The sequence below is a fragment of the Pseudoliparis swirei genome, chromosome 9 (genome assembly GCF_029220125.1).
Source record: "Pseudoliparis swirei isolate HS2019 ecotype Mariana Trench chromosome 9, NWPU_hadal_v1, whole genome shotgun sequence".
NCBI classification, from domain to species: domain Eukaryota; kingdom Metazoa; phylum Chordata; class Actinopteri; order Perciformes; family Liparidae; genus Pseudoliparis; species Pseudoliparis swirei.
The window spans coordinates 2,968,033-3,094,511 of record NC_079396.1 but is presented as its reverse complement, the minus strand read 5'-3'; the positions used below and the strand labels follow the sequence as shown (position 1 = coordinate 3,094,511).

Here is a 126,479-nt window from a genome sequence, read left to right as displayed (position 1 = left end):
TACCTCAATATTATATGATTTATGATTTTGGTATTTTTGCATTATCTTAAAATCATGGAAGCCTCTTTTTCTTGTGACTTAAAGGTGCACTAATTTGTATATTAATGTATTTTAACTTTTTTAAACCAGATAATGGGATGAACCAAACGTCCATGATCAAACCTTTGAATATAAATCGGGGGGGAAACCCTCTTAAATATGTCAACTCAATCTCTGTATTAGTTTTAACGACTGAAAGTAGTCAAAAAAGTATGTATTATATATAAGTTATTGCACATTTAAGAAACAACCTGCTGTGGTGTGTAGTATCTTGACTTCCTGTTCAAGGAAGTGTCGATTGGTTGATGATGTCATCACGGTGCAGAGAGAGGGGATTGGATATATATATAATTAGTATGGGGGATGCAGAGCTTTTGAACTTGTCTGTCCAGAGGGATCAACAATCATACTTTATTCATGTCCACACAGTAAAATATCTCCAGAAAACACACTGTAACTTGAACTCTTACAGATCTTTTCCTGTGTGTAAAATGTCCAATCAGGAGCTCAGGATGTGACATCATCTTTCCCAAACATAAGCATGCTCTCGTGAAAAGATGTGAACAGGTAGCCGGCCTCGCCGACTCACACAGAAGACTTTGATTGGGTCGTAATTCAAATGAATCCGATGCATGTCGGCAGCAAATGGATTATTCACCGTGTCGGTGCTTTGTCGAGCCGTAAAAAGAAACGTCGGGGGACAAATGACTGAAGTTGATCCTCATAAGAGGCCAAGAAGTTTCTCATAATTACTTATTGATCCATTAAGCTGTTGGTGAATGTCCTGCGTGCGGTTTGCTCAGTGGCCACCAGGGGGCAGTGTGTAACCGCGACGACGCTCTTCGTGTTCCTACCAGCAGGTTGGACTGGAGCTCGCGCGTGGAGAACCTTTTCACAGTTAATGGACAAGCAGCAGGGACAATAAAGTGGATCAAGTCATTGATTAGGTTAGTACAGAATCAGTTGAGTTGTAAAAGAGATAAAGCAGTCGCAGCTCGATACATTTTTATAAATGGCCACAGATCTGGATGATGCATTATTCAATAAAAATATTTATAAAAAATCTGAAGAATATTTATCTTCCAATATTAAGTGTTGATTGCAAAAGTACACGAGGGGAAACAGTCCCATAGAATGCAAGATTTAGTTTGTCATTATTACAATTATATTATATTTATATATATATATATAGAAATATATATATATATTTATTAAAGGGGCAGTGTGTAGGCATGGTGGCAGACAGACAAAAATATGCACTTGTTAATTTTATATATTTTCTTTTAGAAAGAAAACATCCGAACTACACATTTAAGTGTTTATTCTTCAACTTTGTCATTATGTGTCGGTAGAATTATCTTCAGTTCACCAGAAGTGACCATTAATTAAAAAACACAATTGTCTTAATGTGAGTAATCAACAGAGTTTCATGAGCAAAAACCTTGTTTTTACCCTATTTACTTTGGGTGTCCCTCCTTCATTGGTTATGTAAATAATGATTGGTAATATATGATCATAATGGCAGGACTCATACACCTAGATCACCACCACCACCAGTACCACCAGCACCACCACCACCACCACTACCACCAGTAGCAGCAGCACCACCAGTAGCAGCGGAGGCGCTGTGGTGCTTCCACTGCTGACCGATAGAGGGCAGCACTGCTCACTAAATGCTGCTGCTGTGGTTTGATGTTGACTCTTCGTGTACATCCACCCGCCTGAGGACCGGGAGCTGTACACGTGTTGGGACATTGTGTACTGAACACTGTGTGCTGCTGCTCACACACACACACACACACACACACACACACACACACACACACACCAAATACCGAACCACTGTCCTCAGAATACCTGTAACGTGGGTGTGTGTGTGTGTGTGTGTGTGTGTGTGTGTGTGTGTGTGTGTGTGTGTGTGTGTGTGTGTGTGTGTGTGCACTGAAGAAGTGGGTCATCCTGGTCTGAGCTCACTGCAGCTTTTGACCTCCATGATTAAGCTCCGTACCAACACTCACATCCTTTAATTCATTGCAGATTCACGTGTGTCTTTAAATTCAACTATTTCGAACGCCGATTTTTTTTTTATTGTTGTCAAGCTAAATAGAGATGTATTTATTTACAGTCCACACATCATATTCACTTTCCTTCTGAGAGTCTGACGTGGAGATTGGCATCAACCTCAAGTCTGCCTTCAAACGATGAAACTCAAACCAGACGCACACGCGTGTCGTCGCTGTCCTCCTACCAGCCACTAGGAGGCCTAACACGAGATAGAAAGAAAACATGCGGTTCTGAAGATGATACGAGGTCACATGTGAGGACTCTTCGAGGTCAGGATGAAGAGTAGGCGTGTCTACGGCAAGCAGGAAGTGTGAAATGGACAGTAAATGGACCTGTGCTGGTCTTTTCTCGTCTTTTGACCACTCACCTTCTCCCATTTACACCCATTCATACACTGATGGGAGGAGCTACCTGCGCATCAGGCCTAACTAACATTCCACCAACTATTCGGGTGTCTTCCCCAAGGAAACATCAACATGGGCTATCATATTGAACGACATTATCAATCATTGTCAGAAACACATTTAATCTGTACCTGAATTGCAGAAAATTAAGCAAAATTCACGATGCTACTTCTAGACATTTTAACATTGTTTTCTCTTTTCAGGGTTGAAAAGTACACGGTTATGAATAGCAGTTGGTAACTAGGTTATTTCTTGCTTAGAGCGATAAGAAACTTTCCAATGTTCTGGTGCATGTGTGAGAAAAAAGGTCCCATTCAAACCTAAACGTAACAACAAAAAACCCATCAGTCACTTCCTGTTCCCCTTTCACAAGCTGACTCATAGAGAGACGCCGCGATGCTCTCATTCGCGGAGGTGACGGTCGGTCAGATCAACACTTCTTTCATTAGGAGATGAAGCCGAGACAGAAAGGGAGAAGCCATTAGGCACTTTCATTGTTGTTGCTTTTTCAGGCCGAGAAGAAAGTCGGTCGCAAAGTCTCTCCACGCATTCGGGAGCGTAAAGGACCCTAATGGAGGACTTGAAAATCAAGATATCATTCAACGGCGAGACTTTCAACTCCTAATGAGGAACTAAAGACGTTTTGTCACACATCCAGTCAGTCAGATGTGTTTTCAATCAATCTGCCAATGAGGAGTGTCTTACAGCCGTCTTACATAATGATATTGTAATAAGTGCATTATCATACCATGTAACGGTCTGGATGCTCTGCTGTGCTGTTGTCATGTTGTTTTTAAACATAATTCTGACATGGTTTTAACGCGAGCTGTTTTTCTGTTTGGGTAGTTTGTCCTGGCGGTCTAAAAAAAAAAGAGAACTTGACAGGCACCAAACCAAATTTTTTTTTTTTTTAAACATCAAATGAGTCTTCCGTCTACCAGCGTTCAGATGACGTCATGTACACACCGGTCCTGCTGTGGGACTCTTCTTCCTCCCTGCAGATCCCCCCCTCCCCCGAGAAATGACAGGAATGCCAGTGTGTGTGTTCTCTAGACGTCAGAGGGCCTGTTGGCTTGTAAAGGGACTTCCAGCCCTCAGTGTTTACGCCTGCAGCCCCGCCCGCCTGCTTCTATACCTTCTGGAACATGTTGTCCTCTGTGTTCTGGAACATGTTGTCCTCTGTGTTCTGGAACACATTGTTCTATACGTTCTGGAACATGTTGTCCTCTGTGTTCTGGAACATGTTGTCCTCTGTGTTCTGGAACACGTTGTTCTCTGTGTTCTGGAACACGTTGTTCTCTGTGTTCTGGAACATGTTGTTCTCTGGCAGAAGGAAGTCCTGAAGCACCACCGCCGTACGTCGTCCTCTCGCCGAGACACACGTGTTCCTCTCCGGCCGGCCGTGGACACTCTCACATGTGGAAAGGCATATGGCTGTTCCTGTTTATGTTTGTTTTTAAAAAGCAAACTTTGTTTACAGATGTGCAATTTACAGATGAAGACATTTTATTATATTGCGAGACTTAAAAAAAAGAATTAGTAAGAGGAAGAAAGAGTAGTAGAGGGAAAACATGATTTTTATGACTCGTATTTATTACTTTAAATGGTTTTCATTACTTACTTTTAATGGTTTTTACTACTTACTTGTAATAGTTTCTATTTGTTAATTGTAATATGCAGTACTGTAGCTTCATATTGTGTGTATTTATCCTGTACTGTTTGTTATTGTTTATGTCTGTTATTGACTACAGATGCATACTAGCTGTGTAGCTTCAATCTGGTCCAGAGCATCACATGGTGACATGTATGTTGTAACTGTACATGGTCCCTTTTAATAAAGATAATAATCATTTAAAAAAGATATCTTTAAAAAAAAGAAACACTAATTCTGCTCTTGGATAAATTTTTTCTGGGGCATTGTTTTCGAAAAATCATTATTTTAAAATGAATATTATACAATAATGATGAATTAATTCGTTAAATAATAGAGTCAGACCTCCGGGCTGCTCTATCAATAACAGGCTGTTGATTCTTCAGGTCCAATTTCTCTTGTTTGGGATTCAAAGGATCCTCGCCATCCGATTGGCTGCTGGCGGCTCGATTCACAGCTGTTTCTATCTTCCTTGATTTATTGGCTTCAGCCCCCCCCCCCTTAGCTCAATTTTACTGCCTTTAACTGCCCCCCCCCTTCCCCCCCCCTCCTTAGTACACTGTGTGCCCAGCCGAACATAAAGAGCAGGGAACACTGACATATTGTTGTCTGCGGAGCACGTGTGTGTGTGTGTGTGTGTGTGTGTGTGTGTGTGTGTGTGTGTGTGTGTGTGTGTGTGTGTGTGTGTGTGTGTGTGTGTGTGTGTGTGTGTGTGTGTGGGTGAGCGAGTCCATATTGAGGTTTCCCCTGTATCTGATTATCATTAATCTGCACATTCCAATTAATTGAGCAGCCTAATGGCGGCGGCCGCATGGAGCAGGGCTTTGTTTCTGACCCCCCGCTGAGCTGTTCATAATTTCATATTTACTCAGTATGGCACTTACTCTGAGCCAATGAGATCGCTGCTCTGCGATTCCCTCTGTATTAGCCCTATCAGCTGCTACCACCGCCAGCTGCTGCTCTCCCCCGAAAGCCCACGGAAAAGATAATGACAAGGGCCCCACGCAGTATACAGGACAAGCATACACACACTATGAATACAAACACATTTTAAAAGGTATTTTCAGAGATTTTCGTTGTTGCATTTCCAAAAAGCATGGTAAAGATTAAGATAATTAAAGCAACGGTTGAGAATTCACATTTGTGACGAGAGTTTGGTCGATAGCACTCAGACACTTGAAGCTAGCAGCGGCTGGCTAACGTAGCTTAGCATAAAGAGCGTCCGCCGGGGAAGCCGTAGACTGGAAACACTAGAAGTGGACGTACACTGATAAAAGTGATTATGAGAAGATGTGTCAACAAGCTTGTTTTCTTGTTCTGATTCCTTTTGAAATGGTTATGGTTACCAGCTATGATTCCATATATCAGCATACCACTCCTGTATGATCAGGTCACATGTGGACGTGGAAAAGTGGGACCATGGTTCAAGAATCAAGTTCCCTAAATCCATCAAAGACGTTTAATACAAATTTGCTGTTAAGAATACATAAATGTCCACGACGGTCAAATTAAACCATAGTTTACAAACCATTCCAGGGATGTTTTTAGGTTTAAACTGAGGTCATTGCTCAATGCAAAATGTATCATGTGATGATAAATCAGGTTTTTTGGATTGTGTTCCCTGATTAAATGTTGTTTTTAAACAACAACATTAAAACACCATGACCCAATGGCTGTACAGGTTGTCGTTTCCGTGGCGCTCGAAGAGCTCGTCTGGTGTTCCTAGGCTGATAAAACAAACCCCATGGGGATAATCCTGTGTGGGGTCCAGGGATTATAGGGACAACCGTGGGAAAACTCCACATGAACAGAGACGGGACGTAGACGCTGTAACGCAAATCAATAATCAATAAACAAACTGTGCTCATCGCCTATTCAGCCGAGTGTCGGTCACAAGATAAATGTGGTTTCGCTTTGGTCGCTTTACAACCGGATAGATCAGGAAGCAGCTCGGAGCAATTTGTTCATCGTTATTTCCAAGTGTTCCCAAAATAAATCGAATCACGTTTTACGATCCCGCAGCTGAGATTAGAGGGTCTGCGTTTCCTCTCTGGACTTCTTTGTAATGCCTCAAATTTGGTAAACCCCGAATTCTCTGAATAGTTATATAATATATATAAATATATATTTATATATAAAAATATATTATAAAAAATTATATATATATAAATACACTACCGTTCAAAAGTTTGGGGTCATCCAGACAATTTCGTGTCTTCCATGAAAACTCACTTTTATTCATCAAATGAATTGAAAATTGAATAAAAAATATAGTCAAGACATTGACAAGGTTAGAAATAATGATTAATATTTGAAGTATTAATTTTGTTCTTCAAACTTCAAGCTCAAAGGAAGGCCAGTTGTATAGCTTATATCACCAGCATAACTGTTTTCAGCTGTGCTAACATAATTGCACAAGGGTTTTCTAATCAGACATTAGTCTTCTAAGGCGATGAGCAAACACAATGTACCATTAGAACACTGGAGTGATCGTTGATGGAAATGGGCCTCTATACACCTCTGGAGATATTTCATTAGAAACCAGACGTTTCCACCTAGAATAGTCATTTACCACATTAACAATGTAGAGTGGGTATTTTTGATTAATGTTATCTTTATTGAAAAAACTGTGCTTTTCTTTGAAAAATGAAGACATTTCTAAGTGACCCCAAACTTTTGAACGGTAGTGTATATATTATATATATATATAAATACATTATATTTGCAATATAATATATTTGCACCCAAAAATGCAAGTTTCATAAGCAAAACTAACAATTTATATTCAGTTTATATATATTTTTTGCTTACAAATGAGAAATTTGCTCTCAAAACCTTAGTTCATCTTTCAGTGGAGGTTAGTGGCACATTTGAAGTCCAGGTGTTTCTGATTTCTCACATTCGCTAGACTGAACCGCACAGACACATTAAAAAATACCCACAAAAATATTTCAAACATGATCCTCTGTCTGCAGTGCATGAACAATGCTTCTAAAATAAATTGCCTACCAAAGATTTAACTTAAAATAATAAAAACAATCTAAAGAAAACATTATAAATGACAGCTAACGGGATTTAAACTCTTACCATTAGCTACATGTTGAGAGCCATTGATGATCCACATCTCTTATTATGCACACCTAAATGTGGTTATAATTATTAATAACACTTTAATTATAATTAAATATAATTATCCAGACAGTCAAAGTTTTTGATCATTTTATTCCAAGAAAAGTTGTCAAACATATTTACAGCAAAAACACGATGTTTTCTCCAAACACCCAATGGCTCCCGTCGGCTTCATTACCAAGAAGCAACTTCTTATTGAACGCAACATAAACACACCGTCTGTACACACTGGAGACAGATGCACTGAAAAGAGAAAAGATGGCGAGAAACAAAGATGTTCCACACGAACTGTTCGGTGTTTCTACGGCGAGGCGGTGGAACGTTTTGCATAGTGTCAAGTGTCTTTCAAGTGGAATCATTACTTGATTTAAAAGAGTCTAAAGGAAACAACAGGGGGGGACAGTTGGAAGTATAGATGTAAAGATCCTCATCCCCACAGCAATCCCATATCCGATTTGACCAATGTTACCCATTTGATTTTGGGGTGTACTGTCCCTTTAAATCTACTACTACTGCCGAGTCACTGAACTGTGGCAGAGCTTCGTAGGTCCAGAACATGTCAGACTCACTGCTTTGCTCTTATGCTTCTAACCGCTCTCTGCTTGCTCCTTCCTCCCCCCCCCCCCCACCATCGTCTGCATTGCGACGCACGGACCTCAAAGGTCCCGGTCCAGTGCGGTACCTTTACATTACACACACATCGACGAATATAAAACACGTCGTACACCTGGTCGTCACGCGTCCGTCAATCCACCAGTCAGAATGTCCTCGGCTCCACGGCGACGCCCACCTGGAGCTGGCTGTGGTCTGGCTTTGCGGACGGTTTTTCCCCGTCCCAGAGTTGTGTTTATTTTTGTTGGAATCATTGGCCGGTCCCATCATGATTGTGGATTCTTCACAATTCTCGAGAGTTTGTCGAGTGTCCAGCGGGAGTCCACGTCCACGGAGTAAACAAAGCTGCAGGGGACACAAAGCAGGAAGCAGGTCAGCACGGCGCCACAAGAACAAAGGTCTGGTCACACGGTTCCTACCATCGGGGCGTCTGGGATACCCAATGTCTGGATATCTGTATTCAGGGTTCATACACATTTAGACCAATGGGTGTCCAGCACTTTAAACCACATTTCCAAGACGAAAGGTTGTGAAATCTCGAGTGTAAACATGAAAAAGTGAGAAAATGTCGTATTTTAAACTAACAATGAGAATTCCAAAGCATACAGTATACCGTGTCAATTAACATATGAATATAACACATTTCAATGACTTTTCTATGGCTGGAAATACATTTTTTAATTACTTTTCCAGGACTGGAAATAACCATTTTTTGACTTTCCAGGACTGGAAATAAAAAAGAATTGACTTTCCATGACTGGAAATAACAATTTTTTGAGTTTCCAGAACTGGAAATAACAATTATTTGACTTTTCCAGGACTGGAAATAACAATTTTTGGACTTTCCAGAACTGGAAATAACTATTTTTGGACTTTTCCAGGACTGGAAATAACAATCTTTTGACTTTCCCAGGTTTTTCATAACGTAGGAACCCTGCATATTGTATAATGGACTGCTGGTGCAGTCACTGGATAATGCTGACTGATCAGTAACCATCAGTAATGCTCATTCAATGACTGAGCGGGTAAACAGCCGGCGGCTGGCGTGCCAGCGCTCACGCTAGCAGCCGTTTGTTGCATAAGCCTCGCAGCACATGGCGGGAGCACAAGTGGGTCGGCTTAGCAGGGAGAAGCGCGCACGTGAATCAGAACCTCTTATTGCCAAGGAATATGTCATGCAGCAATAGACAAGAACATTAACAACAATCACAGGGTTCGTGTAAAACCTTGAAAAGACATTGAATTAAAAAGATTGTTCTTTTCAGGCCTGGAAAAGTCCGTGAAAAAAAAAAAATCATGGAAATGTGTTGTATTCACATGTTGATTTACACAGTTTGATTAAAAGAATAACCATTTATATAAATATGTATTCTTTTAATCAAACTGGTGTCTCATTCATTTGTCATTTCAGGTTTATACACATGTAAACACCGAGATTTCACAACATTTTCTGACATGAAAATGTGGTTTAAAGTCCTGGAAGCCCATTGGTCAACACGTGTATGAACCCTGAATCAACACAGTGAGAGAATTAAAGATTATACATACAATAAAGTGCCATGGATGTGCTTATGTCACTCCAGAGGACTCCTCATTGTTACACTGTTAACAATGAGGAGTCCTCTGGAGTGACATAATTGGTAATACATTGAAATTATATATTCATATATATTATTATAATTATAAATTAATATATATATTGTGTTATATATTACATATTTATACAATATTATATATTGTATAAATTATATATATTATTATAAATTAAGGACAACTCAGTGGCAATTTGATTTACGTTTCTTTTTCCACAGCGAACGACCGACCGGGAGGTCATTGGGTTTAATTAATCCTCCGGTAAATGTTTGCCGCTGTGGCTGTCGAGAAGCTTTGGTACAGAGGAACGTCTTTGTATCCGTTTATAAGCCGCTGTGACCTGGAACTCTTCAGAACTACCAACGCGCACGAGGTGGAAACCACTTCAAACAAAGCACTGTGAAGGCGTGACACACTTTCATCTGCCGAATGGACCCCCTCCCCCACCCCCGGGTGTTTACACGAGGACATTAGTCAAATAAAAAAAAGTTCCATATTTACTAGTGGGCACAAACCCAAACTGTCCTCACCTGCAACAGTTAGCTATCGTTCCCTTTAGCAGCGCTAAAAACGTCTTAATAATAATTCTGATTAAAAGAAAACAGACGCAAAAAAGGTCTGAAATGAATTGTCACGAGTTTATTGTGCAACTTGGAGGTTGAACATTTATAACGCATCTACATTTTCCTACAGTTCTTTCCATAAGGTATATACGATTACATTAGGTGCACAACACAGAACGCAATAGCGTTTCTATGTTGCCTCCACGCGGCTCTCAACATGGCCGACCGGCGGCTAACATTCCGACCAACGGCCACGAGCAGCTGCTTTCACGGGTTCAACACCGAAAACACATCATAGGAACCAGTGTGTGAACCCGTCCACACGGGGTGTGTGTGTGTGTAGAAGAGTTTTAAAAGCCCTCAATTTGGTTCTCTCACTCGCTCTCTCGAGGATAACCAGTTGTGTGAGTGAGAGAGAGAGAGAGAGAGAGAGAGAGAGAGAGAGAGAGAGCGGGTGTGCCGTTTCTTCACGGGCCCCCGGGTGGTTAAACCAACACATTCCTCTTGGCTGTTTAGAACTCTTCATTATGTAAGTTTAAGGTGTGTGTGTGTGTGTGTGTCTGTGGATGAAAAAAAAAAAACTGGCAAAGTATTCCTGGCAAATAACAAGAGGTTGCGCAATACGACGATCCCCATTAATAACTAGAAGGGGCACTAGGACCTGCGGCAAAAAAACAACAAAAACGGCGGCAATCGGAGAATTCACGTTCTTTTTCACCGTTAGCTCCATTAGCACCGCTGCGGCTGTTGGCGCCATTAGCCTCCATGCACGCGATTAGAATCCGCTCCAATGGCGCCCCGGCCTCCCCGGCCAGTGCCAAGTAAACCGGACAAGTAGTTTTTGGGTAATCGAAAGCGTGAACGTCCTCAGCGGAGGAGACAATGACATCACTTCAAGGGTCGGGAAGACTTTCGGGATTTACGCTTTCTGGTAAAACGGCCACAGAGCGCCGTTCTTTCCCGATCAGTCGTCGAGGACAGTGGTCCTCAAATGGAGGGACGCACTGCGCCCCCTGAGGGGGGGTGACGGCACTCCAGGGGGCACGGGAACTTAAAAAATATTGATATTTAAAATGAGCATCCATTACAAAAATCCTTTAAATATAACTTGGAAAAAAAAAGTCAGTGTGAGTTTATAAACTGAATTATATATATATTCTGAATTAAATCAGACAGTGATGTCGCAATGCTGCATATTACCCAAAATGCTTTGCACTGGTGAGGGGGGGTACTCGAGCGCCACAGATCTAGAGCAACGCCGGCCTGGCGGAACACTTTCTGTGTTTGAAGTCTTGAGAATAGAGAAATTAGACAAATGATACGAGGTTCTGGTTCTGTGCGGATTAAAAAAAGAATTCCAACAAAATGTGAACCAGGACAAATATTTGCCACGTCCGCATTGGTTAGAGGTTTTCTTTCGCTCCACCATCTGCGCTCCGCGGGTAATCCTGCCATCTTGAAGTTCTTACGCTCCTCATTTTAGTCTCGGGGCGACGGCGGCGGAGCAAATCCACGAAAGGGGGAGGGGCCAATCGTGCGCCCCGCCCCCCGCCCTTGCAACAGATGCAGCCCATGTCTCTTCACATGTAGTATTTACAGGTCCAAGTGAGCCCCGCCCGTCTGTCTGACCCGTGTAGAACCAGAGTATTGAAGACAACCCGCCTACGAGGCCCGAAGACGACCGCGGCGTACAGGCGCCGGCACAGAGGAGGTTAACGCGGCGTGTGAAGAGCTCACGGCCCGTTGGCTCCAACACGGCTTCCATGAATGGGGACGGCGGAGCGGAAAGAGATGAAGATCCGGGTCGTTCCAGAGCACCGTGGGATGCGTCCTGGACGCTTTAGGAGGGCGATGGACGGCTCCAGAGGTGGTTTTTATTTTTTTTAATGAACAAATTACACGAATACAAAATTGGCTCACACGGTTTCTTTTTTGAATAAACACAAAGACGCGATCCGCCACCAGAACTGGTTGTGGCGGCTCGCTCCCTCTGAACCCCCCGAGGGCCTGAAAGAGAAATATTTACAACCTCCGCAGCTTTTACAACCCGGGTTGCATAACGCCCCCCCCCCCCCGAAAAACACATAAAACCGGTGGCCTGCCTCCGCCGTTTCCTCCGCCCCTCTTTCATAATAAACCCCTCCCTGACTGAGCGGACGGAGAACATCGTGTACCTTCAAAACTACGAGGGGAGCAGCATCAGCATCCTCTCACACACCCTCAGTCTTTTGTCCAGGTGTTCACGTGACATGGCAGACACGCAAAGAGATGAAAAAAAAAAAACTCCTCAACTCTGCTCCTGAAGGCCTCCGTGGTTTTGTGAAAGGTCGTGCGTGCCGAGCGAGGACAACACACCCCGGCGATGCCCCGACTTGTTTAAAAAGCCGGTGCGCGCCGCCGGTGGAATAAAAAAAAAAGAAAAAGGAAAAGGATTCCCAGAGTGAGGACTGTGTGCACAATGTGGGACCCGGAGGGGGGGGAGGGCTTACAGTACAGTACCCCGGTCTGGTTTACACAAGAGGGAAATCTCTGTGTGCGTTTGTCCTCTCGCTGTCAGACGGCGAGAGGACAAAATGTTCCAGAAGCGATCCTCCGTAAGCCCTGAACCGGCACTCTCATTGTCCGGCAGCGAGGGGAGGGGGAGGGGGGGGGGCAGGGAGGATGGGTGAGATAGATGGGCGGGGGAGAGGTGGGGAGGGGGTGGCATCGGACAAAACAGATGGTGATGATATGAGGCTGAAAGTAATATAATTACGTTGTTTTTAACATTTCATTAGATTTTCCACCATTTCCTGTTGCAGGTCGTTAGACATTTAGTATTTCTGCACATGCAATGTTAACTTTCTAAAGGACTTCTGTAAATGTCCAATTGATGCCTACTTAAAAGAAAATATTTTAAATACTGAAAATAATAAAATAAAGGGAGCGCTGTCGCTTTAAGAAAGGAGTTAGGATGCAGAATGCAGACTGAAGGCTGAGGGGGTTAGTTGATAAAAGTTGCAAAACCCCAATAATACATATATATTAAATATTTACATTCAGTTGCAACACATTTTTTTATTCTTTTTAGAATCACACGACTGTCAGTCATCTCTCAGAATAGCGAGTACGACCAAATCTCCTAGAAAAAAACAACGCGGCTGCAAAAAAAGTGCATGAGCAACTGGTTATTCTTTAATTTTACAGTTTCCATAAACGGGGGGTGGGGGGGGACGGTGCCGGGCATTATTCCTCTTGTAATCAAACAGGAACATTCTTCTAAAGGCAGCGTCGCAGCAACAATAGATAATCTCATTCGTGACGCATTCTTCACCGCTGGCGACGTCGCAGTGCAGAAGAGGGAGGCGGCCTCGTACGTTAGGGAGCAGTGAACAAGGTGAGGAGATGAGGAACTAGACGCGCGGTGAGATGTTTTTGTGACTACAATATGCAAATGAGACATAAACGTACAAAAGTATTCATGAAGTGCATGCAAAATGGCAAATATATATCCTATTATTGGATTTTAATGATGCGTTTATCATGTCCTTCTTTAGAAAGTGGGAGAGGCTAGCTCCTGATTAAGTACATGTATATATATAGATGTATATAAATATATTTTTATAGATATACAAATGTTTGTATAAATATATATATATGTATATATAAATATATTTAAAATTGTTATATATACACATTTATATATATAAAAATTAATAAATATATATACACGTTTATACATGTAAAAATTTGTATATATATTAATATATACACTTTTAATATACATATATATAAATACAAGTTTGTGTATATATATATATATATATATATATATATAAATAGTGCTTTTCTAGATATTGGCATTAATGATTTCTAGCCCCTGATCCCTGATGACGCTCCTGGACAACACGTCACTGTTGAAATCAGTAGCAGGATTGTTATTGTTGTCGTTGTTGTGTTTATATTGTACATACATGTTGCTATTCTGCTGTCTTCAATGTCTTTTATATTTATCCTGCTCTTTGTAAATGACGATGTATGTACGACGCGGGCGTACGTGTAACCCGAGTCAAATTACATGTATGTGCACACGTGAGAGCTAGAAACGTTGTTAGCACTGGAGCTAGCGGCTAACGTCCATTAGGTTATGCTATGATGCCTCGGTAATAATTAGCACACGTCAACAGTAATGCAGTGAACCGTGGCGTTCTAATCCAACGAGGAAATATGCAAATCAACGAGGAAGCGAGCAGCGAAAAGGACAATGATGTCACAGGAAGGAAGTGACTTGCGACGCAAGAGATTTTCACCGCAGCCGGGTGTTGATACAAACCCGATAAACCGGTTGCCGCGGGCCCAGGTTGTACCCCGAGTCCTCCTCCCTCCCGCCTACATCAATAGCTGTACTTGGCGTCGGACACACACCAGGGCAAAGGGCAAAACTGCCCCGAAGAAATATAATGTTGCTCCTGATATCACGAGGGGCAAATGAATGCCCCCAAAATTGAATAGCGTTTTGTTTTTATTCTTTGTCGTGTCCTCAATTTTGAATTATAAAAAAAACAAAGAATAAATATTATTGTTAATAGTAGTTTAAGAAATTTAACAATAAATAGCCTCAAAGAAATAAGACATTTAAGAAAACACTTTGAATGTGTAGACTACTGCTTAACCCTTGTGTTGCCTTCGGGTCAATTTGACCCGATTCAATGTTTCACCCTCCTGTTACCTTTATATTTACTAACATATTTTACCCTTGAGGTCAATATGACCCCATCTATTAAAATCTCCAGAAAATTATTAGAATTAATATTGTTTTCCAAGTTTAAGTGTGAGGTACTTTATGTTTGTTTGTTGACTCCCGAAAGAACACCGACTCTAAAGAACAATTAAACATTGAATCGGGTCAAATTGACCGGCGCACAAGGACCACACAGGAGGGTTAAATATTGAATCGGGTCAAAATGACCCGAAGGCAACACAAGGGTTAAAAGTCTTGTCATTTTTATGATAATTGCTCATATACTGTAAGCCTAAAAAAGTATATTTATTACTTTTGAACACAGGTTACATTTTATTTCACAAGTTTCAAAAAGTGCCCCTGATTTCTTTGTAAATGCCCCTGGATTCCAGTCAGTGGGGCAAAACTGTACCCCTAAGGGCGACCAATCAGAGTCGAGGAGAAGCTGCCAATCACGGCTCACGAACGCTCGATCAAACTGTCAAACCAGGCGGTGCAAATCAAATGTGATTCAACAATCTTAAAACATATCGTCACAAGCGTTTTAAAATCATAAATTGGGAGACTCTGCCGCCACTTTTGAAACCGACAAAACCAAAAACAAGCTCCGCCCACCGGAGGAAAACGTTTTAATTTTGAAGATAACTGAAATATGTTTCTGAAAACATAAACACGATGCAGAATATCAGAACATTGATGAATATTTAATCGGCGTTGCAGTAGTTTGACAAACAGTGACCGACCGCTGCGTCTCCTCGGCTCCGATTGGTTCTTTTGCTTCGGGCCCGGTGGAACCTTTCAAACTAAAATAATTAAATCTATTACATTATATAAAAGACTAAATAAACATCTCAAATAAACATCTTTAAAAAAATCAAATAAACATCTTAATCTAGCACATCCACACAAAAAAGAAGCATATACTGGCCAACATTCTGTCTGTATGTGTATGGCAGGTTTCATTTGACCCAATTAAGTCATGTTCTTACGAAATAATCTGAAAATTCCAATATAAAAAAAACCAGTGTATCTTGTATATGGCACCTTATTCCCCAGGAAAAGGCTAAAGTGTGAGTAAATATGACAAAAGGTATTTACGGTTCCCAACAGAGAGCATTCCTAGGAACACGGGGAAGTCGAGCTCACCTGGGAAGGAAAGGGGTCCCTTCTTTGAGGAGAGGGTTTTGGGGAAAGATGGCCCGCCGTCACGCAGCACACGTGACTTGGCCCATCCGCACCTCCAGCTGGAAGGCGTCCGGCCGGTCCTGAGGGTTGACCGCCAGCATGTCCTGGAGGAGTTCCTTCAGCCCCTCGGACATGGAGCTCCGGGCCCTCTGCGGGATGTGCAGAACCATCTTGGGGTTCTCCAGCAGAGCCTCCCCGACGGGCACGATCTCCGCGCCCTGCCGGATGTACGTGCCGAGCAGCTCGCGCTTCGACTCGCCGTCGATGAAGGTGATCCGCTCGATCATCGCCCAGATGATGATGCCCAGCGCGAAGATGTCGGCCTTGGCCGTGTAGTGGCCCTCCCACACCTCGGGCGCCATGTAGAAGTCGGAGCCGCAGGCCGACGACAGCCAGAACTTGTTGATGTTGACGACGTTGTTCTGGTCGCCGCCGCCGCCGCCCGCCGCCGGGCGCTCCTCGCTGTTCTTGGAGTTGAGGCCCGCGCACACTTTGCTGAGGCCGAAGTCGGCCACTTTGAGGACGGGCGAGCCGGACTTCTGCGAGATGAGGATGTTGTCCGGCTTGAGGTCGCGGTGGACGATGTTGTTCTTGTGCAGAAACGCCACGGCGCTCGCCAGCTGGCGCATGAAGCTGCGGTTGGTCTGGGGGTCGGGCCGCCGGGACAGGATGTACTGGTTGAGGTCGCCGCCCTCGCAGAACTCCATGACGAACCAGAGGTAGCACGGCTCCTCCGGGTGGCCCGGGATGCGCTCGCCTGCGGGACGGACACACGGGACATTCAAACCGGGACGCGTGAAGAGGAACGGGAACTTCAGTGAAATAATGCTACTTTAAAGATTGAGACTACATTTAAACCTTATTTATTAAACACTGAGGGGGAACCCTGATGGGAAGACTGTTAGAAAATAGTCATTATACTAACACTGTATCTGCAATAAGCTGATATCAATTCAGTTTATTTTGTATCGCTCGATATCACGAATTACAAATTATCCTCCAAACACATACGACATCCCTGACCTTTGACCTCACACTGCCTCTGTGTTGCTTCTACACTTTAGAAACAAAGTCAAATAGATGGAAACAAAAGAGGTAAGAGGGCAAATAAAAGAGAAAGAAACAAATCCTTGGAGTTGTTAACAGTACAAACATTTCATGGCCGTGAAAAGATTGTCAGCTCGAGATTAATGCTTTTATTATTCCAAGAGCCCAAATGGTGACGCTTATGTAACAACCAGGCTATTAAAAGAAGAAGAAAAGACAAAGACTCTATACAGATTCCGTTTAAACTTGTTTTTACTGCACAGTTCCACATTGGTATTACATTTGAAATCCTTTGAAGATACTGTATATTCACCAGATGTACATTTCTATATGTCACGCTGAGCAATAACAAAGGAAGTAGGTCAACATGGCTGAGTGACAACCATGACACAAACAGAAATGCATGGGGGGGAGATTTTAAGAGGAAAAAAGCAGCTTTCATACAAATTAATTCACACCATGTCATTATAACATCCCACTTGACACTGTACCGTCATTGTTTTAGTGTGAGGAGTTTAACTCTCCGGCAGTGCCAAGTAGTACACGGTGTTCTCTAGCAGGCCGAGCGAGACAGTGTCCTCTCTGTGCCTCCTATAGGCGACGTATGGACCGGCAGAGGGCCCTCTTATTTATTTACAGTACACTAAATCTATATATTTCTTTAAAAAATAATTATATATATATATTATTTATATATATATACATCACTGTAAATAAATAATATATATATATCACTGTAAATAAATAATATATATATATTATATATATACATATTTATAACTGTAAATAAAAAAATGTATATAATATACAACTTTAAATAATAATAAATATTTATATAATAAATGTCAACACTTTCAAAATGCATTTAATATTCTTTAATTAATGGATGTGACAGCAAGGGCTCAAAAAGGGATCTAGAGCCTAAATTAATGTAAATTAATAGACATGCATTTGGAGTAGGATGCACTTAAATATATATTATCTTCGCAGCTCCCAAAATGACGCAATAAGTTTGACAGCGTACCTTTGAGCGAGGTCTCCACCAGGCGCAGGTACTGCTTGGACCTCTTGTTCCCGTGGCTCATCTTCTGCGCCAGGCCCTTCTTCTGCAGCACGCACTCCTCCAGCTGCACCACGTTCTGGTGCCGGTTCTCCAGGCTCGTCAGCGCCCAGAACTCGGCGAGCGCCAGCTCCACGTTTTCCGGCGCGTCGCACTGGAGCCTCTTCACCGCCACCCGGGCGCCCGTTTTCCGGGCCACGGCCTCGTAAACCACCCCGTAGCTCCCGCGGCCGACCTCCCGCAGCAGGCTGTAGCGCGGCGGGGACACCGCCACGGCGGGCTCCAGCAGCCGGTCGTTCCGGAGGAAGCTAATGGAGAAGCAGTCCTCCTCCTCCTCCTCTTCTTCTTCTTCGTCCTCCTCCATGGCTCCGCACGGTTGTTGTCCTGCACCGTCAGCGAGCGGAGGACTCTGCCCGCCTCCCGCTTCATCTTCACGGCCGCGCTCCGCCTGCAGCCCCGCGCGCCGCCGCCGCTTACCTGTCTCCTCTTCTTCCCGTCGCAAATATCCATAACTTCTTCTTGGTCGAAAGTAAGCATGAAGGGAGGACGTGTTTATCTGTCATTACTCAAACTCTAAACAAATAAAGTTTGACGTCCTTGCGTCTGTCCGGGTTCTCGGGGAGAGGTTAACCCCAGCCCGGCTGCAGCGTGGAGCTTTTGTCGCTGTATCCGTGACGGAAAAAAAAAAGTAGGGACCCGTTTTAGCTTCACAGACACAGCAAGTCCCGCCTCCCACGGAGAAGTGGGCGTGGCCTGCTCCTTCAGCCACGCGGTGATTGGCTGCGGGAGAAACCAGCCCCGCCCCCCTCTCACGGAAATCTCGTTTTGGTGAAAAAAGGGGCGTGGAGAAAGCTGCGCGCGCCGTGTCTGGAGCACGTTACTTGTTTTTTATTTTGAAAAGGACACTTTGAAAAACCTATCATTGTAACTTAGAAACAAAGTCAAATAGATGGAAACAAAAGAGGTAAGAGGGCAAATAAAAGAGAAAAACAAATCCTTGGAGTTGTTAACCGTACAAACATTTCATGGCCGTGAAAAGATTGTCAGCTCGAGATTAATGCTTTTATTATTCCAAGAGCCCAAATGGTGACGCTTATGTAACAACCAGGCTATTAAAAGAAGAAGAAAAGACAAAGACCCTATACAGATTCCGTTAAAACTTGTTTTTACTGCACAGTTCCACATTGGTATTACATTTGAAATCCTTTGAAGATACTGTATATTCACCAGATGTACATTTCTATATGTCACGCTGAGCAATAACAAAGGAAGTAGGTCAACATGGCTGAGTGACAACCATGACACAAACAGAAATGCATGGGGGGGGATTTTAAGAGGAAAAAAGCAGCTTTCATAAAAATTAATTCATACCATGTCATTATAACATCCCACTTGACACTGTACCGTCATTGTTTTAGTGTGAGGAGTTTAACTCTCCGGCAGTGCCAAGTAGTACACGGTGTTCTCTAGCAGGCCGAGCGAGACACAGTGTCCTCTCTGTGCCTCTTATAGGCGACGTATGGACGGGCAGAGGGCCCTCTTATTTATTTACAGTACACTAAATCTATATATTTCTTTAATTAAAAAAAATAAAATCTATATATATTATTTTGTATATATATACATCACTGTAAATAAATAATATATATATATCACTGTAAATAAATAATATATATATATTATATATATACATATTTATAACTGTAAATAAACAAATATATATATATATACAACTTTAAATAATAATAAATATTTATATAATAAATGTCCACACTTTCAAAATGCATTTAATATTCTTTAATTAATGGATGTGACAGCAAGGGCTCAAAAAGGGATCTAGAGCCTAAATTAATGTAAATTAATAGACATGCATTTGGAGTAGGATGCACTTAAATATATATTATCTTCGCAGCTCCCAAAATGACGCAATAAGTTTGACAGCGTACCTTTGAGCGAGGTCTCCACCAGGCGCAGGTACTGCTTGGACCTCTTGTTCCCGTGGCTCATCTTCTGCGCCAGGCCCTTCTTCTGCAGCACGCACTCCTCCAGCTGCACCACGTTCTGGTGCCGGTTCTCCAGGCTCGTCAGCGCCCAGAACTCGGCGAGCGCCAGCTCCACGTTTTCCGGCGCGTCGCACTGGAGCCTCTTCACCGCCACCCGGGCGCCCGTTTTCCGGGCCACGGCCTCGTAAACCACCCCGTAGCTCCCGCGGCCGACCTCCCGCAGCAGGCTGTAGCGCGGCGGGGACACCGCCACGGCGGGCTCCAGCAGCCGGTCGTTCCGGAGGAAGCTAATGGAGAAGCAGTCCTCCTCCTCCTCCTCTTCTTCTTCTTCGTCCTCCTCCTCCATGGGCTCCGCACGGTTGTTGTCCTGCACAGTCAGCGAGCGGAGGACTCTGCCCGCCTCCCGCTTCATCTTCACGGCCGCGCTCCGCCTGCAGCCCCGCGCGCCGCCGCCGCTTACCTGTCTCCTCTTCTTCCCGTCGCAAATATCCATAACTTCTTCTTGGTCGAAAGTAAGCATGAAGGGAGGACGTGTTTATCTGTCATTACTCAAACTCTAAACAAATAAAGTTTGACGTCCTTGCGTCTGTCCGGGTTCTCGGGGAGAGGTTAACCCCAGCCCGGCTGCAGCGTGGAGCTTTTGTCGCTGTATCCGTGACGGAAAAAAAAAAGTAGGGACCCGTTTTAGCTTCACAGACACAGCAAGTCCCGCCTCCCACGGAGAAGTGGGCGTGGCCTGCTCCTTCAGCCACGCGGTGATTGGCTGCGGGAGAAACCAGCCCCGCCCCCCTCTCACGGAAATCTCGTTTTGGTGAAAAAAGGGGCGTGGAGAAAGCTGCGCGCGCCGTGTCTGGAGCACGTTACTTTTGTTTTTATTTTGAAAAGGACACCAATGCTCTGAAACCCTTATCAGAGTAAATTATGCAGAGTATGATGGTAAAACACACACAGAGGGGGCGGGTTCACGTGGACACCTTGCGCAGAGACCCGCGCATGCGTAAAGCGTAAAGTAAAAAGTAAGTCTGTGAGAGTAAGTAAGAAGTAAGTAAGTAAGAGTAAGTAAGTAAGAGTAAGTAAATAAGTAAGTAAGAGTAAGTAAGAGGTAAGTAAGGAAGAGTAAGGAAGTAAAAAATAAGTAAGAGTAAGTAAGTAATAATAAGTAAGAAGTAAGTAAGTAAGAGTAAGTAAGTAAGAGTAAGTAAATAAGTAAGTAAGTAAGTAAGTAAGTAAGTAAGTAATAATAAGTAATAAGTAAGTAAGAGTAAGTAAGTCACATTCTAATTATTAGTTAATTGTTTTTTCTTTTTTTACAATTGAGTCAAATAACCCTAACCCTGAGAAAAGGCATAATTTCAAATTGTTTTTCAGAAGTATTCTTGATTCACTTCCATCAAAAACCTCAAAAGTCCAGCATTCATGAGCAAATTCAACCCTTTTGTTTTCATCCTTCTGGCCCGAACTGGACCAGAAGGAGTGGTGCCTGATAATATTCCTGACTTGTTTGATACGGCACCTGCGTCCCCCTATTTGTGTTTACTTTTAATTTATTCATCTGGTTGTTGAACATGTTTTTTGGACAATCTATAATGAGTCGAATAAAGATCCAATGTGTTAGTCACATCTGTTTCTTTTCTATTATATGGGTTTTCCGCCGTATTTGCACAATTACAAAATTTAAAAAACTACAAAAAAAGACAAGGATTTGCAAATTATAAATTATTAGTGGGCCCCCCTGGAGTCCACCCTACTCCTTACACCCAAACAAGCCCCGAGGGCCCTTTGCTTTGCTAGCGGGGCTAAAACCCACAGCACTGCCAGACAGAAACAAGTCCTGCCTTTGTGTTATGCCGTCGCATTGTGGCCGTCAATGCCGATGAATACCAGGCTGGAAACCATCTATTGTCACAGCTCCGTGGCCAGAAAAGCAAAAATTCTGATCACATTTTTCAGGGTTCAGTTAGGTTAAGGAAAAAGGTCAAAGTTGGGCTAAAATCCGTATATAGATACGTTTAAACTGACATTTAAAAAAATGCTCCAAAAGTTACGTTGAGGCAACAAGTCGACAACACTTTGAAAGTCCTGAGTTTGTTGAACCTTCCCGACCCACCTTTCCTAACTGGTCTTTTTCAAAATTGCTGACCTTGCACAGTGGATGTGTGGAATGTGTGCGTCCGCCACAAAAAGGGATTCCGGCGTACTTTCCATCAGCGTTGAGCGACACAATAAAGACGGATTTCTGTCCATGTCAAAACAGTCGATTGTATTTTGTGACGACTTCAGGAGCCGTCATGATACTCTTGATAACTCTTGTTTCATTTATGGTCTGTTTAACTGTAAATCCATCAAATTCAGTGCCTCATGCGACTGTTCAAGCTACTGCAGCTGTCATGTATGTCGAACCTTAAAGCTTATAATTCTGCACATATTATTAAACACCTTTATGTGTATTTTGGATTAAGTTGTTCTTCTTTCCACTAGTCTGAGAAAAGATTCAGGGATTCTTTAATCATATCCACATTGATCCGATTTAAATGGACATCCATTTTCTTCAAAGTGGACCCTTGAGCATCTAATTCAAGTGTAGATTAATCAGAGCAGAGCTAACGTTAGCTCGCTTTCTCTCTCTCTATCGTTGTAAGGTAGAGCTAACGTTAGCTAGCGACATCTCTGCCGCGACATCGTGCATTCATTGGCGGATGAAACCGCTAATGTAATATTAGCAGGTTGACTTAAACTCGGACCTGGGAGTAGTTACACTTTAAAGTGGAACAAGTGAAATGCTCAATTCAATATTACTCAATATTATGAGATTATTATTATGAATAAATTAATGTGTACGTATTACTGTAAGTGGAGGTAATTTGACTATGCTGTCGGCCTGTTAAATCTATAGTAGTGCATCCTATTTCATAAGATTTCTTTGTCTAAAAAATATCGTAGTTTGTCAATGAAATAAGCCGTGAAGTAAATGTTCAGTAAAAAGCATTAAAATAATGTTCCCTCTGAAAAGTATAGTGGAGTAGAGTTGCAAGAAATTGAAGTTTTCATGCGAAGAGGATGATGTGAGGAAACAAATAAAGAGGAGGATGTAACAACATCAATGACAAGTGGTACCTCAATGCATGCGATGGAAAGGGATCGCAAACCAAGCACTGCCATCTTTATTCTGTCTGTCCACGCCTCCCGAGCGGCAGAAAGACGTCTAAGAATCTAATCTAATAAAAACAAGATGCACGAAGCCTGTTTAGATGCAGTAATCCTTCTTTTGGATGTGAGGCGTCTCACTGTAATGAGTTTACAGTAACTCAGACGGTGAGGACTAGAAAAAGCATGCGGCCCTGACCTCTTGTGGCTGAGCGGGAATAACATCATGCAGATGGCAATTTACTGACTTGTTTTTCACCTGCTGAGAAACGAGTGGAGTGAAAAAGCATCAAAAAGCCACGTGTCTGGCACTCCGGCCTCGTAAGCTCTGGAGAACCTTTATGAAAATGATCAGATTCGAAGTGTTTTGATACAGAATTGTGTTGTAAACATCGATGATTCATGCGAAGAAAAATGAAGGTGCCATAAGGAACCGAAAATGGTTCTTCAGAGTAATGCCATAGTATAACCAATTTTGGTTCCAAAAATAACCTCTCAAACCAGGGTTCTTTAAAGAACCATTTCCTTCAATAGTTCTTCAAAAAACCTATAAAGGTGTCTCAAAGAACCTTAAAAAAATGATTCTTTAAGGCACTGTTTCTGATTCCACAAAGAACATTTCAAACCATGCTTCTTTAAAGAACAATTTCCGTCAATAGTTCTTCAAAGAACCTATAATGGTGCCTCAAAGAACCGTAATTTTTCTTTTTCTTTAAGGCACCATTACCCGTTCCAGGAAGAACCTTTCAAACCAGGTTTCCTCAAACCCAAAAATGGTTCTTCAGTAGGTGATGGTTCTTCGTAGAACCACAAAGCCTTTTAAAGAGCCATTGAAGAACCATTATTTTTCTGTGTGTGTAAAACCCTTTGAAAGAATCTAAAAGAGAGCGCCAAGAGAATTGGAGCAACGTGATAGCGCTCAAGAAGATGTGTGTGTGTGTGTGTAGAGAGAGACGCCGTCATCATCAAGTGGAGGTGGATATTGTGTGTGTGTGTGTGTGTGTGTGTGTGTGTGGCTCTGACCCTTGCCTGCAGAGGTTTTGTGTTGGAGCAGAGTTTTGTCCGTATTATTTTGTCTGTTCCGCTCCCGGATAAATACGCTTTCACAAGTTTCAAGGACATTTACTTTAGCTTCTGACTCACAACCACATCTTCTTTGCCCGGTGTTACCACGGCAACGGGAAGGCCAATACCACCGAGGTAAAACTGCACGGACGGCGATGTATGGCGGCGCTATCGGTATCTTTTGTCTTGAGTTTCCTCCTTGGAGAGCTGTATTATCTGGAGCTGGTAGCGCTCTCTGAGAAGAGATCTTTTCTGTCCAACTACACACATCGGATGAATGTTGAGGGTTTTTTATTCTTAATGTTTTCAACTTCATTTAATTTAACCCACACATCAAATATTACACAAAGAGTAGAGTAATATGGTTCAATAATTGTAATGGTTGGACAAACATGGAACTCATAAGGATATAAAACACGTCGATGGACCATTGTGTTCCTAAGTTTGTGTTCATAGTTCATAGATTTATTATTTATTTTCCATTTGGGCTGAATACACAACAATGTCCCCCAGCAGTCTGCCAAGGGTGAACTGGAGAGTCACCGTTACACGGAGTTCCCCAGGAGTCTGCCAAGTGTAAACTGGAGAGTCTCCCTTACACGGAGTCCGTCAGGAGTCTGCCAAGTGTGAACTGGAGTGTCAATGAAACAAAACATTTATTTAGGGAAACAAGAAGAGAATACAGAAGGAGACTTTTATCTTCTGGTCCCTTGATGAGTAATTAAATGATCAGGTCCCTTGATGAGTAGACATTGAACAATCCAGGGAACGATAACACCAATCAAGCGGTCTTTATCCTTTGTTTTATTTTGTACCCACAAATGATTGCTTCTTTGACAAAATGTATAGGGGATGGTCTGCAATATGCTTAGTAACCTTTACAGAACAGAAGATGATTCAAATAGCCCTTTCAAATAGTGTCAAAGGTTATCTAAAATTACCATTACATGGTCGACAAAATCATCCTCATTAAAAGTTTGTTCACTTTTCTCACCCATTTCCTCTCGCCGTCACTTCTCCATCCTTACCTGCGTGCCTCGGGCTCACAAAAGCTTTGTCAGAACTCAGTGTTCCTCTTATAGGAAGAGAAAAACCCTCAGGGCCTCCATGTCTCTCTTTGCCCTCAGAGATAATACGACACATCCATTTTGCTTCTGTCCAAGAAGACAGATGTGCATTACGCCATACAGCGGCCGTGGAGGGAGATGGTTTGCTTTCAGTTGGCCCTTAGAGTTCAGATCTATTGACTAAAAAAGGCCTCGCTCTCCATCCTTTGCATCCCATGAGCTGTACCCCATCGACATAAACCGGCAGTCTTTGGGGGGCAGGAAAAGGTCTAAGGAAGTCAATACTCATCCGTTCCGGTGACATGGCAAGTCGTAGCAACATAAATAAAAAGTTGATCTTGTACTCAAGCCATCATGCGGTTCATGTGCTACCAGTTCATTCTCGCTGGCTGCCGATAAGTTTGCACTACGACAGCATTGCTGACTCACCGTCCTGCTTTTCATCTCAGAGATGTGGACTTGTAAAGAATATATATTATAGCTTAGCATAGCCTAGTATTGTTTGCATAAATATTATGTGTAAGATGGAAAACACTGAGTGGAAAGTTAAAATCTTTAACGGGGCATCCGGCGCCTGGACTGATCTAAAGAAAGATAAGTGACACTTGGTGAGGTTTTGTGAGCCCCCCTCCCCCGCATCACGTACATTCCGGAGGTGATGACATACAAAGAGCTCTATATACAGAGCAGGAGAAGGCAACAGAGACATTTACTGAGCGCAGATAAGATAAGGAAAGGTCCAGATGGGGCCATTATTCTCTGGAGCCCACCCCCTCACTGACTCCTCACATGCCCCTCTCTGACCCAACACACACACACGCACACATGAAGAGGCCTCTTTTGACAAACGACCTCCAGCGCATCCCACCCGGAAGAGATAAGACTATCTTAGAAAACTCCCGAGCTCAGACAAAGGAAGCTACATGTGAACTCTCTTCTCTTCCAACACTTTTCACAACATATGCTCTCATTGGCGGGCCACGAAGAACCAATGAATGAGCGACAGCGATGGAGGCAGAGAGATGAAGAACCAATGAGAAGACACCGCCCTCTCTTCGCTGGACCAATCAGAACTGGTCATGATGATTATTTAAACCGTCGCGCCCTCTGTTAAGGCGCCTCTCTCTGGTCTGAATACTCTAGGTATCGGACTGGAGGGGGCCCATGCATGATGTCTACTTGTATCCTTATTTCTGAATAAAACGCTAACAAATGTCAAGTAAAAGTCTACCGCTGTTTTTCCCAGTGAGTACCGTCCAGGTGGTGTGATCCTGTCCAACTCCAACAGACTCTTGGTCTCAGATGTTCATCCCTTACCGGTCCCAACGTTGGTTTTCAGCCACAATATTCAACCAGCTCTACAGCTGAGGATGAGCTTTCAAAAGGCCTCCGAGCCATCCTCAATGGCTGGCCCGCCGCACTCTCTCAACTTAATTGGACATCAATTATTGTAAAAGGCATATCACATACCACATACCAGCTGCCCTTTCCTTCTTAATGTTAACACCCACACTCATTCCATTCCGCTATCACCCCAACACGTTCTCATTTTAACTCTAGTCTCCGTCTATATCACATTCCCACATTTCCATGCAATATTTTTTCCGGGGAGAGAGAGGAGGTGACAAGCAGAAAAGGACCGTGGGATGGATTTGCCTGAGTACAAGGGGCGCCCACTCTTTCTTTACAATGGAGACACATCCATTCATCCATCGTCAACATCCTACACTCATCACTTTACTCACACACTGTTGTGGCGTGATTATTGCTCGAGAAAACACTCCAAGATGAGAGGAGGCCGTGCAACCCATTGATGGTCCAGATACATGTGGTCAAATGTGTTACACGCCTTGTAACCTGATTGGATACGGTTGTTTTCACAGCAATATCAAATGGATCTGATGTCGGTATTTATATCTTTGTTAATACCAATTTACAGATGAAAAAAAAAGCACAGCTTCTCTTAACGTCTTCCGTTGAACTACATTCATGGTTTAAATAGTTTGAAGAGATTAGGCTTATTTCTACCCAAGTGGAGAAATTCAGTGAGCTTTAGTGGTGTTAGTGGGGGTATATTTGACCTCTTGACTGCAGCCAGGCGAGCTGTTTCCCCCTACACACAGAAAAATAATGGTTCTTAAATGGTTCTTTAAAAGGCTTTGTGGTTCTACGAAGAACCATCACCTGCTGAAGAACCATTTTTTTCGTTTGAGGCACCGTTATAGGTTCTTTGAAGAACTCTTCAAGGAAATTGTTCTTTAAAGAACCCTGGTTTGAAAAAGTTATGTGTGGTACCAGAAATGGTGCCTTAAGAACCATTTTTTAAAGCTTCTTGAGGCACCTTTATAGGTTCTTTGAGACACCTTTAAAGGTTTGTTGAAGAACTATTTAAGGGAATGATTCTTTAAAGAACCCTGGTTTGTCTTTGTCGACTCAAAAATGGTTCTTCTATGGCATCACTCTGAAGAACCACAGACATGAGATTGAGATCCATCTCAATCTCCCTTTATAATTAAAGGCAACACTCTTATAAAAGGCAATTTATATTCATCAATATATATATATATATATATGTATATATATTTATATTTGTTTCTACAAACTTGTGCACAAATGCTGGCTTGTTAACGACATGTCATAACGCTGGAATGTTCCCATTATTATTTATTTAAGATTTTTAAAAAAAGGAAAAATCAAGAGGTCAAAGATGCCCTTGTTCCTCTCTGTTGGGCACCTCCACTGAGGAGGATGATAGTCCGACAACAACAACAGTTTATTCCACTTTAACAGCATAGAGTGTGTTTTTGACGGTGACCTTTAATGGGGTCATGCACTAAAAATAGCCGGCATACATGTTATGCAGAAGTCCCGCTGCTCAGCATCCGGCTGGGATGTCCTTGTGATCTTGTCGGGGATTCGGCGTGCGGGGAAGAGAGCGGTCCATGTCGCGCGAGAGGAAATGACTAAATGCTTTTAGGCGCCTCGCAGGGCGTCGGAGCGACACGCTGCGTCAGAGCGACACAAAGGAAGTGTGGGAAGTCAAGCAGGTGACCGCCTGATGCATCATTTATTAGTGAGGCTCACAATAATGGAAACTCTACGTTATCTTCCTCAAATATGCGACAGGATAAACAGGCGAGGCGGATGTGAACGGGAAGGTGAATTGTCTTTATGAAGCTAAGTCGCATCAGCAATATATGTATATATATATATTCGCCCTATGAGACGATTGAGCACCTTTGAATACATAAAGCCTTAAACCATGATTTACACACAGAAACATGGTGGCATCTGGAACCAAAAATGGTCCCTCAGAGTGACGTCATAGAAGAACCATTTTTGGTTCCACAGAGAACCTTTCAGACCAGGGTTCTTTAAAGAACCATTTGCTTAAATATTTCTTCAAAGAACCTATAAAGTTGTCTCGAAGAACCTTCAAAAAATGGTTATTCAAGCCATCATCTCTTGTTTCACAAAGAACCTTTCAAATCAGGGTTCTTTTTTATGAACAATTTATTTAAAAAGTTCTTCAAAGAACCTAAAAGGTGTCTCAAAGAACCTTCAAAAAACGGTTCTTTGAGGCACCATTTCTGGTGCCTCAAAGAACCTTTCAAACCAGTGCTCTTAAAGAACCATTCCCTTAAATAGTTCTTCAAAGAACCTATAAAGGTGCCTCAAATGAAAAAATAGTTCTTCATTGGATGATGGTTCTTCGTAGAACCACAAAGCCCTTCAAGAACCATTATTTTTCTGTTTGTACCCTATGTGGATTTTGGATTTAAAGACACACAGCTCAGCCAAAACTACGGCTGAACTTAACCTCGAGAAGTAATTTTTTTCAAGTTCAATTCTATCTGCTTGATTGTTGACAAACATGACTATTCTGTCTTATTCTACCAGAGACAAGTAATAAATATACTTGTATACCACAATTTGTTTCTACCTTTAATTGTATTTATTTAATTTACATTCATTTAACCAGGAAAATCGTCATTGAGATTAAAAATCTCCTTTACAAGAACGTCCTGGCCAAGACAAGCAGGAGCACATTAAACATAGTTTCACACATACGTCATAAAACAGTGACAGACAATAAAGAAAGACTTAATACTATAAATACTAAAATAATACCTGTCATTTAATTCAATTCAGTTAATTTTCTACAGCCCCAAATCACAAATTCAAAATCTGCCTCAGAGGGTTTTACAGTCTGTACACATATGACACCCCTGACCTTTGACCTCACATCGGATCAGGAAAAACTCCCCAAAAAAACAAAGAAAACACTTTTAAGAGGGAAACAAGTGAAGAACCCTTCAAGAGAGCAACAGAGGAGGATCTCTCTCTCCCTCTCTCCCACTCTCTCTCTCTCCCTCTCTCCCTCTCTTCCTCCTGCACCACCAAAGATGGAAGATAGATACATGGATTTGGTGATTCACACATTTTAGCCCCTCGGCAGCAAGACTCTAAGAATATTAAACTCATCAGTGTGTTGTTTATTCCATCCTATCCTGTTTTGTTGGTCTGTCTACATTTCTGAATGTCTTTCTGTAGTTATTATATTCTGTGTATTTAAAAAAAAGTTTTTTTTAGGGCTCTATCTCACAATAAGGCTTTTTGAGGGCATCATATTGTCCTTGAAGTTGGATTTCTGATTGCCGCCTGTATCAATAATATTGCATAAGCGCTCCGTCACCATCCACCTCCGCCTGCAGCGTCATGAGAATCGAGTGTCAAGGCTTCCTTTTCACAGACTTTTGTTCGGTGGAAATCATTTTTGTGTTACGTTGGATTCAACCTTTTCATTGGATGAGCGCGCAGGTTGTTCTCGGAGGATTATTCAAATCTGGTCGTCTTGCCAACGAGAATAACATCAACTAACTTTATGACAACGCTTCTCGGTAAGTCACCGTGAAGCTGCTGTCGTAAACATTGCTGTTGCTGCTCACATTTAGCCTCGTTATATTTTCAATTATCTCTTCTTATCCGTCCATCTGATTTAAAGACAACCAGGTTGACATTAGGAAATGTATTGTTAAATACATACTTCAATATTTGTTTATTAATTGCATTAATAGAACAATGTGAGAGCACAATGCAGATTTGACTCTTCTTATCACAGTGATGTTTGTCAAGTGTCAGCCCTTTTGACAAGTTATTAAATTATTTGATGCTATAAAAAGGGGGGGTGACACGTGGTGATTGACAGCTGTTCTGAGTGTCACAGTCGCGGTGCTGGAGGCGACTCTCTAGGTCACAGGTGTCAAACACAAGGTCCGCGGGTCGAATCCGGCCCTCCACGCCATTTTATGTGGCCCCTGACGGCTTGAAAGACATACGATCACCTTTTCTTCAAGAAATGTAAGAAAAATATCCTGTGCTTTTATTTTGAAGGTTTCAAATTAAATGGATTTACGTTATAATATTAGAGAAATGTTCTTATGTACACTATTTCTACACTCAAATAAACAATAATCAAATGCAAAGAGAGTTATTTAACAATATATTCGGGAGTAGTTTATATATTTATATGTTTCTGTTACAACCGGCCCTTTAAGAGGCAGCCATGATGCTGATGTCGCCCAGGGTTCCCCTCTAGGGTCAGTTTTGGACGTGTCAGTTTCAGTTTTTTCAAAATAAACTTCCAACACAGGTTGAGTTAGTGTTAGGTTGACTTGGTTGCATTGAGGCAACACAACTACTTCGTAAGTTTGGGCAACAAACCATAGTTTCTTTTCAAAATAAACTTCTGTGTTCACAGTAAACATCAAGTTTCCTTCTCGTCACTGAGATACTTGCTTCGGCGACACAACATATTGATTGATAGATTGGGATTTGGGTTTAAAATAAGGGCCTTTGTTACTTACAGTCGAAGTATACTTGTTATGTAACTTGCAGTATGCAGTGTTAGTCATGGTACCGTAAAAAAGATTAGGGCAAAATAAGTCAACATTCAATTCAGTTTATTTTACATAGCCCAATATCACAAATAGAATAATTTATGACGATCTGTACACATATGACATCCCTGACCTTTGACCTCACATCGGATCAGGAAAAACTCTCAAAAAATAGAAAAAACCCTTTCAAAGGGGAAAAAAGGGAAGAAACCTTCAGGAAAGAGAAGTAGAGTTAGTAATGTATGATGGAGAGATGTAAATATATACATAAGTAGAGAGAGAAGAAGAGATAGTTGCTCAGCTTGTCCTAGAGGAGATAGGTGTTCAGTGTATCCTAGAGGAGAGAGGTGCTCAGTGTATCCTAGAGGAGAGAGGTGCTCAGTGTATCCTAGAGGAGATAGGTGCTCAGTGTATCCTAGAGGAGAGAGGTGCTCAGTGTATCCTAGAGGAGATAGGTGCTCAGTGTATCCTAGAGGGGATAGGTGCTCAGTGTCCTAGAGGGGATAGGTGCTCAGTGTATCCTAGAGGAGATAGGTGCTCAGTGTATCCTAGAGGAGAGAGGTGCTCAGTGTATCCTAGAGGAGAGAGGTGCTCAGTGTGTCCTAGAGGAGAGAGGTGCTCAGTGTATCCTAGAGGAGATAGGAGCTCAGTGTATCCTAGAGGAGAGAGGTGCTCAGTGTATCCTCGAGGAGAGAGGTGCTCAGTGTATCCTAGAGGAGATAGGTGCTCAGTGTATCCTAGAGGAGAGAGGTGCTCAGTGTATCCTAGAGGAGAGAAGTGCTCAGTGTATCCTAGAGGAGAGAGGTGCTCAGTGTATCCTAGAGGAGAGAGGTGCTCAGTGTATCCTAGAGGAGAGAGGTGCTCAGTGTATCCTAGAGGGGATAGGTGCTCAGTGTCCTAGAGGGGATAGGTGCTCAGTGTATCCTAGAGGAGAGAGGTGCTCAGTGTATCCTAGAGGAGAGAGGTGCTCAGTGTATCCTAGAGGAGAGAGGTGCTCAGTGTGTCCTAGAGGAGAGAGGTGCTCAGTGTGTCCTAGAGGAGAGAGGTGCTCAGTGTATCCTAGAGGAGAGAGGTGCTCAGTGTATCCTAGAGGAGAGAGGTGCTCAGTGTATCCTTGAGGAGAGGTGCTCAGTGTCTCCTAGAGGAGAGAGGTGCTCAGTGTATCCTAGAGGAGAGAGGTGCTCAGTGTATCCTAAACGTCCCCAGCAGCCTCTCAGCCTGCAGCAGCATCTCTCATGTGGCTTCACACGGGACACGTACAGCGGTCTCCTAAGTGAAAGTCTGAGTCCACCGTTTGATGAGCCGACGAGACGATGTGAAGCACCTGCGCTACGGCGAGGAGAACGTTCCATGCTTTATATTATGATAAAAGACATTTGGAGATTTCCCCTGCCGATCATCAGCATCTCCACCGCCTCGAGTTTCTGTCTGGAAAACGTATGAAATCATCCTCCACCCATCAAGGAGGTTTATTTATGGTGGTGGTGGTGGTGGCTGCTATGGTTACCTTCACACCAGATACGGGGAACAGCTCAGGTCGGCGGTGTTGTTGTCGTCGCTTTGTACGCTCACCTCACTTTGGTCTCATAACAGATCTTTTTTATTGGTGAGGTGTAAGCGCACACAGAAACATGGAGGCGCCATCTGGAACCGAAAAACGGTTCTTCAGAGTGATGCCAACGAAGAACCATATCTGGTTCCACGAAGAACCTTTCAAACCAGGGTTCTGTAAAGAACCATTTCCTAAAGAGTTCTCCAAAGAACCTATAAAGGTGTCCCTTCAAAACATGGTTCTTTAAGGAACCATTTCTGGTTCCACAGATAACCTTTCAAACCAGGTTCCTTTAAAGAGCCATAGTTCTTTAAAGAACCTATAAAGGTGTCTCAAAGAACCTTTAAAATGGCACCATTTCTGGTTCCAGGAATAACTTTTAGAACCAGGGTTCTTTTAAGAACCATTACCTTAAATAGTTCTTCAGAGAACCTATAAAGATATCTCAAAGAACCTTCAAAACATGGTTCTTTAAGGCACCATTTATGGTTCCACAAAGAACCTTTCAAACCAGGGTTCTCTAAAGAAGAGTTCTTCAAAGAACCTATAAAGGTGTCTCAAAGAACCTTCAAAACATGGTTCTTTAAGGCACCATTTCTGGTTCCACGAAGAACCTTTAGAACCAGAGTTCAGTGAAGAACCATTTCCTTAAAGAGTTCTTCAAATAACCAATAAAGGTCCCTCAAACGAAAAGATGGTTCTTCAGTAGGTGATGGAACCACAAAGCCTTTTAAAGAACCATTTAAGAACCATTATTTGTCTGTGTGTGTGTGTGTGTTGGGCGCTCATTGGCATGTACCTGTGTGACGGTGAGGATGATGATGATGATGATGATGCATGGAAAAGCCCGAAGGAGAGTTCACCTATCAGCCACTGTTTTACCGCTGTCCGCCACTCTGTCACGACCGTGATGAGATGTGTGTGTGTGTGTGTGTGTGTGTGCGCTCCGAGACGCACAGGAGGAGGGAGATGGAAAAACAATGAGGACGCTCGTGATTTCATGGCCATTGAACACAAGACAAACAAAACACGCTTTCTATCGGGGGGGCTGTGTGTAATTGTGCTGTAAATCATGACATAAGATAACGGCAGGCTTTTGAGGTGTGTGTGTGTGTGTGTGTGTGCGTGTGCGTGTGTGTGTGCGTGTGCGTGTGCGTGTGCGTGTGTGTGTGCGTGTGTGTGCGTGTGTGTGTGTGCGTGTGCGTGTGCGCGTGTGTGCGTGTGTGTGTGTGTGCGTGTTTGTGTGCGTGTGCGTGTGCGTGTGTGTGTGTGTGAGAGATGCATGCAGGTCTCCAGGTTACTGGGGAATGTAAATGCAAACAAGGCTGCTCAAACAGGAAGGGGAACGTTTATGAAGCGAGACACACACATCGTTGAGTATTGCTTGTGTGTGTGTGTGTGTGTGTTAGTGCGAGAGAGAGAGAGAGAGAGAGAGAGATATTTAATGGTCCGATATGGCCATAAGGACATATATTGGGCTCAACGTGTGATGGTTCAGGACTGTTTTGGGACACCGAGGTGTTTTCACACTTCCCTCACTGGTTTGGTCCGGTTCCAGCCGTGTGTGTGTGTGTTTGCCCGTTTGCTTCGCTTGGTTTGGGATCCGGTTCAGACCAAACAACAGGACCCAGTGGGGGGGGGGGGGGGGGGGGGCGTCTGAGCCCGCTCCGACTCGCTGTCGGGAGGCGACTCGTCAGTCGACTCTTTTTAAGTGTTTTTCCTGCCTTAAACTTCCCGTCCTGTGAAGACGGAAGTTTTATTTTGAAAGGACAGCACGCGGCCTCTAACGTTGAAGACGAAGCCAGAGAGGTACGAAGATCGTAAATCTCCCGCGCAAAGGGATGCTCGCCCACCGTGTGCAAAGTAAGTCATAGAGCCCTCGATCGACAGTTCAGACACCCTGAAAGCCACAACAGCAAAACGTTAAGGAGGGGTCAGAGGTCATGGGACACATTTGTGTCACTGACATGTCTTTCTCAAGCCTTCCGATGACCTTTGAATATCTGCAAAATGACTTTACAGCGGTTGGGTGAAGGGTTAAAATGACTTTAGAGAGGTTGGGGAGGGGTTAAAATAACTTTACAGAGGTTGGCTAAGGGTTGTCGTCATGGTTGGGAAACAGTTGCGTCTACACTGTTTTCCTTTGCTCCCATCATAAATACTATTCCCGATTTCTTTTGTCTTCAGTATTTAAAAAGTATTTTCTCATCACAGAAACCCCACAGAGTGAATAATGTTGAGTGTTGGAGGTGGTATTATCTTCATCATGTGGTATTATCTTCATCACACTGTCAGTGATGTCCGTGCATGTCTCGGTGTCACGTTGCCAGGCTACAGGCGGACACTCGAGGAAGTGAGTCCATCCAAGACATAATCACGCTGCATTGATCCTCATCAAGACACCAACGCGTAGGGTTCAAGATGTTGACCTCTCACTTCAAGGCAACAGGTGGACTGACCAACAGGTGTACTGACCAACAGGTGCACTGACCAACAGGTGTACTGACCAACAGGTGCACTGACCAACAGGTGTACTGACCAACAGGTGCACTGACCAACAGGTGTACTGACCAACAGGTGTACTGACCAACAGGTGTACTGACCAGGCCGAGGGTCTTTAAGCTTGCATCCTCTATTCCGGCTGGTTCCAAAAAAAAGAAATGACTACTTCTCTCTTGATTTGATCCCGAGTTCATGGTCTCAATGGCTCGTTTCAACTATTCTTCAATACAGCGTGATGTTCATTTCCTAAATGTTGCTCCATTTGGAGTCAAATAGACCATGAAGCAGGGCGGGCTTTATGGTTTTACTGTGATTGACAGGTCGCTGTTGCTACCAGAGCCGTGTTCAGTGTGTATTCACAACCCTTTAAATGTTTCACTCTTTGTTTCATTGCAGCCATTTGCTAAAATCAGAAAAAGTTAATTTTATTTCTCATGAATGTTCACTCAGCGCCACATGTTGACAGAAAAAAACAGAAATGTAGAAATTTGTGCAAATTTATTCAAAAAGAAAAACTGAAATATCACTCTCTCTTCGTCACTCCTCCGCATTACAGAGATCAGAATCATGATCATCTTTATTGGCACATACATGTAGTTTGACTGGTTACACGCCGACGCGCTCGTCGGACACACATCGTTATTTACAAAGAGTAGGAGAGACATACAAAAAGACATTAAAGACAACGGAATAGCAACATGCATGGAGAATATAAAAACAAGTGACAATGAATTGGGGATATTAGTGCACAAAGAAAGTGGTGATAGTGCAAATAGTGCAGACGTGATAACTTCTGTTAAAAAAACAACATGGCGACGACCGAAATCCAAGATGGCGACGGGGAAATGCCGAACTCGAGGATCAAAACAGCATTAACATTATAACTTTATGGATAAAACATTCCCGTAATCATTTGTAAGATACTATTGCAGATATTCCTGTAATCCTAAATGAAAATATATATATATTTTCAGAAAAGCGTTTATCTAGTCTTTGGTCGTCGGGTCAGTTTTAGCCGGAAAATAATATGAATGTTTAAAAATAAAAAAATTCGAAAAAGGTTGATTAAACCAAAACTTTTTCAACCCAATGAAGCTAATTTTTTAACAATTACTGTTAAAGATGCTCAATTAGGAAAAAAAATGTCCTCCCCAGATACAGTATATTTATTGGCGTGGGGGTGTCAACCAATCAGGAGCCAGCATGAACATCTGAATGATGAATGTTTCAGCCACGATCATATGGGATGTTTTTGACCCTTCTGTCAATAAAGAGATATTGGTCAAACCTGTGTGTGTGTGTGTGTGTGTGTGTGTGTGTGTGAGAGGAGTGGATTAATCATGTACTCTCCTTCAGGAGGTGAGACATCGGGGTCTTCTTTGGTTTCAGGTGGACGGAGATCAGAGATCCTCCTCCTCACTGTGTCATCTGCCCTCGAGGTAAAAACACCGGAGAAACAAACACAGTGAAAAGATACGACGAGTGTAACATATATATACCACCGGCCCCAAGACATACGCCTCATAAAAATAAGATACGTCGAAAAAAGCAAGTTCTGGGGTCACGACATCGTCCGCGGGCCTCCTGGGAATGTCACCGAGCTGTCGGCACTTCACACACATCTGGTTCGTTCCTGATGTTTTCACTCCAAATTAAACACGTTGGCCGTGATTGAATTGCAATGAACAGATGGAAACGTTGCCATGGTAACTAAATGATGATGTCGTCCCCCCAGAAGACTCTGAGTGGTGCTTTGGCTCCATCGGGGCCACGCTAACAACTTAGCTGCTCCGTCGACAATCAAAATGACTTAACACACACACACACACACACACATTAAGGGACATTTTATATTGTTGTTATTGTCTGTGAATCCCACGAAAAGAGCAAAACCATTGGTCTGTATACCGGAGACGTTAAACACCACATGAACATGGTTCTTCAGAGGGATGCCATAGGAGAACCATTTCTGGTTCCACAAAGAACCATTCAAACACAGGTTCTCTAAAGAACCATTTCCTTAAAGAGTTCTTCAAAGAACCTATAAAGGTGTCTCAAAGAACCTTAAAACATGGTTCTTTAGTCCCCATTTCTGGTTCCACAAAGAACCTTTCAAACCAGGGTTCTTTAAAGAACCATTTCCTTTATGGAATCTTTAAAGAACCTATAAAGGTGTCTCAAAGAACCATAAAACATGGTTCTTTAAAGCCCCATTTCTGGTTCCACAGAGAACCTTTCAAACATGGGTTCTTTAAAGAACAATTTCCTTAAAGAGTTCTCCAAAGAACCTTAAAACATGGTTCTTTAAGGCCCCATTTCTGGTTCCACAAAGAAACTTTCATACCAGGGTTCTCTAAAGAACACTTTCCTTAAAGAGATCTCCAAAGAACCATTAAAGGTGTCTCAAAGAACCTTAAAACATGGTTCTTTAAGGCCCCATTTCTGGTTCCACAGAGAACCTTTCAAACCAGGGTTCTTTAAAGAACCATTTCCTTTATGGAATCTTTAAAGAACCTATAAAGGTGTCTCAAAGAACCTTAAAACATGGTTCTTTAAGGCCCCATTTCTGGTTCCACAAAGAAACTTTCAAACCAGGGTTCTCTAAAGAACCATTTCCTTAAAGAGTTCTCCAAAGAACCTTTAAAGGTGTCTCAAACTAAAACACAAGAGCGCTGAAGTGAAGGAAGAGTTCTTTTCTTTTGTTTCCGGATGTGATTCACGCTTCATCAAGGTTAGGCGTTGGAAACCAAAAATAGCACCGTCTTTAAAACACACACACACACACACACACACACACACACACACACACACACACACACACACACACACACACACACACACACACACACACACACACACACACACTCAAGGGGTCAGAGGGTTTGAGGGTTTGGCATCCCTCATTGGTTGTTTAGCATCTATACATCAATGTATGTCACTGAGTGGTCATTATGTGTCTTTTTCAGGTATTTGTGATTGTTTGGCATCCCTTATTGGTTGTTTGGCATCCCTCATTGGTTGTTTAGCATCCCTTAATGGTTGTTTAGCATCTATACATTAATGTATATCACTCAGTGGTCATTATGTGTCTCTTTTAGGTCTTTTTGGTTGTTATTGTGTCTCTTTGTGGTTGTTTGGCATCCCTTATTGGTTGTTTAGCATCTTTACATCCATTTATGTCACTGAGTGGTCATTATGTGTCTCTTTCAGGTATTTGTGGCTGTTTGACATCCCTTATTGGTTGTTTGGCATCCCTTATTGGTTGTTTGGCATCCCTCATTGGTTGTTTAGCATCTATACATCAATGTATGTCACTGTGTGGTCATTATGTGTCTCTTTTAGGTCTTTGTGGTTATTATTGTGTCTCTTTGTGGTTGTTTGGCATCCCTTATTGGTTGTTTGGCATCCCTCATTGGTTGTTTAGCATCTATACATCAATCTATGTCACTGAGTGGTCATTATGTGTCTCTTTTAGGTCTTTGTGGTTATTATTGTGTCTCTTTGTGGTTGTTTGGCATCCCTTATTGGTTGTTTAGCATCTATACATCCATTTATGTCACTTTGGGGTCAAACTGTACGTCTTTGCCCAGGGACACATCTGAACCCGGCGTGACCCGGAGGACGTGTTAAAGCATCCATCGGCATCCAGGAGAACGATACAGGGTCAATGGATGATAAGTGTGTGAACATAAGAGTCCAACTCAGGAAGACAAACAAATCAAATCAACGCAACGACGAGAGACAAGAGGAAGGACCACGAAGAAGACACGCAATAAAGAATAAAGGAAACACACACGGAGCATTGTGTGTGTCGAAGGACTCGACAAGAGCGCTCCAGTGAATATGCAATTAAACGATCAAAACGTCTCTGTGAAACCATTCCTATGTCAAATGAACGCTGCCGCTCCATTACTTTTATAAATATGAAAATACACATGTGACTTGGTGCAGACAGCCATGGACGTGTCCCTTTGGTGTGAGGTTTCTTTCTCCCAGGGAGCTCGGCGTCGGTTCAGAGAGCTCCTTCACATCACGCTCCCTCCTCTTCGTCGTCCGCCGTGCAGCCGGTTGACTCGTTGACATCCAATTACATCCGTGAAGGTTTCCCTTGTGGCCGTTATGACCCGACACGTGTGGCCGCTTCATGTCAGAGTCATCCGCTGCTGCAGCCGCCTCCACCGTCATTATACCCAACTCATACAGCACAGGGGGTCTGAGGGGTCTGAGGGTTTGAGGGGTCTGAGGGGTCAGAGGGGTTTTAGGGTCAGAGGGTTTGAGGGGTCTGAGGGTCAGAGGGGTCAGAGGGGTTTGAGGAGTCTGAGGGGTCTGAGGGTTTGAGGGGTTTGAGGGGTCTGAGGGTCTGAGTGGTCTGAGGGTTTGAGGGGTTTGAGGGGTCTGAGGGTCTGAGTGGTCTGAGGGTTTGAGGGGTCTGAGGGTCAGAGGGGTTTGAGGGGTCAGAGGGGTCTGAGGGGTTTGAGGAGTCTGAGTGGTCTGAGGGTTTGAGGGGTTTGAGGGGTCTGAGGGTCTGAGTGGTCTGAGGGTTTGAGGGGTCTGAGGGTTTGAGGGGTCTGAGGGTCTGAGTGGTCTGAGGGTTTGAGGGGTCTGAGGGGTTTGAGGAGTCTGAGGGGTTTGAGGGGTCTGAGGGTTTGAGGGGTTTGAGGGGTCTGAGGGGTCTGAGTGGTCTGAGGGTTTGAGGGGTCTGAGGGTTTGAGGGGTCTGAGGGGTCTGAGGGTTTGAGGGGTCTGAGGGGTCCTCCCCCCCAGAACATTCTGAACATCGAACCCTTCATTTACTCCAATCACATGATTTGTTCATTGTCCTTTGTGTAGTCGTGCTGTCACACTCGTCCAGTGACCTCACCGCCACAGATAGAGGTCTTATTGACAGCTGTCAGTTTCACGTCATTCAGACTCAGGAAGACGGAGGACATTTTAGAAAACAATAACCGAGGTCGTGACCTCTGTGATCTCATAACAGACAAGGGCCATGAGGACCACACCTCTCTCTTTCTGTGCAATAGAAGATAATCAGAACGCTATAGAGACCTTTGTTCTATTCTTGGTGGGGACAATTCTGTCCTTCCACAATATTGGGAGAACATGTCCATATCGTTCATATGCAAACCTAACCCCTTGGAAAAATTGATTATTTCGATAAATATATTAATATATAGATGTCAAAGTCCTAGAATGTATATAAAGTGGATGTTCAGTCACCATCACCTCACCTATTCTTTGGTGGACTACCGTTTTGAAGCCTCGGTTGCAGCATTTTAAACCGTCGCCATCTTGTTTTTCTTTAGCGTAACCAGAAGAGATACTTGGAGATGGTTAGCAGCTAACGCTGCTGATAGTTAGCTAGCTTGGTTATCAAGGTGCAGCCATAAATTCAGTGGGATTTTAATTGGGTGGCCAATTTTCAGACTTGTTTGTAATACTTACCAGAGAATAAATGAACAGCAGACTCCTGAGAGTTTGTTCTAGTAGAGCTGAGTACAAAGACGGGGTAGCGGCCTGTCACTTAATATAATTAAACGGCTGAGTTATATAAAAATTCGCCCCCCTGTACAATTTTCATAAACAAGGAAATTAGCTGTCGAGACAAAATACATTTGTTTTAGTAAACTGTAAACATTTCCCATTTTCCCATGGGCCTCTATGGGGATTAACTCGCTTTTGGACCCAGCCTCAAGTGGCCATTCAGGGAACTGCAGCGCCAGAGGTTGCCACTAGGTACGAAAATCCCGGCATCAAGTACAAGTCTTTTTAATAAAAAAAATAATAAAACATGCTGGTTTACAAATGAAAAATCTGTGTCAAGTGAAAGAAAAAGAAAAGAAAGAAAATCGAATGTAAAACCAGGATTACCCGAGAAAAAAAACCCGGAAATGCTGGACAAATGCATCTGAAAAGGTATACCGAGGTAACCATAGTAACTATTATGCTCTACACACTATCATTCCACCACAGACCCTTTGAGCGATACTTTGTGGTGTGAGATGTGTTATCTTGCACTGCATTCAGCGTGTTCAGGGTCAGTTGTTCTCTGAGCGGAGAGAGAGAGAGAGAGAGAGAGAGAGTTACTGACGGCTGTGGAAGAACGAGCTCATTAATACGATGCACAAACTCTTTGAATCCCCAAAACTGTATCCGTCATATGGGAAGTAATTAGTCGCATCACACACAATAGGGTCACTAAAACCTTCTGACTTGAAGAACAAAGACGTTGTGATGAGGTTCTAGGTTTCCTGAGTACAAAGTCCCTTTGCAGATTGTCCTCGCAGGAAGAACGACAGAATGAATCAAGAATGAGTGCAAAACATATTCTTCTTTGTATAGAAATAATGTCTTTTGTCTGTCATATAAAGCGATAAAGTCCACAGAGGAAGGAAGGGGAGATGGATGGATAGATCAACAACGTTTATGACCAGAAAACCCACTCGGCAGTCAAAGTTTCTTTGAACCAAGACCACGATGGTTCTAACCGTCCAATACCGTACTGCGGTCCCCTGCCAGGCCGTGGAGGAGGCGGGCTTAGCACGACATTCCACGTGTCTATCACAAGCGACGTTTTCCAATCTCTGAGACGTTCCCATGCCAAACGAGATGTATAATCTCCCCCAGCGTCTTCTGGGTCCACCCCTCGCCGGTAATACCCCGTAAAACCTCTCAAAGCATCTTCCAGAAGGATCCTGATCAGAGGCCCGAGTCCAGCGCTCCGCCTCTGGAGGAGAAGCGGAGCGGCCCGTGGTCGGTGTGGTCGGTCTGTGACATCCTGGTGACCGTCTCACGGCACCGCTGGATGGAAAGGTTCTCCGTCGATGGCAGCTCGGTCCTGGCGTTCTCCACCACCGTCTGTAGACCTTCTCTCAGGGCGGTGCAACTACACACAGAACAATAATGGTTCTTAAATGGTTCTTTAAAAAGCTTTGTGGTTCTACGAAGAACCGTCACCTACTGAAGAACCAGTTTTTTATTTGAGGCACCATATAAGGTTCCTTGAAGTATTTAAGGAAATGGTTCTTTAAAGAAACCGTATTTGAAAGGTTCTTTGTCGAACCAGAAATCGTCGCTTAAAGAACGATTTTTGAAGGTTCTTTGAGACACCTTTATAGGTTCTTTGAAGAACTCTTTAAAGAAATGGTTCTTTGAAGAACTCTGGTTTGAAAGGTTCTTTGTGGAACCATAAATTGTGGCTTAAATAACCATTTTTTAAAGTTCTTTGAGAAACATGTATAGGTTCTTTGAAGAACTCTTTAAGGAAATGGTTCTTTGAAGAACCCTGGTTTGAAAGGTTCTTTGTGGAACCAGAAATGGTTCTTCTATGGCATCACCCTGAAGAACCATTTGTTCCTTTCCAGATGGAACCTCCATGTTTCTGTGTATCATTTACCCGGAGGCGGTGATGGAGCCGCTCAGGATCATTTCAGTAACCCGTCACCACCGGGCTTTAAAATGGATCCCAACACATTTGATCCATCTCTGGACCGTGGAGTCAGAATGAAGCCGAGCAGACGTCTGTCTGGCATCTCTCTGAAGAACCATTTGTTCCTTTCCAGATGGAACCTCCATGTTTCTGTGTATCATTTACCCGGAGGCGGTGATGGAGCCGCTCAGGATCATTTCAGTAACCCGTCTCCACCGGGCTTTAAAATGGATCCCAACACATTTGATCCATCTCTGGACTGTAGAGTCAGAATGAAGCCGAGCAGACGTCTGTCTGGCATCTCTCTGAAGAACCATTTCTGGTTCCACAAAGAACCTTTCAAACCAGGGTTCTTTAAAGAACCATTTCCTTGAATAGTTCTTCAAAGAACCTAGAAAGGAGTCTTAAAGAACCTTCAAAAATGGTTCTCTAAGGCACCATTTCTAGTTCCATGAATAACCTTTCAAACCAGGGTTCTTTAAATAATCATATAGTTCTTCAAAGAACCTATGAAGGTGTCTCAAAGAACCTTCAAAAAATGATCTAAGACATATTTTTCTTTCAAATCAGGGTTCTTTAAAGAACCATTTCATTAAATAGTTCTTCAAAGAACCTATAATGTGCCTTAAACAAAATGAATGGTTCTCCAGCGGGTGATGGTTCTTCGTATAACCACAAAGCCTTTTTAAAGAACCATTTAGGAACCCTTATTGTTCTGTGTGTGTCTTCTATTTCATTGTAAGTCTCTCTTGGAGGTTAATTTGTTCAAAATAAGAAAAGAGAGAACAGACCATCTTCCTGAACCGGACCCGGGAGACTGGATGGTGTGGCGGTGATATATCCCTCTCCCGCGTGTGGGCGTTGCTTATTTACGCCGCGCATCGCCCTCCCATTGGTCCCCTGCTGGAAGCCGCGCGGTGACACCGTCGAGTCTCCGGCGATAAAAAGCGAAGGCGACGAGCCGCGCAGGAGAACCACGGAGATCCTAACGGGAGGACGTCGGATGCGCCTCTGAGTCTCACGATACGGCCGGAAGTATCTGTCCAACTCCTCAGGTACCGACTCCACTTTGTTGTTGTTTGTTTACTGTCTTCTCTGGTCTGAGTGAAGAACCACTTCACGTTTCTCTTCTTTGATAACGGAACGACGTGGCTCCCGTGCGCAATTACGCACTGCGCACAGCTCCAATTGATCAATACCATCGTGGGTTATCCACACTGACTCAATTAAGAGGTTTAAAAAAAAGAAGCAAGTCATTTTATTGAGTTTGATATAAATTAAGTTATTTCTAAATTCTGTGACTCCTCAAAACCAAGCCGGTCCAATTCTGAGCCTCATCCAAAACGCACTGGTGCGCCTCACGTGCTTATTTTGTTGTTTCTGTGTGTGTGTGTGTGTGTGTGTGTGTGTGTGTGTGTGTGTGTGTGTTTTCGTGTGCAGGGACCTGGTGAAGAATGGAGTGGTATGTCCTGGTGCTGATGCTGAGCTTGCCGCCCTCCATCCGCGCAGATTGCTCCTTGCAGTGCGAGAAATGCGTGCAGCAGATCCTCGGCCCCGACGCCGCCTTCAGCAGCCTGGTAAGACCGGAGACCCCCTAACACGGGGAGGGGAGAGGAGGGGGGTGGCGGTACACTGCTGCTGTTTGGAGACTGGATTGGGTTCATTTAGTGACTTCTAATCCGAACATGATCCTCGTTTAAATTATAGCTAATTGTTGTCTCCAGCAAAATCACTGGATTGTTATATATTTTCAATGTTCTTAATCCTAAAGTTAAAGATGCCCAACGTGTCAGTCTGAATGCATGTATAGTGTCCTCCAACATGGCGTTATTGCCGTGCGTAAAATCTTAGGTTTAAAAACTGAACACCGTATTTTATTGTCATATTAAATATAGTTACATGACATTTTTTCTCTTCATTTAACCCATATTTAGTTATTAAGGAAAAGTGGGATATGGCAGATGGTGTTAGACCTTAAGGAACTTAAATAAGGGGAAACGTAAGGAGGTTTTAAAGTCACATCACTTTTAGCACCACGCATCTCCCCGTGTGTGTGTGTGTGCGCGCGCACACAGGTATCGGTCTCACGCTCTCTTCCTCCTCCTCAGTCGTGCAGCGCGGAGTGTGAGGGGCAGCTGGAGAGCTGCGAGCGCGCTCCGGTGCTGGCGGACTTCAGCCAGGGCGAAGCGGCGGCGGCGGAGAGCCAGCGCGCCGACCTGGTGAAGCGCTACGGCGGCTTCATCAAGAGGATTGACCACAAGAACAAGAACGCGCTGTTCGCGTCTCCGTGGCGCGAGAACTACGTCCTGAAGGCCGCGCCGCTGCCCGATCAGTACGAGGACTTGCTGAAGAGGCTCGGGGAGAGGGACGCGGAGGAGGCGCCGGACGCGGCGGCGGCGGACGACGAAGCGGCGACGCTCCTCCGCGGCTACGCGAAGCGTTACGGAGGCTTTTTACGCAAATTCGGCCCAAAGTCAAAGAGGAGTAGCTCCGCGGACGAAGATGAGGATGAGGACGAGGAGAGCCAAGAGCCAGAGGAGCTGCAGAAGCGCTACGGGGGCTTCATGAGGCGGATCCGGCCGAAGCTCAACAACCTGAAGTGGGACAAGCGGTACGGAGGGTTTCTGCGCCGCCACTTCAAGATCTCCGTGCGCGCGGCGGAGGAACCGGACTACCAGGACGATTTGGGCTTATAGATGAACTCTGCGTGAGGGGGCGACTGGGCTTCAGATATCCACTACGCTCACATCTGAAGCGTGAGGAGGAACCAGAAGGACGAGCGAGAGGAACTCAGAACTTGACGCGCCTTTCTCCATCAGCGCGAGGAGCCTCTTTATGCTTTACGTGTACAAATAATTATCCTGTGTTGTTGGAATCATAGTCTGTCGTTCAATAAATGCTTGTTTAATAAAAACCAGGAAAAAAAGCACTTTCATTTTGTCCTCATCGGCAGATTATTATTTCTTCAATCACATATATATATATTAGATATATCACATTTAACATCGACAGAATATAGCGTTTTAATATCCTATACATTAATTCTAAATTGTTATATATTGTTTATTTTAAAAAAGGTGACAGTTTAGTAAACAATTAGACGTCTGCTTTTTGTGCAAAAATGTATCCACAATATTTTAAACAACGAATTATTTCTTATTTGGATAAATGTCCTTAAAAAAAAAGAAAATAAACTTATTTTTTGAATGATCATATTTGGCCAGGAAGAAATTGGCTGGAAAATTGCAGAAAATAAAGTCTGAGCAAAAAAACAAAAGTTAAAATACATATAAACCACCAGGTTGCATTATTCAAGAGTGCTTCCTTTTTCCTTCTCGTCTCCTTTTCTATAACGATACTTGGCATGAAGGTGTTTATCTCCCCTTCACGGGGATCGAAGTCGTCCTGATATTAATTTGTATCCCCCCCCCCAAAAAAAGAACCATGAAATTGCGCGCAGAGAACCAGCGCAGTCTGAAGGAGCCGCCGCACGGCGACGCTGCAGCGCCCCCTGGTGGCCAAACGGGTCCGGAGCACAAAAGCGCACCTGCGATGATTTAAAGGCCCCAACGAGCCTCCTGCGGTAATACCCATCATGCTTATGTATTACCTTTATAGATGTACCTTTGTTTTATTAACGATCCGATGTACTTTCTAATCAGGTGAACGTTTATAGATTATTAGCCCGAAAATATCATTTTTAGAAAAATAAATGAACATATTTAAAATCTAGCAAGACAATTTCCTCTTGAAAACTGAGCGTTTATTATCAAACTAAACAACACCGTCGGTTCTTCTTCTCTCTAACGGAACGAGTCCCTACAGAAAACAGCCGTATCAAATATATTAGTTACCAATACATATTTACAGTCACGCCTCGATATCCGCGTGGCGCCGGGCGTCCACGAGGAGCGGCTCGCGCGTCGGACGACGAAGGCCAAAAAGTCCGAATGAGGCCGCCGTGTCCGCCGCGCGGTCAAGTCCAGCGTCCAGAAAAATGCAAATGAAGGTGCTACCGAGGAGCCGGCGCTCCTCACTGCTGCTCCCCGTCCTCCTGCTCCGGTTGGCTCTCCTCCTCCTCGCCGCCGCCGTCCGCCGGGCTTTCCTCCTGCGACTCCTCCTCCTCGTCCTCCGCGGCGCCGGCGTCCACCACGGTGATGCCGCCGGCCGTCTGCTGCGCGGCGGCTAAGCTCTGCAGCGCCGCTTGCAGCGTCACCAGCTGGAACTGGGGGCCGAGCACCTTGACGAAGCCGCCGCCGTCTTGGCCCGCCGCCAGCAGGGTGATGTTGGCGCCGTCGCCGCCCAGCTCGGAGAGCGAGGAGGTCAGCAGCGTGTAGCCGCCGAGGTTGGGGCCGCCCGCCACGGTCAGCAGCTTGCCGAGCGGCAGGCCCGTCAGCTGGCCGAGCGGCAGGGACACCTGGGCGGCGACCGACGCCGGGCCGGAGACGGCGCGGGTCAGCCGCGGGCGCTTGGGCGGCGGCGGCGCGGGCGCCGGGGCGAGGGTCATCAGGACGTTGTTGAGGTGCTGCGACTTGCTCTTCAGCTCCTTGGCCCGCTTCCTGTGCTCGTCACACTGCTGCTCCAGAGCTGGGGGGGGGGGGAGAGAGAGAGAGAGAGAGAGAGAGAGTGAGCAAGACAGAGTGAGACAAAGCGAGAGCGAAAATGAAAGAGAGAGAAAACGAAAAAGCGAGCAAGAGGGAAAGCAAGAGAGCGAGCAAACGAGAAAGAGAGAGACAGGGAGAGAAAGAGAGAAAGAAAACGAGAACGAGAGAGTGAGCAAGACAGTGCGAGAGAAAGCGAGAGAGAAAATGAGAGAGAGAGAGAAAACGAAAAAGCGAGCAAGAGGGAAAGCAAGAGAGCGAGCAAACGAGAAGAGAGAGAGAGAGAGACAGGGAGAGAAAGAGAGAAAGAAAACGAGAGAGCGAGAACGACAGTGCGAGAGAAAGCGAGAGAGAAAATGAGAGAGAGAAAACGAAAAAGCGAGCAAGAGGGAGAGCAAGAGAGCGAGAGGGGGAGCGAGCGAGAGCGAGCAAACGAGAAAGAGAGAGAGAGAGAGACACACAACACATTATCTCGATGTCTGAGTTTTTCCAGAGCTGCAAAACAAAGACCCCGAATCCATCCGCTGTGTTCAGGCTCCGGTCAGGACGCAGCTGGTACTGACCGGCGAGGCTGCGGGTGTACTGCTCCCGGTACCGGTCCATCTGGCTCTTGTGGCTGGCCAGAACCTTCTTCACCAGGTCCAACATCCCGAAGTTCTGCACGATGTTGTTGAGCAAAACGGCATCTGAACAAAAAACAGAAAACACAGCGCGTGAGATCAAGCTTGTAGTACCATGTTGCTCCACTAGAGAGCGACGCTCACTACATGTGTGTGTGTGTGTGTGTTTCCGACCTTTGACCTGCAGTGGTGGGTCACACACTCTCTCTTGCAGCCCCTGCAGCACCTCCTGCAGCTCCTTCTGGAAGTCCTCCACCACCTCCTCCAGCAGGCCGGCTTCCTTCACCGTGCGCCAGAAAGCCACAGAGTCCTCTACACACACGCACGCACACACACACACACACGCACACACACACACACACACATTAACGGTCCACTCCAACAGTCGTCCTACACGATGTGTGCATGCAGGTGGCTGGTCACCTCCGATGGCCGTGACCCACTCCGAGGTTTCCTCCGCTACGTCCGGATACGAGACCGCCGCTCCGTTCACTGCAACACAAGCGGCGCACAACTCTAAGCCACGCCCCCAAATTAAGACTAGTCCAGTAGGAACCCTACGTGACATGCAGGAGGCGTGACCTAGCCCACTAGGAACCCTATGTGACATGTAGGAGGCGTGGCTTAGTCCACTAGGAATCCTACATGACATGTAGGAGGCGTGGCTTAGTCCACTAGGAACCCTACGTGACATGCGGGAGGCGTGGCCTAGTCCACTAGGAATCCCACGTGACATGTAGGAGGCGTGGCTTAGTCCACTAGGAACCCTACGTGACATGCAGGAGGCGTGACCTAGTCCACTAGGAACCCTATGTGACATGTAGGAGGCGTGGCTTAGTCCACTAGGAATCCTACATGACATGTAGGAGGCGTGGCCTAGTCCACTAGGAACCCTACGTGACATGTAGGAGGCGTGGCTTAGTCCACTAGGAACCCTACGTGACATGCGGGAGGCGTGGCCTAGTCCACTAGGAATCCCACGTGACATGTAGGAGGCGTGGCTTAGTCCACAAGGAACCCTACGTGACATGTAGGAGGCGTGGCTTAGTCCACTAGGAACCCTACGTGACATGCGGGAGGCGTGGCCTAGTCCACTAGGAATCCTACATGATATGTAGGAGGCGTGGCCTAGTCCACTAGGAATCCTACGTGACATGTAGGAGGCGTGGCTTAGTCCACTAGGAATCCTACGTGACATGCGGGAGGCGTGGCCTAGTCCACTAGGAATCCCACGTGACATGTAGGAGGCGTGGCTTAGTCCACTAGGAACCCTACGTGACATGTAGGAGGCGTGGCTTAGTCCACTAGGAACCCTACGTGACATGTAGGAGGCGTGGCTTAGTCCACTAGGAACCCTACGTGACATGCGGGAGGTGTGGCCTAGTCCACTAGGAATTCTACATGATATGTAGGAGGCGTGGCCTAGTCCACTTGGAATCCCACGTGACATGTAGGAGGCGTGGCTTAGTCCACTAGGAACCCTACGTGACATGCGGGAGGCGTGGCCTAGTCCACTAGGAACCCTACGTGACATGCGGGAGGCGTGGCCTAGTCCACTAGGAATCCTACATGATATGTAGGAGGCGTGGCCTAGTCCACTAGGAATCCTACATGACATGTAGGAGGCGTGGCTTAGTCCACTAGGAACCCTACTTGACATGTAGGAGGCGTGGCTTAGTCCACTAGGAATCCCACGTGACATGTAGGAGGCGTGGCTTAGTCCACTAGGAACCCTACTTGACATGTAGGAGGCGTGGCGTAGTCCACTAGGAACCCTACTTGACATGCAGGAGGCGTGGCTTAGTCCACTAGGAATCCTACATGATATGTAGGAGGCGTGGCTTAGTCCACTAGGAATCCTACATGATATGCAGGAGGCGTGGCCTAGTCCACTAGGAATCCTACATGATATGTAGGAGGCGTGGCTTAGTCCACTAGGAACCCTATGTGACATGTAGGAGGCGTGGCTTAGTCCACTAGGAATCCTACATGATATGTAGGAGGCGTGGTTTAGTGCACTAGGAACCCTATGTGACATGTAGGAGGCGTGGCTTAGTCCACTAGGAATCCCACGTGACATGTAGGAGGCGTGGCTTAGTCCACTAGGAATCCCACGTGACATGTAGGAGGCGTGGCTTAGTGCACTAGGAATCCCACGTGACATGTAGGAGGCGTGGCTTAGTCCACTAGGAATCCCACGTGACATGTAGGAGGCGTGGCTTAGTCCACTAGGAATCCCACGTGACATGTAGGAGGCGTGGCTTAGTCCACTAGGAACCCTACGTGACATGTAGGAGGCGTGGCCTAGTCCACTAGGAACCCTACGTGACATGTAGGAGGCGTGGCCCTCTAGTGGGGTGCAGTGGTACTACAGGTGGGGGCGCAGGAGGAAATGCACAAAGACCTTTTATTGAATACTTCACATATTACACAAGTTCAAAATACACGGTCATTAAACTAAGTCATTAATAAATACATGTTGCAATGCCTGTTTGGTTTTTTGCACATATATAACTTTATTGGCATTGTTCTAACAAACATTTGGTTTCTTTGAAAGTGATGACGATTTTCCTTATTCTACTATTTATTTATCTTTATTCTAGCACAGATGGAGTCACAACAAGTTATTTCAATAAAAAGTCAACATAGATTATTTTGATGGGGCGGGGGGGGGGGGGGCGTGAACATTTGAGAACCGCGTGACTGAAGTAGCGTTAGCTAGGTGGCTAAGGTTAACCGTCGCCGCCATGTGTGCAGCTGGCCAGCAGGGGGCGTGGAACTTACAGTCGGCCGACGACGGGGCGGCGGGGAGCAGCTCGGCGGCCTGATCCCCGCCGACGGACACTTTGGTTCCCACCAGGTCGATCTTCGTGCTGCGGCAGGTGTTGGAGCACACCGTCGCGTGCTGGTAGAAGTCCAGCTCGCCGGAGTCCATGATCTTCCTGAGACCGGAAACAGGAACACCGGGAAGAAGGAAGCCAGGGAGGGAGAGAGGAATTAAGTCGTTTATGGAAATATGGATCGACTGAAATAGTAAATACATCATCTGTGGAAGATTTTGGGGTCAAAGTTGAGTGAACCTGAAAAATATGATTGTTTACAGGTGGTAAGAATCATTTAGACATGTAAACAATCATAATGTTTAGATGACAACAAAGCCTTAAAATACCAATACAAAATATTAAAAAAATACAAATAAAAACTCAACAAAATGCAACCAGTGGTGGAATCCACTAATATTATATACACGTATATACACACATAAATATATATATATGTGTGTATGTATGTATATATTTATATACATGTGTATGTACAATATATATATATACACACACACACACATATATATGAGAACATGCATATAGCAAATTATAAAAACATGTTAGAAATAAAAATTAGGATTCTCCAGCGTCCTAGTCAAATTGAGAGGTTCAGGGCCTCCATCAGGGTCGGCGGTCTGGAGATGAACCGGATTCTCAGGAAACATGAACATCAGTAACTTGTAGGTGTGTTGAGCCCAGACTAACTAGCCGTGTGTGTGTGTGTGTGTGTGTGTGAGTCCAGACCTGAGCATGGTGCCGTTGAGCCGGATCGCCCTCTTCCAGTCCTTCAGAGTCGATTTTCCCGCTAAGCACACAAACTCCTTCGGGCTGATGAGCTGCTCGTTGAACTGACCCCAGGAGAGAGGAAACAGAAGACACCGCCATGAGCGCTTTTTGTACAATTCAATGCAGACGCCATTGTTTTCCCCCCCGAGGCGACGGCGACGCCCACCTGGACGCATTTCACGTTGATCCCGGGGCAGACGAACTTCTTCCACACCAGCGTGGCTTTGGCGTCTCCGCAGGTGATCGGGTAGAAGACGTCGGCCTCCACGTCCACCTCCTCCGTGAGCTTCACTGCGGAGACCAAAAGAAACGCCGCAGGGGTCACACACGTGTCGACCAATGGGTGTCCAGGACTTCTAACCAAATTTACATGACCAAAATGTTGTGAAATCTCAGTATAAACATGAAAAAGTGAGAAAATGTCACATTTAAACTAAAAATGCGAATTCAAAGCAGACAGTTTATAACCTTAAATAACTCAAATGAATGAGACAATAGTTTAGTTTAAAAGAATAAACATTTATGTCTTTTCAGTAACGGTGCGTTAAATTGCAGACCGGAAAAATGTGAGAGTATAAGAGCGTAGGCCGACTTATATTTAAAGCGTCTTTCTTTTCAATATATTCAATATTTTAAGCGTAAATGAACATTTGAATACGACAAATTTCTCGCTTTTTCCAACATTTTGGGGCTTTATTATTTTTTCAACGGCCTGGAAATAACGATTATAAAAATCCAGGACTTTTCCAGGTTTTCCATGACCGTACGAACGCCGCCACAAAGCCTCGATGGCCACGTTACCGATGACGGCCTCCTCCGGGGAAAAAGAGTCCGGTCCGCCGGCCTCGGCCTCCGAGTCCACCGCCGCCACCGTGAGGACCTCCTCCCTGGAAGAGACATAAACACGCGCGCATGTAAACTCAGAGGTTTCAAAATAGTGAACTGGACCAGCTCCTCAACGACTCACGTTCCACTCTGTGTGTGTGTGTGTGTTGAGTTACCCTGGCTCCGGGGTCAGTTCTCCGGTCGCCAGCACCGCCTTGTCGTCCTCCTCCTCCTCCTCCTCCTCCTCCTCCTCCTCCTCGGCCTCCGACGCCGGGATGGTGACGATCACGACCTCGCTCACGTCCTGCATGCTGACCTCCGGGGAGGCCATGGCGGACAGGTAGAGCTACACCACACGGGGAGAGAGAGAGAGAAAACGAGAGAGGGAGCGAGAGCAAGACAGTGAGAGAGCGAGAGGGAGCGAGAGAGCAAGATAGAGAGGGAGCGAGAGAGCAAGACAGAGCGAGAGAAAGCAAGAGAAAACGAGAAAACGGGAGAGAAAATGAGAGAAAACGAAAAAGCGAGCGAGAGGGAGCAAGAAAGAGAACAAGCGAGAGAGAGAGAGCAAGACAGTGAGAGAGCGAGAGAGTGAGAGAGAGCAAGACAGAGCGAGAGAAAGCAAGAGAAAACGAGAGAGAGAGAGAAAACGGGAGAGAAAATGAGAGAAAACAAAAAAGCGAGAGGGAGCAAGAAAGAGAACAAGAGAGAGGGAGAGAGAGCAAGACAGTGAGAGAGTGCGAGAGAGAGAGTGAGAGCAAGACAGAGCGAGAGAAAGCAAGAGAGCAAGAGAAAATGGGAGAGAAAATGAGAGAGAGAGAAAACGAAAACGCGAGCGAGAGGGAGCAAGAAAAAGAATGCGAGAGAGAGAGAGAGAGACACACACAACACATTATAGAAAATAGAGAGAGTGATATCATTTTTTATGTAATATTGCATAAAAGTTGAATTACAAAAATAAAGTATTTCTTAAAATTAAATCTCAAACTTCCTACAACTTAACCACGCTCTGGAACACGGTGGGCCTCAGTGGTCAACACATTATAAATAAATAAAAAGGAAGTAAGGATGGGGCTAATGTGTATTCGCTAAAAAGTAATTAGTTAATATTAGTTTGCTAATAATATGATAAGTACTCGTAGTCTTAGGATTTAAACACACTTGACCCCGGAGTGGCCCGTCAGTGGTTCCCTCGTGGGGTGGCTCTCTGGCGACACCCTGACTGACAGGTCCTCGTCACGTGACCCCAGTAACACGGCGTGTCTGAGTGACGTCATCTCAAGATTAACTTTTGGTGACGACACGAGTTTTAAACTGCAACCGCACGCGCGCGCTTCGACACGGCTGCGTCAAAGCGCACCGTAACGGTATATTTAGATTACTAAAAACAATGTTTTACTCGACACGGTTGCTAAACTCTACGGTGTGCAAATAAGAGACAGTATCACGTTACATTAAAAAAAAAAAAGGCTAAATAAACTTGTAACGTTGAATGCAATTCCGCGTGCATTGTTATTTAGCTACTTTAAGACCGAACAGGACGACTTAGAGATATTGAATACATCTCACCTTTTGGTCTTGGTGATAATAAAATGAACACTCGTGAGTTATTATGTGTCGCCTCGTCTTCTGGTGAAAGGATGAAGGAGACGAGGCTGTTCGCCCCGCCGGGTGGCAGCTAGCTAGCGTTAGCTCCGCGTCTGCTAGCAGCAGAGCGCGGCGACTGGTTCCGCTGCGCGTGTCTCCTTCATCTTTCTATCAACGCCGCCGCCGCGCAGCTCTCTCCGGTTGTCGGGGACCGCTCGGACAGTTTATTCAATTTCATCCTCACAAGACTACTCCATGTTATTCCTTCTTCTTTGTGTTTATTTCAAGCAGATCGTAACATCCTTTTTCTTCTTCTTCGCGGCCTCATTTGCGCTCTAATGGGAGCGAGCGTCCAGTCGTGTTCGCACTACTGCCCTCTTCTGGCGCCGGGGTGCTACTACATGTATGTACGTTCAGTGTTGCGCTAACTTTTGAGGGTACTGATATTAGTCCATTAGTACATGACATTTCTCTCCAGTTAGCTTTATTGGTCCGACATTGCATCAACATATATATATATATATATATATATATTTATATACAATATATATAGATATAAATAAAATTATATATATTTATATATTTATATATATACGAGATCAATTATCTGGTGATGTGGTTTCTGCATGGAGATGGCATTGCCCTGACATCCACATTAGTGCATTAAGTACATCACATTTCTCTCCAGTAGCTTTATTAGTCCGACATTGCATCAACATATATATATATATATATATATATATATATATATATATTTACACCTAAGAGATCAATTATCTAGTGATGTGGTTTCTGGAGATGGCATTGCCCTGACATCCAACATCACTGTAAAGAATATCTGTTATCTTTTATCAGGACTTGTCAATTTAACTCCATGTGAAGCAAATCTCAAGGACTGCATTAAAAAAAATCTACGTAACATTGAAAAGATCAGACACATCTTGTCTCAAAAAGATACAGAAAAACTGGTTCACACGTTCGTTACTTCTAGACTAGATAGCTGCAATTCCTTATTATCAGGCTGCTCTAATAGGTTTCTTAGGTCCCTTCAGTTGATCCAGAATGCTGCAGCTCGTGTTCTCAATTCAACTAAGAAAAGAGATCACATGACTCCTGTTTTAGCACTTTATAAGGTGTAACATTTATTTGAGGCAAATTTGTAATTTGTGATATTAGGCAATATAAAATAAATTGAATGGTACAGCACTGTGGACGTGGAGAGGAATATGAAGATGTCTGACTGCACTTTTTAAAAACAAATGTGTAATGAATAAGTGTTTTATAAAGTAAAAACATGTGGTTTAAAGTAGCATTTTTATTTCCTTGTCAAAACAAACAACACATGATTGATTTTTTCCCGTCAATAAACATGTGGACGCCATGACTTCTGTATTTCCTGTCAACAATACATGTTGACAGGAAATACTAACGCATGCGCAGATTTTTACAAAAAGTATGTGAGCCACGAAGAAGAAGGAGCAGACATGCGCAGAGCGCTTTGGGGGAAATCAAACATGGCGGTCAAAATAGTATGTTGATGAGAATGTTTTATGAGCAGTCGTTTCATTCTCCCAGTTTACACACGTTCACTCTCTCGGGGCCTTTAGAGGTTTGACATTCTGTCCACATGGCTAACTCTGCCTGGTCCGAAACAATACTCCAGCTCCTCCGCCGAATGAATAACTTTTATTTACCAGGTGAGTTACTCGACAAAGAAAACGCGCAGTCAGCGGAGTTACGGGTTGTTTATTAAAGTAACAATGGCCGACGTGTTTCCCGCAGCCTCCGGCCGGTCCAAGTGCTTAAGGTTTGAGATAAACGGAGTGCAGGTGGGCTGGATTCCTCCGCACGTCGCCCCGCTGTTGACACGGTACCCGGAAGTGTTCAGCCCGCCGCTAGGGGGCGCTGTGTCGCTGCGCCGCAGCCTGGACTCGTACGAGAAGAGGTCGGAGGCTGTGGACGCGGTGCTGCGCACCATGAGACGGGAAGGCGCGTTCACGTGTCTGAAGGGGTGGAGGGATGAGGTGCACGCACATGCACACACACACACACACACACACACACCAACTACACATTTTTTTAATGACACAATTATATTATACAAAGATTAGGTAGTAAACTGTAGCAGCATAAATACATATATATATATATATACATACACACTCCGGTTATTATCTATATTATTCCATTAGTTTTTACATATATATTTTACATTTTCTATTAAAGAATGAACAGGAATATATATATATATATATATTGTAAAAAGATAAATAATACCCGGAGTATATATATATATAATATAATATAATAATAATACCCGGAGTATATATATATATACACTCCGGGTATTATTTATCTTTTTACAATAGTTTTTACATATATATTTTCTATTAAAGAATAAATAATAAAAAAGAATGCATATATATATATATTCTATTTTTTATGTTCATTTAATTTATTAATATATAATCTATTCTTTTTAATTCATTTCAAAGTAATTGGATTAATTAATTAGAACCAAGCTTTTAATATCTTTGTGAAACATGCTGACAGTGAGTTATTCCCAAAACCAAATGTTAACATAACATATGATCCTTTACTGCTAATGACATTTAGGGCAGTTTCATTATCAAACCGCATAATTAAACCTGGGTTGTAAAAAAAAAAAATCCCATCCTCATACTTCAAATGACCTTTTGATATCCTCAAAAATATTTAAAGAGAACCCTAATAATTCGTGCTGCAGTAATCCTGAAGCGTTCCTCCTCATCCTCTCTAGAAGAACAGTGTGATGCCCGCGTTCTCCGACCCTCCTCTGATGTGGATGGAAAGAGCAGCGACGAGTAAGTCCGCGCCGCACACGGCCCCGCCGGTCGGTCCCGGTGTGTGAGCTGCTCACGTGACGCTTGCACCACAGGTCTTTTTGGCGTGAAGCGCTACGGCGTCCACATCAACGGCTACACCGTCGGCGACGGCGGGGAAGTCCGCATGTGGCTGGCACGCCGTTCCCTCACCAAGCAGACGTACCCCGGACTGCTGGACAATGTGGTGAGCGCACGCCGCGACGGACCGGAGACGCCAGAAATCAGTGACGAGAAATGTGAATTATTATTATTATTATTATCTTTATTTAAAAGGGACCATGTACAGTTAAATCATGAATGTCAGCACGTGATGCTCTGGACCAGATTTTAGCTACACAGCTAATTAGCATCTCTAGTCCCTTGACAGACCATAATAATCATAAAACAATAACAAACATAAACAATAACAAACAGTACAGGATAAGACACATTACAACAGTATGTGTGGTAAGAAGAACACAAAATATAAAGCTACTGTACATTAAATGTAATAAAAAACATTAAAAGAAAGTAATACATACTATTAAAAGTAAGTAATAAAACTAGGGCTGTGAAACTATTACAATTTTTAATTGGGTTAATCACAGGTTTTTGTGGATTAATCATGATTAATCACATATTACCGATATTCTCGGTATATTTTGTGAGAACATAGAGATTTATGACAAAAGACGGATATATACATTTATACATTCTTCTATACAATGGTGCTGCAACTCAGCAGTTATTTAGCAGTTTTCTTCCATATGGAACATTAATACATCTTCATCCTAAACAGAATGTTTAACCCTCCTGTTACCTTCGGGTCAATTTGACCCCATTCAATGTTTAATGTCGGTGTTCTTTGGGGTCAATTTGACCCCAGGCTGTTTTTCACTGTGTCAAACATATAAGAAATATCAACTTTTTTATTTATTTAAAGGGCTATTTAGGTAGTCAACAAACAAACAAAGTACCTCACACTTAAACTTGGGAAGCAATATTAATTCTAATAATTTTCTGGAGGTTTTAATTGCTGGGGTCAAATTGACCCCGAATGTAAAATATGTTAGTAAATGTAAAGGTAACAGGAGGGTTAAACAGAGCATTTTTCTCTTGTTTGTCAACCATTAACTCCACCATGATACAATCTAAAGGCCTCTAGTCTTCCTCTAGCAGCTGCTGAGGCAAACTGACTGTGTGGGTTTTCTTCATGAACTGGGCCGTGATGAAAGAGACGGCGGGGACACCGCTGCAAAGCTGAAACCTCACCGGCCCGGACAGGTGGACAGATTGACAAGTGACTTTTTTTTTGCTCGGTCCCGATGCGCGCGCACGGAGCTCTGCGGCGCGCGAGACGGAGATCGATAAGTGTTAACGCAACGCGAAGAGACAGAAATGACATGCTGCTGTGGAGATACGATCAACAACAGACGTTTAGTTTAATAAAAGAACAAAGACGTGCTCTAGAGAACATGTCAGGGGGTGGGCCAATCTTTTTAACAGGGTGTCTACAGGAATAAACCAGTGAATATTTAAGACTTTTTAAGACCACGTCTAAATAAAATTTAAGACCTAACTTACGATGGAAATATACATTAATCTAAATTAATTAATTCAAAGTAAACACACTGATGTCTGTTCAAAATTAACAGTATGGTGTAATGCAAAAGGATAACACAAATGTCATTGCTGTTGTAAATTATATTTATTAATACATTTTCAGAACATTTAAGTCCCATGAACAAATGTCTCTAAAATTAAGTAAATATATTTAAAAAATACATGCAACATAGTTCCTTTTGAACAAAAAAATCCATAAAATAACAAATAACATTTCCAGCTGCTTTTAAAATGCAAATTCATTTACATAATAGAATGTATGTGTGTGTGAGTGAGTTCTCATGTCTCTATGTGATGGATGTTTGTGCACAGGTTCATGTCTACTCCTGAGCTTTTGTGAATATACTAGGAAAACAATCCTTTTCAAACTGTATTAATATAAAAACTTCCAGTTGACATTTGGTCCATTCTCCTGGAAAAAAGAAAGAAAAAGGCAGACATTAGCCAAACAACAGTCACCACATCTCTTATGACACCACTTCAGATTAATGTCAGACTGGATAAATAGGAATGAATACTATTTTTACAAATTAAGCAACGCGAGCCATCTCTTGAGCCTAGTGAACACTATGTAGACATATTGACAGGTAAACACCACTCTACTACCATTCTAAAACTATTTTTAATTAGTCTAATTAATGTGTAGTGCGCCTATCCATAGCTGTTATTAACTTGACACATGAGTAAAGCTTAACTATATGAAACACATACTCATATACAAGAGGATAGTTAATACATATATTTATGTTAGACTTACTGTGAGATGTGAAGTAGGTCCTGGTGTCATGGCCCATGAGCTCCACAGGATCCTGACTGGACGTGGTCATTTCACCAATAACGCACATGAAGTCCAGCTGTCTGCTCGCGGTGGTCTGGTCCAGAGTCTCGTGGAACAGAATGAAGAACGCACTGCAGCGTTGGTCTTCGGTGATGAGCTCTTTGTTGCAAGGCGCTGGATTTCCTCCGGTGACCTCCAGCGTTGTAGTTGACGTCGTTGCGGGCGGCGGAGCAGGAGCTCGCGGCGGAGCAGCAGCTAGCCCCGCGGGCTGCTGGCGGCCTTCGCTAGTCTCTGTGCTTCTTGCTCTGCACGTGAGATTCCACCGCTGGAAAGTCTCGCGACACATAACGCAGATTCAGAAGCATTTCACCCACCGTGACCAGAAACACTCGTTCTTTTCAAGCCGTTGTTGAACTTGCATCCTGCCATGTTTTCTAAAGTAGCCGATGCTTCACGTTGTAGGGGATGGGACCGAATACGCGGTGCTCACCCGTGTGCGCGCATCACGGCAGCTTCGATGCCGGCGCGCCCATCGCTCTGTCGCGCGAGCCGAGAATTGTTTGCGGGGGGGGATTTCACCCTGTTATAGGGGAAACACTGGAGTTGATAAGCGTGTCTTCTTGTCTGATCAATACGCAACTGTGAGGTGCGCGAATGGACCGAGCGGACAGCTGCTGATCACTCAACAGCCCGACCTGCACAAATAGACGGTGCGCGCGCCAACATATTTTTTGGGAACACCGAAGACCCATTTTGACCCAGGAAAACCCCTGGACATGACACCCAAAAAATTTAAGACCAATCCGATCTGAATTTAAGACAATTTAAGACTTTTTAAGGCCTTATTTTTAGGAAAAGCAATTTAAGACTTTTTAAGGACCCGCGGACACCCTGTTTTAATGTCATGCGATCTACCGACACTACGCCGCGATCGACTGGCGGGTCGCGATCGACGTGTTGAGACCCCTGATCTACAGGAAAAAAAAGTCGTAACAAGGTTTCCGGAGGTGAACCTGCGGAAGGATCATTACCGATGAACAGACCGTCTGCATGAGAGCGGACAGAGTTCAGGTTGAAGTGGTGTATTGGAAGCTCATTTTGCAAGTGACTTTTTTTTCATCCCGACGACCAACAACAGACGGATTGGAAGCTCATTCTGTGCATGCGTTAAATGTGTTTTAAAAAAAACCTAGTTAAACCTGTAATTGAATTAACGCGTTATTTTTCACAGCACTAAATAAAACACATTAAAAGTAAGTAATACATATTTTTTTTAATGTGTAATAAATAACATTAAAATTAAGTAATGCATACTATTAAAAGTAAGTTATAAAAAACATTAAAAGTAAGTAATACATATTTTTTTTAATGTGTAATAAAAAACATTAAAAGTAAGTAATAATTTTTTTTATGTGTAATAATTAACATTAAAATTAAGTTATACTACTAATGAAAGTAAGTAATAAAAAACATTAAAAGTAAGTAATACTTTAAAAAAGTGTAATAATTAACATTAAAATTAAGTAATACTACTAATAAGTAAGTAATAACACACATTAAAAGTAAGTTATACATACTATTACAAGTAAGTAATAGGAGACAATAATTTTGTACATTGCCTCCAGATTTTTATAGATTATTCAGAAAACACTTATAAATTCAGTATCTCAGGTTTCCTCTTAAAGTGCGTCCAGAAGGGTGACGATGGCGTTGTGTGTTCTGCAAGGCGGCGGGTGGCATCGCCGCCGGCGTTGGCATCAAACACACGTTGGTCAAGGAGTGCGAGGAGGAAGCGTGTATCCCAGCAGCCATTGCAGCGAAGGCTCGCCCCGTAGCCAATGTGAGGTGAGTCTGTCGGGGAGTCGGAGCTCCGGAGGACTAGAAGAGCTCTCTGTCCACGAGGAGTCCTTCTCCCATGGTCCTTCATCTCAATGAACACTCACTGTGGATTCATCCACCGCGGGAAATAGTTCCCTATTTCCTACCTGTTTAAAAACGACGGCGACCAGCTGATTTGGGACATTTTTTAATTTCCTAAATGTCGTCTCCAGTAGGAACCAAATGGGCTCGATCTGCGTTTCTCAGACAGGAAGTCATAAAGTGTTCGGGCATGAACATGGGATTTTTTAAGAATCAAAAGAGAGAAAAAAACATAGCGACCAGAATCCTGCTTGAAAATGTAATAAAGGTGGCAATCCAAATTTAAAATATACTCCTAACTAACGCTACCTCGTGAACTAACATCTCAGTTCAAAAGGACAGGAGGCGAGCTAGTTAGCGTTAGCCGTTAGCAGCGCAGCGGCTAAATAACGGCGCTGAGCAGCTAACGTTAAACGCGGTCGCATTGAGGAACATTGTAACGCGTATAATGAGTATTGGGCTTTAAAAACAACAACAATAACTAATGTCTCTCTGTATGCCACTTCACAAGAGTTGGCTCAGATGAAATTAATTAACCAATGTTCCTCATTCACAATTTATAAATGTATTTACAATTCAGTCAATATATATATATGAATATACTCCAGGTATTATTTCTCTTTTTACAATAGTTTTTACATATATATTTTCTATTAAAGAATAAATAATAAAAAAGAATGCATATATATATATTCTATTTTTTGAATTAATTTAATATATATATATATTTAAAATGAGCTAGTTCACATTAATTTCTTTTGTGTTTTTCTTCTTCCTCTAAACTGATGCGATGGCGCTGCACATGTATGTATATATTGAATTAATTAATATTTAATGAGCGTGAGCCCGTAAAAACGCAGGTGTGACGCCAACGCCGCCCTCTTCACGTTAGCATAACTTCACTCCCAAACCTTTTATTATTTCCCCAGCTACACCTACAAGGACGAGGACGGGGTGTTTCCAGAGAGCCAGTTCGTCTTCGATCTGGAACTTCCTCTGGAGTTCGAGCCCCGCGCCGGAGACGGAGAGGTCCAAGACTTCCACCTGCTGCCCGTCGACGAGGTCGGTGTGGCCGGCATTTTGCTTTTCGGGAGCTCCCTCAATGTAGATGCCACCCAACTGTATTATTTTTAAAATCCTTGCCCCCCATATGGGGTGAAATTGACCCATTGTGGTTTAACATGAGCGAATATTTTTATGTCATCCATCAAATTAAACAGAACGTGGGCTAAAAGAATTGTTAATCCAAACTCAAACACCAACTAAAAGAATAAATATAAGATAAGTAAATAAATAAAGATAAGTCTGTTTTTCAATAGGTTAAGAGACTGCTGGCCACGGATGACTTCAAACCCAACTGTGCCATGGTGGCCCTGGACTTCCTCATCAGACACTCGTTCATCGATCCAGACGCAGGTTTGTGGCTTTAGCTTATGTGGAAATTAATAAATACACAAATATGATTTGACAGAGTTTTTAAGTCTTGGGGTTGACTGAATACTTTTTTTAATATTTCAGAACCGTTTTACCAGGAAATGGTGACAGGACTGCATCAGACGTTAGAGAGTGAAGCGACCGGCGGAGGACATTTCACCGGCTAACGGCGCTCTGGGGGCCCGAAGAGAGAGGATTGGAAAGGAGGGGAAGATAATTTGGGATAACTTTGGGGTAAAAGTTGAAAAGAGGAATAAAGAGTTCCACTTATTGAACCTCTTTGACAACACAAACAGCTCGTACCGCCGGCCCCGACCCCTCCACAGCCTGCTAGTATGAACGCTAATAATAATAATAATAATAAATTTAATTTATAACGCACTTTACATCCAACGAAGGATCTCAAAGTGCTGTCCCCAACTAAGTGTGTGTGCAGGCCCGGGGTGGGTAATCGGGAGAATCGGGAGAGTTCCCGGTGGGCCGCTTCACTTCTGGGCCGGGCGAGAATTGTATTTGTTGACATTTGTCACGTTCGTCCATCTTCTCTTAAAGTGGGCTAAACACGTTCCGCATTCTGACACCACAGCAGGGGGGGGGGGGGGGGGGGAGAAAACGAGAGAGAGAGAGAGCAAGACAGAGTGAGACAAAATGAGAGGAGAAAACGAAAAAGCGAGCAAGAGGGAAAGCAAGAGAGCGAGCAAACGAGAAAGAGACAGAGAGAAAGAAAACGAGAGAGCGAGAACGAGAGAGTGAGCAAGACAGTGCGAGAGAAAGCGAGAGAGAAAATGAAAAAGCGAGCAAGAGGGAGAGCAAGAGAGCGAGAGGGGGAGCGAAAGAGAGCGAGCAAACGAGAAAGAGAGAGAGACACACAACACATTATCTCGATGTCTGAGTTTTTCCAGAGCTGCAAAACAAAGACCCCGAATCCATCCGCTGTGTTCAGGCTCCGGTCAGGACGCAGCTGGTACTGACCGGCGAGGCTGCGGGTGTACTGCTCCCGGTACCGGTCCATCTGGCTCTTGTGGCTGGCCAGAACCTTCTTCACCAGGTCCAACATCCCGAAGTTCTGCACGATGTTGTTGAGCAAAACAGCATCTGAACAAAAAACAGAAAACACAGCGCGTGAGATCAAGCTTGTAGTACCATGTTGCTCCACTAGAGAGCGACGCTCACTACATGTGTGTGTGTGTGTGTGTGTGTTTCCGACCTTTGACCTGCAGTGGTGGGTCACACACTCTCTTGCAGCCCCTGCAGCACCTCCTGCAGCTCCTTCTGGAAGTCCTCCACCACCTCCTCCAGCAGGCCGGCTTCCTTCACCGTGCGCCAGAAAGCCACAGAGTCCTCTACACACACGCACACACACACACACACGCACACGCACACGCACACACACATTAACGGTCCACTCCAACAGTCGTCCTACACGATGTGTGCATGCAGGTGGCTGGTCACCTCCGATGGCCGTGACCCACTCCGAGGTTTCCAACGCTACGTCCGGATACGAGACCGCCGCTCCGTTCACTGCAACACAAGCGGCGCACAACGCTAAGCCACGCCCCCAAATTAAGACTAGTCCACTAGGAATCCTACGTGACATGCAGGAGGCGTGGCTTAGTCCACTAGGAAACCCACGTGACATGCAGGAGGCGTGGCTTAGCGCACTAGGAATCTGACATGATATGCAGGAGGCGTGGCCTAGTCCACTAGGAATCCGACATGATATGCAGGAGGCGTGGCCTAGTCCACTAGGAATCCTACGTGATATGTAGGAGGCGTGGCTTAGTGCACTAGGAATCCCACGTGACATGTAGGAGGCGTGGCCTAGTCCACTAGGAATCCGACATGATATGCAGGAGGCGTGGCTTAGTCCACTAGGAATCCTACATGACATGTAGGAGGCGTGGCTTAGTCCACTAGGAATCCTACATGACATGTAGGAGGCGTGGCTTAGTCCACTAGGAATCCTACGTGACATGTAGGAGGCGTGGCCCTCTAGTGGGGTGCAGTGGTACTACAGGTGGGGGCGCAGGAGGAAATGCAAAGACTTTATTGAATACTTCACATCTTACACAAGTTCAAAATACACGGTCATTAAACTAAGTCATTAATAAATAAATACATGTTGCAATGCCTGTTTGGTTTTTTGCACATATATAACTTTATTGGCATTGTTCTAACGAACATTTGGTTTCTTTTAAAGTGATGACGATTTTCCTTATTCTACTATTTATTTATCTTTATTCTAGCACAGATGGAGTCACAAGTTATTTCAATAAAAAGTCAGCATGGATTATTTTGATGGGGCGGGGGGGGGGGGGCGTGAACGTTTGAGAACCGCGTGACTGAAGTAGCGTTAGCTAGGCGGCTAACGTGAGACGTCGCCGCCATGTGTGCAGCTGGCCAGCAGGGGGCGTGGAACTTACAGTCGGCCGACGACGGGGCGGCGGGGAGCAGCTCGGCGGCCTGATCCCCGCCGACGGACACTTTGGTTCCCACCAGGTCGATCTTCGTGCTGCGGCAGGTGTTGGAGCACACCTTCGCGTGCTGGTAGAAGTCCAGCTCGCCGGAGTCCATGATCTTCCTGAGACCGGAAACAGGAACACCGGGAAGAAGGAAGCCAGGGAGGGAGAGAGGAATTAAGTCGTTTATGGAAATATGGATCGACAAATAGTAAATACATCATCTGTGGAAGATTTTGGGGTCAAAGTTGAGCGAACCTGAAAAACATGATTGTTTACAGGTGGTAAGAATCATTTAGACATGTAAACAATCATAATGTTTAGATGACAACAAAGCCTTAAAGTACTTATACAAAATATTTAAAAAATACTAATAAAAACTAAACAAAATGCAACCAGTGATGGAATCCACTATTATATACACATATATATATATACACACATAAATATATATATACGTGTATATAATAGTATAATATATTTATATACATGTGTATGTATATATATATGTGTGTATGTATGTATATATATATATATACATGTGTATGTATATGTGTATGTACAGTATATATATATACACACACACAAACACACATATAAATATATGTGTGTGTGTGTGTATGTATTTATATATACACACACACACATATATATATGAGAACATGCATATGGCAAATTATAAAAACATGTTAGAAATAAAAATTAGGATTCTCCAGCGTCCTAAAGTCAAATTGAGAGGTTCAGGGCCTCCATCAGGGTCGGCGGTCTGGAGATGAACCGGATTCTCAGGAAACATGAACATCAGTAACTTGTAGGTGTGTTGAGCCCAGCCTAACTCGCCGTGTGTGTGTGTGTGTGTGTGTGTGAGTCCAGACCTGAGCATGGTGCCGTTGAGCCGGATCGCCCTCTTCCAGTCCTTCAGAGTCGATTTTCCCGCTAAGCACACAAACTCCTTCGGGCTGATGAGCTGCTCGTTGAACTGACCCCAGGAGAGAGGAAACAGAAGACACCGCCATGAGCGCTTTTTGTACAATTCAATGCAGACGCCATTGTTTTCCCCCCCGAGGCGACGGCGACGCCCACCTGGACGCATTTCACGTTGATCCCGGGGCAGACGAACTTCTTCCACACCAGCGTGGCTTTGGCGTCTCCGCAGGTGATCGGGTAGAAGACGTCGGCCTCCACGTCCACCTCCTCCGTGAGCTTCACTGCGGAGACCAAAAGAAACGCCGCAGGGGTCACACACGTGTCGACCAATGGGTGTCCAGGACTTCTAACCAAATTTACATGACCAAAATGTTGTGAAATCTCAGTATAAACATGAAAAAGTGAGAAAATGTCACATTTAAACTAAAAATGTGAATTCAAAGCAGACAGTTTATAACCTTAAATAACTCAAATGAATGAGACAATAGTTTAGTTTAAAAGAATAAACATTTATGTCTTTTCAGTAACGGTGCGTTAAATTGCAGACCGGAAAAATGTGAGAGTATAAGAGCGTAGGCCGACTTATATTTAAAGCGTCTTTCTTTTCAATATATTCAATATTTTAAGCGTAAATGAACATTTGAATACGACAAATTTCTCGCTTTTTCCAACATTTTGGGGCTTTATTATTTTTTCAACGGCCTGGAAATAACGATTATAAAAATCCAGGACTTTTCCAGGTTTTCCATGACCGTACGAACGCCGCCACAAAGCCTCGATGGCCACGTTACCGATGACGGCCTCCTCCGGGGAAAAAGAGTCCGGTCCGCCGGCCTCGGCCTCCGAGTCCACCGCCGCCACCGTGAGGACCTCCTCCCTGGAAGAGAAATAAACACGCGCGCATGTAAACTCAGAGGTTTCAAAATAGTGAACTGGACCAGCTCCTCAACGACTCACGTTCCACTCTGTGTGTGTGTGTGTGTGTGTGTTGAGTTACCCTGGCTCCGGGGTCAGTTCTCCGGTCGCCAGCACCGCCTTGTCGTCCTCCTCCTCCTCCTCCTCCTCCTCCTCCTCGGCCTCCGACGCCGGGATGGTGACGATCACGACCTCGCTCACGTCCTGCATGCTGACCTCCGGGGAGGCCATGGCGGACAGGTAGAGCTACACCACACGGGGAGAGAGAGAAAACGAGAGAGGGAGCGAGAGCAAGACAGTGAGAGAGCGAGAGGGAGCGAGAGAGCAAGATAGAGAGGGAGCGAGAGAGCAAGACAGAGCGAGAGAAAGCAAGAGAAAACGGGAGAGAAAATGAGAGAAAACGAAAAAGCGAGCGAGAGGGAGCAAGAAAGAGAACAAGAGAGAGAGAGAGAGCAAGCCAGTGAGAGAGCGAGAGAGAGCAAGAGAGTGAGAGCAAGACAGAGCGAGAGAAAGCAAGAGAAAACGAGAGAGAGAGAGAAAACGGGAGAGAAAATGAAAAAGCGAGAGGGAGCAAGAAAGAGAAGAGAGAGGGAGAGAGAGCAAGACAGTGAGAGAGTGAGAGAGAGAGAGTGAGAGCAAGACAGAGCGAGAGAAAGCAAGAGAGCAAGAGAAAACGAGAGAAAATGGGAGAGAGAAAACGAAAAAGCGAGCGAGAGGGAGCAAGAAAAAAAATGCGAGAGAGAGAGAGAGAGACACACACAACACATTATAGAAAATAGAGAGTGATATCATTTTTTATGTAATATTGCATAAAAGTTGAATTACAAAAATAAAGTATTTCTTAAAATTAAATCTCAAACTTCCTACAACTTAACCACGCTCTGGAACACGGTGGGCCTCAGTGGTCAACACATTATAAATAAATAAAAAGGAAGTAAGGATGGGGCTAATGTGTATTCGCTAAAAAGTAATTAGTTAATATTAGTTTGCTAATAATATGATAAGTACTCGTAGTCTTAGGATTTAAACACACTTGACCCCGGAGTGGCCCGTCAGTGGTTCCCTCGTGGGGTGGCTCTCTGGCGACACCCTGACTGACAGGTCCTCGTCACGTGACCCCAGTAACACGGCGTGTCTGAGTGACGTCATCTCAAGATTAACTTTTGGTGACGACATGAGTTTTAAACTGCAACCGCACGCGCGCGCTTCGACACGGCTGCGTCAAAGCGCGCCGTAACGGTATATTTAGATTACTAAAAACAATGTTTTACTCGACACGGTTGCTAAACTCTACGGTGTGCAAATAAGAGACAGTATCACGTTACATAAAAAAAAAAAAAAGGCTAAATAAACTTGTAACGTTGAATGCAATTCCGCGTGCATTCTTATGTAGCTACTTTAAGACCGAACAGGACGACTTAGAGATATTGAATACATCTCACCTTTTGGTCTTGGTGATAATAAAATGAACACTCGTGAGTTATTATGTGTCGCCTCGTCTTCTGGTGAAAGGATGAAGGAGACGAGGCTGTTCGCCCCGCCGGGTGGCGGCTAGCTAGCGTTAGCTCCGCGTCTGCTAGCAGCAGAGCGCGGCGACTGGTTCCGCTGCGCGTGTCTCCTTCATCTTTCTATCAACGCCGCCGCCGCGCAGCTCTCTCCGGTTGTCGGGGACCGCTCGGACAGTTTATTCAATTTCATCCTCACAAGACTACTCCATGTTATTCCTTCTTCTTTGTGTTTATTTCAAGCAGATCGTAACATCCTTTTTCTTCTTCTTCGCGGCCTCATTTGCGCTCTAACGGGAGCGAGCGTTCAGTCGTGTTCGCACTACTGCCCTCTTCTGGCGCCGGGGTGCTACTACATGTATGTACGTTCAGTGTTGCGCTAACTTTTGAGGGTACTGATATTAGTCCATTAGTACATGACATTTCTCTCCAGTTAGCTTTATTGGTCCGACATTGCATCAACATATATATATATATATATTTATATACAATATATATAGATATAAATAAAATTATATATATATATATATTTATATATATACGAGATCAATTATCTGGTGATGTGGTTTCTGCATGGAGATGGCATTGACCTGACATCCACATTAGTACATTAAGTACATAACATTTCTCTCCAGTAGCTTTATTAGTCCGACATTGCATCAACATACATATATATGTAGGTGTGGACTGGAATGAAGCAGATAACTGGCTTCAAGGTGGGAGGTAGACAGCCAGGGGGCTCCCTGGAGAGGGCCAACGAGCTGAACTGTTTTTTCAATAGGTTCAGTTCACAGCCCTCTCCTGTCTCCTCCACACATCACACCTCCCAAACACCTCCCCCTCTGTCCCCCCTGCTGAGCTGCACATCCACCGAGCCCTCAATAACAATGGGCTCCTCCACCCTCCCCCCTCTCTCTGTGACTACCGACCAGGTGAGAAGACAGCTGGAGAAACTACTCCAGCGCAGAGCTGAAGGTCCTGATGGCATCAGCCCCAGGGTCCTAAAGACCTGCGCCACCCAGCTGTCTGGTGTCCTGCAGCGCCTCTTCAACCTCAGCCTGAGGCTGGGGGAAGTCCCGGTGCTGTGGAAGACGCCGTGCCTGGTCCCTGTCCCAAGAAGTCAACACCATCTGGCCTCAACGACTACCGACCGGTCGCCCTCACCTCCCATGTGATGAAGGTGTGGAGAGGCTGGTCTTGGCCCACCTCCGGCCGCAGGTGAAATCGTCGCTGGACCCTCTGCAATCTGCTGACCAGCCTCATGTGGGAGTGGACGACGCCATCATCTACCTGCTGCAACGAGCTCAGTCGCACCTGGATGGAACCGGTGTCTCTGTGAGAGTCACTTTCTTTGACTTCTCCAGTGCATTTAACACCATCCAGCCACTGCTGCTGAGTGAGAAGCTGCGGGTGGCGGTGTGACGCGCCCACCATCTCCTGGATCACTGACGACCTCACAGGCAGACCACAGTTTGTCAGAATGGGCGTGTGCTGTCTGGAACGGTGGTCAGTGATGTTGAGCCCCACAGGAACTGTTCTGTCTCCTTCCTCTTCACCCTGTACACCAGTGACTTCCAGTACAACACGGAGTCATGCCATCTGCAGAAGTACTCTGATGACTCTGCAGTGGTCGGGTGTATTAGGGATGGACGGGAGGAGGAGTACAGGGCAGTGGTGAGTGACTTTGTAAAGTGGGCCGATGAGAACCACCTGCGGCTGAACGTGGCCAAGACCAGAGAGATGGTGGTGGACTTCAGGAGGAAGGCGACAGCTCCTACACCTCTGAGTGTCCTGGGAGTGGACGTGGACGTGGTGGAGGAGTACAAGTACCTGGGCGTCTCCATCGACAGCCGACTGAACTGGAAGGCCAACATCAACGCTGTGTACAAGAAGGGGAGGAGTCGACTCTTTTTCCTGAGAAAGCTTCGATCCTTCAACGTGTGCAGCAAGATGCTGGAGTTATTCTACCAGTCGGTTGTGGCCAGTGTGCTGCACTTTGCCATTGTCTGCTGGGGGAGCAGCATCGGAGCCGGTGACACCAGCCGTCTTAACAAACTGGTTAGGAAGGCTGGCTCCATCATCGGCTGCCAGCTGGAGCTCCTGGAACAGGTGGTGGAGAGGAGGACGTTGAAGAAACTGTTGTCCATATTGGCCAACCCGGACCACCCGGACCACCCTCTCCACCACCTCCTACAGGGACAGAGGAGGACTTTCTCCAGATGTCTCCTCACGCTCCGCTGCCACAAGGACAGATACAGGAGAACATTCCTGCCGGCGGCTATGAGGCTCTATAACAGTTCACCTCTTGCCAGATCATAGTGCAATCACTGAATACTTACACTATGTTGATCTGCACTTCACACATCTCATTTGTTTGCACTACACACATACACACACATTTCATTTCATTTGCTCTGCACTCATACACACACTTTGCTTTTTGCACTCTGTCTATATTTAATATTTTTTTGTATTTGATTTGTCAGTGTTGTTGTGTATTGTGTATGCATGTGTGTTGTATATTTACATATATATTTTGTTTTGTATTGTACTTTTATTTTACTTGTATACTTCTATATCTTTCATCCCTGTTTCTTATATTTTGTGTTTTGGTTTTATTCTTGTGTGTTGCTGCTACTGTCACGACAAATTTCCCCTTGGGGATTAATAAAGTATATATCTATCTATCTATCTATCATATATATATATATATATATATATATATATATATATATATATATTTACACCTAAGAGATCAATTATCTAGTGATGTGGTTTCTGGAGATGGCATTGCCCTGACATCCAACATCACTGTAAAGAATATCTGTTATCTTTTATCAGGACTTGTCAATTTAACTCCATGTGAAGCAAATCTCAAGGACTGCATTAAAAAAAATCTACGTCACATTTAAAAGATCAGACACATCTTGTCTCAAAAAGATACAGAAAAACTGGTTCACACGTTCGTTACTTCTAGACTAGATAGCTGCAACTCCTTATTATCAGGCTGCTCTAATAGGTTTCTTAGGTCCCTTCAGTTGATCCAGAATGCTGCAGCTTGTGTACTCACTAAAACTAAGAAAAGAGATCACATGACTCCTGTTTTAGCACTTTATAAGGTGTACAATTTATTTGAGGCAAATTTGTAATTTGTGATATTAGGCAATATAAAATAAATTGAATGGTACAGCACTGTGGACGTGGAGAGGAATATGAAGATGTCTGACTGCACTTTTTAAAAACAAATGTGTAATGAATAAGTGTTTTATAAAGTAAAAACATGTGGTTTAAAGTAGCATTTTTATTTACTTGTCAAAACAAACAACACATGATTGATTTTTTCCCGTCAATAAACATGTGGACGCCATGACTTCGTATGTTGACAGGAAATACTAACGCATGCGCAGATTTTTACAAAAAGTATGTGAGCCACGAAGAAGAAGGAGCAGACATGCGCAGAGCGCTTTGGGGGAAATCAAACATGGCGGTCAAAATAGTATGTTGATGAGAATGTTTTATGAGCAGTCGTTTCATTCTCCCAGTTTACACACGTTCACTCTCTCGGGGCCTTTAGAGGTTTGACATTCTGTCCACATGGCTAACTCTGCCTGGTCCGAAACAATACTCCAGCTCCTCCGCCGAATGAATAACTTTTATTTACCAGGTGAGTTACTCGACAAAGAAAACGCGCAGTCAGCGGAGTTACGGGTTGTTTATTAAAGTAACAATGGCCGACGTGTTTCCCGCAGCCTCCGGCCGGTCCAAGTGCTTAAGGTTTGAGATAAACGGAGTGCAGGTGGGCTGGATTCCTCCGCACGTCGCCCCGCTGTTGACACGGTACCCGGAAGTGTTCAGCCCGCCGCTAGGGGGCGCTGTGTCGCTGCGCCGCAGCCTGGACTCGTACGAGAAGAGGTCGGAGGCTGTGGACGCGGTGCTGCGCACCATGAGACGGGAAGGCGCGTTCACGTGTCTGAAGGGGTGGAGGGATGAGGTGCACGCACATGCACACACACACACACACACACACACACACACACCAACTACACATTTTTTTAATGACACAATTATATTATACAAAGATTAGGTAGTAAACTGTAGCAGCATAAATACATATATATATACTCAAATATCCTATCTCTAAATATTAGAATATCATGAAAAGTATACTAGTAGGGTATTAAACAAATCACTTGAATTGTCTAATTAACTTGAAACACCTGCAAGGGTTTCCTGAGCCTTGACAAACACTCAGCTGTTATAAATCTTTTTTATATATACATACACACTCCGGTTATTATCTATATTATTCCATTAGTTTTTACATATATATTTTACATTTTCTATTAAAGAATGAACAGGAATATAATATATATATATATATATATATATACACTCCGGGTATTATTTATCTTTTTACAATAGTTTTTACAACATATATATTTTCTATTAAAGAATAAATAATAAAAAAGAATGCATATATATATATATATATATATATATATTCTATTTTTTATGTTCATTTAATTTATTCATATAATCTATTCTTTTTAATTCATTTCAAAGTAATTGGATTAATTAATTAGAACCAAGCTTTTAATATCTTTGTGAAACATGCTGACAGTGAGTTATTCCCCAAACCAAATGTTAACATAACATATGATCCTTTTCTGCTTATGACATTTTGGGCAGTTTCATGATCAAACCGCATTATTAAACCTGGGACTGTAAAAAAAAATCCCATCCTCATACTTCAAATGACCTTTTGATATCCTCAAAAATATTTAAAGAGAACCCTAATAATTCGTGCTGCAGTAATCCTGAAGCGTTCCTCCTCATCCTCTCTAGAAGAACAGTGTGATGCCCGCGTTCTCCGACCCTCCTCTGATGTGGATGGAAAGAGCAGCGACGAGTAAGTCCGCGCCGCACGCGGCCCCGCCGGTCGGTCCCGGTGTGTGAGCTGCTCACGTGACGCTTGCACCACAGGTCTTTTTGGCGTGAAGCGCTACGGCGTCCACATCAACGGCTACACCGTCGGCAATGGCGGGGAAGTCCGCATGTGGCTGGCACGCCGTTCCCTCACCAAGCAGACGTACCCCGGACTGCTGGACAGTGTGGTGAGCGCACGCCGCGACGGACCGGAGACGCCAGAAATCAGTGACGAGAAATGTGAATTATTATTATTATCTTTATTTAAAAGGGACCATGTACAGTTAAAACATGAATGTCAGCATGTGATGCTCTGGACCAGATTTTAGCTACACAGCTAATTAGCATCTCTAGTCCCTTGACAGACTATAATAATCATAAAACAATAACAAACATAAACAATAACAAACAGTACAGGATAAGACACATTACAACAGTATGTGTGGTAAGAAGAACACAAAATATAAAGCTACTGTACATTAAATGTAATAAAAAACATTAAAAGTAAGTCATAAAAACATTACAAGTAAGTAATATGTACTATTAAAAATGTGTTATAAATGACATTAAAAGTAAGTAATACATACTATTAAAAGTAAGTAATAAAACACATTAAAAGTAAGTAATACATATTTTTTTAATGTGTAATAAATAACATTAAAATTAAGTAATGCATACTATTAAAAGTAAGTAATAAAAAACATTAAAAGTAAGTAATACATATTTTTTTAAATGTGTAATAAAAAACATTAAAAGTAAGTAATACATTTTTTTAATGTGTAATAATTAAGATTAAAATTAAGTAATACTACTAATACAAGTAAGTAATAAAAACATTAAAAGTAAGTAATACTTTAAAAAAAAAAGTGTAATAATTAACATTAAAATTAAGTAATACTACTAATAAAAGTAAGTAATAACACACATTAAAAGTAAGTTATACATACTATTACAAGTAAGTAATAAAAAACATGAAAAGTAAGTAATAGGAGACACAATAATTTAGTACATTGCCTCCAGATTTTTTTAGATTATTCAGAAAACACTTATAAATTCAGTATCTCAGGTTTCCTCTTAAAGTGCGTCCAGAAGGGTGACGATGGCGTTGTGTGTTCTGCAAGGCGGCGGGTGGCATCGCCGCCGGCGTTGGCATCAAACACACGTTGGTCAAGGAGTGCGAGGAGGAAGCGTGTATCCCAGCAGCCATTGCAGCGAAGGCTCGCCCCGTAGCCAATGTGAGGTGAGTCTGTTGGGGAGTCGGAGCTCCGGAGGACTAGAAGAGCTCTCTGTCCACGAGGAGTCCTTCTCCCATGGTCCTTCATCTCAATGAACACTCACTGTGGATTCATCCGCCGCGGGAAATAGTTCCCTATTTCCTACCTGTTTAAAAACGACGGCGACCAGCTGATTTGGGACATTTTTTAATTTGCTAAATGTCGTCTCCAGTAGGAACCAAATGGGCTCGATCTGCGTTTCTCAGACAGGAAGTCATAAAGTGTTCGGGCATGAACATGGGATTTTTTAAGAATCAAAAGAGAGAAAAAAACATAGCGACCAGAATCCTGCTTGAAAATGTAATAAAGGTGGCAATCCAAATTTAAAATATACTCCTAACTAACGCTACCTCGCTACTTTGTGAACTAACATCTCAGTTCAAAAGGACAGGGGGCGAGCTAGTTAGCGTTAGCAGCGCAGCGGCTAAATAACGGCGCTGAGCAGCTAACGTTAAACGCGGTCGCATTGAGGAACATTGTAACGCGTATAATGAGTATTGGGCTTTAAAAACAACAACAATAACTAATGTCTCTCTATATGCCACTTCACAAGAGTTGGCTCAGATGAAATTAATTAACCAATGTTCCTCATTCACAATTTATAAATGTATTTATAATTCACAGTCAATATATATATATATATATATATATATATATATATATGTATGAATATACTCCAGGTATTATTTTTCTTTTTACAATAGTTTTTACATATATATTTTCTATTAAAGAATAAATAATAAAAAAGAATGCATATATATATATCCTATTTTTTTAATTCATTTAATTTAATATATATATATTTAAAATGAGCTAGTTCACGTTAATTTATTATGTGTTTTTCTTCTTCCTCTAAACTGATGCGATGGCGCTGCACATGTATGTATATATTGAATTAATAAATATTTAATGAGCGTGAGCCCGTAAAAACGCAGGTGTGACGCCAACGCCGCTCTCTTCACGTTAGCATAACTTCACTCCCAAACCTTTTATTATTTCCCCAGCTACACCTACGAGGACGAGGACGGGGTGTTTCCAGAGAGCCAGTTCGTCTTCGATCTGGAACTTCCTCTGGAGTTCGAGCCCCGCGCCGGAGACGGAGAGGTCCAAGACTTCCACCTGCTGCCCGTCGACGAGGTCGGTGTGGCCGACATTTTGCTTTTCGGGAGCTCCCTAAATGTAGATGCCACCCAACTGTATTATTTAAAAAATCCTTGCCCCCCATATGGGGTGAAATTGACCCATTGTGGTTTAACATGAGCGAATATTTTTATGTCATCCATCAAATTAAACAGAACGTGGGCTAAAAGAATTGTTAATCCAAACTCAAACACCAACTAAAAGAATTGTCAGCCCAATTAGCACGTTTACGGAACTAGCGACACGTAGCTCGATGCTATATACACCCTTTTTAGTTTAAAAATAAATAAAGATAAGTCTGTTTTTCAATAGGTTAAGAGACTGCTGGCCACGGATGACTTAAAACCCGACTGTGCCATGGTGGCCCTGGACTTCCTCATCAGACACTCGTTTATCGATCCAGACGCAGGTTTGTGGCTTTAGCTTATCATGTGGAAATTAATAAATACACAAATATGATTTGACAGAGTTTTTAAGTCTTGGGGTTGACTGAATACTTTTTTTTATATTTCAGAACAGGACTGCATCAGACGTTATGGAGTGAAGCGACCGGCGGAGGACATTTCACCGGCTAACGGCGCTCTGGGGGCCCGAAGAGAGAGGATTGGAAAGGAGGGGAAGATAATTTGGGATAACTTTGGGGTAAAAGTTGAAAAGAGGAATAAAGAGTTCCACTTATTGAACCTCTTTGACAACACAAACGGCTCGTACCACCGGCCCCGACCCCTCCACAGCCTGCTAGTATGAACGCTAATGTCCCCAACTAAGTGTGTGTGTATACAGGACTGTCTCAGAAAATTAGAATATTGTGATAAAGTTCTTTATTTTCTGTAATGCAATTAAAAAAACAAATGTCATGCATTCTGGATTCATTACAAATCAACTGAAATATTGCAAGCCTTTTATTCTTTTAATATTGCTGATTATGGCTTACAGCTTAAGAAAACTCTAAAATCCTATCTCATAAAATTAGAATATTTCCTCAGACCAAGTAAAAAAAAAGATTTATAACAGCAAAACAAAATCAAACATTTGAAAATGTCCATTAATGCACTCAGTACTTGGTTGGGAATCCTTTTGCACGGATTACTGCATCAATGCGGCGTGGCATGGAGGCAATCAGCCTGTGGCATTGCTGAGGGTTTATGGATGCCCAGGATGCTTCAATAGCGGCCTTTAGCTCATTTGCATTGTTGGGTCTGGTGTCTTTCAGGGGGGGGGGGGGGGTGCAGGTGACTTTTTTCTTTTCTTTTTTCACCACACCACATCCACGTTGTTTGAAGCCTCAAAGCTTTTAGAACCACAACTAGTCATTTTATTGTTCTGACCTCAAATCTAAATAATGATAATAAACAGTTTAAGAATAAAAGGTTCTCCGCTCTGACTCAGCCCTATAATGATAGTAATAACAAATATACATTGTCATTATATATAATATGGTTAAAGTCATTCATGAACCAACTTCCTTTTATTTAGCCTGAACAGTCCTCATGGACTTCTCCCTGAATCTGTTCTGTCTCTACCTGTTTGTCACGATACTCATATTATAACTTCTATACATATTACATACCTGCCATAAATATCATGATACCCGATACCAGAATTCAATCCACCATACAAACAATATGGTACCATAATTACGAGACTGGTATATTTATCTATAATAGTAATAAATAAAACATCTGTATGGTTCACTTTTTACCAACTTTTTCAACACTTAACAAATGACAGTAATATGAGTATTCATACAGCCAGATATGAATGAAACTACATGGTTCCATCATAGCATTGATTATACACTATGAGGCCGTTAGTCTCTGACCAGATGATCCACAGTTCATCAGGATGAGCAGCTGGAGAGTTACACAACTTTACAGACTGAAACATTTCACTTCTGGCATCTTTGTATTTTTTAAGCCGAAGTCTCTAAAGCTGCGCCACTTCTCTCGCTGTGAGCTGCGCAGCGCAGTGTGCGCAGACAGCTCGACACGGAGCAGCGCGTGAGCTCTGATCGCTCTCTTAATGAAGTATCGATACTAAAAATATGCTAAATCACATCGTGTTTAACGTACGGTACTTTGTTAGCATCGCTACACCGTGCAGCGTGACAGCTGCACGGTGTAGCGGGCTAACATTCAAGCTAACCTGAACCCCCAAACGCTGTCGACATCTGAACGCTGATTGGCCGAGACGCGACACGCCCCATCAAAGATGTTTTATTGCGAAGAGCAACTCTTCACACTTTTCTCCGCCTCTCACTGCAATCTCAACGGCAGCGGGCCAGGTGACCCCCCCCCCCCCACCAAAACAAAAACTCTTCGGATCTCCACGATTCACGTGGATGACCTATTTTGAGTTCAAAACGGTGAATTTCACCGAAAGGTGACAAGTTTGCAGGTATGATATATATGTATATGTGTATATATCTTTGCGTCTTTGAGTATTCTGAAAAGCGCTATAGAAATCAATATAATAAACTTTTTCCCAAACATCCAACCTGACCTGATTTAATATCTTTAAAGAATGAAGTTTTTAGTTATGATAACTGAAATCAAGACGAGGACATGTGACAATTCTCAAGTTACAGTTTATTTCCTTTAGAATACATAAAAAACAAAAAAGACGACTGGCGTAATGTGAGAATACGTTTTGTATACTAAACAATATTCCAATAACCAATCCTTTAGGAGTCACTTACACTTTATTGACTTTTTGAATATTTTCTTTCAGCGTGTGTAATACACCACACTGACGTTTTGTTTTTGTTTTAAGCTGTGTGCAAATAATACAACATAAGCCAGTAGAATATCACATAGTTAAAATAACAAAACAGGAAAGAAAACAAATGAATAGCAGAGTGGAAACACCCTGACAGACCAGAACCTTCCAAATACAAGCTGCTATTTAAATAATGGGCGTGTCCAATAACAGCTGGACGACCAATAACAGCCGAGTTAAAACACTGAGGGGTGGAGTTACTGCGTCACGTGCTCAGATGGATGGATCCACGCAGGCACAACAGAAACAGCTTCTTCCATGGCGCAGTTTTCTTTTCGTATTGCTTTTAAGTTATCGCCTCGGAAACTCTGCACTTCCTGTGAATGTTTTTTCAAATTAAAAGCCTCTCGGTAAGTCGAGGACATCCTATGACATGCCGGAAGGTTATCAATGGAAAATATGAAACAACAATAATAAAAAAAGGGGGAAACGGCAAAGTCACTGGAGCTGAAACATTCGCCAAGTGGAAATTATTATGAATTCATGAAGCCGTGGAGAAGATGTGGAGTTTGCAAAATTAAAAAAAAGGAGCAGACCAGAAATCAGGGAGGTTTCTTACTCGAATATGAAATGAAATATACGTTTAGAACAAGTCAAATTAGAAATAAAAATAAAGAAGGGATGTGCGTTAATTCTTTCTCTTTTTTTTTGGCCTGGTGTGTTAGTCCCTCCCCTCCTCCATCACTGCCCCCCCCCCATAAATAACCCTCTATAGCAGGGCGCAGACGCTCTTCTTGCCTCGCTTCTTGGCCTGCAGCGCCGCCCTGGTGGCCATCTCGAACACCTCCCGCACGCCGTCCTTCGTCTTGGCCGAGCACTCCAGGTAGCCGAAGGCGTTGATCCGGTTGGTCATGTCCCGCGCCTCGTCCGCCTTCACCGGCTCCTGATTGGACGTCAACCGAAAACACACACACGACTTGTCGACTCGCGGGACGCGTTGGACGTCACACGCGGATCCTTAAAGGACCCGACGGCGACGTATCAACCGCCCCGTGATCTTTTCGCCTCGTGTTTATTAGGGTCCGAGCGACAGACGAAGTACATCTAAGGATTTCTCCCACAAAACGCGACCAGAATCAGCTCTAATAATTTTTTATAGAATCTCAAGACTTGAACAATGAACACTGTGAAAAAAAAAGACTTTTCGTCCGTAGGAAATTTACGTTTTTTTACTGCCAATAATTGTGTACTTTCCGTGATTTCTTTATGTTAAAAACTATTGCTTAAACTCATCCAATCCTTCCAATAAAAATCATGCATGATGCCAATAAAGGCTTGAACACATTCACACGAAGAAAGAATCACATTTTTTAGAGGAACACCTATTAAAAAGTAAAATAACCCTAAATTATTCACTTTCACGATAATGTTACCCCCTACAGCTAATGCAATTACATCTAATCAGTGGTGCAGAGCAATAGGCACTTGCCTAGTGACACAGAGACCTGTTTTCGATTCCAGGTTCAGGCAAAAATAATGTTATCGGGTTTTTTTACATTTAATTTACATGACGTGGTCTACACTTCACTTAGAGACATATGATGCATGGATATGTTTACAGACTCAAAGCGCCACATACTGGCTCAACTGGACTTTCTTCAATCCGGCCCAAATTTGTCCTGCCCAAAATAATGTGACCGCCTACGGCTGCCTCTAATCCAGCTAGATCTATAGCTCAGCACGGTGGCTCAGTGGTTAGCACTGTCGCCTCACAGCAAGAAGGCCCTGGGTTCGAATCCCGGTCGTTCCAGGTCCTTTCTGTGTGGAGTTTGCATGTTCTCCTCATGTCTGCGTGGGTTTCCTCCGGGTCCTCCGGTTTCCCCCACCATCATAAAGACATGCACCGCAGCCTCACCCCGGTTCGTATGGATGTGAATGAATGTTGGTGGTGGTCGGAGGGGCCGTAGGCGCTGATTGGCTGCCACGCTTCCGTCAGTCTGCCCCAGGGCAGCTGTGGCTACTGATGTAGCTTACCACCACCGGTATGACTGTGTGTGTATGACTACTGGACTCTGTAAAGCGACTTCGGGTGCCTTGAGAAGCGCTATGTAAAATAAATGATTATTATTATTATTATAAGTGTTGGACTGGACACCCGGAGATCCGTGATTGATTCCAAGACAAGACAGCTTTTTTTCATCACTTTTTTTTTTTAACATTGAATTTACATGACGTAGTCTACACTTCACGTAGGGACACATGATGCATGAATATGTTCACGTAGTTAAAGCGCCACCTAGTGGCTAAACTGGACTTCGTCGAATCTGCCCCAAACTTGTCGTGCTCGTTACAAGTCACGGCCCGAGTCAAGTCCGACCGGCGTGCCTGCGTCCTCGGCCGAGCGGGCCGGCATCCCGCCGGCTCCCCCGACCGGCGCAGGTGAGCGAGGACCCGTTCAACGCTGCTTGCAGCTTTAATTATTGTAAGAAAGTGTTTAAAGAAGAAAGTTTCAATGAAAAATAGATGTATTAATGTTTTTTTAAAACATGCAAACTATCCCTTTAAGCTATTCAGCTTTATTTTATCTCCAACGGGGTTCAGTCACGCCGGCCTCGTTCGCGGCGTCGCCTTCTAAGCGACGCAAAAGTCCCGCGGGTTTGAAAAGGATTGTGGGTAAAGCGAGGCGGCCCCACTGACCTGCTTCATCTTGGCGAGCTCGCGGCGCGTGTGCTCGTCGTTGCGCAGGTCCTTCTTGTTCCCCACCAGGATAATCGGCACGTTGGGGCAGAAGTGCTTCACCTCGGGGGTCCACTTCTCCGGAATGTTCTCTGCATCGGGAGACGAGATGTAGAGGCGTTGAAAGAGACAGAGGCCCCTCCCTCTGGAACTCTCCCCAAAATCATCCAAGACGGCACCGAACTTTCATCGTTCAAATCACAAATCAAAGCCCACCTGTTCAAAACTGTTTTTAATGTGTGATTGTGTGCCTTCTACGCTCTTATTCGCTTTTATCGTTTGTTTTTATTGTAATTTTATTTATTTTTATTGCATAGCTTTTAGGATATTTTAACTATGTGTTGAAAAGCATCTTTGAGTATTTTGAAAAGCGCTATAGAAATGTAATGTATTATTATTATTATTATTTAACCCTCCTGTTACCTTCAAATTTACTAACATCTTTTACACTTTTTGACCCCAGCAGTTAAAACCTCCAATGATTAGAATTAATATTGTATTAGAATTGGTAATAATGATTAGAATTAATATTGTTTCCCAAGTTTAAGTGTGAGGTACTTTATGTTTGTTTGTTGACGACCTAAACAGACCTTTAAATAAATAAAAAAGTTGATATTTCTTATATGTTTTAAACAGTGAAAAACAGCCTGGGGTCAAATTGTACAGGACATTGAAAACATATCATCATGTTAATTTGATGTTTTCCCAGTTGTCCCTAATAAATAAGGAAAAGTCATGAAATATGAATCCAAAAAAATAATGTTAATCATTTTTTTTAGAGACGTCAAACATTGAATGGGGTCAAATTGACCCCAAAGGTCATAGGAGGGTTAAACGCGGGAGCAAGAAAAAAAAGACGACGAAGAGGAGGAGGAGGAGGAAGAAGACTCACCCAAACTGTCGGGGCTGTCGATGGAGAAGCACATGAGGATGACGTCCGTGTCGGGGTAGGACAGAGGCCTCAGGCGGTCGTAGTCCTCCTGGCCCGCCGTGTCCCACAGAGCCAGCTCCACCTGCAGGGGAGACGCGAGATTATGACGTCTGGGAGAGAGGGAGGACGTTTCATCCGCCCACCGTTTTGTCTAAACTTATTACCAAGAGCACGAGGTCAGGCCTTCAGCCGCCCTCTTGGAGAGCGCTTTATTCACGATAATCTGTACATCCTGTATTTATTATGATGCTTTCTGTTGCACTTCTGGCTGGATGCCAAACTGCCTTTCGTTGCTCTGCACTTGTTTAATGACAATAAAGTTTAATCTAATCTAAAAGTCACGACGAGACGCTCCTGATTTCGTGGCTACGACTCAAAAGTCCTTTGTAAAGATGTGTGTGTGTGGGAGGGGGGGGGGGGGTTTGAGTTTTTAAATCATCAGAAAACATTTGTAATTGTAGAAAATAAAAAAAACATGAATGAAAAAAAGTGGCGTTGAGTTGGTCAGCAGGTCCGTCTTTCAATCAGGGGGTCGGCGGTTCAATCCCCCGCCCGAGGCCATGTGCCCTTGTGCAAGACACTTCCCCCCTAGCAGGGCTCCAGACTGCGACCAAATGGTCGCATTTTGCGCCTAAAATTAGACACAGTGCGAGTAAATTTTTCATCAACTCGCGCATGCGCGACCAGTAAATTAGCAGATTTTTGTTGTTTTTGTTATTAAATATTTTTGTTGCTGACAAACTTGTTCTACACTTCAGCCCACTATAGTTAGCGGTAATGCCTGAATGACTGGTTTGCTAACCGACATTAACTCCAGAAGAAGAAGAAAGGAGACGAAAACCGAAGAAGAAGGCTGGCCAGTGTGTGTGGGGGGGGCTAATGTGTGAAAAGAGGCGCACCGCAACGGAGACAATGCGACCGGCGTTGGCCGCAGAGTGAGAGGTCAGAGGGGATCCTCACCACCGAGAGGCGTCTCCGTCCCCCGAGTTGAATCTCTGGGTCGACTCAGCCGACTCTCACATGTCTGCCCCTAGAGCCTGATGCTCACGGTAAACACATTCGATCAGGAGCGCGCGAGGGTTTTGAGAAAGTTAGCGGAAGGATTTAAGTGACAACATCCGGTTTTGCAAAGTTAGCGTAAAGAACCACGTGAAACAATATCCGTTTTTCAAAATAAGATGTCGACAAATCATACACGAACATATAAAAGTAAACAATGAACTGATTTAGTATCTTTAGAGATCGTTTCTGAGATTTAGCTTAAATTAGGCTAACATTAGAACATTTTTACTGGACCAAGGAAGAGTTTATACAAATTAGTCAGTCTTTTGTATGTTAAGAAAAGTCCTGTATATAGATTTCCCCAAGAGTTCCAGGAAATGAATGATGCAGATGTGTTCCATACATATCTGAAATCCCCTACAATAGCAATCAAACAATTGTAATGTATCAATTAGGACATTTTTCAAAGTAAAAGTCCTAAATGTTTAAAGAAATCTGTAATTTCTTTCATGTTTGAGGTGCTTTATATATGTATTTCCTCATAGTCCTCATAGCAATAATGCTACACAAAAATAGAATGCTTCAATCGACACCGTGATCGGTATTATCGGTGATCGGCAGATACTGATTTCAGTGATCGGTGATCGGCACCAAAAACCTGATCGGTGCATCTCTAGAAACCAACAAATGTTTTGATTGGCCACATCGAAGTGCAACATGCACATGCTCAAGGTATGTTTTTTCTTAAAATATGTTTAAACTCAATACAGTAACTTCTGAAGAGTTCTCTGTTGTGAATGTTTTGCAGTTCATGAAGGCAAAAAGGCATAAGATTGTATATTGTCAAATTATTTATCAGTAATACAGTAGAAATGATGGGAAAACTTTGCAAGTCGATTTATACTGTGCGCAGGGTTTTTCCTGCATAGAGAAAATTTGGGCGAGCCGAGAAGAGTTGTTAACGGGGGGAGGGGGTGCTAGTGAGGAGTGTGCTTACCCGTGTGCGCGGATGTGTGCGCGCATCATGGCAGAGCGGCCAGCTGCTGATCACTCACTCAATATCTCGACTGCATGAATAGATGGTGCGCGCGCAGCGCGCCAACAATTTTGACCCAGGAAAACCCTGTGTGCGCCCCTAAATTTTCTGCTTGCGCCCCTAACATTTTAAGTTAGGGGCCACTGTGCTCCTAGTTAAAAAAGTTAGTCTGGAGCCCTGCCTAGCTGTGTCTACGGCGTGTGAACGCAACATGCAAAGTGTTTTTGAGGACCGTAAAAAGCGCTTTCTAAATGAAATGGATTATTATTATTGTTATTAAATGTCTTCACCGATGACTCTTTCAACACTCGTATGGAACGGGAATATTATGTTCACGGAATAGAGAGTGTGTGTGTTGTGTGTGTGTGAAGTACACAGGGTTCTTACACATTTTGACCAATGGATTTCCAGGACTTTTCCATGAATTTAAACCAAATTTCCACGACCAAACTGAAATCTCGGTATAAACATGAACATGTAGAACATGTTGCGCATTGAGAGCGTACGCTGGCTCATATTTTGAGCGTCTTGCTTTGAAAAACATATTAATTATTTTAAACTCGGCGTAAATGAACATGCGATTACAACAAATTTCCACGACTTTTCCAAAACTTTTATGATTTACGTTTTTTCCAATGACCATTTTAAAATGCCATGACTTTTCCAGGTTTTCCATGACCGTAGGAACCCTGAGTAGAGCTGGAACCAGGACTCTGTTAGTCTAGCTTAGCATAAACACCTGAAGCATAACAAACTGCTGCAGCAACAACTCCCTCATGTTATTTGCTTTGCCTGCAGGCCTTGTGTTTGACACCTGTGTCTTAGACGTTGTCAAGTCATGCAACAGGAAGACTCGACTGTGTCGAGTCTTCCTGTTGCATGACTTGACAACGTCTGAGTCGTCTAAGACACAGGTGTCAAACACAAGGCCCGCGGGCAAAATCCATCCCGCCGCATCATTGTATGTGGCCTTTAACGGCTTTAAACACATGTGATCCCATTCTTCTTAAAGAGATTGCAGAAAAATTTCCCGTGCTTTTATTTTGAAGGTTTCAAATTAAATGGATTCATGTTGTAATATAAAAGACATTTTCTGACGTACAATATTTCTACACTCAAATGAACAATAATCAAATGCAAAGAGAGTCATTTAACAATATGTTCAAGGAGTTTTATAAAGTGTTTTCGGCCCTTTAAGAATTTTTCTTAAAGAAATTGCAGAAAAGTTTCCCGTGCTTTTATTTTGAAGGTTTCAAATTAAATGGATTCAGGTTGTAATATTAGAGACATTTTCTTACCTACAATATTTCTACTCAAATGAACAATAATCAAATGCAAAGAGAGTCATTTAACAATATGTTCGAGGAGTTTTATAAAGTGTTTCTGGCCCTTTAAGAATTTTTCTTAAAGAAACTGCAGAAAAATTTCTTGTGCTTTTATTTTGAAGGTTTGAAATGAAATGCATTTATGTTGTAATATAAGAGACATTTTCTAATGTACAATATTTCTACACTCAAATAAACAACAATCAAATGCAAAGAGAGTCATTTAACAACATGTTCGAGGAGTTTTATAAAGTGTTTCCTGCCCTTTAAGAGGGCAGCCATGATGCTGATGTGGCCCACGGTGAAAATGAGTTTGAGACCCCTGGGTTAAGAGTATACTCACGATTCTCACTAGGAGTTGTTTGTGTAAGCATTGTACGTGTAATCTTGCGTCTTCGGGTTTGTTTTATGATGACCTGCCTCATAAAAACAGCCTCTTGGCTCATAACTCTGGCACATTTACAGATATATTATGCGTATTAATATGCACTTTACCTGTTTCCCGTCCACCTCGATATCGGCCACGTAGTTCTCGAACACCGTGGGCACGTAGACCTCGGGGAACTGATCCTTGCTGAACACGATGAGCAGACACGTCTTGCCGCAGGCGCCGTCGCCGACGATCACCAGCTTCTTTCTGATCGCAGCCATCTGAGTGAAAGACATCCGGCGGCACGAGACCGGGGAGTTTAAAGAGTGGGAGATATTAAAAAGAAGAGAAAACACACAGTGAGTTGTAGAAGTTTAGTTGTGCCCAGCGGTGTGAAGAGCCGTGTCGTGGGAACAGAGGACTGTCGAGTCTGGAGAGCAGGAAGTGCTGAGGATGAAGTGCACACGCGCTTTTTTACGATGAATTGCATTTTCTCTCCGCTTTACACTGAAGCTAACCCGACGGCCCGGTGGACCTGTGAGGACATGACCAGGAGAATGTAATATCTGGCATTTTTAAGTTCAATCCATCTGATATTCGGCCTCAAAAATATTTCCTTGTGGATCAAACGGACGGGACTGAAGGAGCGTTTTCTGTTTCTCTGGAATAAACGATGCAACGTTCCCCTTAAAAACATCAGGGCGCTATGAACATGAAGTACACTTAATTATAGTATTACTCATGGTATTACTCATGGTATTACCTATGTTATTACTTATTAATTATGGTATTACTCATGGTATTACTCATGGTATTACCTATGTTATTACTTATTAATTATAGTATTACTTATGGTATTACTCATGTTATTACTTATTAATTATAGTATTACTTATGGTATTACTCATGGTATTACTTATGGTATTACTCATGGTATTACTTATGGTATTACCTATGTTATTACTCATGGTATTACCTATGTTATTACTTATTAATTATAGTATTACTTATTGTATTATAGTATTACTCATGGTATTACTTATAGTATTACCTATGTTATTATAGTATTACTCATGGTAGTACTTATAGTATTACTCATGGTATTACCTATGTTATTACTTCTAGTATTATAGTATTACTCATGGTATTACTCATGGTATTACTTATAGTATTATAGTATTACTTATGTTATTACTTATAGTATTATAGTATTACTCATGGTAGTACTTATAGTATTACTCATGGTATTACTTATAGTATTATAGTATTACTCATGGTATTACCTATGTTATTACTTATAGTATTACTCATGGTATTACCTATGTTATTACTTCTAGTATTATAGTATTACTCATGGTATTACTTATAGTATTATAGTATTACTTATGTTATTACTTATAGTATTATAGTATTACTCATGGTAGTACTTATAGTATTACTTATGGTATTACTTATAGTATTATAGTATTACTTATGGTATTACTTATAGTATTATAGTATTACTTATGTTATTACTTATAGTATTACTCATGGTATTACTTATAGTATTACTTATGTTATTACTTATAGTATTACTCATGGTATTACTTATAGTATTATAGTATTACTTATGTTATTACTTATGTTATTACTCATGTTATTAATCATGTTATATGGGTTAGGGTTATGTACAATCACAGTATAAATAAATGAAACACCAAAGTCTTGTGTCCATGTTGTCCTGCCGAGTCATTTGAAGTTCCTTCATCATTTTAAGTGTTGATTGTAAAACTAAATGTTATGTTGACCTTTCTCCCCGGCAGACATCAACACACCGGAAACTAAACCACCGGAACCAGGACGTCCAGGGTTCTACACCTTTGTGCCCAAACACAGGTCAGCGGAATTTTACCGGACAGGTTACCGGGGGAAATAAACGGTACCGTGCCGGTGATGCGTCCAAGGGCCTGCCGGAACCTCGGAATCGGGCAAGTTTTCGTTGCGTCGGAACTTCCACTTCCTCCCCGCTTTTAACCCCTTCGCGTCCGAAGGGCTGTCGCGCCCCGTCGACTCGACCTCCCCGTCGGATTACGTCACGTTACAGATGAACTCACGAACATAACGACGAACCACAATAGACACTTCACGCTATATTATTATCGATCCTCCATTAGCGGCGTGACGGCTAGCTTCGAGCTAGCGCCCGCTCCCCGGAGGAGGCTAGCTAACTGTTAGCTTGCTGACTTTGCTGAGTTTTTCCGCGACCACTGGCCTCTTGTCGAACTGGACCGCTCACATTCGGTACCGCGGTCTATATATCGTCCTCTATAAATATATATCGTACGCAACCGAGCAGAGGCATATTGAGAATAGTGACTTAAAGACAGTTTTACCGTATTATTAGATATCCTCGCCTTTCTTTCGTGTTTCCTGTCAGAGCTCTCAGTCCCGCCCCCCTCAGTGCCACGAAGATTAGGCCCGCCCACACCACGTACTTTCAGCCAATGGGACACGGTGGAATAATGAGACTGGCAATTTAGCCAATCAGCTCACGCGTGGTTAAAATGCCGAATACAATGTGTATTATTTTTAAAACGATTTTCGCTAATATAAAGTTATACCTACGAGCCCCGTTTTGCCTCAGAATGATTAACGAGAGTAGTTGGGACAAATTAGTGTCTGTTTATTTCGAAAACAAATATATACAGGGGTTGAATAAGAGATTAAACCAAGTATTATCTTCCAAAAACATTCCCATCAGTGGTTTTGAACAGTTTGCATGAATGGAGAAGGACAACATTTATAACATCGGGCAATGTCAAATGTTATACTTATAAAAAACACATGTTACTGTTTATGATTGGATTAACATGTAACCCATCCCTTTCCAAGTGTGTAAGTGAACTCTCTTAATTTAGCCCTGTGATTCCTTTAATGATTGACAATACAGTAACGTGACATTAATTTAACGACACACATTGTGGGATTATTACCACATAGTGACACTAAACCACTAACTAAAATGCAGACAGTAAATATGATGAACTGTGCAGTAAATAGTGATGAAAGACACAGGACTGCAGGCCTACTGTAATGTTTACTGTAATGAAGCAACCCAAGACATCTTATTGCAATACATCAATCCATTTTTATTGAAAATGATACGTTAACAAACATAAAATTTCAAAGACCTGAAAACAAGTGAATGCATAGAATGGATTTTGGATTTATTGGTCCACATTGGGACGCCAGCAGCAACAGATGGTCGCCGTGATCGAACTAAAGAACTTCCTCGTTGTCGTTCTTTCACAGCAGCCGCTTGAGGCCGAGGCGGCAGCAGTGTCGTCTGTTGGCGTTTCTCCATCAGAAGACCAGAAGACCAGGTCTCTATCCCAGGAGTTGGGAGGTAGCCCTCCATCAGGAGAAGACCAGGTGGCTTGTATGAGAGGAGGGAGGTAGTCCTTCACCATGGCCAGGGGACCAGATAGCTGGATCTCTATGAGAGGTGGAGGGAGGTAGTCCTCCATCAGGGGACCAGGTAGCTGTATCTCTATGAGAGGTGGGAGGTAGTCCTTCACCAGGGGACCAGATAGCTGGATCTCTATGAGAGGAGGGAGGTAGTCCTTCACCAGGGAACCAGGTAGCTGGATCTCTATGAGAGGAGGGAGGTAGTCCTTCACCAGGGGACCAGATAGCTGGATCTCTATGAGAGGAGGGAGGTAGTCCTTCACCAGGGGACCAGATAGCTGGATCTCTATGAGAGGTGGAGGGAGGTAGTCCTTCACCAGGGGACCAGGTAGCTGGATCTCTATGAGAGGAGGGAGGTAGTCCTTCACCAGGGGACCAGATAGCTGGATCTCTATGAGAGGTGGAGGGAGGTAGTCCTTCACCAGGGGACCAGATAGCTGGATCTCTATGAGAGGTGGAGGGAGGTAGTCCTTCACCAGGGGACCAGGTAGCTGGATCTCTATGAGAGGAGGGAGGTAGTCCTTCACCAGTGGACCAGATAGCTGGATCTCTATGAGAGGAGGGAGGTAGTCCTTCACCAGGGGACCAGATAGCTGGATCTCTATGAGAGGTGGAGGGAGGTAGTCCTTCACCAGGGGACCAGATAGCTGGATCTCTATGAGAGGAGGGAGGTAGTCCTTCACCAGGGGACCAGATAGCTGGATCTCTATGAGAGGAGGGAGGTAGTCCTTCACCAGGGGACCAGATAGCTGGATCTCTATGAGAGGTGGAGGGAGGTAGTCCTTCACCAGGGGACCAGGTAGCTGGATCTCTATGAGAGGTGGAGGGAGGTAGTCCTTCACCAGGGGACCAGATAGCTGTATCTCTATGAGAGGTGGAGGGAGGTAGTCCTTCACCAGGGGACCAGATAGCTGTATCTCTATGAGAGGTGGTGGGAGGTAGTCCTTCACCAGGGGACCAGATAGCTGGATCTCTATGAGAGGAGGGAGGTAGTCCTTCACCAGGGGACCAGATAGCTGGATCTCTATGAGAGGTGGAGGGAGGTAGTCCTTCACCAGGGGACCAGTCGGCCCAGTCTGCTGTAGAGGTGGTCACCCTGTCTGATGAGGCCTCCATCGGGCCGGACCGGGTTTGACCTCCCTGAACCTCGGGTGCAGCCAGTGGGCCTGTGGGAGATGGAGTCAGAAAACAGAGATACATGTCTGCATCTATGCGGCTCTTTTCTAGTCTTAGCGACCGCTAAGTCACTTTGTTCCTGATGATTCATTAGCTTCTGTTTTAAGAAGTGCTTTTTAAATGATGATGTTAGAAAGCGAATGTTTTGGGGTCCTCAGTCCTGAGTCGGTCTGACCTGACACACCGGAGGCATCGGAGCTCCACGAGGACATCAACAGGTTGAGAATGAACCTTCGAGCTTGAATCTGTTCCCAATGGGATCGGATCAGGGTCTCTCTACGGAGGGTGCTCGTCTCAAAGGTGTGTGTGTTTCTCTCTCAGCGCTGGAGATGAAATGACCAAATTCCACCTAATTCTAGAACTTCAGGCCCGACGACGTCGTTCAGAACTCAATGAGTTCCGTTCAGAACTCACTGAGATCCGAATGCAGCAGAAGGCGCTGAAAAACATGTTTTCATTCATCCAGTCTCCTAAATATACGAGTTCAGCTCCTGATATCGGGAATACAAATGTTTTCCCGCATTTTGTTTGATTTTATCGATTATTTAGGGAATCTTCACACAAAAAATTCAAATAATGAAATGCTATCAGCACACATTTTATTGAGAGCTGTTCCTGATCCAATGTGAGGTCAAAGGTCAGGGAAGTCGTACATGTACGGATTGAAAAGCCCTCTGAGGCTTGAATTTGTGATATTGGGCGATAGAAAATAAACAGAATTGAATTGAACTCCTCTTTCCGGGGCGTGTTTTTGGTCCGTGTCTCGTTTTCATCCACTCTATTTGGTTTGATGCTACTCACTTTATATATGTTCACATCGTCAGTGTAAACAGACTCTGGATCAGAGTGAGTAACCGATACTGGTTGAAACAGCTAAAAGGCGTATGCTAATCTGGCCAAGAGTCAGAGGCAGTGGGGTCACCAGATAATCCCCCCCCCCCAGCCGATGCTGGTTGGGCGCCATAACAACTGCCGAGCTGAGTGTGGTCTGTAATTATATGAATAATACAGTTATATTAGAATATAAACTACAGTATTACTCAGCAGCGACACCGTGCAGTTCATCCTGCAGCCCACCAGAGGGCACTGCACCACCACACATGGTCACCATCAGATTTGATCTATAACAAAATGGGGACATCATCACCATATATCATCAATATATTAGGAGTGTGTCATGAAAGTGTACCAGCTCCTTGTCTTGGTGAGTCCACACAACTGAGGAGAACACTTTAGAAGAGTGTTTAAATGGGTTAGACGAGTAACTCGGTCACACTGAACCAATGAAACAAGGCACACGCATAACCATGGGATAATGTGAGCAACCTAAAATCAGAACATTTTAAATGATCAGTCTTAACACAAAGTCCTGGGCCTCTAACGGAGCCAGAACCTGGCAGTTCCCCGTATCAAAGCATATGCATATATATAATTTTATTTATATATATATATATATATTGTATCTAAATATATATATATATATATTTATATATATATGTATAATATAGATATTATATATATATATACAGGACTGTCTCAGAAAATTAGAATATTGTGATGAAGTTCTTTATTTTCTGCAATGCAATTAAAAAAACAAAAATGTCATGCATTCTGGATTCATTACAAATCAACTGAAATATTGCAAGCCTTTTATTCTTTTAATATTGCTGATTATGGCTTACAGCTTAAGAAAACTCTAAAATCCTATCTCATAAAATTTTAATATTTCCTCAGACCAAGTAAAAAAAAGATTTATAACAGCTGAGTGTTTGTCAAGGCTCAGGAAACCCTTGCAGGTGTTTCGAGTTAATTAGACAATTCAAGTGATTTGTTTAATACCCTACTAGTATACTTTTTCATGATATTCTAATATTTAGAGATAGGATATTTGAGTTTTCTTAAGCTGTAAGCCATAATCAGCAATATTAAAAGAATAAAAGGCTTGCAATATTTCAGTTGATTTGTAATGAATCCAGAATGCATGACATTTTTGTTTTTTTAATTGCATTACAGAAAATAAAGAACTTTATCACAATATTCTAATTTTCTGAGACAGTCCTGTATATATATGTATTTTATTTTTTTGATTGCTTTGTTTTAAGGGGGGATTTAGAAACATTTATGTGAGACACATTTTGAGTCATTAAAAGTTGTGGAGGAAATGGCATAGGCTAAATAATGACAGGCAGTCATAACCCTCATCAAATTGGTACATAGCACATTTTGTATTTGTTTGAGGTTTGTCTGAAGCGGTTTTTAACCTGTTTAAGTGTGATTTTATATGGTTGAAAAGAAAAGTTGTCTAAAGTACCTATGTCCCTAGCTCCCTTATTATACTAAATATAACCTTTGCAACTAGATGACTTTAATAAACCTGTTTGTGCCCAATGTGGAAATTCAGTTAAAATGTGCTTAACAAATGGACTAATAACTACTTGAACGGTCTTCCTCTCCCTCTCTTCTTGCCCTGACTTCCTCTTTACTTCTGTCCTTAATGTGTCTTTTCTGTCTCTCCCAGTTTACAGAAGGTCCTCCCCCTTTAGTCCAAGACCTCATCCCCCTAGTGGGCCGGATCAGAGGCAGGATCCAAGGAGTCCAGAGAATGCTGAATGCTCAAAGCTGACTCACTCTTCTAAACTCCTCCACAAAAGCGTTACCCACTCCTGTGTTATCCTTAAGCCCCGCCCCCTTCCCCTCTCCCGCTGTCCGCCTGTTGCAGTTCACCGGTCAGCCGCCAGGGGGCAGCAGGTCACAGTGTCCGCTTAACCCACAAGGCAAGGCAGTCCCGCCTGTGTGCCATAAACACGTCCACACACCTGCATAGTTTGTGCTCCTGGACTCACACGGCGTGTCGGGGGGGAGATAAGCTATTTGAGGATCCATAACTAATCATCACAGTTTATAAACTGTCCATCAGGAGAGTATCTCTGAGTTATAGTGGAGAAGAAAGTAGCATACACACGTACTGAAGTAAAGTACAAGTACCTCCAAAATAAATAAATAAAGTACGTAAGTAAATGTTGTCGTCATTTATATATATATGTATATATATTTATATATATAATATATATATAAATACATATACACTACCGTTCAAAAGTTTGGGGTCATCCAGACAATTTCGTGTCTTCCATGAAAATTCACTTTTATTCATCAAATGAATTGAAAATTGAATAGAAAATATAGTCAAGACATTGACAAGGTTAGAAATAATGATTAATATTTGAAGTATTAATTTTGTTCTTCAAACTTCAAGCTCAAAGGAAGGCCAGTTGTATAGCTTATATCACCAGCATAACTGTTTTCAGCTGTGCTAACATAATTGCACAAGGGTTTTCTAATCAGACATTAGTCTTCTAAGGCGATTAGCAAACACAATGTACCATTAGAACACTGGAGTGATAGTTGCTGTAAAAGGGCCTCTATATTCGATACTGCGTTCATCAAAGCACACAAAGATCTTCTAGCTGCCCCTATTGCACATTTGATCAATCTGTCTCTTAAACACTGTACTTTCCCTGATGCTTGGAAATGTGCTATTGTGACGCCTATCCATAAGTCTGGAGACCGCTTTGATGCCTGTAACTATAGACCGATAAGTATACTGCCTATACTCTCTAAGGTTGCTGAAAAAGTGGTCGCTGACCAGCTGACCACTTTTATGAACTCAGGTGAGTTTGGGCTGCATCGGATGCAGTTCGGTTTCAGAGCGAATCATTCTACTGAAACTGCAACTTTGCTTTTTGTAGAACATATCAAATCCAGGCTTGATAAGGAAGCTATAGCTGGTGCTGTGTTTTTAGATCTGAGCAAAGCTTTCGACACAGTGAACCATGCTGTTATGCTGTCAAAATTGTCTCATTTTAATTTTTCAAACACAGCACTGGCATGGATGTCTTCATACTTATCTAATAGGAGGCAATGTGTTAAAGTGGGTGTTACTCTGTCTAGTGTCATGAACTGTACAATGGGTGTCCCACAAGGGTCCGTGTTGGGGCCGCTATTATTTAGCATGTATATAAACGATCTCCCACAGCACTGTCCTCAAGACATCCATCTTCAGATGTATGCTGATGACACTGTTGTGTGGACTTATGCAGCAACAACCGCGCTAGCAGCTGTTAAGTTAACAGCTGCATTGGAGATTATCACAAAATGGCTAGAAGAGTCAGGCCTAAGTCTCAATGTTTCTAAGACAAAAGCTATGTTCTTCCACAAGAAACACAGGAAGATGGCTCCAACAGCGGACATCTTGATCAAAGGTGTCAAGGTTGACGTAGTCTCTGACTTTAAATATCTTGGTGTGGTATTAGACCCCAATTTAAACTTTAAGAGCCATGTAAAAAAAATGGTTAAAACATTAAAATACAACATAGTTAATTTTAGACACATCAGAAACTGTCTCTCCTTAGAAGCAGCTAAGATATTTATGCACGCTATGATTCTCTCCCACATGACATACTGTATCACATGCTGGCGACAAGCTAGTGAATCAGATGTAAGACCTCTTGCTTCCTTGTATAAACAAACCCTGAAAACTTTAGACAAAAAGCCTATGCGTTTCCACCACTGTAAGATACTAGAAACACAGGCTACTGAGCTTCGAACACCTTAGACAACTAGCAGACTCATGTATGGTCTATAAAATCATTAATGGGTTGGCACCTCCACCACTGTGTGACTTTGTACATATTCGTCCTACAAATTCCATCAGAGCTACAAGAACAGTGTCAGTACTTGATTGCGTTAAACCGTTCCGCTACACTGTGTTTGGACAGTCATCTTTTTCTGTAAAAGCAATAACTCAGTGGAACAGTCTGCCAGAAAAGATGAGGAGGTGCAGTTCAATTGTCACTTTCAAAGCTCACCTGAAAGGACAGTTGCTAGCGAGTCAATCATGTTCCCATTTTCAGTAGGGTACCCTTAATGGGGGGGCGGCATGACGATAATCAACCTCTGGGGCCTCTGGCCCCTGTGTAAATAGGCTCATTGACCGTAGGGGTTTTTTATTTCTATTTTATTTTTAATGTTATCGTACGTATTTCATTGTATTGTTCTACATTGTATGTTTTATTTTGTATTGTTTTATATTGTATGTACAAGGGACTGGAGGTGTAAAATAGCAAAAGCTATAACCTAGTGCAATGCATCTTTTCTCTTCGGAGACTAATGTTTTTTTGTACGTTGTCCCTGAAATAAACTTCTAAAATAAAAATAAATAAATACACCTCTGGAGATATTTCATTAGAAACCAGACACTTCCACCTAGAATAGTCATTTACCACATTAACAATGTAGAGTGTGTATTTTTGATTAATGTTATCTTTATTGAAAAAACAGTGCTTTTCTTTGAAAAATAAAGACATTTCTAAGTGACCCCAAACTTTTGAATGGTAGTGTATATATTATATATATATTATATATTATATAAATATAATATAATATATATATATTCTTAATTATTTTTCTTCAGTTTATATACATTTTCTGATTCATTTGATGATTATCTCTGAGTTATAGTGGAGAAGAAAGTAGCATACACACATACTGAAGTAAAGTACAAGTACCTCCAAAATAAATAAATAAAGTACGTAAGTAAATGTTATCGTCATTTATATATATATGTATATATATTTATATATATAATATATATATATAAATACATATACACTACCGTTCAAAAGTTTGGGGTCATCCAGACAATTTCGTGTCTTCCATGAAAATTCACTTTTATTCATCAAATGAATTGAAAATTGAATAGAAAATATAGTCAAGACATTGACAAGGTTAGAAATAATGATTAATATTTGAAGTATTAATTTTGTTCTTCAAACTTCAAGCTCAAAGGAAGGCCAGTTGTATAGCTTATATCACCAGCATAACTGTTTTCAGCTGTGCTAACATAATTGCACAAGGGTTTTCTAATCAGACATTAGTCTTCTAAGGCGATTAGCAAACACAATGTACCATTAGAACACTGGAGTGATAGTTGATGGAAAAGGGCCTATATACACCTCTGGAGATATTTCATTAGAAACCAGACACTTCCACCTAGAATAGCCATTTACCACATTAACAATGTAGAGTGTGTATTTAGGGTCCGAGCGACAGACGAAGTCTGACCGAGAGGAACCTATTGAAATTGTTAGGGGTATTATTATTCCACTTTTTTATTTTTGAACATTGGGCGCATATTGGGGGTATGTATCATATCCCAAAACTCACCAAATTTGTCAAGCTTGTCAGGCTTGGTGATATCCCAAAACTCACCAAATTTGTCAAGCTTGTCAGGCTTGGTGAAAATAGCCGGATGACACCGACCTCGAAATTCGGCTTTCAAAAATTGCTCTCTAGCGCCACCTGGAAGTTTGACCGGCGACGCCCCTCACCCAGTTTGTTCAAATGACTAGCTTTTTTTTTCACAAGTCCACTTGGACCTGCTCTACAAAAAAGCCTCTCAGTACCCTAAGCTCCGCCTACTTAAATTTTCCACCATATTTTTTTGTGTGAAAAACACATCAGAGGCGTTTGCTCCGACATACGGGGTCCAATTCAAACCAAACCTATTGGAGATAATGATTATGGAAGCTACATCATCTAAGATCTATCATCCTTTTTCAAATATATCATTGTGGTAAGGATCTATGGCCCAACGAACATTTTAGGGGTGTGTCCTGTTTTGAAATGCTCATAACTTCAACACCATTGGGGATAAAAAAATAACTTTCAGGATATGTGCTGAATGGAGACTGGAACATTCACAGCAAATTTCGTGCAATTTGAACCGTAGGGGGCGCTACAATAATTCACCAAAGTTGGCCGTTTTGGGCGTTTTTTGGCGTTTTTCGCTTGGTTTGGCCAGTTTCCACTTTTTCCCCTTCGATTATTTCTCCCACAAAACGCCAACAGAATCGGCTAAAAATCAGTTTTATAGAATCGCAAGACTTGAATAATGAACACTGTGAAAAAAAACGGACTTTTCGTCGGTAAAAAATTTACGTTTTTTTACTGCCAATAATGTTTTACTATCTGTGATTTCTTTATGTTAAAAACTATTGCTTAAACTCATCCGATACTTCCCCAAAAAATCATGTGTGATGCCAGTCAAGGCCTGAACACATTCACGCGAAGAAACAAGCACATTTCTTGGAGGAACACCTATTGATCACCTATTGATAAGTAAAATAACCAAAAACATTTGCCCCAAAAAATGTGAGCTCCTACGGCTGCCTGTAAACCAGCTGGCTCATAGCTCACCATGATAAGTGTTGGTCTGGACACCTGGAGATGTGTGTTCGATTCCAAGACAAGGCAGCTTTTTTTCATCACTTTTTTTTTTTACATTGAATTTACATGACGTGATCTCTACTTCACGTAGGGACACACGACGCATGAATATGTTCACGTAGTTAAAGCGCCACCTAGTGGCTCAACTGTACTTCCTTCAGTCCGCCCCAAATTTGTTTGACTAGCCCGTTATTTAGAATGGAATAAGAACTCTCTCTGTCTCTCTCCTCTCTCTCTCTTTTTCCTTCTCTTCTCTCTCTCTCCTCTCTCTTCTCTCTCTCTCTTCTCTCTGTCTCCTCTCTCTTCTCTCTCCTCTCTCTCCCTCTCTCTACTGCCCTCCTCGCTGGTCTGATACGGATCCGTATTGCCCTCTTACGTCATTTTCAAAATGAGCTATATTGATAGACAGCCAAGAGCAGTGGTCCTCAAACTAAGGCCCGCCTCCACATTTGGCCCGGCCCTCTGAACAATACCAGAGAGGCATTATGATTTTTTTTTTCAGTCTGGCCACGCAAATCCTAGACTAGCCCGTTATTACCTTCGCATTGAAAATGCCGGAACGTTATGTTTTGATCGCCATGTATTTATTTATTTATTTATTTATGCGTGTTATTCGCAAAACTCAAAGAGTATTGAACCGAATCGCATGAAATTTGGTGGGATGATTGTTTATTATCCGGGGACCAGTTGATTAGATTTTGGGATCGATCGGGTCAAAGGTCAAGGTCAAAGGTCATGAACAGGTCAAATCTTCTTGAATCACATGGAATTTGGTGGGATGATTGGTTATTATCCGGGGACCATTTGATTAGATTTTGGGATCAATTGGGTCAAAGGTCAAGGTCATGGAAAGGTCAACATCTTTTTTTACCATAGCACGATACATTTTTGTCCAATTGGCATGCAACTAATGCCAAAATGTTCATAATTCAATGCCCAATCTTGTGATATGCGAAGGTATGCGCTCTACCGAGTGCCCGTTCTAGTTTAGAATGGAATAATAACTCTCTCTCTCTCCTCTCTCTCTCTTTCTCTACTCTAACATAACTAACGTCAGTAAACAGCTGGACGAGGCTTTTAAATCACGGATTTCGTGAGTTTTTGTTTATAGGGACACATGATGCATGAATATGTTCATGTAGTTAAAGCGCCACCTAGTGGCGAAACTGGACTTTGTCGAATCCGCCCCAAACTTTTCGCGCTCGTTACAAGTCGCGGCCCGAGTCGAGTCCGACCGGCGCGCCCGCGTCCTCGGCGCCGGCTCCCCCGACCGGCGCGGGTGAGCGAGGACCCGTTCGACGCTGCTTGCAGCTTTAATTTTGATTAATGTTATCTTTATTGAAAAAACAGTGCTTTTCTTTGAAAAATAAAGACATTTCTAAGTGACCCCAAACTTTTGAACGATAGTGTATATATATTATATATTATATAAATATAATATAATATAATATATATATATATTCTTAATTATTTTTCTTCATTTTATATACATTTTCTGATTCATTTGATGATTATAATTTAAGATAGGAATATATAAGCATTTTTGCTTTTACCGATCCCTTTTCAGTCTTTCTTTTTTGTATATTATATAGAATAATATTGTAATGTATTGCAATGATTGACTGAATAAAATACACAACAATAACAACAACATTCTGATGTGGATTTACTACGCAGTATTTCATTTCAGAAACTTATACATCTCCTTTTCCGACACTATCGTACAACATTGAACCACGACAAGCTCTAAATCTGCTAAATCGTCCTGAAAATGAAACACAATCTGAAATCACAGCACGGGAGACGGATCGCGGGCCGGAACCGGACGGTGCCGAGCCGTGATTGGCCATCCGGCCTTCAAAGGGGGCGGGACTTAGCGAAGGATCGATTTCCAGCTGACGGTGTTCGTTTCTCAAAGAACCTATAAATGGTGCCTTAGTGAACCATTTTCAAGGTTCTTTAAGGCACCATTTCTGGTTCTTCAAAGAACCATTTCCTTAAATAGTTCTTCAAAGAACCTATAAAAGTGTCTCAAAGAAGACTCATGAACCATTTCTTAGCGATGACCTCATATTGTCTTTTAACATTATTATAAAGTGTTATAAAGCATTCCTTAAGGGTTTATTAACTGCATATGAAACACTGTGAGTTAAAATAACGTATTCAGGACGCACTGACTGATATTATGCACACCAGCATGCAGAAAAATACACACACACACACACACACACACACACACATTGTATACAAGATGATGGGAATCACGGCCAGGTAATTTAAATCTGACACCGGCGTAAGTGAATATGAAGGGATGAAATAGGATTAGCCTCTTTGCTATTGATTAGCTGGCCGTGTCATAATTAAAGCGGGCCGGGCCGCGGGGGCGATGTGTGTGTGAGTGTGTGTGTGTGAGTGTGTGTGTGTGTGTGTGATGAATGCCAAGGTCCCCAAACCCACGATCGCTCCACTCAGCACAATAACAATCAGCTCTCTGCTGCCAGCACCGAGACCACTGCATGGTCACGCAACGCGGGGTTTACTGTGTGTGTTTGTGTCTGTGTGTGTGTACATGTGTGTGTGTGTGTGTGCAGACCTTTAAGCCACCACTCTGGAGTTTAATCTAAGATGCTCTAAGATATTTTATGAGGTTTCATTCGAGTGAAGTGAGAATGTGAAAGTGATTTTCAGTTCCTGCAACAATATTAAACATTTGGGCTTTTATTGTGAAAGGTAACAACAGAGAGACAGCATTTAAATAAACTTATGCATTTGATTTAGCTATTTAGATTACAGACCCACACACACACAGACACAAACACACATTAAAGATACTTTGTGCGTGTGTGTGTGTGTGTGTGTGTGTGTGTGTGTGTAGCAGACCGCCCTCTCTCTCTCTCCGCTGTGTAATCTCTTGATTTGTAGGATTGACCAACTCTTGATTCAATGGAGGAGAATCGCTGTGACAGCAACACTGAATGGATTTGCAATGCACTGCACCTGCTCTAATAAGTTTAGGGATAACCTCCACACACACACACACACACACACACGCATACACACACACACACACACGGAATGAGACAGAGGGGAGGGGGCAGATCACACAGCCAGATATTGTGCAAACTGAATGAGGCTATTGGCCTTAATCAAGCCATTGAAATCCTCCATTATACCCCCCCCCCCCATGTGTCTCCTCAGTGTGGTGGCTCTGATCGATGTCGTCGCCCCCCCCCCCCCCCCCCCCGTCTCTGTGGACTCATCCCGGGACGTCTTCATTAGGGGGAACCGCTGCCAGGTGGCGAGTAGCAGCGCGTCAGACCTCCGATCCGTCTCTCCGACGAGCAGCTTTCACGTTCCACGTCTCAGGAAAAGATCTTTATCGCCGACGGTGACGAGCGTCTGGCTCGGGGAGGACAAAGATCTGAGAGGACGAAGATCTGAGAGGATGAAGATCTGAGAGGATGAAGAGCTCAGAGGACGAAGATCTGAGAGGAAACTTTGAAAGAACCTATAAAGGTGTCTCAAAGAACCTTTAAAATGGTTCTTTAAGGCACCATTTATGGTTCCACAAGGAACCTTTCATACCAGGGTTCTCTAAAGAACCTTCCCTTAAAGAGTTCTTCAAATAACCTATAAATGTATCTCAAAGAACCTTAAAAAATGGTTCTTTAAGGCACCAATTCTGGTTCCACAAAGAACCTTCCAATCAAGGGTTCTCTAAAGAACGATTTCCTTAAAGAGGTCTTCAAAGAACCTATAAAGGTGCCTCCAACGAAAAAATAGTCCTTCAGTAGTTGATGGTTCTTTCTAGAACCACGACGCCTTTTAAAGAACCCTTTGAGAACCCTTATTGTTCTCTGAGTTCCGAGTAAAATCCGTTTAATTTACGAAGAAGGGAGAAAATGAACGTTTCTCAGGTAGACGACTCACATCTCACACCTGACAGACGGCGGCGAGGGCAGCGTCGCCCCCTGCTGGCCGGCGGGGGAAAGGACCCCGACGAAGAAGTCGTCGTCCAGTAAAAAGAGGATTTTTTTCTTCTTCTCTTCTCTCTAAATCAAAGTGCTGCTCACTTTCTAATCCCGTGAATATTCAATAACTCGGCTCCATAAAGCCGCCGGAGGCCCTCAGGATTATTTGTGGAGCGTTACGTCATCGCCGAGCCATCGCTTTGTTGGTTTCTTTTTTACGCGGCCCATCATCCACGCCGCGTAATGCACATGAGTGCATGCTTCTCATAAAGAAATACTGTAACCCCCCCCCTCATCTCCTCTTTAATCAGATGGAGCAATAACCTGATTGATCTTCAGACTGATACAATGTAGCCGCGGCCGTAAAGAGAGTTTGAAGCGGCGCTGCGATGACTGATTACTAGAGAGTGTGTGTGTGTGTGTGTGTGTGTGTGTGTGAAATATTCAGATCCATTACTAAATAAATATGTCAATGTTCCTTGGCAGTAATAAAAGAAAAATGTCCTTAAAGTCAGCGTTAAATTACGGTTCGAACGTTATTTCTGATAGACGGTGAGTATCTGATTTCCTGGAGCAGAGATGACAAGTGAACACAACACGGCGTGAGGCGATCTATTACATAAACATTTGACCTTTTAAAGACATTAGCGTTCATTTTAAAGCGTTATTCCGGCCTCCCGATGAAGCTGGCTCCGATAACGACTCTTCTTTTTTTAGCTCGGTGTTTGGTCTCCTACTAATCTTACGACCTACTTACTTTAATCTTCCTTCCTTCCTGTTACTTCCGGTTACTTACTTCATGTTACTTACTTATGTGTCTTATGATGTTACATAACTCCACCGCTTAAAACGTTGCATAACTCAGGGAGTGGACTTTTTAAAGATTTACTGAGAGGTTGAAATGTTTTTTTTTTTTTAAAGCTGTGGCAAAGAAAAATAAATCAGAATCTGCCGATATGGATCATCAATGACCATCAACTAGTCTGGGCTGCAAACATAATGTGATCGGGGCTCTGTAAAACTTATATTAGCATATCTGTGTGTGTGAGTGTGTGTGTGTGTGAGTGTGTGTGTGTGTGTGAGTGTGTGTATGTGTGTGTGTGCACGCCCCACTGCCGTGTAAAGCCCCCTCATTAAGTCTGCAGAGAAAGACTCGATTACTGAGCCCCCCTCCCCCACCCCCCGTAATGCTGAGAACAGCCTTTCCACCCATGCATTGATTTCCTCGAACCAGTTCAACACACACACACACACACACACACACACTGAATGATCTGAATATCATAATATAACCCGTGATGAATGCTAACTAGACAGCAGCTCCCGGCTCTTGATTAATGAAGACGCGGCGCCGGTCCACGCCGGCGCCCGGCGAGGGATTAATCACCGTTAACCGGGTGGCAGCTTCTAACGGGACAAATGAAGTAGCTTACTGCGGACTGCCAGGTACAATGAGACACACACACACACACGATAATGCCCAAGGTGAGCTGTAGAGGGCGTTTCTTATTGGTCCGTATAAAGGCCACTCGTTGGGTTTCTCCTTTTGTTGAGTGTTTTTTTCTCCTGACATCGCAGCTCCATTCAAATCAAATCATCACTATTTACCGCTTACATTTTTTTTCTTTATGGCTTTGTGGCTTTCCTTATTTTTGTTGAATTTTTTGAGTGGAGAAAAAAGTGATGCCGAGTCATCAAGTCCATCGCGACGCTGCCGTCGGCTCTCAGACCGAGGATAAAAGTGTCTCTCTGGTTTTACGGCGTCGCTCTGAGAGGAAGACGTGTAGTCACGGGGTCTTTCCTTCGTTTCCTCCATGACATCATCAACAGATCTTATCATTTAAAATCAGCAGCGACAACAAGTGTGTTAATAGTATCAATAAATAATCTGATGTATTTATTAATGAAGTTATTGCCACTGTATGTGTGTGTGCATGAACCTTTAATCAAAGATAAAACAACGGCTGGAAATGATGTCTTTTGAAGAACTCTTTAAGGAAATGGTTCTTGAAGGAACCCTGTTTTGAAAGGTTCTCTCTGGAACCAGAAATGGTGCCTTAAAGAACCATTTTGAAGGTTCTTTGAGACACCTATATAGGTCCTTTGAAGAACTCTTTAAGGAAATGGTTCTTTAAAGAACCCTGGTTTGAAAGGTTCTTTGTGGAACCAGAAATGATGCCTTAAAAAAAAGTAAGGTTCTTTAAGACATCATTTCTGGTTCCACAGACAACCTTTCAAACCAGAGTTCTTTAAAGAACCATTTCCTGAAAGAGTTCTTCAAAGAACCTATAAAGGTCGCTAAAAGAGCCTTAAAAATGGTTCTTTAAGGCACCATTTATGATTCTACAAAGAACCTTTCAAACCAGGGTTCTTTAGAGAATCATTTCTTTAAAAATGTCTTCAAAGAACCTATAAAGGTGTCTCAAATGGAAAAAAATGGTTCTTCCGCAGGTGATGGTTCTTTGTAGAACCACAAGGCCTTTTAAAGAACCATTTAAGAACCATTATTGTTCTGTGTGTGGACCGAGGGAATGAGTTCGGCCTCCTGCACGGCGAGCGGAGCAGATAACGGCCTCACCCGGCGGGCGAGGAGTTAAAGATGGCGTCCGGCCTCGGGGCATTTCAACAGAGCTCGCTCATCGCGGGGCGTGACCTCGCAGCGTGACCTCGCAGCGTGACCTCACAGCGTGACCTCAAAGCGTGACCTCACAGCGTGACCTCAAAGCGTGACCTCACAGCGTGACCTCACAGCGTGACCTCACAGCGTGACCTCGCAGCGTGACCTCACAGCGTGACCTCAAAGCGTGACCTCACAGCGTGACCTCACAGCGTGACCTCACATCGTGACCTCGCAGCGTGACCTCGCAGCGTGACCTCTCAGCGTGACCTCACAGCGTGACCTCGCAGCGGGACCTCGCAGCGTGACCTCTCAGCGTGACCTCGCAGCGTGACCTCACAGCGGGACCTCGCAGCGTGACCTCTCAGCGTGACCTCGCAGCGTGACCTCACAGCGGGACCTCGCAGCGTGACCTCACAGCGGGACCTCAAAGCGTGACCTCACAGCGGGACCTCACAGCGTGACCTCACAGCGTGACCTCACAGCGTGACCTCTCAGCGTGACCTCACAGCGTGACCTCACAGCGTGACCTCACAGCGTGACCTCTCAGTGTGACCTCACAGCGGGACCTCACAGCGTGACCTCACAGCGTGACCTCACAGCGTGACCTCACAGCGTGACCTCTCAGTGTGACCTCACAGCGTGACCTCTCAGCGTGACCTCACAGCGGGACCTGGCAGCGTGACCTCGGAAGGAATCGACCCCACGCCCTCGTCCAGCAGGTGATGGTGGTGCTGGAGGCTGCGGCAGACCTTTGAGCCCCACGCCGTACGGCCGGGTTCTCCAGCGCCGCGGCCGTGACCCACATCAGGAGATGATTGTCTCGTTGGTCTCCAGCTCATTAAAATATATTGGTTTCCACGACGCCGGGGGACCGGGGCCCGCTATAGGCCCCGTGACCCGCTCCGCTCCTGATGTAAAGTTTAAGAAGAATTTTATGAGAGACTCAACGGTCATTACGGCCGTGATGAGCTTTAAGTTAGGGTCAGTGAGGGATGGAACTTCTAGTGTCTTGGTTCTGTGTGTTTTATATCTATACGTTCTGTGTGTTTTATATCTATACGCTCTGTGTGTTTTATATCTATACATTCTGTGTGTTTTATATCTATATATTCTGTGTGTTTTATATCTATACGTTCTGTGTGTTTTATATCTATATGTTCTGTGTGTTTTATATCTATATGTTCTGTGTGTTTTATATCTATACATTCTGTGTGTTTTATATCTATACGTTCTGTGTGTTTTATATCTATATATTCTGTGTGTTTTATATCTATATGTTCTGTGTGTTTTATATCTATACGTTCTGTGTGTTTTATATCTATACATTCTGTGTGTTTTATATCTATATATTCTGTGTGTTTTATATCTATACGTTCTGTGTGTTTTATATCTATATGTTCTGTGTGTTTTATATCTATATGTTCTGTGTGTTTTATATCTATACGTTCTGTGTGTTTTATATCTATACATTCTGTGTGTTTTATATCTATATGTTCTGTGTGTTTTATATCTATACGTTCTGTGTGTTTTATATCTATATGTTCTGTGTGTTTTATATCTATACATTCTGTGTGTTTTATATCTATATGTTCTGTGTGTTTTATATCTATATATTCTGTGTGTTTTACATCTATATGTCTTGTTCTGTGTGTTTTATATCTATACATTCTGTGTGTTTTATATCTATATATTCTGTGTGTTTTATATCTATACGTTCTGTGTGTTTTATATCTATATGTTCTGTGTGTTTTATATATATATGTTCTGTGTGTTTTATATCTATACGTTCTGTGTGTTTTATATCTATATGTTCTGTGTGTTTTATATCTATACGTTCTGTGTGTTTTATATCTATACGTTCTGTGTGTTTTATATCTATATGTTCTGTGTGTTTTATTTCTATACATTCTGTGTGTTTTATATCTATATATTCTGTGTGTTTTATATCTATATATTCTGTGTGTTTTACATCTATATGTCTTGTTCTGTGTGTTTTATATCTATACATTCTGTGTGTTTTATATCTATATATTCTGTGTGTTTTATATCTATACGTGCTGTGTGTTTTATATCTATATGTTCTGTGTGTTTTATGTCTATATGTTCCGTGTGTTTTATATCTATACGTTCTGTGTGTTTTACATCTATATGTTCTGTGTGTTTTATATCTAAATGTTCTGTGTGTTTTATATCTATACATTCTGTGTGTTTTACATCTATATGTTCTGTGTGTTTTATATCTATACGTTCTGTGTGTTTTATATCTATACATTCTGTGTGTTTTATATCTATACGTTCTGTGTGTTTTATATCTATACGTTCTGTGTGTTTTATATCTATATGTTCTGTGTGTTTTATATCTATATGTTCTGTGTGTTTTATATCTATACGTTCTGTGTGTTTTACATCTATATGTTCTGTGTGTTTTATATCTATATGTTCTGTGTGTTTTATATCTATATGTTCTGTGTGTTTTATATCTATATGTTCTGTGTGTTTTACATCTATACATTCTGTGTGTTTTATATCTATATGTTCTGTGTGTTTTTTATCTATATATTCTGTGTGTTTTACATCTATATGTCTTGTTCTGTGTGTTTTATATCTATACATTCTGTGTGTTTTATATCTATATATTCTGTGTGTTTTATATCTATACGTTCTGTGTGTTTTATATCTATATGTTCTGTGTGTTTTATGTCTATATGTTCTGTGTGTTTTATATCTATACGTTCTGTGTGTTTTACATCTATATGTTCTGTGTGTTTTATTTCTATACATTCTGTGTGTTTTATATCTATATGTTCTGTGTGTTTTATATCTATATATTCTGTGTGTTTTACATCTATATGTCTTGTTCTGTGTGTTTTATATCTATACATTCTGTGTGTTTTATATCTATATATTCTGTGTGTTTTATATCTATACGTTCTGTGTGTTTTATATCTAAATGTTCTGTGTGTTTTATATCTATACATTCTGTGTGTTTTACATCTATATGTTCTGTGTGTTTTATATCTATATGTTCTGTGTGTTTTATATCTATACGTTCTGTGTGTTTTATATCTATATGTTCTGTGTGTTTTATATCTATACGTTCTGTGTGTTTTATATCTATATGTTCTGTGTGTTTTACATCTATATGTCTTGTTCTGTGTGTTTTATATCTATACGTTCTGTGTGTTTTATATCTATATGTTCTGTGTGTTTTATATCTATACATTCTGTGTGTTTTATATCTATACGTTCTGTGTGTTTTATATCTATATGTTCTGTGTGTTTTATATCTATATGTTCTGTGTGTTTTATATCTATACGTTCTGTGTGTTTTACATCTATATGTTCTGTGTGTTTTATATCTATATGTTCTGTGTGTTTTACATCTATATGTTCTGTGTGTTTTATATCTATATGTTCTGTGTGTTTTACATCTATATGTCTTGTTCTGTGTGTTTTATATCTATACGTTCTGTGTGTTTTATATCTATATGTTCTGTGTGTTTTATATCTATATGTTCTGTGTGTTTTACATCTATATGTCTTGTTCTGTGTGTTTTATATCTATACGTTCTGTGTGTTTTATATCTATATGTTCTGTGTGTTTTATATCTATACATTCTGTGTGTTTTATATCTATATGTTCTGTGTGTTTTATATCTATACGTTCTGTGTGTTTTATATCTATATGTTCTGTGTGTTTTATATCTATATGTTCTGTGTGTTTTATATCTATACGTTCTGTGTGTTTTACATCTATATGTTCTGTGTGTTTTATATCTATATGTTCTGTGTGTTTTACATCTATATGTTCTGTGTGTTTTATATCTATATGTTCTGTGTGTTTTACATCTATATGTCTTGTTCTGTGTGTTTTATATCTATACGTTCTGTGTGTTTTATATCTATATGTTCTGTGTGTTTTATATCTATACATTCTGTGTGTTTTATATCTATATGTTCTGTGTGTTTTATATCTATATGTTCTGTGTGTTTTACATCTATATGTCTTGTTCTGTGTGTTTTATATCTATACGTTCTGTGTGTTTTATATCTATATGTTCTGTGTGTTTTATATCTATATGTTCTGTGTGTTTTACATCTATATGTCTTGTTCTGTGTGTTTTATATCTATACGTTCTGTGTGTTTTACATCTATATGTTCTGTGTGTTTTATATCTATATGTTCTGTGTGTTTTATATCTATATGTTCTGTGTGTTTTACATCTATACGTTCTGTGTATTTTATATCTATATGTTCTGTGTGTTTTACATCTATACGTTCTGTGTGTTTTACATCTATATGTTCTGTGTGTTTTACATCTATATGTCTAATATATTTTTTCTGGTTCCACACAGAACCTTTTTAAACCAGGGTTCTTTAAAGAACCATTTCCTTAAAGAGTTCTTCAAAGAACCTAAAAAAGTGACTCAAAAAACCTTCACAAATGGTTCTCCAGCAGGTGATGGTTCTCCGTAGAACCGCAACGCCTTTTAAAGAACCATTTGAGAACCTTTATCTGACCTCCGGGTTCATGTCGTTTGTGGGCGGGGCCTCGATGCCCTGACACACACGGTCAGCAGGAAGTAGAAGTTTACTTCCTGTAAGTTTTCCTCAACATGAACCCGGTTCTGTTGGGCCGCCCCCCCCCCCCCCCCCCCGAAGGCCCGGCCCACCAATCAGCTCGTTAGCGGCGGCCGTTAAGGACCCGGACGGCTCTCATTATCTTTATTTACCGGCCTAATAGTCACAGGGTGGCGGCGCCGAGAAGACGGATCGCTCACACACACACACACACACACACACACACACACACACACACACACACACACACACACACACACACACACACACACACACACACACACACACACACACCAGGGACAAAGGGGTGTGTGTGGGTGGAGGATGTAAAGAGAAGACATACACCTACAGAACTCTACACCTGTGTGTGTCTGTGTGTGCATTAATGTGTAGGAGTGTGTATGTGTGTGTGTAGGTGTGTGTGTGCACGTGTGTGTATGTGGGTTTGCACGTGCGTGTGTGTGTGCGCATGCGTAAGTGTGTGTATGTGCATGTATGTGCGTGCGTGTGTTAGTGTGTGTGCTCATGTGTGCGTGTGTGTGTCTGCATGTGTGTGTGTGCGTGTTTGTGTGTGTGTGCGTGTTTGTGTGTATGGGATATGAAGAGTGGGAAGGAAGAGCCATAAGATAAAAGTGTGGGCACTGAAATACGAGTTGGGACAAAAGAAGAAGAAGAAGAAGAAGAGGAAGAGGAAGAGGAGTGTGTGTGTCTTTGTTAATGATGCTGTCCAGAATGAAGAAGAGTTTGTTCTCGCTGAGTGCTGCCGTGGTAGAAAGAAGACGATACCGGGACAGGAGTGTGTGAGTGTGTGTGTGTGTGTGTGTGAGTGTGTGAGTGTGTGTGAGTGTGTGTGTGGGGGGATGCCAAAAAAACAGACAAGAGAAGAAGAAGGAGAGAAGAAGGAGAGAAGAAGGAGAGAAGAGTAATGGAAGTGGGCAGACATGATGAAAAGGTAACAGGCAGCAAAGGATCAAAGATTAATGTTCCTATAGGAGAGAAGACACTCTGCATGTTACACACACACACACACACACACACACACACACACACACACACACACACACACACACACACACACACACACACACACACACACACACACACACGCTAACACACACACACACACGCTAACACACACACACACACACACACACACGCTAACACACACACACACAGACACAAACACACACACACACATGCCAACACACACACACACACACACATACGCTAACACACACACACACGCTAACACACACACACACACACTAACACACACGCCAACACACACACACACACACATACGCTAACACACACACACACACACACACACACACTAACACACACACACACACACACACACACACATATATATACACACACACACACACACACACACACACACACACACACACACACACATACGCTAACACACACACACTCACACACTAACACACAGAAACACACACTAACATGTGCATACACACACACACGCACACACAGACACACACATACACACAAAGACACACACACGCGCGGGCACGTACAAACACAGACATACACACACACTTGCACACCCACACACACACACAGACGCACACAGACACACTAACTCGCACACACACGCACGCATGTACACACACATACAGACACACACACATACGCAAAAACCCCCACACTCACGTCCACATACACACAGACACACACACACACACACACACACACACACAGACACACAGACACACACACACACACACACACACACACACACACACACACACACTCACACTACAGGATTCCGGGTCCAATGCGCAGAAGCTTCTCTCATTCTGCTCTGTTTCAGCTCCGCCGCTCCGCCGCTCCGCCGCTCCGCCGCTCCGCCGCTCCGCCGCTCCGCTGTCCAGGGTCCTGAAGCCACCGCAGAGACGCTGGAGGGGCTGAAGGACACTAAATATACTACGTGTTAATAGTGATTACAATCAACCAGTTAGTTACTTTTTTAAATACAAAAATTTATAAAAATATTATTAATAATTTGTCATCAAGTGAGCGAGAAGACCGTTGACGACGGTGAAAGATTAAATTCCAATAAATATGTCTTGAAAAATATTTAGTTTGATAAAAAAAGTAAATTTTCGAGGTCAATCAAATTTCTTTTCATACATGTTGACTTTTAGACTTTTTAGACTTTTCGTGAATCTTTGGATCATAAGATCTGACTCGAATTTAAATTTGTATAATTATTTTAATATTAATAATATGCAGTCGTCTATAGTAATAACACAGTCGCGCCGCGTCTCTGCGGTCCTGTAACACGCCACTGAGCCCAGACACATGCTGCGGAGACTGTGTGTGTGTGTGTGTGTGTGTGTGTGTGTGTGTGTGTGCATGTGTGTGTGTGGGGGGGGGGGGGTTCACGAACTGACTGAGAGGGTTGTGTGCCACGGCGACAACTTCACCGACTGTCCCCCTAACGTCCTCTTTACCAGACACACACACATGCACACACACCACCAACACACACACACATCCTGCCTGAAAACCTCCACAATCATCCCGGTGCCAAAAAAGAAAACCATCAGCTGCTTAAACGACTACCGTCCAGTGGCACTCACCCTCACCCCCATCCCCATGAAGTGCTTCGAGAAGCTGGTTCGTTCCCACATCATCTCATCCCTTCCGCCCGGCCTGGACCGTCACCAGTTTGCATACAGAGCAAACAGGTCCACGGATGACGCCATCGCCACAGCTCTCCACTCTGCCCTGTCTCACCTGGAGGGGGGGGGGAGCTACGCACGGCTGCTCTTCATGGACTTCTGCTCGGCATTTAACACCATCCTTCCTGACAGACTGGTGACAAAACTGTCAGACCTGGGATTATCACACTCTACCTGCCGTTGGATTAAGGACTTCCTGTCTGACCGCCCCCAGAGGGTGAGGATAGGTCCCCACACCTCCACGGCCCTCAGCCTCAGCACCGGGTCCCCCCAGGGCTGCGTGCTGAGCCCCCTACACTAATGACTTCACCGCCGCCCACCCCAGCAACTCCATCATAAAGTTTGCTGACGACACCACTGTGGTGGGCTGCATCTCCGGGTGACGAGACGCGTGCAGCGACGAGGTGGAGCAGCTGTCTGTGTTGTGCAAAGCGAACAACCTGCAGCTGAACAAGCTCAAAACCCAGGAGATGATCATCGATTACAGAAGGAAGAAAACTGTCATCCAGCCCCTGTACATTGACGGGGACTGTGTGGAGAGAGTCTCGGTCTTCAGATTCCTGGGCGTTCACCTGGCTGAGGACCTGTCCTGGAGAACCAACACCACGGCGATCGTCAAGAAGGCACAGCAGAGACTCTACTTCCTGAGAATACTCAGGAATTACCACCTCAGACAGGATCTGCTTGTGTCCTTCTACCGCTGCTCCGTGGAGAGCGTCCTCACCTATTGCATCTGCGTGTGGTTCCTCAGCTGCACAGCCGCAGAGAGGAACGCGCTTCAGAGGGTCGTCAACTCGGCCCAGAAGATCATCGGGTGCTCCCTGCAAGAACTGTACAGCTCTCGCTGCCTTAAGAAGGCAGTCAAATCCTCAAGGATCCATCTCACCCGGGCAACGAACACTTTGTACGGCTGCGCTCAGGCAGGCGCTTCAAGACTATGTATACCCGGACCAACAGACTTAAGTTCAGCTTCTTTCCGAGGGCCATAAGCGCACTAAACGCTGCTAAGTTTTTAGAGAGTCAAATGTCGCATCCCCGTTCAATATGAGGAATCGTGCAATAAAAACTTAGGTTTACACTAAGAAATATGCCTAGTTTACATACGTAGTTTATTATACTTATTTTTATATTTATATTTACATCCATAGATCTCATTTATACTTATGTATAGTTCCCCTATGTCTATTTATGATTCATTCTGGTTTTTATATTGTCTTGTTTATATTGTCTTGTTGTTTTTATATTGTCTATTGTCCTATTAGCACCTTGGGATTGCATCTAAATTTCGTTGTTCCTTTGCACAATGACAAATAAAGATCATTCATTCATTCATTCATTCATTCATCATCACACACACACACACACACACACACACACACACACACACACACAGATGTCCTCTCTCCGTCCTTGCTAAATGCACCTATGAGTATCACACTGTTGTTGTTGTTGTGGCTTTCTTGAAGGTAGGAACAACCATTCTCTGGGAGTTTCTTTGCACACGCACACACACACACGCACACGCACACACACACACATACACACACATACACACACACACACACACACTGAGCCTCATGTGTTTCTGCATCAGACCATATATATATAAATAAAGAAATAAATATATATATATATATTAATATACATATACAGATATATATATATATATATTTAAAAAAAATATATATATATATATATATATGTGCTTTCTGAGGAGGCGTCTCATCTGCCCTTGTCAGCAAACATCAGCTCCCTCTTACTACTCACTTCGTTTCCTCCTCATTGCTCTCCCTTCCTTCTCCTCCTTCTCCTCCTTCTCCTCCCCCTCTCTATCTCCTTTCCCTCCTCACTCCCCCATCCTCCCGCTGTTCCACTACGGTAAATCTCTTCTTTATTAATCTCTCTGCTCTCGCTATCTCCCCCCCCCCCCACAAAGACTTGTCCCAGGGTTCTCCATCTCAGGGTTCTCCGTCTCAGGATTCTCTGTCTCAGGGTTCTCCATCTCAGGGTTCTCCGTCTCAGGGTTCTCCGTCTCAGGGTTCTCCGTCTCGGGGTTCTCCATCTCGGGGTTCTCCCATGACCGCGGCTCACTGCTGTGCGTCTGAATGAGGGCTGTCGGTTCTTTCTTCCTCAGCGGAGCAGTTCAGGTGTGAAGGAGGGTCAGAGCGCCTATACGTGTGTGTGCATGTGTGTGTGCATGTGTGTGTGTGTGTGTGTGCATGTGTGTGTGTGTGTGTGTGCATGTGTGCATGTGTGTGTGTGTGCATGTGTGTGTGTGTGTGTGTGTGTGTTGAGGACGGGGCTGATTGATGGAGGAAACAAACAGGCAAGAAGGAGAAGTGAAATTTACTGTTTCATCAAGTCGTCCAGTCTGCGACCCACAATCACTCTCTCACACACACACACACACACACACATACACACACACACACACACACACACACACACACACACTGCTGCCCTAACTATCCATCTCAGTACTTCATGGCTGCTCCGACGTGTTTCCAGTCGTCTCTTGTACTTCCTGCTCCACCGTGCACATCGTGGAGAGAGAGAGAGAGAGAGAGAGGGAGAGAGTAAGAGAGACTGAGAGAGAGTAAGAGAGAGAGAGAGAGAGAGGGAGAGAGTAAGAGAGAGAGTAAGAGAGAGAGAGAGAGTAAGAGAGAGAGAGAGAGAGAGAGAGAGAGAGAGAGAGAGAGTAAGAGAGTGAGAGAGAGAGATTTTTTTTGATTTTTTGAAAACCTTTATTCAAAGAAAACTTCGAACCACAATAAACCAAATTATTTCCAACACACAAAACATAAATGCAGCACCAATCCTGAAAAAACAGAACGTCCATGGTGCTCGTTGGACACTAAACTAAAGTCCACTGAGGACAGGAAGTGCCTCCTGCCCTCCGTCTTGAGGCTGAAGCTCCTCCCAGTGCTGAGGCTCTGGCTCCTCCTCTTCATTCGATCTCTCCTCTCGCCCTCCTCATCGTCCATCACCTGCAGCACCTTGTTGAGTTCACACAGGATCTTTTTGAGCCTGTAGAACTCCTGTGGCGTGAAGCTCCTCTCTTGCCCCTGCACGTCAGGAAAGTGGCGGACAGGTAGAACTTATCCCTGCAGAAGTGGTCCTCCACCTTCACGTGCCACTCCTGCTTGGTCTTCCGGAGGAACTCTTTGATCTCCTCCACACTGTGGATCGGAGTAGGATTCTTCCTCCGAGCTGGACTCTGGCTCCGGCTCCGCCCCCCCTTGGCCTGGACCTCCTTCCTCCCGCCGTCGCCTTCTTTGCCTGTGGGTTCTCTCCATCACCTCCTCCACACTTCCTCTTTAAACGGGGGACTCTGAGGCTCTCCTCCTCCGCCTCCATGTCCACCTCACTGTCTGACAGCCTCACCTCCCTGACGACTGTCTCCCTTTCTTCTTCTGACTCTCCTTTGTCCTCTTCTTCACCTTCTTGGGCCACCTCAGCCCCAGCCCCACCCTCTTCTCTCCTCTCACCCTCACCCTGCTGTCCTATGACCGTCTCTCCCTCGTCTCTCCTCTCCTCCTCATCTTCTTGGTCTACACCAGCCCCTCCCTCCTCTCTCCCCTCCTCCTCTTCCATCTCCTCACCCTCACCCTGCTGGCCTGTGACCGTCTCCCCCTCTCCCTCCTCACCTTGCTGGACTGGACCAGTGCCCCCCTCCTCTTCCTCCTCCACAACCTGCTGGGCACCCCCCATCTCTGCCTGCTCTCTCTCATCCTGCTGGGAGCCTCCAGTTCCTGCCTGCTCCCTCTCCTCCCCCCTCTGGTTACCTGCAGTCCCTGGTTGCCCCCCCTCCCCCCCCCGCTGTGCACCCCTGGCTCCGCCCCCGAGGAGCCGCCCTGCTGGTGTTCTGCTCAGCAGCTCGCCACCGGTGGCAGTCCCTGGCTCTGTGCCCCTCTCGCCCACAGATGAAGCACCTCCCGTTCCCTGAGGAGATGTAGATGGGGTAGTTGTGCCCGGCCACCCTGATGAACACCCGGAGGCGGAGCTCTCCACCCTGATGGACACCCGAGGCGGAGCTCTCCACCTGATGAACACCCGGAGGCGGAGCTCTCCACCCTGATGAACACCGAGGCGGAGCTCTCCACCCTGATGAACACCGGAGGCGGGCTCTCCACCCTGATGAACACCCGGAGGCGGAGCTCTTCACCCTGATGAACACTCGGAGGCGGAGCTCTTCTCCCTGATGAACAACCGGAGGGGGAGCTCTCCACCCTGATGAACACCCGGAGGCGGAGCTCTCCACCCTGATGAACACCCGGAGGCGGAGCTCTTCTCCCCTGTTGTTCAGGATCATGGAGAGATGCCTCCGGTGGGACCACACGTGTTTCATCCGGGAGGACTTCCACCCGGAGGGGATCTTCCTCAACCGGGACACCACCTTCCCGTGCTTCACCAGCTCCTTTAAGATTACCTCCTCTTGTATAAAAGGAGGCACGTTGGCCACGGTGACCCTAACCGACGGTGTGTCCAGCGGCGCCACCGGCACATACATGCCTCTGATGACCCGACACCACCACCTCGTTCACTTTTCCCACGCTGTCTAAAAACAGCACCACCGCTCCGTTCATACGGGCAGCGGACCTCACGCAGCCGTCGCCGACCACGTCGCCCACTGCCAGCCCCACCTCCTCCTCCGAGCACGGGAAACTCGGCGCCACTCTAATGCCGTGTTCCCGCGTGAGGAAACTCATATCCTCCATGACTAGCTCCCCGCTAGCTCCCCGCTAGCTTCCCGTTAGCTTCCCGTTAGCTCGCCGCTAACGCTCACACAGACACACAAAACAATCTCTCCGTGAACCCACACACTCACACAGACAGTCGGGTGAACCCACACACACTCACAGCAAACATACCTGTTAACCCAGTCACTCTTTAGCGTGGAAAACCACCTTTAAACCAAGCAACTCTCCTCTGCTCCACAACCACACGTCCGCTCACGCTGAGAGAGAGAGAGAGAGAGAGAGAGAGTAAGAGAGGGAGAGAGAGAGAGTCACTCCTTCACGGTTATTATATTTCAAAGATTGATTTATCACCGTACTGAATAGTTTTTTAAAGAGTATTAATAAGGGGGTATGTTTCATATCTTTCATATCTTGTTGTCGGGCAATTTCACACTGGATTATGTCATAAGCATGTACACACACACACACACACACACACACACACACACACACACACACACACACACACACACACACACACACACACACACACACACACACACACTAATCCAGCTGCAGGGACACGCGGCAGGTCTGTCACAGTAGTGGTCGACATGGGAACTGCATGTTACTGCAGACCGCTGCATGTCGATTACATTACAGTTTTTTTTCGTTTGCTAAACGACAGCGGGCACAACTGGAGTCACATGTGCAAAACTCTAACAACAGTCTGCACAGCAGCAGTTCATGTGGACCAAACTCTAGTTTGTTTTTCATTGCTTGAACACAGTTTTCAAAACTCTAACACTTATCCCATGACTTTAACTACAACCTGCACAACACTGAGGGTTTACAGCACTTTGTTCAAATGCTAACACACTGCTGTCAAAACTGTGAACCACACATTCAAAACGGAATAGATGTCAGCCTTGTGCCTTTCAAACACTGCGGATTGCAATTTCAGCTGAAAGGCTAAGCAGGTGTCTTGTTTTAGACTTGTTAGTGAACACACACACATATATATATATATATATTACAGTATATATAGGTAGAGCTCAGAAAGACTCATTTTGGAAATGGAACAAGGAAGACGGGTTCGTGGAGGGAGAAGGGTGGCAGGGAGAGGGGGATGCGTGGAGGAAGACAAAGAGCTGTTATTCCAGATGAAATAAGGGCTCCACTTATAGAGCATGGAATGTAATGTCGTGAACCAAGCGTTTGGTCACCACCCACAGGACCAAATGTCTCTTTTGGAAGCCATGCGTGCCGGATGTGAGGACACGAGTCCAGAGGACTGCCAGGGATGGATCAGGCCCTCCAGAAGGTTCTTCCCCAGGTGCATGGCAAGAGAGAACATGAGATGTGATGTTGATGAAAACATGTGGCCTGATGCTAGAGAGAGGCAGGATTAGCCCCTCAATTATTTGTTCGAATTACAGTATGTACTTTTAGTTTCTACCTTTTTTTTCTTATTACTGTAATTCCATAAATTACTGCAGACTATTGAAGCAAACTGCTAATTTTCATTTACCTTAAACAATTGTTATGTTCTAAAAAATGTAATAAATCATGTGAAAGAATGTCACTCTTTTCTTTGAAGAAAATATTACTTTGTTTGAAGTCACTGAAATTGTTCAAACTGTAAAGATGAAAAGTTAGTATTTTCTGTATTGGTGTTTGATGCTTGTGTTTTTAATCTCAGTGTGTTCTGAGTGACAGTGTGTTACCTCAGTGTGTGTTACCTCAGTGAGGGTTACCTCAGTGTGTGTTACCTCAGTGAGGGTTACCTCAGTGTGTGTTATCTCAGTGAGGGTTGTGCAGAGTGTTTGGCTGCACTGAGCGTGTTTTGAGCCATGTGTTAAGAGTTGTGTTGCTTGGAATGAGTTTTGCAGGTGATGTGAACTGTTTAGCTCAGGTGACTGTTGGTTGTGCAGACTGTAGTTTGAGTTTTGCACATGTGTCAGTTGTGCCCACTGTCGTTTAGCAATCGAAAAAAACTATTATCTGCTGAGTGCAGGACGTGATGTGTGTGTGTGTGTGTGTGTGTGTGTGTGTGTGTGTGTGTGTGTGTGTGTGGGGGGGGGGGGGGGTGCTGGTGCTGGTGGGTTTGGATTCACTGAATCACACATGACGCCACCTGATTGGTCGTTGCAGAAACACCTGGCATGGCACTGAGTTCACTTCTTAAACCCGAGGGTTGCCAGATCACAGGGTCAGGAATCCATGTATAACAATGATTGTTCTTTGAGGAACCAGACATGGTTCCTCAAAGAACCCTGGTGAGAAAGGTTCTTCGTGAAACCAGCCATGGTTCTTCCATCACTCTGGGTCCAGATGCTCCTCCATGTTTCTGTAAATATCAACATATTGATTGAATGACATAATAACTCATGAAATGTGTGGAGGAGGTCCTCCAGGCTTCCAGCTGCTCGCGTCCCCTTCATAGCAAATACAACCCTGACGTGGTTAAGATAACATCCTTATTATTATTTATATTTTTATTATTTGTATTTTTATTATTATTTTGATGGGCTCCATCACCTTTACAGTCGGCCTGAACTCTGTTATTTATGAATGAACTTCAGTGGGAGGAAAAGGAAAAGCATTCTCCTGAGGATAATGTCCCCCTGATGCAATGTGTGTGTGTGTGAGAGAGTGTGTGAGTGTGTGTGTGTGTGTGTGAGTGTGTGTGTGTGTGTGTGTGTGTGTGAGTGTGTGTGTGTATGTGTGTGTGAGTGTGTGTATATGTGTGAGTGTGTGTGTGTATGTGTGTGTGAGTGTGTGTGTGTATGTGTGTGTGAGTGTGTGTGTGTGTCACACTGCCAGCTGTCTTCATGTCTGCTTCCAGCATGTTTCAGTGAAGTGTCTCCTGACATCTGGACGTAGAGCCTAAAGCTTCTTCTTCTTCTTCTTCTTCTTCATCCCATATTTTGCCCATTTTTCTGCCTTTATTTTGGTTGTTTGGGATTTTTTTATGGTTTTATTTTAGATTATTTTCATGGTTTACAGCAGGGCTATTCAACTTCAGTAGCAAGTGGGCCGAATAAGAAAATCACGGGGGGTGTGAGGGCCGCACAGAATATTGATCAAATCAGCACCCGATGCTCACCTGTGCGAGAAGGATCGTTGACGGGGCAACAGTGAAACTCAATGGCTCTGGGTTAGATGTCTCAATGTATAAAAGAGGCGTGTCCGTCAGTTTTATTTTTTCTTACCAAGCTATAGTGATTTGCAGGCAGTCTTGCGGGCCAGAGTTAAACTCAAACGGGCCGCATCCGGCCCGCGGGCCGCTAGTTGAATAGGCCTGGTTTACAGTAATAAACTTTGGCCAAATATCAGTAACCAATCTGTGTCCTTAAAACTTCTCAAACTATATATATATATATATATATTGGGTTTGTTAAACTTGTATTTATTGGGTCCCCCTCCTCCTCCTCCTCCTCCTCCTCCCCCTCCTCCTCCCTTAAATATATCCTCGCTGTACCATCTTAATATCTATCGATCACCAGTGGAGATGACACCTGCCATTCCCTATACCCCCCCCCCCCCCTTCGAGCCGTCTGAAGGTCGCCGGTCTGAACATACGGATGGATGTCGGGGCGCCGCCGCCGGTCAGCGAGTTTCAGCCCCCTAATGTATGCGGATGTGTAGGCGGGAAATAGAGAGGGAGGGGAGGGGGGGGGGAGATAGTGCGTTTCCATAATGCCACACAGTATGTGAGAGAGTACAGTTCTCTCTCTCTCTCTCTCTCTCTCTCCGTCCAGGAGAGATAGAGGGCATTCATTATCCGCCGGCCCCTCCGGGACCTCCCTCCCTCTTTAGGATGCATGCGGCAGGTTTAAACCAGCGGGCCAATCAGAGCAGCGGGGGGGGGGGGGGGGAGCACAGTTAATCATGAAGTATCCGGCCTCCGTCCACTGTAGCCATGGCGACCCGTGGCCTCACACGATGGGTCGGTGGGGTTCTGTCCATTCGGGGCCCTCTCCAGCGACCCCTGACATCATCGTGATGTTAGGAGTGTTCCCTCCATCAGCGAGCGCACGCACGGAACCACGATGGTTCTTCAAAAGGCTTTGTGGTTCTATGAAGAACCATCACCTACTGAGGAACTGTTTTTTTTATTTAAGGCACCTTTATAGGTTCTTTTAAGGTTCCACAGAGAACCTCTCAAACCAGGTTCTTTGAAGAACTCTTTAAGGAAATGGTTCTTTCGAGAACCCTGTTTTGAAAGGTTCTTTCTGGAACCAGAAATGGTGCCTTGAAGAACCATGTTTTTAGGTTCTTTGAGACACCTTTATAGGTTATTTGAAGAATTCCAGAAATGGTTCCTTAAAGAACCCTGGTTTGAGAGGTTCTTTGGTTCTTCTATGGCATCACTCTGAAGAACCATGTTGGGTTCCAGGTGTCCCCGGTGTGAGTCCTGCAGGCTCTTGGCGTCCTCCAGTAGCTCCTCAGTCCTCTCTCCTATGGAGAGGATTCCTCTTCTCTTCTTGACCCTGAAGGTTCTCTCTCGGTGAACTTGCTCTTCGGCTTCCTTTTCATGTGTAAACCCGACGCTCCTCAAAGAAAGCTCCATTGTTGAGAGGAACAAAGGAGGAGTGGAGGTCCTCCCTCTCCTCCTGCAGGAGGATCTGGAGACTCCATCTCACCCAGAGAGCTTATGATGTCCCCCGGCGCTCTTATCTGAATGGATGTAATGTCAGCCTCCTCTATCTGTCGCTCTCCGTCTGTCTCTAGGCCCAGCGTGTGTGTTCGTGTGTGTGCGTGTGTGTGTGTTTCAGTGTATGTGTGTGTGTGTGCGTGTGTGTGTGTGTATGTGTGTTTGTGCGCCAGGGTTGGGATCGGTGCAGGATTCCCCCCCGCTGTTCATCCAACTGTCCCGTCTGTCTCTTGTCCTGTAACAGTCTCGTCTTTCTGCTCACCGGCTCCACCGTCATGATTCAATTCAATTCAGTTTATTTGTATAGCCCAATTTCACAAATTACAAATTTGTCTCGGAGTGCTTTACAATCTGTACACATAGACATCCCTGCCCCAAAACCTCACATCGGACCAGGAAAAACTCCCAAATAACCCTTCAGGGGAAAAAGGAAGAAACCTGGAGGAGAGCAACAGAGGAGGATCCCTCTCCTAGGATGGACAGATGCAATAGATGTAATGTGTACAGAAGGACAGATTTAGAGTTAAAATACATTCAATGAATATGACAGAGTGTATGAATAGTTCATAGTAGGCATATTCCACGATGGAGACCTCCACGATCCATCAGGCAGATGGCGGTGGGGAGGAGGAGGGCGGAGTCTCAACAGGACAGTGGCGTAGTCATGAGCAGGAATTCCACGACCCAGACGATCCATCAGGCAGATAGGATCTATGCCGTCTCATAGGGTCCGATGACCCCATGAGACGTAAAGTCAAAAGGACTTCCGGGGAGAAAGCAGAGTTAGTAACGTGTGATTGAGAGATGAAAATTCATCCTTAAGGAGAGAAAAAAGAGGAGATAGGTACTCAGTGCATCCTAAAACGTCCCCCGGCAGCTATAAGCCTATAGCAGCATATCAAGGGGGATAACTCTGGCGCTTCGCTTTCACGTCACCGGATGAATTCTCAATCGAGATGCATTTTGATTTCATATTGATTTCATATATTGATTTCAAATTGATTTCATACTCATTTCATATTTATTTCATATTTATTTTTATATTGATTTCATATTTATTTCATATATTTATTTCAAATTGATTTCATATATTGATTTCATATTGATTTCATATTAATTTCATATATTAATTTCATATTTATTTCATATATTAATTTCATATATTTATTTTATGTTCATTTCATATTAATTTCTAATTAATTTCATATTTATTTCATTTATTGATTTCAAATTGATTTCATATTGATTTCATATTTATGCATATTCATTTCACATTCATTTCATATTTATTCATATTTATTTCATATTTATTTCATATATTTATTTCATATTTATTTCATATATTCATTTCACATTCATTTCATATTTATTCATATTTATTTCATATATTTATTTCAAATCTATTTCGTATATATTTCATATTCTTTTCATATTTATTTATCGTATGTCGTATAATTTCCCAACGAACTCGACGGCGTCGTCTTAATTATTCGTCTAATGTCTTTTTACATCATTAACCTCACAGAGAGTCAGCACGCCACTTACTGCTCACCACGAGCAGCTGATCTGACAGTTGTGAGCGTGTGTGTGTGTGTGTGTGAGAGTGTGTGTGTGAGAGTGTGTGCATGCTTGTGCACTCGTGTTGTCAAACCCGTGTTAACAACACATTTATTCTGATTGTACACAGTAATGACTGAGTAATTACTCCCAGCTCCCGTTATCATTTCATTACACAAACACACATCCGATGTGAGGTCAAAGGTCAGCGACGTCGTAAAGCCCTCTGAGGAGAATTTGTGATTATGTGATTCTGGGATATACAAAATAAAGTGAAATGAAGATAATTGTAAACTATAATGAAAACATAATTAGGAATATCATATTCAATTTCAGCCAATAAAAGCTTTTTAAATCCTAAACACCGTTGATCCGATTATACATGTTCCTTATCATAATAATCTAGCTAGAATACAGGGAGGAGAAAAGAAAGAACAATTACTTTAAATCAAAATGTTTGTCCCCTTTAGTTGTGTATTTGTGTATTTGTGTGTGTGTGTGTGTGTGTGTGTGTGAGACCTCCCGGCTGCTCCTCCATTGACTTTCACTTTGGCCGACACAGGATGTCAGTTTATCAGCCGATTGAATATCTACCAGCTCCTTTTTATTTATGACACTCTGGATGAAGTGTTGCTGGGAGAAAACGAGGTGTCCATGTGTGTGTGTGTGTGTGTGTGTGTGGAGGAAGAGAGAGAGAGAGAGAGAAAGAGAAAAATCAATACATTTTTTACTGAAAGCCCTTGTGTTGCAGGAACAGAGACAGGAAGGAAGGAGAGAGGGCAGAGAGAGGAAGGAAAGGGGTCCGGGCGAAGGAAACAAGTCAGAAAAAAGGATGTAAGGAAGGGAGGGAGGAAGCAGAAAGAGCTTTTTTTTCTTCTTCCTTGTCCTCTCTCTCTCTCTCTCTCTGCTGCCCTAGAAACACTCTGTACTGTCACTTCAACATATAAATCCCCTCCGCGAACAGGAAGCGCTGCCAATGAGAGAGAGAGCTGCACTTCCTCTCTCGTCATGAATCAGGTTTTTTGTCGGCTTGTTAAATTGACGATGGCTCTACGTGACCTACATACGTAATCGAGAATATCGGCTGTATTTCTTAATCATTAATATGAAGTTATGCTCGTTTCTTGTCATCGGTGACATAACGGGTCCAATTCAGGGCCAGAATCAGACAAAATCATCAGGGGAACTCCTCCAGGTCCGGAGCGCAGCCCACAGGGGCCTCTCCCGCGCTCAGTACCGCTTTTGTCCACAGGGGGCGCCAGAGAGAACACAAAATGAAAGTTTAGGAGCAAGGTAACGGTTCTTAAATGGTTATTTAAAAGGCTTTGTGGTTCTACGAAGAACCATCACCAACTGAAGAACCTATTTTTCCGGTTGAGGCACCTTTATAGGTTCTTTGGAGAACTCTTTAAGGAAATGGTTCTTTAAAGAACCCTGGTTTGAAAGGTTCTTTGTGGAACCAGAAATATCGTATCTTGATAATATTGGGTGGTATTTATATATATATATATATACATATTTATGTATATAAATAAATATATATAAATATAAATGTATATATATAAATATTTATATATATATATACATATATATACATATACATATATATGTATATATAAATATATATTTATAAATATATATGTATATATATATATAAATACTGCGATACATATTCCTATTTTTCACGCTTTTTCAATTACAAGTTCTTTCAGTTTGTCAAGATCTTTTTTAAATTTAATAATATAATAAAGTATAATAAGTTTTCTATTGGCTAATCTGTCTTCAGTCTTTTTTTTAAAATAGGCCTCCAGCCAATGAACTAAGATATTTATTATCCTCCTTGTTTCAGTCACTCAGTTCAAGAGATAAGGAAATCAAATATTGTATATCTACATTGACAGAGCGAACCGCGGATGAATCACACGGTTCGACGTTTAACCGGCACAACAAAAAAGAAAAGTGAAGGAGGATGGAGAGAAGTCCACGAGAGAGAGAGAGAGAGTTGAGAAAAGGAGCGCTCCCTACTTTAAAGAGCCGCTTCAGCCGGCGCTGATGGATGTGGTCGAACATCAATACGGCGTGAATGATGAGTCCTGGCACACACACACACACACACACACTCATGCACACACACACGCACACACACACACCCACACACTGCACACACTGCCCACGGGGCTACAGTACATTCAAGTTGTACACACTCAACGCAGCACTTTGCAAAAGTGCCCCCCCCCCCCCCTCTACTCGATCCCTCGAACCTCCGTTCCAATTTCTATATTAAAATGTCTCCCATTGTTTTATGTGACTTGGCACGTTGCTCCTTTGCTCTCCAATGTCAGCGCGCGGATAAATAAAAGCGGCCGTGCGAGTAAAGGCCGGCGGCATCGAACATGCGGCGGCGGCGGCGGCAGCGGCGGCGGCGGCCTCTCCTCACCCTGAACCTCGGGAAAAGAATGGCGGCGTGCGGCTCGACCTGCTCAGGGCGAGTCGGGGGAAATGTTCTCTGTCTCTGGAGTGGGGCGCTTTGAGGGATTTTAGTACCTGCATTCTCTCTCCTGACCATCAGGGGGTGACTCCTCTGGTTGTATAGAAGTCTGTGCTTCATGTGTTAAAGCTGCATTCTCTCTCCTGACCACCAGGGGGGCAACTTCTCTTCTTTTCCCTTTATTACAACCAGAGGAGTCGCCCCCTGGTGGTCAGGAGAGAGAATGCAGCCATAACACATGAAGCCTCCTCCCGTTGGAAACTCCGCCTCCTCCCGTCGGATCTCCGCCTCCTCCTGTCGGATCTCCGCCTCCTCCCGTCAGATCTCCGCCTCCTCCCGTCGGATCTCTGCCTCCTCCCGTCGGATCTCTGCCTCCTCCCGCCGGAGCTCTGCCTCCTCCTGTTGGAGCTCCGCCTCCTCCTGTCGGAGCTCCGCCTCCTGCAGCTGGAGCTCCGCCTCCTCCCAGGGGCCAAAGGATTCAAAGGTAAACATGGAAGATTTAATTTGGATGTCAGCTGGAAGCCGACCCGCTGACACCGACAAGCGTCATGGATCTGAGTCAATAGAAATATCCGATCTTCTCTCCGATGATCTCGTGGACTCATATGTAGAGATCGGGAAAAAAATCGTAATTAAAGGTGCGTAACAAGGCTGAAGACACACGTGGCTCAGGTGATCGGGTCCAGGTGCGACGCCTCGATGCATCACTCCTGACATTTTTTATTTGTATTTCTCTCTCCGTAAACGTGGGAGGAGGCGTGAGTACGACGCCACGCCGACGTTTAATAATCTCGCCGATTTCCAGGCCGCTAACCACGCGGCAGCTTTTCATCAAACCGCCGTCGCCCTGTTTGTTTTATTCGTAACGCGTTCTGCTTCGTTTCCACCACGTCTTGCGGCGGCGGCAGCGTTGCTCACCGGAGACTTTGACAAGCCACGGTTTCATCGCCCGGCGTAATTGCATATATACCCCCCCCCCCCTATGATTACTCACTTCCTTCATCACGAGCCGAGACACGAGAAACAGAAAATGACCTCATCTACCACACGGAGGAATGGAGGAGTCACCTGGAACCGAATATGGTTCTTCAGAGTGATGCCAGAGAAGAACCATTTCTGGTTCCACGAAGAACCTTTCAAACCAGGGTTCTGTAAAGAACCATTTCCTGAAAGAGTAATTTAAAGAACCTATAAAGGTTTCTCAAAGAACCTTTAAAAAAATGTTTACGGCACCATTTCTGGTTCCACAAAGATCATTTCAATCCAGGGTTCTTTAAAGAACCCTGGATTGAAAGAAATCTTCAAAGAACCTATAAAGGTATCTCGAAGAACCTTAAAAATGGTTCTTTAAGGAACTATTTCTGGTTCCACAAAGAACCTTTCAAACCAGGGTTCTTTAAAGAACCATTATAACCTATAACGGTGTCTCAAACGAAAAAATTGTTCTTCAGTCGGTGAAGGTTCTTCGTA

The 126,479-nt window shown here is 43.5% G+C and overlaps 6 protein-coding genes and 2 long non-coding RNA genes across 12 annotated transcripts; 4 read left to right on the top strand and 4 right to left on the bottom strand.

Moving 5' to 3' along the window:
• Positions 1–7,363: 7,363 nt before the first annotated feature.
• stk35 (serine/threonine kinase 35) lies at positions 7,364–20,766 on the bottom strand. Of its 2 annotated transcripts, XM_056423601.1 has the most exons (3): positions 20,014–20,766; positions 15,922–16,717; positions 7,364–8,244 (listed from the first exon to the last, which is right to left on the bottom strand). In XM_056423601.1, exons 1-2 carry the CDS (start codon positions 20,588–20,590, stop codon positions 15,981–15,983), a joined length of 1,314 nt encoding a protein of 437 aa, XP_056279576.1. In that variant the 5' UTR covers positions 20,591–20,766; the 3' UTR covers positions 7,364–8,244; positions 15,922–15,980. The 2 variants fall into 2 exon arrangements, 1 of the variants encoding a protein (XP_056279576.1); XR_008832889.1 differs by lacking the exons at positions 15,922–16,717; positions 20,014–20,766 and adding an exon at positions 12,230–13,710.
• On the top strand, positions 8,210–10,120 carry LOC130199810 (uncharacterized). The gene is made up of 2 exons (XR_008832890.1): positions 8,210–8,297; positions 9,711–10,120. It is a non-coding gene; the product is annotated as an uncharacterized LOC130199810 (long non-coding RNA).
• Positions 20,767–43,682: 22,916 nt separating the features above from the next.
• Positions 43,683–45,660, top strand: pdyn (prodynorphin). Its single transcript, XM_056422464.1, has 3 exons — positions 43,683–43,780; positions 44,166–44,302; positions 44,834–45,660. The coding sequence occupies exons 2-3, from the start codon at positions 44,180–44,182 to the stop codon at positions 45,419–45,421; spliced, it is 711 nt and encodes a 236-aa protein (XP_056278439.1). The 5' UTR covers positions 43,683–43,780; positions 44,166–44,179; the 3' UTR covers positions 45,422–45,660.
• Positions 45,661–46,462: 802 nt separating this feature from the next.
• Positions 46,463–68,656, bottom strand: gmeb2 (glucocorticoid modulatory element binding protein 2). The gene is given in 11 exon segments (XM_056422460.1): positions 46,463–47,312; positions 63,537–63,659; positions 63,772–63,803; positions 63,805–63,907; positions 64,017–64,085; positions 64,988–65,145; positions 65,899–66,002; positions 66,107–66,231; positions 66,742–66,827; positions 66,948–67,111; positions 68,308–68,656. Coding segments are annotated over 10 exon segments (1,503 nt in total). The 5' UTR covers positions 67,097–67,111; positions 68,308–68,656; the 3' UTR covers positions 46,463–46,758.
• On the top strand, positions 55,444–62,950 carry LOC130199181 (uncharacterized). Of its 3 annotated transcripts, XM_056422462.1 has the most exons (8): positions 55,449–55,663; positions 55,749–55,990; positions 56,746–56,809; positions 56,884–57,014; positions 60,937–61,055; positions 62,060–62,192; positions 62,450–62,546; positions 62,649–62,950. In XM_056422462.1, the coding sequence occupies exons 1-8, from the start codon at positions 55,594–55,596 to the stop codon at positions 62,729–62,731; spliced, it is 939 nt and encodes a 312-aa protein (XP_056278437.1). In that variant the 5' UTR covers positions 55,449–55,593; the 3' UTR covers positions 62,732–62,950. The 3 variants fall into 3 exon arrangements, with proteins under 3 accessions (XP_056278438.1, XP_056278436.1, XP_056278437.1); XM_056422463.1 differs by lacking the exon at positions 62,649–62,950 and having other exon boundaries at positions 55,444–55,663; positions 56,884–57,066; positions 62,450–62,539; XM_056422461.1 differs by lacking the exon at positions 62,649–62,950 and having other exon boundaries at positions 55,444–55,663; positions 56,884–57,066; positions 62,060–62,537.
• Positions 58,449–59,924, bottom strand: LOC130199183 (uncharacterized). The gene is made up of 2 exons (XR_008832775.1): positions 59,190–59,924; positions 58,449–58,844 (listed from the first exon to the last, which is right to left on the bottom strand). It is a non-coding gene; the product is annotated as an uncharacterized LOC130199183 (long non-coding RNA).
• Positions 68,657–71,818: 3,162 nt separating the features above from the next.
• Positions 71,819–76,567, top strand: LOC130199146 (uncharacterized). 2 transcript variants are annotated; one of them, XM_056422400.1, is made up of 8 exons: positions 71,819–72,034; positions 72,120–72,361; positions 73,216–73,279; positions 73,354–73,484; positions 74,418–74,536; positions 75,575–75,707; positions 76,023–76,119; positions 76,230–76,388. In XM_056422400.1, exons 1-8 carry the CDS (start codon positions 71,965–71,967, stop codon positions 76,283–76,285), a joined length of 912 nt encoding a protein of 303 aa, XP_056278375.1. In that variant the 5' UTR covers positions 71,819–71,964; the 3' UTR covers positions 76,286–76,388. The 2 variants fall into 2 exon arrangements, with proteins under 2 accessions (XP_056278375.1, XP_056278374.1); XM_056422399.1 differs by having other exon boundaries at positions 71,821–72,034; positions 76,225–76,567.
• A 1,713-nt stretch (positions 76,568–78,280) lies between these two features.
• LOC130199147 (rho-related GTP-binding protein RhoA-C-like) lies at positions 78,281–88,271 on the bottom strand. Its single transcript, XM_056422401.1, has 5 exons — positions 88,201–88,271; positions 85,954–86,109; positions 82,057–82,177; positions 81,126–81,256; positions 78,281–79,371 (listed from the first exon to the last, which is right to left on the bottom strand). Exons 2-5 carry the CDS (start codon positions 86,107–86,109, stop codon positions 79,198–79,200), a joined length of 582 nt encoding a protein of 193 aa, XP_056278376.1. The 5' UTR covers positions 88,201–88,271; the 3' UTR covers positions 78,281–79,197.
• Between the last annotated feature and the right edge of the window lie 38,208 nt (positions 88,272–126,479).

Bases quoted from the DNA above. Each gene is read 5' to 3' on its own strand.
- stk35 (XM_056423601.1), bottom strand. From the start codon at position 20,590: ATGCTTACTTTCGACCAAGAAGAAGTTATGGATATTTGCGACGGGAAG. The intron at 16,718-20,013 runs GTACGCTGTCAA...TCCGTCCCGCAG, and splicing joins GGTGGAGACCTCGCTCAAAG to GCGAGCGCATCCCGGGCCAC.
- pdyn (XM_056422464.1), top strand. From the start codon at position 44,180: ATGGAGTGGTATGTCCTGGTGCTGATGCTGAGCTTGCCGCCCTCCATC. The intron at 44,303-44,833 runs GTAAGACCGGAG...CCTCCTCCTCAG, and splicing joins ACGCCGCCTTCAGCAGCCTG to TCGTGCAGCGCGGAGTGTGA.
- LOC130199181 (XM_056422461.1), top strand. From the start codon at position 55,594: ATGGCTAACTCTGCCTGGTCCGAAACAATACTCCAGCTCCTCCGCCGA. The intron at 56,810-56,883 runs GTAAGTCCGCGC...CTTGCACCACAG, and splicing joins GATGGAAAGAGCAGCGACGA to GTCTTTTTGGCGTGAAGCGC. The intron at 61,056-62,059 runs GTGAGTCTGTCG...TTATTTCCCCAG, and splicing joins CGCCCCGTAGCCAATGTGAG to CTACACCTACAAGGACGAGG.
- LOC130199146 (XM_056422399.1), top strand. From the start codon at position 71,965: ATGGCTAACTCTGCCTGGTCCGAAACAATACTCCAGCTCCTCCGCCGA. The intron at 72,362-73,215 runs GTGCACGCACAT...CATCCTCTCTAG, and splicing joins TGAAGGGGTGGAGGGATGAG to AAGAACAGTGTGATGCCCGC. The intron at 74,537-75,574 runs GTGAGTCTGTTG...TTATTTCCCCAG, and splicing joins CGCCCCGTAGCCAATGTGAG to CTACACCTACGAGGACGAGG.
- LOC130199147 (XM_056422401.1), bottom strand. From the start codon at position 86,109: ATGGCTGCGATCAGAAAGAAGCTGGTGATCGTCGGCGACGGCGCCTGC. The intron at 81,257-82,056 runs GTGAGTCTTCTT...CTCCCGATGCAG, and splicing joins CGACAGCCCCGACAGTTTGG to AGAACATTCCGGAGAAGTGG. The intron at 79,372-81,125 runs GTCAGTGGGGCC...ACGTCCAATCAG, and splicing joins AGCTCGCCAAGATGAAGCAG to GAGCCGGTGAAGGCGGACGA.